The sequence below is a fragment of the Phoca vitulina genome, unplaced genomic scaffold (assembly GCF_004348235.1).
Source record: "Phoca vitulina isolate PV1807 unplaced genomic scaffold, GSC_HSeal_1.0 scaffold18, whole genome shotgun sequence".
Lineage (NCBI taxonomy): Eukaryota > Metazoa > Chordata > Mammalia > Carnivora > Phocidae > Phoca > Phoca vitulina.
Window position 1 is genome coordinate 19,032,730 of NW_022589721.1, and position 144,179 is coordinate 19,176,908.

At 44.3% G+C, this 144,179-nt stretch overlaps 1 protein-coding gene across 1 annotated transcript; it reads left to right on the plus strand.

Annotated features, from left to right (window-relative positions):
• The first annotated feature begins 7,376 nt into the window (after positions 1–7,376).
• On the plus strand, positions 7,377–118,200 carry FER1L6 (fer-1 like family member 6). Its single transcript, XM_032416096.1, has 40 exons — positions 7,377–7,452; positions 11,397–11,517; positions 14,441–14,495; positions 14,592–14,723; positions 16,712–16,774; positions 20,514–20,592; positions 21,840–21,996; positions 22,671–22,857; positions 24,543–24,735; positions 26,254–26,606; positions 31,766–31,874; positions 32,637–32,817; positions 37,262–37,382; positions 39,825–39,925; positions 43,520–43,610; positions 46,954–47,073; positions 48,559–48,711; positions 54,018–54,195; positions 57,514–57,638; positions 62,565–62,699; positions 66,449–66,598; positions 74,173–74,283; positions 74,545–74,706; positions 75,795–75,975; positions 78,202–78,428; positions 79,898–80,020; positions 81,282–81,321; positions 82,507–82,622; positions 83,874–84,005; positions 84,907–85,032; positions 88,285–88,412; positions 92,471–92,641; positions 95,021–95,181; positions 97,170–97,312; positions 99,545–99,633; positions 100,186–100,284; positions 102,499–102,740; positions 104,144–104,307; positions 115,564–115,664; positions 117,407–118,200. Exons 1-40 carry the CDS (start codon positions 7,377–7,379, stop codon positions 117,588–117,590), a joined length of 5,580 nt encoding a protein of 1,859 aa, XP_032271987.1. The 3' UTR covers positions 117,591–118,200.
• Positions 118,201–144,179: the final 25,979 nt, after the last annotated feature.

A 144,179-nucleotide genomic window follows, 5' to 3' on the forward strand; every position in this document is an offset into this window, starting at 1 on the left:
TAGTCAAACTTTATGGACCTGGTAAGGGCCTCCACGACAGTGCTGAATAGAAGGGGTGTTCATAAACATCCTTGTCTCATTTTTTAAAAAATCTTAGGGAGAAGTTTTTCAATATTTACCATTGAAGGATATGAACTCTAGGGAGTTTTATAGATATTCTTTATCATGTTAAGAAAGCTCTCTGCTCTTCTATTTTGTGAAGGTGGCTACAGGATGGAGACTAGTTTGCAGGAAGGAGAGAGAACGGAGAGGCAGGAAGACCAGTTAGGTGCTTCTCTACAACAGGATCAGCGTGGATGGATGCAGAAAAGGGATGTGCTGGGCTCTCTGTTTCCTCAGTGGTTCTTACTTAATCACTGCTCCCCTCATAAAAGTTTCAAAAGAAAAAAGAGCACCAAAAGTTGCCAGGACTGTCTCTCTGGGTGTCCCACGCAGTGTTCTTTAAGACATTATCAGGTGTTTTTTTTTTTTTTTAGAGAGAGACACAGCGAGAGAGGGAACACAAGCAGGGGGAGTGGGAGAGGGAGAAGCAGGCTTCCCGCGGAGCAGGGAGCCCGATGCGGGGCTTGATCCCAGGACCCCGGGATCATGACCTGAGCCGAAGGCAGATGCTTAACGACTGAGCCACCCAGGCGCCCCTCATTATCAGGTGTTTTGTGATAAGGGTGTGGTCAAGTCAATTTAGAAAAATCTGAATGCTGTGTCATCCCCTTGGAGAATTATAATACATCAGCATTATTAAAGGCTCTGAGGCTCTATAGCAGAGGTAGCTATTTAATTTAATTTAGCACGCATCCTTCTGTCTTCAATGTCCATGACACCAAAAAATGAGGTTCAGAAGGAACTTCTTAGGTCCTTTCTTTACCCATCATGGAATTAATGACTCTCACTTACGACAATATTTTTATATGTTAGTGTATTTGCATCCCTGATGTTATAACCAAGCCCTTCTGTTTCTCCATTATGTTCAAAACCCATTGAAACATAGACCTACTCATCAAATAGGGATCAAAATATCACGTCTATTGCGGGTAAAGCTAGGTTGGAGGAAGCTATATGGATTGGAGTCCAGATTGGTTTTCAAATCTTTTCCTGAGAATTGGGTGAAGTCAGTGCCCAGCTGCAGGGAGGAGAAGCCCTGCCTCAGTGACTTCTTCTACCTGACATGAGGTGGAATAAAATATTCTGGGACAAGGTAGACCCAAAGAAGGGAAGACCACATGGGAATAAGAGCCTCAGACTTTAACCCAACCCAAGGGAGGAAAACTCAAACAATGGATGCCATACTCTTGCCATTCTGCCGCCAAAAGGTAATCAAGGAATATATGGGAAGAGGAAGGTTCTGGAAGTAAAGAAAAGGAGAAAGCCTGGAAAAGGTAGGAGTTCGAAGACTCCTTTATGCTGAGACACAGGGCGGGAGAGCTCCTTGTTCCAAATGTTGGGAAGCTGCCTGGAGTCTATTTTTGGATGAGAGCTTGATTCTTTTGTCTTTAGGAGAACAGAGATCAGGGCTCCAGTTAGTCTGGATATAAAGAGGATGGAATAAGAAAAATGAACATTTTTGTAGGGGCTCAAGCAAGAGAAGGTTTGGGGCTGGGAAGAATTTCACAGCCCTAACTCTACCCTCTGCCCATATGTATTTCTGTATCTTCCTTGCACTCTAATCAAGCCGTCACACGCTGATCTCAGCTATAGATGAGGAGCAGGAGAGGTTGGAGGCCAGTAGCCATAGGTTGAAAAAGGTATCCGTAGTTGGCCCGTCAGCATGCTGCAGGGTGGGCGAGATGCATGTGAGGGGAAAGTCCCCCTTTTCCTGGGGCAGTCCTACAGCACCAGCCTTCTACCACCTTGTCCTTGAACATTGGCAAAGTCTCTGAAGGGCTGTCAGAGTCTGGCTGAAACAGGCCGGCTCTACATGATGTGGCTCCGAAGTATTTCTGAGTCATCCTTGGTTCAGAGAAACCACAGGAGGGGGGATTCATTAGCATCCTCGGAGGCGCATTTCCTTGACTCAGCTGACTCTTGCAGGTGCAATATCGAGGTTCTCAGTGACTGTCTGTGAAGTTGATGTCTGAATCTCCTTATGATGGCCACTGAGGCTGGAATGAACAAAATGAGAGCCTAACAGGGAAACATTCCTTTACTGCTGCAGTGAGGGAGGAGATGGCAAATCGTAGTAGCCTGGAGCGAACTGGTTCTCATGAAATTGGGAGTCAGTGCTCAGTCTATTCAGGCCATTGTCTGGGACACTTTGGACCCAAATAGAGGATTGATCCTGCTCTTTCAAATTGGAGGAGTCAGGTCCTCCAAGGTTGGGTTGATCCTGTGCATAGTAGAGAAGGTGACCAATTCTGTGGGCTAATTGCCAGGATGGGGGTTGAGTGGAAGAGGAACTGGGGTAGGATGATAAAGTCCAGCCTACAAATATTTTCACCAAGTGCTCTGAATTTCCTAAATTTCACAGCCCCCCACTTTGGTTGAAAATTTGTCTTTGAATTTCCCTTAAAAACCATACACCTTCTCTTTGGGAAGAGAGCTCTCTGGCACTAATTACTTATACACAGGGATTTGCAACACTGATGCACATTACAACGACCTTGGGAATCTGAAAAGTACTGAGCGTTGGCCTCACTGCTGATCAGGGACATCAGACTCTCTGGGATGGGATCTGGCCGCAGTGTGGGAGACTGTTTTAGAAAGTGCCCCATATGAGTCCAATGTATAACCAAAGTTGGGCATCATTGCCTAAAGAAATAGGATATAGAGCAGGCAAGTTGTTATAGGAAGATGATGGGGAGAGAGGAAGAAACATTTCAGTCTTGGCAAGGCAGGAGGTCCCATGGATTTATATTTTAACTATCTTTTTTTTTTTTAATATTTATTTATTTGACAGAGACACAGCGAGAGAGGGAACACAAGCAGGGGGAGTGGGAGAGGGAGAAGCAGGCTTCCTGCAGAGCAGAGAGCCCGATGCGGGGCTCAATCCCAGGATCCTGGAACCATGACCTGAGCCGAAGGCAGACGCTTAATGACTGAGCCACCCAGGCGCCCCTATTTTAACTATCTTTAGTCAAAATCCACATTATGGCTATTTCTATATTTGGTGGTTTTCCTTTAATGAATATAACCCAGTTTTAAAAGTAAGATGAGTACACAGAGCAGATTCCTCAGTAGGCAGCTGGGAATCTATCCAAGGCTCTCTGGATAACCTCAGAAGGGTGGTAGATCTTGGTTTTGCTTTATTTTTAAGGTAGTCCTGATTACATAAAAATCCCTTTTTTTAATAAGGAATTTTAAAGTTTTTAAGTGTTTACCATATAAATAAATCCACAAATCAAAGTGTTTTTTGGGGGGTTTTTTTTGTTTTTTTTTTCACACTGGATGTCGTGACTCTGGGTTTGGAGGGTCAGGTGCACAGATGACCTGCAATCTGCATCCTCTTAGGTGGGAGGAGAACAGCAGGGGCTAGTCCTGGTCACACCCATTGACTCAATTAGCTTAGTGTTTGGCTGCTTGGCCTGAGCTGCTTCTACTCCATATTGAAGGTAGAAAAGTTGATTCCAGAAGGGGAATTTTGTGAGGCAAGTGGAAAACCACATAGAGACCCTAATTGTGAGCCATTTCCCGATCCTGGCTCCAGTGAGCCATGGATATGAGTTGACATTAATTATTTGTAGAGCTCCTAACAATGCAGCATGAGCACTCAGTGAGGTCATATACATAACATCCCATGAGAAGAGCAGAGTTAACTTTATTGCCACTTCCTGCAGAAGTGGAACCTGAAGCTCAAAGAGGTCCCGTGGCCAGCCCCACCGGCATAGTTAGAAATGGTAGAGATGAGACCCAAACTCTGGTTGTCCAGCCCCTCTTTCTGTGTGCCAGGTTGGCTGCCTTCCCTATGGGGCCCCCTGGAGTGACATCACCTGGAACAGAGGTGCTGAAGGGAACCTAACACGCACACTGTTTAACACTCTCATTGTTTGGATACAGATATCGGAGTCATGGTAGCTTTCACCCTGAGGAGACCAGGTTGGTACGGGGGTTTCTGTGTGTCTTGACTTACCTTGGGGTGGCCCTGGGAGGGAATTCAGTAGCTCTGAAGCCAGAGAGCCCCATCCTTTTTTGTGAAGTGGGAGGGTTCCCATGCTGGAATCCGCGGCACACTGAGAAGGAGAAAGGGGTTTGATGGCTCCTGCCCTGGGGACTTGCTTCCTGATTTACTGGCTGACCCCAATACACTGGCTGGAAACCCCTGACAACCTCTCATTTGTAAAAATGGGAAATAATAGCATCTGTCTTGTGGTATGTTGCGAGAATGCTAGGAGATAGTGTGTGTCAAATGGTGCTCCTGGCACAAAGTGAGTGTTAATACATGTTTCAAAAATATTGGACTCACTCAGGGGAGTATTGTAGCACATTTCCTTGTCATCAGGGTTGTAACACAGTATTTTGTAGCACGTTTTACACTTTACCAGCCTTGTTTCCTGTTTTGATGCCACCGTATGAACTGGGTAAGAAATGCCCACGTGGGAATGAGGCGTGCTCATCTGGGTTAAGTGTCTGGTCCTAAATGGGAGAGCTAACAGGTGACGCAAGCAGGCCCGTGAGCTGTCTTCTGTCTCCAGTTCGCTTTCTGCTGTCCAGTCTCCCAGCAGCATGATTATTCTGGGCTGGTGAGCCATGCCTTCTCTCTACCGCAGATGTCATGGGGCTGAGGAGGAAAAAATCAATTTTCATCAAGAAGCCTTTCATGCTGGGAGTCACGCTGGGAGTGCCCTTGATGACTGACTCAGGGTTTCAGGCAAACAACCTTGTGTGTTTGTGGAACAAATATCAACGCATCCAGGAGAGCTGAGCTGGTTGTAAATCCATTGGGCGTTACTGAGAAAGGCTCTCTGGCTTCCTTGGTAGCTGGGTCTAAGCTGTGCCAAGGCTTCTTGGCACTCGTTTGTCTCCAAAGCAATTACAGATCTCTGAAAGTGGTTCCAAACATTGGTATCCTTTAAACTTCCTGAGGTGCCCCTAATGGTCAACAGGGCCAAGAGCTCCTGGTTTCAGAGGGACAGGGGTACCCATTTTTCTCTCTGCCTCTGCCTCTGCCCTCGCCAGTCACCTCAGGCGTGCTTCAATGCCTCAGTCACCGGCTGCCCGATGGGAGATTCAGAATGCTGAGGCCATCTGTGATGAGGATGTCAGCTTCCTCCAGGAGCATCGAGTCTCCCTGTGGTAGATACTGTCATTTATTAGTAGTGACTTCCTGTTTGTTGATGGAAGAAGCTCAGCCTTTTCAAATAGTCTGCAGAACCCATTGGCCAAGTCCCAAGGGACATCAGATTCTGCCTCCATGAAATGGTCATGGCATTGAGCCCTTGGAGACCACAATGGCAAGTCAGGGTTTGGAAGATACTGACCTTGGCCCTCTGCTTGGTAACTCTCTTTTGAAAACCGAAAAGTTATTGGAAGTTGCCTTCAAGAAATTTCAGAAGAGGAAAATCCTCCTTGTGTATGTTCTCCTGAGATTCTTGGGAGACTTTAGAATGATTTGCATCACAGATGATGGCAAATCAAAGAGGGGAAAATGCTACCTCCAAAAAGGGCACATTCCAGCACTTTCTATATACTAGGAACTGCCCTCAGTACTTTGCTTACTTCACCTCATTTTATTCTCACAATTCTGTAAAGTTAGGTACCTTATTATTTATTTCCATAAATTTGTACCCACAGGGAAACTGAGGCTCAGAGAAGTACTGTGATTTGCCCAATCCATCCATGTCTGGGGGCTTCCAGAGCCCATTTTTTCCATTCTACTGTATCTCAAGGTCTTAAAGGACCCCCAGAATCCCATAAGCCAGTCCCCCTCTTCTGATGTTTGTCCTCTCTACAACATCCTTTTCCAGTGGTTGCTGGCCTTTGTTTGTACACCTCCAGGAACAGGGAACTCACTCCCACTCAATGCAGTCCATTTCACTGTTCAGACAACACCAATGTGGAGGGCTCCTTAATTCCTCAGTTGAATTAAGGCAGGATATAAAAAGAAAGTAAACAAATAAGTAAGTAAGTAAATGAATAAATAAATAAATGGAGTGAACTTCTTCACCTAGTAGCTTCCACTTATTGGTCCTAATCTTACCCATTACAATAATAACAAGCATAACTAACATTTATTGAGCAACAGGTATGTTCCAGGCACTGTGCTAAATGCTTTACATTTCTTATCTCATCTTATGCATGAAGACCCTAAAATGCAGAGAGGCTCAGTCTGCCCATAGTGCTGGGACCAGAACCCGGACAGCCTGATGTGGAGTCCCTGGTCTTAGCCCCTCATGAGGCCTATATTCCTAAGCACACCGGACAGCTTCGATGGCCCTCCACTTCCCTCACATCGCTCTGGGACCGCAGGGTGTTCCTGGGAGGGTTTGCTGCTCTCTCCTCCTTCTCCTCTGTTCTGTCTTTGTTATTCCTTCTCCAGCCTCCAAGGGTCAGCTCACCAGCCTGCCTGACTCAAGGCCAGGACTTTCTTCTGAACTGGGTCCATCCATCCTTCCATCCAGTGTTCAGTCCCTCAGCTCTAGAAAAGGATTCTCTCAGGAGTGTGTGGAATGCTTCTGTTGTCTGTTAAGACAGAGGAGCAAGCCCTTTCCTGGGATAGAAGGAGACCCCAAGTGGCTTCTGCTCACAGCTAATAATGACAACAATAATAGTAGCTGATATTCCGGGCACAGACCATGCACTAGTGGTGGGACCCCAGTGAGTCCCAGGGTCTCTTGACCTTGAAATGGCCTGGGACCCTGGCTCTGGAAAGGGTGTTCACTCTGCACAGGGTAACCTGCTCAGGCCATCCAACGGTTAGAACCTGGGTTCCTGTGGTCCTGATGCTCAGAGCTGTGTGACCTCAGAAACACTACCTACCCTCTCTGGGCCTTGCCTTCTCATCTATAAGATGGGCAAGAGAGGGTTGCCGTGATGATTAAGTGATGTCATTCATTTTGAATACCTGGTACAAGTAAGCGAGGAGAAACAGCAAAATACCGGCTGGGGCCCTTTGTATTCATATTCTGCCCATTTAAGTTCTAGGTGGATCCCATAATTTCTGGGGGGCTTCATGGTTTCTGCAAATGTAGAGCTGTCTGAAGAGCTTGTTGGGTCATCCTGACACTGGTCTTTTGATCCCCATCCAGGGTGGAAGAGGAGGCTGGTCAGCTTCCAGGAGAACTCTGTGTGTGTGTGTGTGTGTGTGTGCGTGTGTGTGTGTGTGTGTGTGTGTGTGTGCGTGTGTGTGTGTGTGTGTGTGTGTGTATTTCCTCCTTATATGTCTGAATTCCTCAAAGTTACTATTACAGTGTTATTTAGTTTTTCTTCTTCTTTTCAGAAAGGGGATGTTTGGGCTCAAGCTGAAGAAGAAGAAGAAAAAAGCAGAAAAGGGGTTAATCCTAGCCAATAAGGCTGCCCAAGGTGAGGCTTTTGGGGGTGGGGAAAATGCACTACCCTGGTGCCTACAGGTCTCACAGAGCTGAGCCCTCCTTGGCTGAGAATGGAGCTCTCCCTCCGTGGGAGTGAGGTGGGAAGTGTGGTGTCTGCTGGGTCTTCGGGCCCTGCCGGTCACAGGTACGGCGTCCGCCCCAGTGCTGCTGGTCATCTGGTCACTGGGCCCAACAGGGGTGGGGAAGCACCTGCTGGGCTGTGGAAGGGGACCCCAGGGGGAGAGAGTGGCAAGGTTCAAGCTCCTGTTTCTGTCCTGATTTGCTCTGTGGTCCAGGAATCACAACACAGCTGTGATTCTTGGCTTTTCCCTCTGGCAAGTGGGCACGATGGGGGTTGCTGGGCCGACCTCACACGCCTTGGGGAGGATCCAGGGAGATTTTAAAAATACGAGTGAGGACAGCAGCTGCTACAGGGGAAGGTTTACATTTATTGTCTCATTCGACCCCGCCATCATCTGACCAGTGGGTGTTGCTATCCCAGGTTTACGAAGGAGGTTGTAGAGATGCAGAGAGAGTAAGTCAAGTGTGGGAAGGACAGCTACTGAATTTGCAGGGCACCATGGAAAACGAAAATGCAAAGCCATTGTTAAGAAATTATTAAGTTTCTGGATGGCAATAGCAGAGTATTGAGCCAAGTGCGATGAGATCCTTCAGATCACAGGACCCTGTGTGGCTGCACGAAGCTCAGCATCAGCCCTGAGACCCAGAGCACAGGCCAGGAAGCAGTGAGCAGCACTGGGATGTCAGTCCCGGCTGTCTGACTTTGCGTCCTCAGAATGGGCTACTTGCATCTTCAAAAGAGCAAATGAATCCCCGAGTTACAGTGTGAACCGTGCCAGTGGGGATAGGCCTGGCGTCAGGTAGACACACGTTTGTTGAGTCAGATAGGATTAACCACTTCCGATGGACAGTTCTGCGGTGGTCTCCTAGAGTCCACAGCCCAGTGGCCCTGACAACAGCGAATTCAAGGCCAGCTCTCTGGACCATTTCTAAACCAAAATGGTGCAGTGGGTCTGCTTTATCTTCACCCCTCTTGTCTCCTTGGGGGCCCTCCCTCGCCCTTCACCGCTGCCCCCTGCGGGTGCCCTGTCGCTTCATGTCCCTCTCTCCCAACTCCATTTCCTGCCCTCACATATAACCTACAGTGGAAATCTATGGACGCTTATTCATACTAAAGTGTTGGTAATAACGATGAAGTCATCCTTGGATGGGATGAGAGAGGCATTTTAAGTGGGGACAGGGCTTAAAGCTACCTACTCAGGGAATAGGTGGAAAAGGCTTTTAGGTCTTATCTAGTGTCCTTGAAATTAGGACCCTGCAGTAGGTCCCGGGGCATAAGGTTGAATGAGACAGTCCCTTACTTTCAGGACCTTATGAAAAATAATATTTAGGACACATTTAGTAAGTCCCTGCTGCTTTTTAGTTGACATGCATCATTCATGACTCTGAAATGTAGGTTCCTTTGCTCCTGTACAATAGAGGTGCAGAGAGGTTGAGTGCTTACCCAAAGTTGCACAGCTAAGAAGTAGAGAAGCTGGCTTCTGAGCAGAGGTCAATCTCATACAAGAGCCTGGGTTTTCCTACTCCATGGGTCAGCCTCCACTTAGGAGCCTCTACTGACTGCACGGAAGGAAAGAACAAGCTGGTGGAGATTTAGGGCAGTCAACCTGAGGCATTTCAGAGAAGCTGACTCCCCAGGCTCATTCTAATTAGAGTCTTTAGCCCACAAAGCAAACAGGGCAGAGTGGAATCAGGCCCCTCCTAGAAAGTAAATAGCATTTATGTTGATGGCCAGGGGCTTGCCCTGTAGGAGACTGACAAAACAAAGTCCATAGTACACTCTCTCCTTTTTGGCCTGGCCTGGGAAGTTAGGGCTTTACTGGATGAAGTATTTGGCGATTCTCAAAGTCAGTGGCTCTCATATCCGTGTATTTGAGGCATAGTGGCTATGTCTTAAATTTCATAAAATTCCAATGATCCTAACCCATCCATTAATTAGTTACCCAAAGTTACTGAGTCCCTCCCATGATCAGCCATTCATTCATTTCCTCAACAAATGCTAATGGACTGTAAGCTGAGTGCTGGGTTCTGCGCTAGATTCTGGTATAGAACAGTGCCCTCGGGTAGTTTAGAGGGAGGATCACCCTGTGTAGGACTCTTCTGTTTGCCTTTCCCAAATCAATGCTCCACCCTTTCCCACCTGTTCTCGGTCCCAGGAGGCTGACCTGTATTGATGCAGAACCCAGGTCCCTTCCCCAGTGGGGCGCCTCAGCAGGAAGGATGAGGGAGGGAGGAGCATGAGCTCAGATCCAGTGATTGGATGTGTCCCTCAGCTGAAGCGTTGTAGGGAGCCGACTGGACCTGACTTCCTCTCCTTCCAGGTTCTGGTAACTGCTCTCTTGCCTCATTTTTGGGGCCTCCAAACAGAAACAGCTTGGCTGCTGTACCCACACCTTTGTATAAAGTCCTCAAATCATCCTGTTCTGGGGGGGGATGGGGGAGCCTCTTTTATCTATTGAGACCTGAGTAGGTAACCGCATTACAGGTTGAGAAGAGTGCTATAAAGAAAATAGCCAATAAAAAATAACACCTCTGTGAGGTAGGTAACATTGGCCTTGCCTGGCTTTATAGGTGAGGACGACAGGGCTGAGAGAAGCGAAGTAACTTGCCCCAAAACATAAAGTTAGAAAGTGGCAGAGCTGGGATTTCCGCCCAACCTTTGGAGTCAGGGTTTTGAACTTCACCATGCAGTCTCTTAGTGCCTGAGAGAATTCCACACACTCTTTGGTTTTTGTCAAAAATGTGTCTGAGAAGTGGTTCTTAAGCTTTGCTACACATTAGAATCACCTGGGGGGATTAAAAAAAAAATGGACATCTGGGCGACATCCCAGATCAATTACATCAGAAGCCCTCAGTGGGGAAAGAGGAGGTCTAAAGAATATGTTTACTATCCATTCATTTAAATTTTCTGGGCACTCGTGCATTCATTTCCTGTGGCCGTTGTAACAAATGACCACAGACTGGGTGGCTTAAAATAACCCACATTAATTTTCTCATAGTAACGGAGGCGGGAAATTCACAATCAGCATCACGGGGCCGAAATCACAATATTGGCAGGGCCTCACCCCCTCGGGAGTATCTGATTCCTCCCTCTTCCATCTTCCAATGGCTAGGGTGGCAGCGTCTGGACCATCTCTGCCTTGTGATCACATTGCATTCTTCTGTTCTCCCTCTGCCTCCCTCTTGTAACCAACGATACATATGATTGCAACTAGGACCTACCTGTATGGTCCCGGATACTCTCCCCATTGGAAAATCCTTAATTTAATCAAAGACCCTTTTTCCAAGTAACATTCACAGGTTCTGGGGACTAGGACTTGAGGTCTTTGGGAAATATAATTCAACCTAGGACACCTTTCTACTCAAAATTGGCCCTCAGACAGCAGGAACAGACTTACATGGACCATTGCTGTTAGAAATGCAGAATCTTGGCCTCCACCCCAGACCTACTGAATCAGAATCTGCATTTCAACAGTTTCCCAGGTGATTCTTATGCACATTACCTTTTACTGAGGAGGTTCAGAGGGAATAAATGACTTGTCTGAAGGTCCACTGTGGCAAGGTCATGACTTGAAAGCATGTCTTTAAGTTCATAATCCAGTTGTCTTTCCACAATACCATGCATATACGTCTACTCTTTTTTTTTTAGAAACAAGATGAATATTTTTTTTAGAAAAATTAAGGTACATGCCTTTCTTTTCTGCCAGTGAGATATTAAGTTTCATGCTGGCAGGGAATGTCTTATAGGCTCCTTGTACTCCTTATGATGATTGGCATAGTGCTGGACAGTTGAGGCTCAGGTCACCTCTGTGTATGTCATAATTGACAGTTTTCTTCCTTTGTTTGCTCCTCTAGATGGCCAGAGTGAAGCAGAGGCACCACAGGAGGGGTCTTCTCACCAGGAAGGACCAGGAGGAGATTTTATTTATGATCAGGAATCTGTCACTCCTATCCCTTCAACTCCTCCAAAGAGAAGGTACAGTGTTGGTGCAGGCAGTCAGCGCACGTTACTGGGTACCTCCCATGGGGGGGCATGTCTGCAGGTTCTGGGGAACAGAGAATAATACCTGATCACTGTCCGCAAGGAGCCAGATGTCTAAGACAGGAAGACAGATGTCTGTATCTACTTCATATCCTCTACGGCAGTGCTGGCCTCTTGATTCCGGTCAGCCTTCAGCAGGCCAGGGGCTCAGCTCTACCAGCTTCTGGTCTTCAATCCCCTGAGTTAAGGTCCTGCTGTGCCTCATAATTCAGGAATGACAGGAACAACAGGAGACAGACTCAGGACCTGAGTCCCTCACCTGCTCTTTAATTCATCAAGCTGCCAGATATCTTAGCTTTGTGTTTGTCCCAAGTGTTTATCCTACCCAACGAAAAGTCAGAACAAACTGTCCTTTTGCATGTGATTTGCTATTATCAGTTAGCGCTTCATGTGTAACAACCCCAAGCTCAGAGGCTTAATACAAGAATTTATTATGGCTTATGAATCTATGAATTAGTTGGTTAGCTTTACTGGTTCCAGATAGTTATACATCCATCACTCATGTGTGTGTGGTCACTGGTAACTCTGCTGATTTTAGTTTGAGGGTTGGCTGGTGGTAGGCTGGTCTAGGATTGCTTCACCCAGGACCACTGAGCTCTCCTCCATATGGTGTTAGATCCTCTAGCAGGCTAGTCCAAGCTTATTCCAATGGTGGTGATGGCAGAGTTTCAAGAGAAGGAAGGCAGGGTGGAAGTACACAAAGTTTCTTGAGCCTAGGCTTGGAATTAGCAAAAATCATTTCTGCTGCATTCTATTGGCTAATGCAAGTCACAAGTCCAGCCCATGTCAGAATGAGAGACTACAAGTTACAAGGCAAAGAGCATAGATCCAAGGTAACTAATACTTGGGGCTATTGATGTCTTCAGTCTACCGTATTTGTTTATGTCATTTTCTTACTCATGGTAATTCCTCACGCCCTCCCTTCTATTTCTGCTCAGAATTCTTACTATCAATAAAGCATATTAGTCCTTCCCTGTGTGGCAGAACCTGAATTGTAACTGGGCCATGGCAGGATAGCACACAGTAGATATGTGTAAGAGGTAGAGGGTGGTTGGGAAAGAGCTGGAAATCTGAGATGGTGATAGCTGAAAGGTTGACTCTTAAAAGGAGACATGAAATTTGTATGCATATACTCACTGCAGTATCTCCTTCTCCCTATATGGCACCATGACAATCATGGCCCCCCAAGTCCCCCGAATCAGGATTGCAATTATTTTTAAATATCCTTGAAGGGATCCCTTGTGATTTACTTCACCAGAATAACAATACTGAATGAGGAAGGCAGGCGGAGAAGAAGTAAGGAGGAGAAGACTTTCTCTTTTCCCCTGGTTAGTGCATTCTGCATCCATCAAAATTCTACCCACCAACTAATGCTCAAGTGACATCTAATCTCTGCAGTAAAGTCTTTGTTGCTTACCTGGACTCTCAGGAATGTCTCTCTTCTTTGAACTTGTATCACATTTTTTTTTTCTGCAACACATTTTACATTTACTGGTTCTTTCTTGATATGCTTTGGTCCTCTCTCCCTGGGATAGATTGCTAGCTCTGCAAGGGCCAGGTTGCTAGCTCATTCACCTGTTTATCCTCTGAGACCAGGAAAGCACTTTCACACAGTAAATGGTCAGTATGAATTTGCCATTTTATTAATGAACGTATATACCTTTTGATATCTACCCTTCCCTACATGCATTATCTCCTTTAATCCTTAGAGCAACCCTATGTGGTCAGAATTATTATTTCCACTTTCAGATGAGGAAATTAAGCGTAACATCACAAAATTGGGAAAAACAAATATTTTAATTCAGATCAGTCTGACTCCAAAGCTTTGAGATTTTTTACTAGCTTACTCTGTTCTCTATTAGACTCAATTATAATCAGCAGAAAAGGGATGAAGTCAAATGCAAGATGGTATTTTCAGAAGGCAAGAGAATAAAATTCAATAGGAACTCAAGCTCATTCATTTCCCACTCATTGCTGCCTTGGTGACGACAGGGATTCTTCACCTCTTTCTACTATTATCAGTTTCTAAATACCCAGGTGTTGCACATCTGTTTCCAATTACTTATGATAGTCCAGATAAATAAAATCCCCTGGAATGTGAAATCTCACTGAGATGGCATCTAGGTTGTTTGTTCCAATTTTCTCTTTTACTAATTCTTTCAAAAGCAATCACAAAACTCAGGGTTGTTATATTTACTAGAAATGGCAAAAGGGTGCCTGGGTGGCTCAGTTGGTTAAGCGACTGCCTTCGGCTCAGATCATGATCCCAGAGTCCTGGGATCGAGTCCCACATCGGGCTCCCTGCTCATCGGGGAGCCTGCTTCTCCCTCTGACCCTCTCCCTGTCATGCTGTTTCTCTCTCTCTCTCTCAAATAAATAAATAAAATCTTAAAAAAAAAAAAAAAAGAAATGGCAAAGAAGTCTTGTGGATAGGATCAGACAGGAGATAAGGGAGATCTTTATGTAGACCCAGCTCTGCCACTGACTTGCTGAGGCATCTCAGTTTCTCATTCGGTATAAAAAATAAATGATACTGATAATCATACTCACAATAAGAGTTGACATTTATTCTTGCCAAGCACTGGGTTAAACCTTTACATGCATTATATCATTCACTTGTAGCAATTACCTCATGTGGTAAGTGCTATTATTAGTTCCACTTTTAGGATGGAGAAACTGAGTCATAGAGAGGTTAAGTCACTTGTTTATTTACATTTATCTCCTCCAGAGATGGAGAGAGAATATGTGATACAGTATTAATAAAACTACTTAAATATACCTGGGAAAATATTATCATGGCTTATGGATCTAAAGTATGTTCTTACTTAAACAAATACATTAAACTTTCTTTTAATAGATCAAAACTGTTGACCAAGATCCATGATGGGGAGGTCAGGTCCCAAAACTATCAAGTAAGTGGATGACTCCTCCTGCCCAGCCTCCCCCAGTTCTTCTTGTGTGAACGAACAGCAAGGTCCAGAGTGCATACGTGTTGCTTTGTGTTGTAGATTGCCATCACTGTCACTGAGGCCCGCCAGCTGGTGGGTGAGAACATTGATCCAGTTGTGATCATTGAGGTCGGGGACGAGAAGAAGCAAAGCACAGTGAAGGAAGGAACCAACAGCCCATTTTACAATGAAGTAAGTTGTGGAGGTCACCAACATCTTCCCCACCAATTCTCCCTCCACTCCCATCTGTGGGAAAGCTGCGCCCCTCCTCGCTGCTTCCCACGACTCGTCTAAGCCTTGGCAAACCCTCTGAGCCTCCTTAGAAACAACCCCATAGAGTTTCACAAAAAGATGATGAAAAGGAGAGGGGAGGAATTCCTACTGATTTTAAATTCATTGCTGTGTTTTCAATATACCCATTTTCTTATTTCTCATATGCTCATCTTCACCCATTATAAGCTCTGGTTTTAAGTTCAATAAATGTATTGAGTGTTGGTGATGAAGAAGATAAACATCTTTTTCATGAAAGAGACACTAGAAATTTAATTATTAATTTTGAAATAGGCATGTTGCTTTGGAAAGGAAAGCAGACGGGTTTTTCTAAGCAGTGTAAAAATTGTGAACATCAAAGAGAAAAACATCAGAGAGAGACAGGAAGCTTCTAAATGTTATACAAAAAATGCAGCAAACTCTTAACTATTTCCCTAATGGGAGTAGTAATTGAAAAGGGAGACCATGGAAAATGAAATCAACAGAAAATAACCAAATCCCACTTGAGCTGTTAACTGTGTGAGGCAATTGAGTTTGAAATGTGAAACTCAGCAGAAAACAATAAACATTGGAACTAATTTATTGGTCCAAGGAACTCACAACGTTTCATATATCCGAACGAGGAATTTCACGTGAGTTTTCCACATAAAAGAAATTCTGAACAACACAACTCTTTAAAAGTTTGAACATATATATGAAAAGCTTCCTGAAATATCATGTGTATTTTCCCATTTTCTTAAACAGAAGACATTGAATGTAATGTGGCCTGTCATTGATATCTAGGGACTGCCATTTTGAAGGTTTCTTATTATGATGTATCATGGCATCCTTCAATTTCCACATTTTGGTTTTTCTGTTCTGCTGTTTAAAACCAGGCTGTGAGTAGTCAGTTCTCCCTTTCCTACTGCTGTCCTGTTCATCTCTAAGGTCCTTGCATTATTCCTCCACCCTAAAGCTCAAAAACAAACAACCCACGAAGCAACTTCCTGGTCCTGCCTCCCCCACCCCTACCAGTCCCCAAAAGACGCAACCTACAACAAAACACCACCCCAGTGTTCTACATCTTAGGAGAATATTACCTCACATTTGGGAGGTACTGGGTAAAGTTCAAATGGTGAAACATCTATACTTGAACGCTTGTGTGATAATTTCTGGAGAACTGAGCCGTGCTCTCAGGCTCAGCAATAACCAGCTGTCTGAATCCAGGCATGTCTTTTAAATCCTTTGGTCTTCAGTCTTCTTATCTGTAGAATAGAGAGACTGGTCTAGAGAATTTCTTCAACTCTAAAATTCAATCACTTTCTTAAAATTAGAAGTCCTCCTTGTCCATAATTTCTTTTCATTCTCTTCCTGGTCAGTCTTGGGAATGGCCACAAAGATGTTTGAAACTGAAAAATCCTGAGACAATTAGATTTTAATCAAGTTCACCCCAAATTAAAACCACACTCTGATTTTCACCCATCATTATTTATAGGCCAACAAATTAAGAGAATTGACAATATCAAGGGTTGGCAGGTGATGGGGAAATGGCTTTTTCATATGCTGCTAGTGAGCATGTAAAATGGCTTGGCCCCTTTGGAAAGAAATTTCATATTATCTAGTAGATATTTACATGCACATAAGCCATGACCCAATAATTGCACATTTTATGTCCATTTTAGAGGAAAATTCACGTATATCCTGTGCAAAGATGGAGATGACAGCATTTTTTTTTTTGCATTTGAAAAAAAAATTGGAAAGAATTTAGGTGACCCTAAATAGGGGATGGCCAATTGATTTATGGTATATCCATGCTACTGAGGACCATGCAGCAATTGGTTAAAACGGTAGAAATCTACGACTAGTCCAGTAATAAAGTTCTTAAATGCAAGCCTGGAATTTATGGTCAGAATGAACTTTATGTTTTTTAGTACTTTGTCTTTGACTTCATTGGACCCCAACTGCATCTTTTTGACAAGATCATCAAAATCTCAGTAAGTATATCATTGGTGATGGAAGTGGGAGGGTGATGGGAGAGATTCTAGGTATTGGGAACTCTAGAACAGCTCAGACTGCTTAGGGGTGAATAGGTTTGGGAGGGTGAGTGTGGGATGGTAAGTTCAAAACCAACAGAATGGAACATGAAATAACTAATGTGGAGGAATTTGAGAAGGAAAACCTCCTCAAGGAAATCTGTGCTTCTTGGAAACAAGTTATAAGCTACTCTCAAGCTATCATGAATTGAATTGTGGAGTTTACTAATGTGGGAACTTGCAACACATGCTTCAAATGTCATCTTGACAGATTGCCATTTTGAGTCAATTTATTTCTTTTTATGAGATGAAATGTTAGTGTTTCTCTCTTGGGATGATATCCACACTAATGATAATTAATCACACTGCTCCCCCCTCCTAGTTGGTAATAAATAGAGAAGTAGGAAAAGGCATCAGGAAGGAACCAAATATATCAGTAATGCTGGATCAGAGGACATGATTTGGAGCAAGTGGTTGCCATTTGGCCTCTTCCTAGCTGCCTCTGAGCGTAGACCTTCGGACCTGTTCATGGGGGGTTGTGTCTGCCGCACATACCCTTCTTCAGCTCCACGGGTGACTTCCTGTCTCCACAGATCATGTCTGAACAGTAGAGACAGAGAAGCTTCTTGGTCTAGCCAGGCACCTTATCCAGGTGGTCCACCACATGGAGGATAGGAACGGGAAGGGAGAGTGCCCATGCTGAAGGGCTAGTACTTCAGAGAAAATGGGGGCCAGACAAGATTGATACCAACCTCACATCACTCAGCAAAGGGACAGAGAGACCAGTGGGTGACAGACTGCATTTATCTCACCAGTCTGGGAAATCACTGCTTCTCCCATGAAGAGGTTAGCATGGCTATGCATGCCTGAGAGAGGCAGAGTGGGTCATGGAAGGGTAAGCGCTCTCCTCCTAATGGTTCTGAAAGGACAGACTCCATACTTTAAGTACCAGTGCAAGACATATGGAGAGTGAGGAAATGTTTTCCTTTGCAGTGACAGCAACTCTAGTTAGAATTTTGAAGATGGCAAAACTTGTCTTGGAGACTTCCTTGCCTGTCCTTATCATCCACCCATCTCTGTAATTTATATTATATTGTATTTATTATGTATTTTATATATGTACATAGTCATATATATATATATATATATATATATATAAACATATATAACATATTAATATATAGGTCCTGCTTTAAGTCTTAGGTAATAGTGGAATTATTATATTCTCTTTCTCAGGGGCACTTGAAGAATGTGACTCTTGAAGAATGAAAAGTTATCAAGAATCAAACATTCTTAAAAAAATAAGAGCCAAACATTATTTATTTATTTTAATTTTTTTAGAGAGGGAGAGCATGAGCGGGGAGGGGCAGCAGGAGAGGGAGGGAATCTTAAGTAGACTCCACACTCGACGTGGAGCCCATTGCGGGGCTCGATCTCACAACCCTAAGATCATGACCTGAGCTGAAATCAAGAGTTGGATGCTTGACCGAGGGAGCCACCCAGGCGCCCAAGCCAAATATTCTTAATTTGAATTTTAGGCATGATGACAAGTGGTACAGAATATATTCTGGGACCTGGGGCATTGCCTCAGACTTTGTTACATTGCGTAGCTCTGGCAACCACCTGTTTGTGAGATAGGCAGTGTAGCTGGGCCCTAAGGAACTGTCTAGATTTCAGACAAACAATTAATAGCTAGATTTTTATACCATAGCATAGACAAGGGTCATGGCTTTCTGTGGGACCGTGGATTTTTAGACTGAGGACCAAAGCTGGTATTGCCTTTCTTTCTTTCCCTAACTTGGAAGAAGAGAATACTTTGGGATCCCCAAATGACCCTTAGGGACAGAGACCAAAGATTTTAAAGGGAAAACTCCCCTTGGAGGGGAGTATTTAATACAAGTTTTCTGGTAGTTCATGAACTAAAAGTCAACATGCCCAAAATAAATTCAACATGGGACAAGAAGGGGGTGGAGTGCAGTAAGCAGATACTATTGGGATAGACAGGCTGTAGCCAGACCATGGTGGTGCCAAAGACCATCTTCCTTTGACAGCGACCGCAGGCATGCAGGGCCCCCAGCACTCTGTGTGTGATACTCCCTGAAGTCCCTGTAATCTCATGCTTGCCCACACCTGGCGCTCAGACTGGGTGGATGGATAATTTGAGGAGGCCTCCTGTGTTATTTAAAGACCCATGTGGGCTCTTATGTCCCATTGTGCCCACAGGGACCCAGATGCCTTTGGCCTAAGAAGAGAGCCTGAATCAGGCTTATGTTCTCGCTGGGGCCTTTGGGAAGCCACATTAGCAACTGCAAGCATGGGGAGGTTTGGAGTGAGCTTTATATATGTGGCCTTAAATAACTCCTCCCCTCGAGCCAAGCTGTCCTTACTTGCCCTCAGTTCTCTTAACTCCCCTACAAAGTTTGGGCGAGGTAGTAAGGGTAGAAAGGGAGATTGGAAGGGCTGTCATTTCTTCATTTCCTAAAGTCAATTGAATTTATTTTTATTAGTTGCCTCCACCAAAAGGAGCTGTTTAGAAACCACATAAGTCTTCCACTCATCCATCATTCGATCAGTCAATCATTCATTAATTCAGTGAATGTTTACTGAATACCTATTCTGAACAAGGCCATGCATGTGGTGGGTGGAGAAAGTAGGAAACTGTTTCTGATTCAAGGAACTCATAGAATGTCATAGAAGGGAGCCCAGAGACCCTCTAGTCTAACAGCTGGTGCAGGAACCCCTGTCGCCACCTTTCTGACACGGGGTTTTGGCACACTGCTTGGTTACATCCAGTGATGGACGGGTCACTATCTCTAGAAAAGCCTGTTCATTACTGGGAAGTTCCGTTATAAAACCTATCCTTATAGTGAGCTGAGTCTCTCTTCGTGTGACTTGGATCCACGTGGGGAACCTACTCCCTCTTGTACATGGCAGTGTTTCCAAGATTGGAAAACACTTCAGTTACCATTACCCCACCTCCACACCCCCAGTTTTCTCTTTTCTGAGTTAAAGGTTAAACTACTCCTGCTTCTTCAGCAGTCTCTTATGCAGTGTGCCTTCTGGACCCCGTGCCAGGTCTGCTGCTTTCCTTTAGAGCTTCCTCAACCTGATAGCACTGCATTAAAGTGTGTTGCTGTCACCAGCCAGGCAATCTGCTGCTGACTTCTGATCAGACAAAACATTGAGGATGACCACTTCCTTTGTTCTTACTATTGTACATGTCCCAAACTTCTCAAAGCTATATGCGATGAGTTCTCTGAGTAAGTTGTGAGCAGAGTGTGGTGGAAGTTTAGGAGAGAAAGGGGACTTTCAGCTGTGGGGGATCAGGGAAGGCTGCTTGGAGGAGGCAACATTTGCTCTAGGCATTGAAGGATAGGTAGAGTTTCAGTAGGCAGAGATGGGTGTTGAAGGGTGGGCTGTACCAGAGCTCACTTTGGTGTAAAAAGATACTTTTCAGAGAGTGAGATTTGTTAGGTGTCCTTCAATAGCTGAAAACCTGCTAGGAGGAAGAGGTCCAGGTGAGATACTTCTGGATGCCCTTTTCACTTGATGACCAAATGTCACTGTGCTCCAGACAAGAGTGAAGGCCAGACAAGCGTCACGGTCTAGAATCCTTGCTGAGGGGTCATGAACCCATTTCACAGATTTATCCTCAAAGAGAAATCTAGTGCAGCCAACTCACTGCTCCATCTCTCCTCAGGTTTTTCACCACAAGCTGATAGGCAGCATATTGATCGGCTCCTTCAAAGTAGACCTGGGGACTGTGTACAACCAGCCTGGTAAGGAAGCATCACTTCCCAATCTCTCCCTTACTCATCTCCAGTTTGCCACACCTGGAGGTCAACTCATTCATGTACCCATCCACTGACCCACTCATTCAATCAGATGAGCACCAATTACACAACTGGAGCAAACCCGGCTCTTTTCCTCAACGTTGACCATCTAATGACAACATTATCTTTCATGTCCATACTTCTGAGCAGTTTTCTTCCCCCAACAAATTCCGTCTGTAAGTTCGTGCTGTGATGCTGTGTGACACGGGCAGAAACAGTGGCATAGGAGTTACACATATGGACTCCAGAGCCAGATTGCCTGGCTTCACATTCCACCCTGCTCTTTCATGGTTGTGCAAGTGACTTGACTTCTCTGCACCTCAGCTTCTTCATCCGAGAAAATGAAGATAAGATAGTACCTCCTTTCCAGGGTTGTTGGAAGATTAAGTTGATATATAAAGTGCTTCATATAGAACCTAGCTCAGAGTAATGGCTGTGGCATGCCATATAAGGGTTTGCTATGGTAATTCTTATTATCTCTGATTTATAGGAAAGTGAAACTCAGAGAAGGCAGGTAATTTGTCCAAGGTCAGGAGCTGATAAGTAAGAGGGCCATCAACAAATCTAGATCTTCTCATGAAAGCTCCCTTCTCTTCAAAGCAATTCCAACTCACATGAGTTGGGGGCCAGGAGTGCAGTGGTTGGGGTTAATACCTTAAGGGGTGCTGCAGACTGTGGGGAACAGGAGGGCTCACAACCCACATGAAAGGAGCAGTGGCTTCTCAGCTCCCTTCCCACCTGCAAACACGTGGAACTGTACATTCTGTATTGGCAGATCTAACAGTTTTTTTTTAGATAAGCCAGAGGTCTAGATTTTGTAAGAGCTTTTAAAGTTTGGACTGACAGTGTAGGCCAAACAAAAAGATCCATGAGCCCCATTTACAGCCTGTGAAAGAGTATGTGACTTCTTTACCCCATTGATGTCCTCCTAGCCTGTCCAAGCTAAGAACCTATCTAGGTGATTAGCTCTGGGTAGAAGGCTTTCCAAATACCTGTGGCAGGTTGGAGAAGAGAGAGAAGAGGGTGGGAACAAAAGGAGAGGAGGGAAGGAGGGGAGGGAGGCAGCACGAGGCTGGGGATACTGACAAGAGCTGCCGCCTCCCAGGGAGCAGATCCAGGGAGGCCTGGGGTATGGGACAGACCTGCTGGGTCCAGCTGGGCGGGGAATCGGAGCTGTCAGGACGCTTTTACAGGTCATCAGTTCTGTGACAAGTGGGCCCTGCTCACAGACCCTGGCGACATCAGGACTGGCACGAAGGGGTATCTGAAGTGTGACATCAGTGTGACTGGGAAAGGCGACGTCTTGAAGACCAACCCCAAAACCTCTGATGCCGAGGAGCAAATAGAAAAGTGAGACAGACCCATCCAGGGTCGTGCAAGAGAAATGATATGTCCCAGGTTCCATCTCTCTTTCCTCCCTCTCCCTCCCTTTCCTTGTGGGCACATGAGAACTGCCAAGTTCATGGCTTGTCTACCTGGGATTCTGCTCTATCAGAGGCACCAAGATGTGTCTTATCAAAGGTGTCACTAGTCTTTGGGAGGTCAGCTTCTAGGACAAGGACCGCCTGTCTCCATATAATAACCCAAAATAGATAAGCTGTTCCTGAGCTTATCCTATTTATCTGAATTTGGCTGATTTTTCTTTGAAGGAATTATCATTTCAACCAGTGGTTTGTGAAATGGGAAGACTTAATGCGCTTCTTTTAAGATGCAGAGTGGGAGACGGTGTTTATTCTATAATTCAAGGACTTGAAGGAGTTTGCATTCACTCTATTCATACCCTTCGCTGCCAAGGACACCACAAAGAAAACTCATTTTATTTTATTTTTTTAAATTTTATTTTATTATGTTAGTCTCCATATAGTACATTATTAAGAAAACTCATTTTAGCAATGAATCCTGATCTTTTCAGTTTTTTCTCCTATATCAGGATCCTTCTTTCTGTCTCCAAATTGCTTCTACCTTTTCTCTCTTCTTCCAAGTGAGAGAGATTTTTTATTTTTTGTTTTTTGTTCCCCCTCAAGGAACCTTTTGATCCCTCAAGGGTTTCCATCAGAGAGACCCTGGGCCAGATTCTATGTGAGACTCTACAAAGCAGAGGGCTTGCCCAAAATGAACTCCAGCATCATGGCGAATGTCACTAAAGCATTTGTGGGTGACAATAAGGACCTCGTGGACCCCTTTGTGGAGGTCTCCTTTGCTGGGCAGATGGTAAGGAATGTTGTCACCACCAACAGCAAACCAGGGCCAGAACTCTGCTCTTTACCTAGGACATTACTAATCAAATGAAATCAAGTTAAAATAAAAATTAGGAAGTGCCTTAAGAGAGAAAGCTTTCACAAAAGACGTTGAGTCACATGGCAGGAAAGTGGGGGTGGTGGTGACCCACTCACTGTCCATTTGAGATCATGGAGAAGGGCTGTGGAGTATTGCGATTTAGGACCCAGGCAGACAGGCCTCCTTCCTTACCTCTGGCTACTTCTCTGAGCTGTTACTCAGTCCCCAGGCTCCATAGCCTTGCCACCTGCCTCCCAACCTACTCCCCAGGCTCTCCAGGTAGTCCTCGTCCTGTGTAAGCCTGGACATCTCTGTTTTCTGTTATTCCCTGCTCAAGAGCCATTGGAAGTACCAGCACCTGGGCACGTGGTCACAGCTTAATCCTGGTTGGCTGGACTTTGAAGCTTCAGCTGACACACATGTTGTCTCTGCCCTTACAATATATGCTACTCTAACCCCTCATCTTGGCAGGGTGAACATTGGAGTATTTTTTACTTGGATCCCTTGAGTCATATAGGACATCATCTCCATTTTATGACAAGGAAACTGAGGTCCAGAAGGGGGAAGTGACTTGCACAAGGCCTTACTTTTATAAGACACAAACTCAGGGTCTAACTATATCTGCTACATGGAACAGATGCATGGAACAACTCATGTTCAGAACATGCATGTTGGCCTTTTTCCAGCCCCCATGTGATTATGAGAACTTTCTGAGGGCAGGACCCATCAATTACTCCCTTTGTTCCTGATGCCTGGCATGGTGTCTGGTGCAGAGTAGGATGTTAGTACAGTATTCCTCCCTTATCTGTGGTTTTGCTTGCCATGGTTTCAGTTACTCATGGTCTTCATGGCCTGAAATTATTAAATGGGAAATTCCAGAAATAAATAATCGATGAGTTCTAAATTGCACGCCGTTCCAAATAGCGGGATAAAATCTCGCGCTATCCTGCTCCATCCTACCCAGATGTGAATCATCCCTTTATCCAGCAAGTCAGCCCTGCCTACAGTTAGTCACTCAGCCACCTCGGTTATCGGGTACACTGTGGCGCTATGGCAGTGCTTATGTTCAAAGCACCCTTATTTTACTTAATAATGTCCCCTAGATGCAGGAGGGAGTGGTCCTGGCAATTCAGATACACCAAAGAGAAGCTATAAGTGCTTCCTTTAAGTGAAAAGGTGATAGTTCTCAATAAGAAAGGGAAAGAAATTGTACGCTGAGGTTGCTAAGATCTATGATAATGTTTATTACAATATATTGTTTTAATTGTTCTATTTTATTATTAGTTATTTTTGGTAATCTCTTACTGTGCCTTATTTATAAATACACTTTATCATAGGTATGTATGTATAGGAAAAAAACTTAGTATATATAAGGTTCAGCATTATCTATGGGTTCAGGCATCCACTAGTGTCTTGGGATGTGTTCCCTGTGGATAAGGGCGGGGCACTGTAATGTTCCTGGGTGCAATGGATTTCCATGGGTGTTGGGTGGAAGCAGGTTCATTATTTCTGGCAACTTACTTTATATTTCCCGCTGGTTTGAAGAGTTTTCTTTAGTCAGTTCAGGGGGCCTCTTTCCTTTCTTTTGACGGCTTACATCTTGCTGGCTTTGTTTTTAGGGGCGAACCACAGTGCAGAAGAACTGTGCCAATCCTGTGTGGCACGAACAGGTGGTCTTCAAGGAAATGTTCCCTCCTTTGTGTCGGAGGGTGAAAATCCAGGTGTGGGACGAAGGCAGTGTGAATGATGTAGTGCTGGCCACCCATTTCATCGACCTGAAGAAAATCTCCAACGAACAGGATGGAGATAAAGGTAAATCTTCATCTGTCTCACTTGGGAATGGGGTCACAAAATGATTGATTTGAAGCCCCCATTTTCATAATGAGAGGATTGGAGCAGGCAGTATGTTAGACATTTCCATGCTCTGTGTGGTTTCTGGTTTGGGTTGATTCAGGGCAATAGGTGGAGCCTGGCTGTGGGATCCAGGAGGCTTGATCGTGGTCCCAGGTCTTCCATGAACATTGCTGGGTGTCCTTGAGGTAGTCATTCCCCCTCTCTGGGCCTTGGGTTTCTTAAATGAAAAATGAAGAGTTTAGATTAGATCAGACATTGATAGGCTATGGTCCATGGGCTACAACCAGCTGGCCAAAAACGTTTGTATGGTTCATAAGCTAAGAATGATTTTTACATGTTTAAATAGCCCAGAAGATACTGTGCCCCCAGCTCACTGTTAGGAGCACACGGTCCTGAGTGTTGCAGGAAGGTGCTGTGATCGCACACTCAGAGAGCCAGAGAGGGACTGAGGAGGCGCAGCTAATCCACCAGTCAGGGGAAAGAGCTTTTACTCTTTCTTTATTTGCAAAACCTAAATTAGCAGGTGATAACTTTCTAAATATCCCAACAAACCCTCCCTCCTTAAAATCCCAAGGCAATCTTTCTCTGCACTACAAATTGGTGTTAATTGATGAATATATTTATGCATATATATGTGTGTGTACATATAACGTATATACCAAAGGCTTCACTTAAGCAGAGGACAAGATTTACATATTTTTATACCTCTCACAGCGTGACACCACAGAAAGACCTCGATAAACACCTACTGTTTAAGTCTTCCTATCGTGGAAGGGTTTGCCACAGGATTGCTTTACGCAGAATGCGCACCACCCTCAGAATATCTCAACTTGGTGTAAACATGTTTTACCCCAAATTTTCAGGAACATCTTGATGGTGTTCAAAGAAATGTATAAAATAGTTTTAAAAATTAGACATCAGGGGCCATAAAATCTTTTTATCCCCTTTACCACAGTATCTCTGCTCCTTAAAATTGACCCTCCTTTGGGTCAGAATCTCTCTCTTTCTGCCTGACCCCTCTCCATGCCTCTTCAGCCTGTATTTGTTCTTGCTGCATAAGGTAAATCTTCTGCTTAGCACTTATAATGTAAATATTTACTTGTTTAATGTTCGTTTCTGCTTCATTCTCCACTGGGCTCCGTGTTTAGTGTCTAGCGTGGTGCCCGGCACGTGTCAGGACTCAATAAACATGAGTTGAATGAATGAACAGACAAAGGATGCACGTTGGCATTGGTAGTAACATTATAGCTGTGAAGAAGTGTACACGTGTGCATGCAAGGAGGACTAGAAAGAAAAATACAGCAAATATATCAAAGTGGCAATGGTGGCTCTTTGGGGGATGGGATATTCTGTAAATATTTTCTCTTGTCTTTTCGGTATATTTTACATTTTAAATGAATGTGCACAATTTTTATAAAGCAAGAAATAATCAACTTGGAAACATTAGCGGGCAACTAAAGCTTGGGGCTTTTGCAGGCTTTCTACCAACCTTCGGACCTGCCTGGATTAACCTGTACGGTTCACCCAGGAACCACAGCCTGATGGACGACTACCAGGAACTGAATGAAGGTTTTGGAGAAGGCGTGTCATTCAGGGGCAGAATCTTGGTGGAAATTGCTGTGGAGATCCTCTCGGGAGGGGCGCAGGAATCTAAATTTTCCAAGGCACTCAAGGAGCTCAAGTTGTCTTCAAAGGACAAAGACTCCAAATCTTCCAAAGGCTCCAGTAAAGACAAGGGTGACAAAACCAATGAGGGAAAATCCCAGCAGGTGTCAGACAAGACCAACTCAACAGAGGTAGAGGTGGAACCTTTCGATGTGCCCCCCCAGGTAGGTCTGAGCACTGCTCCACTGCCCCTGCGAGGCGAGCCCAGAGTGGAGGCAGCACCTGCCACCCCAGCTCCCACAGGCTCCCAAAGGCATGCACAGGTCTCACTCCCCCTGCTAAATGTGTTTTGGCCCAGCCTTGTATTCTGGGCCGATCCGCTGCCTCTTCCTGACACATTACAGCCATCCGCTCATGATAGATCCCTCCAGTGTTCCCCCAAAACATGGAATCCCATGAGAACCAAAGTGAAAGGGAAATAAAAGTGTTCTGGGAGAGCTGGTGAAAGCAGGTTGGTGGGGGGATGGACTGAGCTCTATCTGTGGGCTAATTTTGTTTAGCTTTGTTAGCCTAGCCTATGCTCTGGATGTGAGGTAATGTGGGATGAGGGATGAAGAGGAAGAAGAGTGAGTGACACGCTAGGATGAAAGAATTTGAGAAACCTATTCCCCTGGCTAAGACTGGGGGGAAATCACAATTCAAAGGAATGCCTATTACTCAACATAAAACACATTAGCATTTTTTCTGTATGATGGGAAAGAGATCTGGGTCTCCAAGATGCATACAAACTGTGAATATCCCCTAACTGTTTGTTAGTTTGTTTGTTTATTTGAGAAAGAGAGAGAGAGAGAGAGAAAGAGAGAGAGAGAGCAAGTGAGTGTAAGTGGGGGAGGGGCGGAGAGAGAGGGAGAGAGAATCCCAAGCAGGTTTCATGCTCAGTGCCCGATGTGGGACTTGATCTCATGACTCCGAGATCATGACCTGAGCCGAAATCAAGAGTTAGAAGCTCAACTGACTGAGCCACCCAAACACCCCCCATCAACTGTTTAGATTAGCAAGACTGCTCTGTAGTTAAGCAAATGAAGGAACTTGTGTTTTGTTAGTAGCAGAGGTGAGTGGACTCCAGCTCTCAACTTGGATGATTCTGCCTCTGGGAGTGTGTTTCTCAGGTCAACCAGACAATCATTTTGGGTGGGGAAGGAAGGTGATGGCTGGTCTGGGTCACCTTGGCTTTGGTAGAGCCACTTATTTTTACTGCTGGGATCTAATACATCTTAAGAAACAGTGTGGGGGAGAGGTTGGAGCCCAGGCTTGGAAATCGTGAGGGTTGGTTCTATTCATGGCTCTGATAGTAACACCTCTCCATGTTTTAGTTTATTCATTAACAAAATGAGGTAGTAATAGTCTCTTTGTCATAGGCATCTCCTGGGGGTAAATGAGGGAATGCCTGTATGACGGTTGACAGTGTTCTTTACATGTTTATGGTAGGCTGGCAGTACATTTACTATTGCTGTGACCGGTGTTTATGATTTGTTCAGAGCTCTCCACCCTGTTTTTTGGACCTATTTTGGATATTTTGTGGACCTCCCCAGCTCTCCCCTATGGACTTGTATATTGGGAAATATTCTCTGGAAATGTGTACTGTCAGTTTCTTGTGGTTAGAATTGACATTGCTTTGATGTGATTGTATTTATGTGTATTTTTTCAGAATATATGCCAAGTTTGGAAATGACATTTTTTGGACTTTGCCAGAAACTGCGGGTACCTTAAGTAGCCACCTATGCTGATATCTGACTGTATCTGATTCTGCAGCAATCTTTCCTACTGTTGAGACTGGCCATTCTTTTCTAGACAGGAATTACCGAGTAGAAAGGGCCTAATAGAAGATTTTCTTAACCCATGTCAGTATCTTCAAGATATTTTGCTAAGGCCATCTAAAAAAAAATTTCTAGCAGAAAGCAAGTGTAGCTGGGAATTTACATAGAGTGTACATTTTCTACAAGGCCAATAGCCCATCTTGGCTCTTGGATAGAAGGTGGTAGGAGAGGGGAAATTCAGGTCTCATTCAAACCCTTATTTCTCCTTCTTTCTCTCTTCATCTTGGCTTCTTGTTTGTGGTCAGTTTCCTGCTGGGTTTATTAGTTATCTATTGCTATATAACTATTATCCCCAAATTTAGCAACTTAAAACAACAAACATTTATTTTTTCTGTGGATGAGGAATTTGGGAATACCTAGCTTGGTGGTTCTGGCTCAGAATTTTTCATGAGGTTTCAATCAAGATGTTGGTAGGGGCTGCAGTCATCTGACAGCTTGACTGGAACTGTGGGATCCACTTCCAAGATGGCACACTCTCATGGCTGTTGGCAGGACTTGGTTCCTCACCACATGGACCCTTCCATAGGCTTCTTAGTATCTTCATGGCAGTAGGCTTCCCCCTGAGTGGAGTGGGTGATCCAAGAGAGAACAAGGCAAAAATGTCAATGTCTTTTATGACCAAACCCATAGAAGTCATACACTGATATTTAGGCCACGTTCTACTTGTTAGAAATGAGTCACTAAGCCCAGTCCACACCCAAAGGGGGGGAGGAATTAGGCTTCATCTTTTGAGTGGGGGGGTTTCCAAGGATTTGTGGACATATTTTCTACCTTCCCCAGAGCCTCAACAGCCTCAGAGCTCACCCTTACCAACATGGTGATATTCCTTCTTGAAGCAGTTTCTTTTTTAGCTCTCCAGGGTCCTGAGCTCCTATCTCCCTTGCTGCAGCCATGCTCTCATTGCATACCTGGACAAATGAGTCCCATTATGTTGGCTTTTCCAGTTCACCCTCATCACCACCGTCAAAGGTTATCTCCCTATGCCAAGCTTTCACAGAGCATAGCTAATCTAATAGATATGTTCATTTTCAAATGCTGTGAACATGTACTGACTAGTTTCTTTTTTTAGACATCATCCTCAATATTGGTAGGAATACAAAGAGAGTTTGACTCCATGGAAATTATGATATAGAAGGGGAGGTAAGACATACAAAATAAATGTACAGGAAGTAGAAGGTGATACATACAATAAGGAGCTACAGATAAAGTGCTAATATTTCCTGGAGTAACTGAAGTATGATAATTAAAATGTTGGGCTCTCAAGTAAGAGAGCTGGATTTCAGATGTGGCAGTGGTTATTGCCCAGCCTCTGGAGAAACATTGCCTCTGAATCTTTGGGCAAGTGATTTAAGCTCCTTATGCTTATTTCCAATAATGATCTCTACTTCATGGGCTCACAGTGAGGATTTAATGAATTAATACATACAAAGTGCTAAGAATAGAGCCTGGCACATAGTAAGTGCTCAATAAATATTAGGCATGTTTAGTAATTTTGGACAGATATTTTAATCTTTCACAAGCTGCATTGTCTTCATCTTTAAACAGGTAGAATAAAAGCATCTTCCTCCTAGGGTGGTTATGAGAATTACATGAGATAGTGTAGGTAAAATTCTTAATACTACATCTGACACATTATAAGAACTCAGTAAACATTGCCATCATCATTTGTCAAACTCAGGAAGTCAAAGTATGCTTCCAAAAGAATGGGCCATTTGAGTTAGACCTGAAGGATGGGAGGATTAAGAGGTGAATTCTATCTGTTGAAATACTTGCCAAGACTACCATTCTTGTGGCATTTGTATGTGTAGGCTTTATACAAGATGCTCCGTGTAGATGATCTCATTATTCCCCCCTGTAGGCCCTATGACAATGTTTATCTCACAGACAGGGAAAGTGACACCCAGGGAGTGGATATGACTTGCCTAAAGTCAACCAGCTAGGAAGTAGCAGAGCTGGGATTTGAAGAAGGGCTGATCTGGTTAAGGAGTCCGTCATCCCTCTTCTAGGCTACATGGCTGATAGTCCCATCAGGTCTTCAGATACTTTTTAACCTCCTCCCCGAGAGTAAACTTGGCCCCAGAAAGGCCAGATAAGTGGCTCATTGACAGCTGGTGCCTACAGTGGCAGCAGGTGGGAGGGGTGTGTGCTCTGTGACTAAGATCCAGCACTGGGCCCCCACCCTGTCCAACATTTTCTGGTCAATAGAAACATTTCCTGCTGATGCCAACAGCAAGGAGGCTCCTGTGTAAAGGAAAGGTCACTTTTTTGAGACCTGTTGGCTCTCAGAGGGACAGGGTTCAGGGCTCCTGATTCAATGGGGCTCTTCAGCTCTAAAGCCATAACTGTTTATTTTCCTTAGATGAACCTTATTGCTTTTTCCATGTAATGCAATCAATCCAACTGTGAAACCAGGAAACACGGACTGTATGGCAATTCATTCAGCCTCTTCACTCAGAAATGTGATGCCGTGTTGGTGTCTCAGCTACATCTGCTCCCTGAACCATCAACCTGTTCCACATCAATAGGAGTCATCCACAAACAGTTATGGTTACCTCGGGATGGCTCCTGTCTTGTGACCTCTCAGGGTCCTGTCTTCCACAATGTAGGATTCCTTGAGAGGGAAGGCTTGGTGGAGCCCAAGCTTCAAATCTTGGCTGACTTTAACTTGCTGTGTGACCTGGGGAAGCCCATTAGTCTCTCTGAGCTTTAGTTTATTCAGATAGGAGGAAGCTGGAGCAGATGAACTCCAAGGCCCTTTTCAGTATAAAAGCCGATGTGATCCTGAGACCCTCCGCATGCTTATAGCTTGTCCTGGATGCATTGGATTGGCTGATGCTCATGCAAGTGCCTAGCCTTCCTGTCTCTTTTATCCAAGCTTATGTTATTTCAGGGAGTAAGGTCTGTCTTTGAACAGCACCGAAGTGTTGGGTTAGCACATGGTAGAGCACTGGTCTGTGGTCAGAATACTTGGGAAAGTTACTAAACTCAACCTTAAGTTTAGTTTCCTCAACTTCTTCGCCTGTAAAATGGGAATGATCCAGATTTTGACCTCTTGAGGTTGTTGAGAAACAAACATAATGTATGTGATCTCCTATATAATCCATAAAACAATGCTCCAATGTAAGGGTTTGATTCTGTTACTGTCTGTTTTCTAAATGGCTGCTCACCCGAAGGTGATTCCAGACCTGTGTTTTACCAATAGTACTGTAGAAAGATACACATGCCAACCTTTGTCTTTAAAAAAAAAAAAAAAGATTTTAATTGCAGGGCAGAAGCTCAGAAGGTTGAGATTATATCATTCTAGATAGATGGCTGAATTTGGATTTGTAATTTGTAGGTCCTGGTTCCTGCCTGCCTGATTAGCAGAGAAATGATGTGCCCTTTCAGGCTGACACTGAAATTCAAATGCCTACAAATCACTCTGGACAAGTTAACATCACTAATTCAACTTCCTGGTAATAAAAAAAATAAAGCCAGACCTGTCTAAATTTTTTTTCTTTCTACAGATTATACCAGAAAATTATGAGAAATTTTTACTTTTTGGAGCATTTTTTGAAGCTACCATGATTGACCGGAAGATTGGAGATAAACCCATTAGCTTTGAAGTTTCTATCGGTAAGTGCAAACAAGCACAGTGCTTGGCACATGGCACTGGCTTTATGCTTGTTTCTTGAATGAATGAGTTAGTGTCTTACATAGAAATGATAGCATTCTGGCAGAGGTTTGTACCTCAGAAAGAAATGAATAATTCTTTGTTCACCCTAGTGTCAACATGTAAGGGATAGATTTATTTTCATACTTAAAAAAAGGATTAAGAGTATAGTTTGGATTCAGAAGGACTTGGATTACTAATCCTAGTTCTATTACTCCTAGGCTCACTTAATTTCTCTGGGTCTCAGTTTCTTCATCTATGAAATGGGAATAGCGATAACTCTTCATAAAGCTATTGCAAGAGTGTAATGAGTTAATGCTTGTGAAGTCCTGTGCATATTGTAGGTGCAGTTATTATAACTCCCAACGATCTTCCTGGGCTGATGTACAGCTGGGAAAATCTTTCCAAGGAAGAGCATTCCATTAGAGAAGGTCTTGATTCCCATCAGGAGGGTGCCCTTCCAAGGAGCAGAAGGAAGTGGAGATGGAATCCAGTTAATTTGTGACTTAAGTAGTTTTTACAAAAGAGAACATGAGATGGATGTAGATGATGACTCACCATCACTGTCAATCTTATTTCTTTGGTCTGACCATCACACTTCCCACCTTCATACTGAGATCTTATTTCTCTGTCTTGGGAGGATATGACCTTGGATCCTTTATGCCGAGTAGCCTGATTCTGCTTGTTGACACCTGACCTCTCTCCCCTTGCTGCTGTCTCTATAGGTAATTTTGGGAATCTGCTTGATGGAGGGTCCCATCATGGGAGTAAGAAGTCAGCTGAATCAGCTGAAGAAGACAGCCTCCCACTCCTGCATGAAGGAGAAGGGGATGCAGCCCACAATGTTGCCATCCCTATGGTCTCCACCACTCACCCAGAGAAGCCACTCGTGACAGAAGGAAACAGGTAGGAGACACAGTAAGGGAGAACAGCCAGGGTTCTGACAATAGGAGTCTGACCTGTTTCTGGGACTGTTTGATTCAGTTCTTCCCTAAAACCAGAAACATCATTTTTAAATCTTAGTCATGGGAGCAAGGCACGAACAGGGGCAGCATGGTCATTGCCACTCTACTGAATCTTTAGTGAAATGTTGACAACTCTCCAAATGTCACATCCAGGTAATTCATCTAAGGGCAGGACAATGATGACGGCTCTTGTTACCATATTTATAACTTCGAAGCATAACAAGGTGGGAAGGTGAGAATTTAACATTTCAATCCAAACCCTATTAATAGTTACTACATTCATCTGAGTTCTGGCTATTACGTAAATGGGATTATTGGATACATCATTTCTTATCTTGTTTTTGCCGCAGTCAGACTAAAGAACTCAAAAACAAAAACAAAAACTGTCAGCCACCAGAAAAGACCATTTCAGAAAACATCTGGGGTACCTCCATGCATACTCACTGATCTTAAACCCACATAACCTTTCAACATGCAAAGAGAAGTAAAATTCTAGAATTCTGTTGTAAGAAAGTGGTGTCGAGCATCAACCACATGATTTACAAGAAGGGAAAGCCATATCCAGCAAGAGTCTTCTGAGTTCTGAGGCTTGTGTCCTGAGAAAAGCTTTATCCTCTCTCTCATTGGGTTCTCATAAGAGAACATAGTTTTCCCCCTTTGTATGTGAGGAGATTGGAACCACATTGCTGGTGCTCTTCACTTTCTCTGCTCTTCCCAATCTAGACACTCTCTCTGGGCACAGACCCATGGCTTACTGAGCACTGTCAGGATAACAAGGACTCCCAAAAGCATTTCCCCAGACAGCCCTCTTCCCTGAGCAGCAAATCCAAACACCCCCACTTGGGTGTCCCAAAGTTGTAGCAGATTCATTGTCTCCATACACAACATTGTTCCTCTTCCTATCTTTCCCATCTCATGGACTAGTCCTACCATTCCCTGTGTCCTCTGAACCACAAATCAAAAAGTTGTCAGCTGCCCTCTGTTCCCTTCCTTCCCACATCCAGTCAGCAATGAAGTCTGGTCAATTCTGGTTCTCAAGAATTTCTCATATAGATGGTCATTTCTTTAATTCTGGCCATTGGCATCTTTGTCCTGGATTATTCTAGAAACTTCCTACCTGGCTCGGATCTTCAAGAAATTCACCAAACTATCTATCAGACCCAGTTACTCTGACATCATTCATTGGCTGTTTTTGGCTTTCAGGATTATTTTCAGAAGCCACACCTTGTTATTTCCATCCCTATCTACTTCTCTACCATCATCTCTAGTCTGCAAACTCTGCCATTCCTCCAGCCACGCAGTGTCTCTGGTGGTTCTTCAAATGTGTCCTGCTATTTGCTGCTTCTGGGCCTTTGAGTATGCTCTGCCCTCTGCCAGGCAACAAGCCCCCTTGTCACAACTGCTGGTTCCCATTACCCTTCAAGGCTAAGCCCACATTCCCTTCCCTAAATCCCAAGTCTGATGTCTCCACCAAGCACCAATCATACTTCATTAAGATGTTTTTACTTGTTTGCCTCCCTATGAGACTGTGAGCACTCTGAGGGCACAGACCATGTCCTATTCACCTGTGTATCTGCTCCTCTCTAAGCCTGGAATGTAGTAGATCCTCATAAATGTTTTTGAATGAGTTAAGGAGTTACCATAACTGAGTTGGGCACAGGGTACTAAGGGGGCAGAGAGAAGAGGCGGATAATTTACTTTCCCTGGGGAGGAGGTGAGGAGTTGATAAAGGTCACAGAAAAGGCAACATCTTAAAGAATGGGAAGGGCCTTAAGCAGTGGAAAGAGAGTGTTTGGGACAAAGTATGAAGGAGTGAGTGAAAATAATCTTAGCTGTTTATCTGCTCATTTTTTAGTGTTTCCTATACTTTCTAAATCCTGTCCCTCCCATGGACCACCTACCTTGGCATGTTTTTTTGGCTCCCTGGCAGCCATAGTTGGTTGTCCAACCTCCTTTCCACATACCCAACAAGGAACCCAAACTTCCCAGTCCTTTGATGGCTTCTCTGTCTATTCTCAAAACTGAGTTGATCAATAAGTGGATCCTATGCCTGGATCTGCAACTCAGGGAGACTTTTCTGAGACTACTCAGAGGTACTGTGCATCCTTTCGCGGGGACCAGGCAGTAAAAACCTCTCCACTTGTTGGACTAGCCCCACTGTTGACAATGGGTGAGAATGTCAGGAGGTCTAGTGTGGGAACAGTTTGGGAGGAAATGAGAAGTCTCAAAGCACCCTTGGATGGATCTCATATTAGTGCTGGCCAACTGGCTCAAGGAGACCCAAATGAATCATGCTATGTTTCTTGGACTTTCTGTCTCTCAGAAATATTCCTCAGTCAATATATTGAGGCTCTGTCCACATAGTGGAAAACTGGGGTGGCAGCAGCTGAGTTGGAAGATCCTATGTCTATAACAGACACACACGTGCATGCACACGCACACAGGCACAGGCACATAGTCACTTGATTTGTGTGTTACCTTCATTAAAATACCTCCTCGCGTTTCTTCTGGGCTTTCCTGTTTTACAAAGCACAGGCATTTACATACGATTTCTGTATTGGGCTGGAGTTCAGGAATGAGATCAGAGCACAGGACATCCCATGGCAGTTCATCATTTCATTCTCAGGACTCTAGGGCTACCCTTACCCAAAGTCACCAGGCTGGTCTTGTGTCAGGGCAGCCATTCCAACTGCAGGCTTCTCTTCCCACTGGCAGTATGGTGCCCTCGTGGTGTCCTCCCATCTGCCATGCTCCATCTGTACTGAGTTTGCCTGAGACCCACAGCATCGCAGTCCCAGACCCAGTAAGACTAGGAGGACTCTGGGAATCCAAGAGACAAAGGCCCTGAACATCATTAGCCCAAAATAATCTGAACCATAGAAACCTTGGAACAAAGGACAATATTGGGTGAGAATGTATCTTACAGGATTCTTGGTGCAATAATTTTAAAAGAAGTGAAAGAACAGTTTGATTTCTAACTTTTTTATTTATTTATTTTTTGTTCTTCTGTTATAATAACAATCTCAGGCTCTGCCAAGAATTTATTTGGCTTCTCTTCTAAATTGATGCCTGCTGATTTATTTTCTGCAGAACAGACGATAGGCCACCTTTGCTAATTTTATGGTATCCAGAAGAAATTTGGTTTGTAGATCTAAAAAGAACAACCATCCATTCTTTCAGGATGAAGTTCTCTTCAGTTTTTTGGAATGGAAACAAAGCTTTCTCTCCCTCGGTGTCTCCTCTCTCAGCCTTTATAGGTGTGTGACTCCAAACACTGCCCATGTTTATAGGGCCACATGTCTCACCCTGCCCATTCCAAGAACTTTGCCTTGGCCTTCCTTCCACATCTGTCTTCTCATAGTCCCAGCTGTTAGTGGGAAAATTACAGGGGGTTTGGGGAAAACTTAGTCAAGGATATAGCTGTCATTAGACAGGAACTTCAACTTTTTGCCACAATTCTCCCACCTTACCTGCCTCACCCCATCCCTTTCTTTCCTGGGGACCAAAACTGACAAGTTAGTTCCTTCTTTTGTGTCTTCAGTCTCACCCTGTTAACTGCCTTTTTCTCATCAGCATTTAAACATATCCAACCATCATCCTCAAAAATTTCCTTTGGCTCCACATCTCCCCTTCTAGCTATGTTGCACCCTCTTGTCCCTTCTTAACCAAGCAGGTTACCTGCATTATCAACACCAATGCCTGGCGGCAATAAATATTGGATGCATGGATAGATGGATGGATGGACAGATGGATGGATGGATGGATAGATGCATGGATGGACAGATGAATGAACGGATGGATGGATGGATGGATGCATGCATGCATGCATGCATGCATGGATGGGTGGATGGACGAGTGGATGGATGCATGGATGCCTAGATGGATGGATGGATGCATGGATGGCGACATGGTTGCTGCAGTTTAGATTGAGGCACATGCTTCATCCTCATTAATAATATATTACGCTCTTACAGTTCTCTAGCAATTTCATTCACATCTGTTATCTTGGTTGATTTTCACATAGTGCATAGCTTATAGACATTAAAGGGAACATGTTAGTTTTTCTCCCTTCTTTCCTCTCTCAACTGGAAAGGGAAGTTCCTCCTTGCAGAAGGCTTGCTGGTAAACCCCGCCCCCTGGTGCTCAGCTCTAGGCTTTGCCCTGGGTCTGATGGCTGTAGCTGTTAGTACCTCTCCATTGTCTCCACATATCTCTTCATTGTTTATTGTTCATGGGTCCCCGATCAGAATAGAGTTAATTGTTTGATTGTTTTGTCACCACCCCTCCCCACCCCACTCAGAATGTATAAAACATGAATATGTGGCTGGAATTGCCTGAATAATACCGATTGCCAACTAACATCCAGACCTAACTTGTTTTCACAGGAATTACAACTATTTGCCTTTTGAGGCCAAGAAGCCCTGTGTCTATTTCATCAGTTCTTGGGAAGACCAGACATTTAGGCTGCACTGGTCCAACATGCTGGAGAAAATGGCAGACCTGCTGGTAGGTGACACTCACAGGTGATGGATTTGAACACTGGGCAGCTGGAGGCAAAAGGAATCTTTTTATTCATCCAGGAGAGGGTCTTGACCTCAATTTAAATACAAATAAATTGCAGCCGCTGCTTTGGAGGGCACATAGTTCCTACCATGTGGACCCAGGGGAATGAGAATACATTTTGACTTTAAATAGAACTACCTGGATTAGAATCCCCGCTCTGCTTCTTAATGTTACAGGACCTAGGGATAGGCTGTTTTCCTAATCTCCAAAGGGCAGGAGATTGACAACTTTCTCACAAAATTGATAGATCCTGGCTTCAACTCATATAAAATTCTAAGTCCTTAACATGGTAGAGAATCACCTGCAAGATGAAATCCTGCCACCTCTCCAGTCCTGCCTCTCACATGCTTTCTCCTTTGTTCCAAGCACACTGGACTTCTGGTTTTTTGAAGAAACAAAGCTTCTTTAATGCCTCATAGCCACCTCTGTGCTGTTCCCTCATCCTGAGCTACTTCTCCCCTCCACGCTTCTCCTGTGTCAGGCATCAACTTCCACAGCTCAGTTTCAACTACTTCTCAGAGAAGCCTTCTGGCTTCTCCCCATTATCCTCTCTCGTAATACCCTGTGCTTTACCTTCAGAGCTTTCTGCATTTTACAATTGATTTGTGTGCTTATTTATTCAATAACCATTTCCCACTGTTCTGTGGCATCTGGCGTAAGACCTGGCCCCTGAAAGGGGCCAAGAGTTATTTGAGGGATTGAACATGTGGAAGTACTTATGACCGTGCCAATATGCAGGGACTGCTGGCTTGCTCCACCCAACCCCGGGGAGGAAGGCAGCCCTGGGATCTCTGCTTCTTTGGGCTCCTGAGCCTGCCCTTTGATGTCTATGCCTGCTCTTTTTTTTTTTTTAAGATTTTCTTTATTTATTTGACAGAGAGAAAGACAGTGAGAGAGGGAACACAAGCAGGGGGAGTGGGAGAGGGAGAAGCAGGCTTTCCGCTGAGCAGAGAGCCCCATACGGGGCTTGATCCCAGGACCCTGGGATCATGACCTGAGCCAAATGCAGACACTTAACAACTGAGCCACCCAGGCACCCCTGTGCCTGCTCTTATATTTCTCTTCACGCCCTCTACTTTCTGTCCCACCACGCCTCACCAGGTGACCCTCTCATTCCATGAAAACCTATGTTAGGGAAAGAACAAATTTCTCTCTCTCTCGTTTGCTTTATCATTCTGTCTCTAGTTGTGTGAAACAAAGTTTCCCCTCTGGCCTTGGGGATTCCAGGCATCATGGAGGTAGAGTCTGAAGGTGGTAGAGGATGCTTGGTCTGATGTCACAGTATGTGGAAGCCGTAGACTCGCTTTGTAAGGCTGGTGTTGCTTCTCCTTCAGGCCAAAGAGATAGTTTATTTCTAAAAGGCTTGACAAACAAGAATGTTTCCCTAGAGGCCATAGCTGCCTTTACCATTCATCTCTAATTCCTTTCTCAGTGCCAGGATCCCTGCCATGCTTGGCATATCACAGCTAACATGATTGAATATTTACTAAGCACTAAGCTGTGTTTGAAGAAGTCCACACCTCCCTATGGTGCTATAGGTGGGCACTTTTATTACCTGATTTTACAGGAAACTGGGCATAAGGGGGTTAGTTCACTTATAAGGATAGAGGCTGGATTTGAACAGAGGTAGTTTGACCCTACGCCTAAATTTTTAACCACTCCACAATTTGCCTGTTCTTACAGTGAAGGGGAAAGAGGGAAACATATGTCTCCAGACATCAAACTTTGATGTGTAGTAGAGAATGTAGTTTTTGTAAGTTCCAGCAAAGCAGTGATAACATGTATATTTTGAGGGCTGTATCCCTCCAAGCCACTGAATGGAATACTAGAATTTAGACCTAAAAAGAAAAGTATGATTATTAAATATACAAACATATAGCCATTGTCATATGCGACCTATCCTCCCCCCATATAACACCTCACCCCCTGCCCAAACCCCTATAATCAGAAGAATTGATAACCCTTGAAATTTAGGATTATTCAGTATTATTGTATTCCCATATAACAAAATGACTTTAACATTGCTTTTGAAGTTTTAAAAAATTATATCTCATTTACTCTACTTTGTTAGGTATTTCTTGACGTTAGGTTTCCCCACAGCGTAGACTCTAAATAAATGGTTCCCCATTCGGAAATGATTTGGGATAGAAATGATGAGTTTGAACAATGCAGGAGAAGATTTGTATTTAGACTGAGTCCAGTTAAGAAAAACGAGGTTCAAAGTTAGAATGCAGTAGCATTTCCCAGATCAGACACAAGAAAATGGAGGAAATCTTCCTTCATTTCTAAAACACAAAATCAGCAAAATATGATATCTGAGATACCAATGTCTCCACTACAGTGTCTCCTTCCCCTCATCCCTCCACCTCTGTGGTTTGTTTCCAGGAAGAAAGTATAGAAGAAGTGAGAGAATTGATCAAGATTTCAGAGAAAGCATCAGAAGATAAAATAAAGACGGTGCTCAGTGACTTCATCAGTCAAAGCAGGTACTGGGAGAGACAGCTGGTATATGGGTTACTGAGCTATACGGAATCAGCTTTTAATTACCTTAGAAAATAGTTCATTTTCCATGAATTCAGTTGGGCATTTTATAGTGTTCTATCCATCTTTATTTTGTTCAGTAATTGAGCTGGCACTTCTGGGCTCACTGTTGCTTCCTGACACTTAACTAAAGCATAAAGCAAAGGGGAAAAAAAGAAAGAGAAGAAAGGAAAGACTCACTGCAGAGACTTTTAAATGAAACAAGAAAAATGCTAGTAACATTAAGCCCAGCACACTTCTTTGCATTTGGTAGCTACTCAACAACTATTTGACAATTAGATGGATAAGTTATATCAAATACCATTTAATGGAATTTTTTATATAACACAATAAGCACCAACTAAGGACTCTGATTCCAGGTAGCAAAAAATATAATAGAAGATTTAAAAATAGAGTGTACTAGTTGCTTATTATGGAGTAACAAATGACTTCCCAATTTAGTGGCTTAACACAGTATTGATGATCTCAGTTTATGTGGGTCAGGAGTCCAGGTGTGGTTTAGTCAGGTCCTTTGCCAAGAGCCTCTCAGAGACTACGGTCAAGGCATTGACTGAGGCTGCAGTTACCTTGAGGCTCCCAGTCGGCAGGATTCACTGCCAAGACCACTCACGTGGTTATTTGTGGAACTCAGTTCTTCACGGGCTGTTGGATTGAGGACTTTCGGTTCCCTGCTGGCTCTTGGTTGGAAGTCAGCCTCAATTCTTTACCGTGTGGGCTACCTCTCACGACATGGCAGCTGACTTCATCAGAATGAGCAAGCTAGAAGAGTCAGAGAGAACATGCCACCAAGGTGGAAGTCATGGTCTTTTATAATCTAATCTTGGAAGTGATATCCCATCACTCTTTTTTTTTTTTTTCCATTATGTTATGTTAGTCACCATACAGTACACCATTAGTTTTTGATGTAGTGTTCCACGATTCAGTGTTTGCATCACTCTTGACATACTCTACTATGAGCAAGTCACTAGGTCTACTGCACATTCAAAGGGAGGGAATTACCCAATGGCAATAAGAGCAGGAGAAGGAGGTCACTGGGGGCCATTGTAGGGGCTGCCTATCACATAAGGAAGTAACCTGGACTAATGCTTGAAATTAATTAGTTCAAGACTTGAACAAAAATGAGAATTTGTCATAAAGGAAGCAATGATGAAGGGGCAGAGATTTATTTGATGTAAGGCAAAAATTAGATAGGGGTAGCTAAGTAGCTAAATTCTGGTGTTCTGCTTTGTAAGTTCTCTTTCCTAATCTCTCAATTACCCCACATTTTTGCTTTAAAAAAGGGAAGCAAACAAATAAATTTATTTATTTATTTATTTATTTTTTGTTTTGTTTTTTGTTTTTTGATTTTATTTATTTATTTGAGACAGAGAGAATGAGAGAGAGAGAGCACATGAGATGGGGGAGGGTCAGAGGGAGAAGCAGGCTCCCTGCTGAGCAGGGAGCCCGATGCGGGACTCGATCCAGGGACTCCAGGATCATGACCTGAGCCGAAGGCAGTCGCTTAACCAACTGAGCCACCCAGGCGCCCTAAATATATATATTTATTTCTATCTATCTTTCTTTCTCATTTCTCATTATAGAAGCAGTATGTGTCGGTGCCACTCTTGCTGCGAGCTAAGTGCCACCTGCAATTCTCTTTAAGCATCTTTGGAAAGCTTCATGATCTCATATATTTAGAAACTGTTTGTGGGCAAATTATAGCTCAGTAATTTTCTATATTAGGGGGTTACTTGGAGTGATAATCATTCCCCTTTCTCTTCAAGTTACAAGCAACTGAACACATATTTATGAGGATCAGATGGAGCTCAAATTGTTAGTTTTATATTTGGTAATCTTGGATTTGAGAAAGCACCTGAGGTCAAGGTGGGCTTCCTGTTTCCCCCCCACACACCCATTTGTGGTTAAGCAGCTGGACTTCCGGGTCTCCCCCGCCCCCCTGGCGAAGAGACAGGCCACTTGCCACGTGAAGGTGAGGAGGCCATCCACAGGCCACAGCAGGCTGGGTCTGAAAGATGAAGAATGAATAGAAACAGGTGCCATGGTAATTTACTCTGATTCTGATGAGGAAATTAATGGTTTCCCCTGCTGTGAGAAAGGGAGAGAGAACTCAGAAGTCAGAAGTGTCCATCATGTCTCCTTGAGCTGGTCCGTCCTGGGAGTGGAATGGAATTTCTTGTGGCTCTCAGAAAGGTAGACATGTAGCAACAAGATGCCTTCCTCAAAACAGAATCCTTTTTAAAAATTAAGAGAACATTTAACTTGACTAGCAGGTCCACAGAGAATTTCTGGTGAGGTTTCTAATTGCGCTGACATAGGACCCCTCCCTGAGAGGTGTGGCATCTTAGACTTCCCCTTTTGTTTCCTTGTTTCCTTTTGTTTCTCCTTGATTTTCTAAATCATAGTATTACTGCTCATCTTACCAAAAAAAGTATAGAAATGTATAAAGAAAAAGTGTTCTCAATTCTCTCTCCAATCCCACTCTCCAGAGACAAGTGTGATTTGTCCTCCTAGATTTTTTTCCTGTGCGTTTGCAAACCCACACGTTCCTAAAAATACTATATTTTTTCACAAATGATGCACACTTTGTTTAGCACGTTGTTTTTTTCACTCTACAACCTATTGCTGGCATATTTCTATAGTAGTATTACGATAGGCCTCCATATTTAACTGTGTGATATATATCACATATTTCACTGGTCCCTGATATATTAGTTGTTTCTACTTATTTTCCTACTATAAACAATGTTATGATAAGCATTACTGTGTGAACATCTTGCACAATTTTTTAGTTGTTTTTGAAGAACAGAATTCTAGTTTAATTTTTGGATCAAATTATACGGACATTTAAATTTTGACAAGTGCTATCAAATTGTCTCTTAAACATTATAACAATTATTGGAGAAGAGTGACTACTTCCCCCACCATCCTGGAATATTATCCAATTTTTAATAAGTGAAAATGGTATTGATTTTAATTTGCATTTGTTATCGCTAATGAGGACAATATCTTATTTCCCCAAGTTTTAAAGCCATTTTATTTCTTCTTCAATTGCATTTATAACCTCTATCATTTTATTGAGCACATTTTTAACATCATCCCTCAAAATGTTACTACTCAGTCTTTTGTATAGTTTTTAACATGTGAGGACATATCCCAGTATTGAGTCTAAAATATTTTTTACATACAACTTTTCAGGAAACTCTTGGTATGTGTTAAATGTGTAAGATGATGGAAAACGGCATTATTTTGTGTTTGTTATGACCTTGGATAGCAATCATAATGGATATATACATGAAAGAAAGTAGGAAAACAAGCATCTATTCCCCCAAACTAATGTGGGGTCTGGGCATCATTTCCAATCCTCATTTTGTCTCTTAGAAAAGTTAGCACACCACTGCTTAATCCTAAATGAGAAATCTTGGGTCTGTGGCTTCATCAACTTTCCCATTGTATTGCAGAAAGTATTTTTGCAAATCTCTGGAATTACGTAAATGGATTTTCACTAAGTAGGTTTCAAAATTGTTATTCTTCTCTTATAGTGTCTTTATCTCTGAAGCAGAGAAGAAACCCAAGATGTTGAACCAAACCACCTTAGATAAGAAACGACTTACGCTCTATTGGCAGGAGCTGGTATGTGAAAACCTATACTTTGAACAGAATTAAAACATGTGCTTTAAAAATAAACCTCACAGATGAGGCATAGGTCGTAGACCAGTGAGGATAAGGTTCTAAAGGTTATACATTTGCGTGATGTAGAAGCATGAGTGAGAAGTGCCTAAGTTGGAAGGGAACTAGCATTTATTGACCATTTATAAGAATGATTTAGAAGCCCACCAGTCCTACATCCTATTCTGATGGATTTCTCCCTTGCCTATTTTCTTGACATCTGTATTTTGTCAAAGGCTCTTTGACTTGACCTTTTGTCTCACAAAATGGAAGAAACCCCTCCCCCCCCCCCCCCCAAAAAAACCTGTTCTTCCCCTCTTCGGTTTCCTTCCATTAAGAATCGTGTGAAGAGTTGTAAGCCTTCTTGACAACGGGGCAGGAGCGCTATGTCCGTAATGCTGCATGCCTCACAGATCCTCAGTCCCTGTCGCATGAGTGATGGCTGAGAAATGCCAGACCAAGTCAGACCCTGGATTATCTCACCTTGAAACTTCAGTTCCAGCAGTGGTACCAAGGGGTGTTTTGAACGAGGCCATGATAATCCTGTAAAGAAAAATTACTCAGTGTTTGACTGGTCAGGGACATTTATAAGATGTGAGTGGGTCCCAGAGAGATTAAATGATTTTTTAAAGGTCACAGCTAATTAATCGTAGCCTATACACTAAAACCCAAGTCTCTAAATTGGTTTACCTTTCTTTCCAGAATAATAAACAAAGGTTTGTGTACTCCTCCTCTGGACTCCAAGGGAGGCCAGATTTTCACTATATAGAAGATCTTCCTCCTACCCTATTTCTTCTTTAGCACCTCTGACTGCTCTTCCCTGTCTCTGCAACATCCATCCTCTACACATACTGCCCACAGAGCTCTATTTTCTTCTTATCATCCAATAGTCCTTGGCCTGAACGAGTCCATGAGTTTGATATCTTGTAGTGGCCCACCTCTCCCTCCTCATCTCTGGACCTCTATTTCCACCTTCCTAGGGGACACATCACCTGCTTGTCTCAAAGCACCTCCAACTCAACCCATCCTATTAAACCCATCAGCTTCCAATCTAACCTTGTCCCACATTCTGTATTAGCACCACCAGCTACACTTGTTGCTCCAACCAGAAGCCTGGACTCAACTTGGAATCTTTATTCCTAACCCTCGACAATCAATTCGACTGTAGGCCCATTGATTCCGCCCCTTAAAGACTCTGGAACATGCTCCACCTCTTCATCTGCAGAATCGCTGTCTAAACTGACTTCCTTAGCCCAGTCTATTGCAGTAGGCTTTCTTCAACCCATCTTCCATACCACAACCAGAATGGTCTTTCTAAAACACAAACCTGATTAAATTGCCATTGCTTCAAAAATCGCTGACATCTGTCAGTCCTACATACCCTGCATCTGCAATTGGTTCCTTTGTCTGGACTATCCTTTTTCTTCTTCTTCTTCTTCTTCTTCTTCTGCTTCTTCTGCTTCTTCTGCTTCTTCTGCTTCTTCTGCTTCTGCTTCTGCTTCTGCTTCTCCTTCTCCTTCATTTTATTTTATTTTTCAAACTCAATTAGCCAAGGTATAGTACATCATTAGTTTTTGATATAATGTTCAATGATTGATTAGTTGAGTATATCACCTAGTGCTCAACATATCGCATGCCCTCTTTAATGCCCATCACCCAGTTACCCCATACCCCCACCCACCTCCCTTTCTGCAACCCTCAGTTTGTTTCCCAGAGTCAAGAGTCTCATATGGTTTGTCTCCCTCTCTGATTTCTTCCCATTCAGTTTCCACCCCCAACCCCTATTGTCCTCTGCACTATTCCTTATGTTCCACATATGAGTGAAACCATATGACATCACCTGATGAATTCTGTTCATTGTTTAAAACTCAGCTCAAATGTCATATCATCTATAAAACCTAGCTCTGTCTCTCTCTGGTCCCCTGATATTTTGCACATATATTGCTTTCAGCTCACCAAACTGTCAGAGTCTCAGGAAGAGGAAGCCTGTGTCTTCTTCCCCTGTCCTAGGCCTTGGCTCCTAGGATAGTGCCTGGTCCATAGCAGGTATTCAGTCCCCCCTGTCAGCACGAACATAAGGCTTTCTATGGCCCAGGCCCTGTGCTAGGTGCTGGGAACACAGAGCTATAAGGACTTGGTACTTGCCTCTGAGGAATTTATTGATTGACTGGCTTATTCATTCTACAAACATTTATTTAACACCTGCTATATGCCAGGAACTCTGCCAGACACTGAGAATAAGTAAGAACAAAGTAAAAACAAGCAGAGGAGGTCCCTGACCAGTGGAAGTTTATATTTTAGTGGAGTAGACAGAAGATAAAAAGGTAAACAACAAATAAACAAAAATGATTATAGGTTATGATTATGAAGGAAACTTTGTAAGGCCACGGTGATCAGGAGAACGTGGGGGACATGAGGCAGTGGTGATGTTTAAGCTGAGGCTTCAGAAGAAATGAGCCATGCAGAGTCCAAGAAGGACATTTGAGCAAGAGGAAAGCCCCCACACACTGGTCTTGAGGATGGACTGAGCATGGCGTATTTTGGACCCCCTTGAGGACCCGTGTGCCGGGGGCCCAGCATACGAAGCAATACAAGATGAAACAGAGAATAGGCCAAGCCCACTTATGCAGTGTCTCAGAAATCACTGGAAAGTGTTTGGGGGTTTCCTGAGCACAAAAATGTGGCTGAATGAATGAATTCAAATAAACAGTTTTGGATGTTCCAAACACTCATGCTGAGCTACCTGGCAGCATTTCTCAAATAATGCTGGTTTGGTCTGGAAGCATCCCCCAAGCCTCTAGGCGAGGTAGTGAGAGCAGTGACGAAGGACGTGGGTTCTGGACTCCACTGGGGCTCTGCTCCGGCTCGGCCTCTCTGTCCAGCGTTACTCTCCCTCCTCGGCTATGGTACCCACCCTGAAAAGCTGCTGTGAGGAGCAATGAGGACTCATTCCACAGCTAGAATGTTGCCTGGCACAGAGTAAGAACTCAATGCATTTTAGTTACTTTTGTATGAGAGGGCCTGGATTTGGGTCCTGGCTAATAGAGTTTTGGGACCTTGACAGACCTCTGACTTCTCTGGGCCTTGACTTCTCTTCTGTCAAACAAAGGTGAGATGATATTCGCTGCCTCCATACGCCTATGAAATTTTTATTAAATGGGCAGCATGCACACTGGCAGGCCCTGAACCAGCCTCATGAGTGGCTCAGTGTGGAACTTACAAGCACCTTCAGGATTCTGCAGCAACAGGATAGTACTTGTTGTCCAGATTTCTAGAAAGATCTATACTGACTCTTGTCTTGTTTCAGGAAGCAATGGCCAGGGAGGCCAAGGGGATCATTCAGCAGCAGAAGAAAAAGTTATCTCTTGATGAAATGATCCATGAAGCAGAAAACTTTGTGGAAAAAATCCGCTTCCTTGTCGATGAGGTAATAACTCTAAAGGCAAACTTCCTTTGGGAGATTAGACCAATTGTATTCCTAGTGAGGTTTGAATGTTTGGTGAGGATGCAAGATGGAGACCAGTGCTTTCTTCCAAGCCCTGCTGAGCTGAGCAGGCACAATTTAGTTTAGGGGTGAGAACAGAGATTTTTAAATTAAGCCAAAAATGTACAGCTTCATTGAATTTTAAATGAAGCCTGAGTATTCAGCAGAAATAAAAAGAATGTTCCTTAATGGAATCAAGAAAAGTCAAAAGAAGTATGGGACCTTTGATAAGTTTTTAACTGTAAGAGGGTTTAAACTCATATCCAGCAAAAGTCAAAACAGCATCTCATTTTAAAGTTGAAATCTTTTGTGACTTCTAGAATGATCTAAAAAGCTCTTCCTATTTGCTTTGGTCAGATACCAGGTTTTGTGTGTGAAGATTTCAAGGAGAGGTACAGACCTACTCCTTCTGTCAATCTCAAAAGTTGTATTTCTTGTTGCAAATCTATCATTCCCTGGGGACAAAATAAGCAGTGAGACAGGAAGTCAGGTTAGTAAATGCAGGAATTTTATTAAGCACCCAGAAGGTTTAAACCAAGCATCAGGACTTCAGGTCTGTGACTGACTGACCCTCTGGCTAGGAAAACCTCCTTACTGATACTTCTGTTTCCATATCAAGAGAGAGGGGATGCCCTCTTTGGGAACAAATGACACCAGAGGATTATAGGGTTGGAAAGACAGAACACCGAGCCCAAGAAAGCCAAAGCATAGTTTATGACAATGTACCTCCCTTTTGATTTGGTAGCTACTTTGGCTCAGAAATGTGCATTTCAAACACTCACAACATAATGGGCCTCTTGGCAGGGAATTCTGCAATTCCTATCTTGATTAGCTCAATTTTAAAGTAAAATTTTATGTGCAATTTAGTCGAGTTTCTCCTGAAAAACCACCTAAAATGGAGTTAAAATACTTAGCAACCATATTTTAGGTCGAAAGTCCCTTGTAGAATTGTTTTTCCTTCCTTAAGAGCAAATAGAAAAAGACATTCAAAGACATTCATGGATTTTTGTTTTTGCTTTTTCATTTGAATATTCTGGAATGTTACCTGGCTTTTAGGGGGACCAATGATTGAGGATGAATCGTTATTACATGATTACAAAAAAGCAAAAACAAAGGGGAAGATGTTTTATTCCTTAGAAGGAGATAAGTAGACCACCAGAGATGCCAAATCATGGGTCCAACTTGCATATCCTTAAAGCACAAGAGCACAGTTGGGCATATGGGGTTTACATGTACTTGTAAGTCAGGACATAGGTTTTCTCAAAGAAGCTACACTTAACTTGCTTGCTTGCATAGATGTTTAAGTGGCTAGATGGTTTAGGTCACAGAATTTGTTTTACAGAGGGGGACTGTTTCAGGATAGGAGAACTCTGGAAGGGTACCTGTTAAGCACTAACCCACCAAAGCCATTCCCCTCCATTCCCACAGCCACAGCACACCATCCCCGACGTCTTCATCTGGATGCTTAGCAACAACAAGAAAGTGGCATATGCCCGAATTGCCTCCAAAGACCTGCTCTATTCCCCCATCAGGGAGCAGATGGGCAAACACTGTGGGAAGATCAAAACTCATTTCCTCAAAGTAAGTCTGCACTATTTTTGCCTCAAACACAGGAAACCTCTGTTTTTCCCGAGTCTCTCAGCATTTCTAGCGTGTGTCCATATCTCTGACTCTTCCCCAAAACTTTCAAAGATCTGAGGACAGACAGCTGAAACACCTAGCCCCCTCTTGATTCAAACTGTGATTTGGTAGACCATCCTGAGGCTGAATATTTTCCAGTTTTCCAATGACTATGTCAACAGACACATAATAAAGGTGTTTTTTTTTTAATCTAGGGGGTGTACCTCAAGATTGCTTTAATTTTTATTTCTTTGATTACTAGGAGAAACAAACATTTTTCTATTAGTTTTCTCTCTACCTTTTCTCTTGTGTAATTTGTTCATGGCACTTTTTCATGTGAGTTCATCCATATTTTAAAAATAAATTACAAGAGAAAAGGTTTGTATTTCACAGAACTGGTAGCTTAGGATTCCCTGGTGGCCTTCAGTTGTGAAATTTCATCTTGGGTCCATGGACCCTTCATGAGGACAGGTCACCTGATGACTCCCCTAATGCCTCACGAGTGGATAATCATAGATACAATCTCCAGATGGATGCCGCTGCTGACTCTAAATCAAAATTTGAGCCTTTCTTGGAGACCCTGGGTATTTTACCTCTACTACAAATTTATATGTCAGAAGTAGACTCGAGCAAATCTGGAGAAGGAGTGGTCCAGAAGCTCACCACTCACCAGTACCTGACAAGAAAGTGTAATTTGACTGATTAACTCTTCCCAACTCATTGTCGACTTTCCTGGCAATTGTAGTTCTGATTTCTTGCGGTAACATAATTATGTTCTACTGCCTCAAGGTGGGGGGGGCGGGTGAGAAGCCTCATTAACCATGCCATATGAAGAATGGGTGAAGAGATAACAATGCTTAACTGAGAAGGCTTGACAGCATGATAGAGATTTTAAGTGTTTGTAGGGCTAACACATGGATGATGAGTGTGTGTGTGTGTGTGTGTGTGTGTGTGTGTGTGTGTGTGTTTCCAGAGGATAGAACCAGGCTCCATGATAGCTATGACAGGGAAATAGCTCCCTATATGGAGGTCCATATTTGTTCTCTGTCCCCTTGATATAAATATGGCAGTGGGCAGCTAGGTTAGATAGCCTCTAAGTGCCACCCAAATATTAGAGTCTACCTTAGATGTGATCGCTAAATGTTGGAGACAGAAGAGGGAGTAGGGGATATTGGTTTAATGCTTGGGCTTCGAAACGAGGTGAATCTGGGTGGGAATTTGTATTGGTTTATCAGCGCTGCTATAACAAAGGACCACCAAGTGGCTTAAACAACAGAAATGTATTATCTTATAATTCTGAGATTAAGGTATTGGCAGAGCCATTCTCTCTCTGAAGGTGCTAGGGAAGCACCTGTTCTAGCTTCTGGTAGTTCCTTGGCTTGTGGGAGCATAACTCCAAACTCTACACTGTGTTCTCCCTAGGGTGTGTCTCTCTTCACATGAAGTCCTTTTTGTAAGAACCATACTCCAGTTTGACTTCATGTTAACTGTATCTGCCATGACCCTATTTCCAAACAAGGTCGTATTCTAAGGTACTGGGGGTTAGGACTTCAATGTATGAATTTTAGGGGAACACAGTTTAACCTATTACAGAATTCTGGGACTAATATTTACAAGCTGTGTGACCTTGGGCAAGTTACTTAACATCTCTGTGTTTTCTATTCTTCCTCCATCAAATGGAGATGATGCTGAGGGTTAAGTGCGTAACTGCCCATAAAGCAAACAGAGTGGACATCATCCAGAGTAATCACTCAATAAATATTGGTATTCAAACAAATGGGCATCCAACATCTAGAGGCCATTTCTGGAATTGTGTGCCCCTTCATATCCGGTGAAGTATCTGTGGCTCTGTCTCTTGTTTCCTACCATGTGTGTAATGTGATTCTTAAACTGATCCCTGTAAAGCTGTAACTGAAGAGAAAAAAAAGGAAAAAAATTCCCTCTAGCTATTTACCACAAATGTCAGGGTTTCTCTTCAGCTTTCTCCATCCAAGGAATTCTGGGGTCACAAGAAATATTTGTCTTAAAAATAGCAAATCGTTTCAGAAGGCTCTGCACTAAAAATACTAGAAACTCAGTGTAAAGTTCCTCCCTCCTAAATATTTGGATGTATGCTGACTTTATTTAAAATTAGAACAAAGAACAGCTGTAATGTGAAGCCCGAGGACGGACATAACTGAGAATTCAGGACCTCTGCCCCCTGGCCTTGGCTTATGTCTGTCTGTATTTTCCTTTTGCCATCAGGATTACTTTGGGTGATAGCTTTTTAAATTTTGTTGAATTCAATTGCACTGACTTGATGAAACATCTTGATAAGATGATTCAGCAAAACTGTTTTCAGTCCAGTTTTGATTGTTACCCTTGCTTTTCCTTCCCTCTCTCCACCTCTCTTTATGTCCCTTTCTCTTCACTGAAATGGTGAGTCTGAAAAAAGCAGGAGTGGCACCAGGGAGACAAAATGTTCACCCACCTACTACTCGCTCTGGTTTCTTAGCTGAGAATTAAAAGTGCAGGAAGACAGAGCAGGGAATGCAAACCTCCCAAATCTCCAGGCTGGAGTTTCCTCAAAGTTTATGCTGTGGGACAGCTGGGCTTTCAGTGGCCCCGTGAGCTTCCATGTTCAAACCCATCTGGGAGGTTGCAAGTGCCCCCTCCCACAGGGTCTCAAGGTGCCCATTAGCCAATAGAGGGCTCCCAGAAGTTCTGCAGTCAGAAAACATCTCCAACCTTTACAAACCACGCTTGCCAACGTTATTCATCTAGAATAGTTATTTACAAATGTTAGGAAACTCCTTTTACTAGGGGCCCGGTTTGGGGAATATTAATCTAGAGGAAATCAAAGTGCCTCATCTGAAGCCACATGGCTAAATAAATAGTAAATTGTAATAGTAAATCATGGTCCCTGGTTCCATGATCTTTCTTGTTTTCTAATTTTAATATACTCATAATGCTAGAGTGAACAGGAAGGAATCGCTGGAACAAAATTTGCTGAGCTCAGCCCAATCCACCCTCCAAAAGAACAGAGCTCTCCTGCTTGGGTCTCATCCCCACCATATCCTTAATGGCCATAGGGTGGGAAAGGACATTCATGACCAAAAGGAAACTACGTGTGGAAGGAGCTGGATGCACTCAGAGCCCAGCGGGGAGGTGGTGCTCCACCTTCCTTTTCTCTCCGCTCCTGTGAAGTCCCCCACTCAGCTCCCTGTGAGTCCACCCCAGCTGGACTGCAGGGAGCCCCTCCTCTTGAGTCCAGTCACTTCTCTGGACCCCAACTTTCAATCCAGCTTTCCCTAGGATGCAGCACAAAGTGGTGGCTGGGTCCCGCCACAGACTGAAACCTCTACAAGGCAAGCACATCCTCTCTTTCTAGTACCCGCTGACCAAGTTCAGCACAGTATGTGTGAATTACCATCTCTTGTCCACATAATGAGCAGGATTCCTCATCCTTGTCTGTGTCATTCTCTTTCTTCTCTGAAAGCTTTTGGCAAATCCCTTCCTGGCACGGAATAAGCACTCACTCAATGTGAGTCTCTGTTAGCACTGTTAGTTCCTGCCCCTGTGTCTCCGTTCAAGCCTTCCCTCTTCCTGGGATGCCTTCTCCACTGGTCCAACTCCTGAAGCGCCCATTTAAAGCCCAGCGAAATATTTGACTCATAAAGAAAAGATGGAAAACCCTGCTACTACTTCTCTGCTCCCTTAGCCTTTTCTCTCTTACCCTTGACTTTGCACTTGAATAAATGAATTAAAGTCAGCCTCCTTGTCTAGATGTGAGCTAATGAAGGGGGTAATGCCCTCCTGACCCCACTGCCTCAGTAAGGCCTAATGGCACTTCAGGCAGGTGCTGAACTGAGTGGCTGAAAATCCATTTAAAGGACCCACAGTGCAAGATAGAAAGGTAAACAACCATGCTCAGTTTTGGATTTAGGTGCTCTCAACAGGTGCCTTGGGAACCGTCAGAGCAAGCTGTAGCCTCTCATGTAGGATTTTGTGATTCTCTCTGGAAAAGAAGGGGTGTGGAAAGAAGGGGAAAATATTGACAGGAAATCCGTAGAAACACTAAGAGACACTTAGCCGAGTCAACAAATTCTGGAGAGGTAACTATTCTCAGAATGAAGGTCTTGCCAGCAATCCTGAACACAGCCAAGTCTGGGGTTTGGGATTCCTTAGTTGGGGGGAAGGAGTCCTCTAATCCTGGTGACTAAGAAATAAAGAAGCCACACTGCATTGAGTTATATCCTCCGTATCTTGAGAACGCATGCACGTGTATATGCACACACTCATACCACTTACACTAAGACACACATAAACACACCGATTCTAACAAACATAAATAGAAATCCAAATCCAAGTACATTCAAAGGAGAGAATGGGGGGTGCCTGGGTGGCTCAGTCATTAAGCGTCTGTCTTCAGCTCAGGTCATGATCCTGGGGTCCCGGGATCGAGCCCCGCATTGGGCTCCCTGCTCAGCGGGGAGCCTGCTTCTCCCTCTGCCCTGCAGCTCCCCCTGCTTGTGCTCTCACTCTCTCTCTCTCTCACTTTCTCTCTCTCTCTCAAATAAATAAATAAAATCTGTAAAGAAAACAAAACCAAAAAATCAAAGGAGAGAATGCAGGGTAGAAAGGGAATTTGAAACCATGCTGCGTGAGGAAGGGATGAAGAGACTAGAGATGGTTAGCCAGGAAGGAAGGGCACAGTAGAGCAGGTGGGTCCCTTCAAGCACAGGGAGGCCTGATCTATGGAAGAAGCACTTGAGTCCTTCTGAATGAAGCAAAGAGGTGGGAGCTGTGGTTGGACTTCCAGGTGCTTGGCAGTTCTGGAAAGGGAGGTTTCAACTCAGTGTGGGAAGAGGCAAGCTGTGGGGGTACAGAGACTGGCAGCTAGCTCTGCAACTATCTCCCCTGGGTTTGGGTGCTGGCTCTGTCACTTGAAAGCTGGGTGATCTTAGGGAACTTCTTTAACCCCTCTGAGCCTGAGTTTCCTCTACATAAAACAGGGGCAATAATCATACCGTTCCCTTAGATTTAAAGGATCCAGGGCTCAGAAGTGCCTATTTAAGCTTCAGGCCCCGCTAAACCTGGATACGCCTCTGGAATGGTGCATGGTGGCAAGTGGGGGGTCGTTAGTCTCATTTTGATATAAGATTAGGTCCTGAGAGCTGTTCTCCGAATACCTGCCCTGGATGTGTCCCCAGATCTGCAGAGGACCTCTTTTCTCAAAGAGTGAGGCTCCTACTAATGAAGTGGTCTTCCTTGTAACCTTTCCCCAGCTTCCTGGAAGACGGCCGGCTGGTTGGTCGGTGCAAGCGAAAGTTGACGTGCACCTGTGGCTGGGCTCCACCAGACACTCCAGTGCCATGTTGGACAACTTGCCGGTAGGCTATGAAGCAGAAATGTCCTCCGAAGTGGCCTGCGCCGATCAACCCCCAGCCAACCTGCTCTACCAAGGTATGAGGCCCACTGGGCAAAGAGGGTCATTAGGTGTCTCCAGTGGACTTCTGATAAAACAGTGAGGAGGGTGGCATGCATGAGTTGTTTGCACATTATTTTAGGATCAACTTATTAGCCTTTTAAAAATATAGTTTCTTGGGGCGCCTGGGTGGCTCAGTCATTAAGCGTCTGCCTTCCGCTCAGGTCCTGATCCCAGGGTCCTGGGATCGAGCCCCGCATCGAGCTCCTGTTCAGCGGGAAGCCTGCTTCTCCCTCTCCCACTCCCCCTGCTTGTGTTCCCTCTCTCGCTGTCTCTCTCTCTGTCAAATAAATACATAAAATCTTTAAAAATATATATATAGTTTTCTAAATTTTCTTCCTTACTTTCCAATGTCCCATCTCAACAAAACAAAGTGAAATTGTTAAATACATTTGGAGTAAAGGTTTATATTTTTCTGCTAATGGAGAGGATGCAGTTTGAGTTTCTTTGTAGGCAGATTATATAGATTGAGTTTGCATTAGAAGCAGAAGATGCTTTTTAAAAACACATCAGTAAGTTCTTGCTCTGATATGACATGTGGCGCTAGGGTTTTGACCTGTACATGGCAGGCATTTACATTTACCAGTAACGACCCAGTGGGAACTGGGTATCGTTTGGGTCACTTGTGTTTCTTCAGCTTTGTTCTTGACATGGTCGCTTTTAGGAATTCAGCATGCATTATGTAATCCTCTCTTCTATATAGATGTTTTCTATGAGTGCCATTATTGACATTTTCATATAATTTAGGATTTTATTAAAAATATTAATGGCTTATGGTTGCAATTTGCATTCTGTTTCCAAATGGCTTCAATTTGCAGGATCTTCGCTGCCGAATTCAGAGAGACTGCAGTTTTACCTTCGTTTCAGCTGAAGATAAGTTTTGCACTGAGCCAGTGTTAGAAGCACAGGAGAACTGTCCACAAATCCAGGTTTTCTGTGTTACACAACGCTCCTCTGATGTGGGTTGACCTTGACTACCAGTGGAATCTAAGTGGCTCAATAGTTAGAGAAGACAAGGTTCTGGGGATATTTATCCAGTGGTTCAGCTCATGGTTGCTGTGCCCAGTGGTAATGCACAAGAGCGAGGAAAGTTCAGCCCTGTCTTTTTGGAAAATGCATAGCCCCTACCAGGTGCCAAGCATGGTGCCCTCTACTTTATACATTAGATTGTATTTATATGTCACATCAGCCCCGGGTAGTTTCTTCATTTTACAGGGGGAGAAAGGATGTATCAGAAATGCTTAGAAATTTCCCAAGATCACACAGCTAGTGAACGCTGAAGTCAACTTCTCCAAACCCTGCTTTATTTTCCCTGCTTTCCATCCTGCCTTTAAAGAGTTTTCATCTTTGAGTGAAAGACACCCACATCGAGTTATCTTGTTATTTCTGTAGATACTATCTCTAGAGATCTGAGGTACCTGGACATATTTGCTGGCCCAGCTACTAACAATTCAAAGGAGAGGGAAGATTTTTTTCCAAAGCTTTCTGATCCTCTGCAGTGTGTTATTTTCATGGAGTGACCTAATAAACTTTCTCTGCTATGCACTGACTTTGATGGCTTTGGCTGCCTTCCACACCCACTGGAAAATTTTGTTTCTTCACCCATTTTGTGCTTCAGAAAATATCCATCCAACCAGTAATGAATTTGCACCTACATATGGCAGGCATGGTGGGAAAACTAGTGGGGGATGCAGAGATGAGAGAGGGGTCATCTGGCCCTCCAGTGGGGGCAATCAGACTTGTCTCTACTAACCACAAGTGGAAAGTGATCTTTAGCACAAGAGGTGGGCCACCAAATTGTGAGAGCGAAGAGGAAGCTGACTTTATTAGTCTAGGGACGGAGCTGCTAAGGGGTTTCAGAAAAAGAAAAACCTTGACTAAATAAATGGCGCCCCCTAGAGTTGTGTGGCGTACTGCCTACACGGCCGTAGTTAGGGGCTCTAAGGGATGCCCAGGTGGCCCCCAGCTGCCACCATCACAGGTCACATTACAATGAGCAGTAGTAACAGCCACACCAGCATTTTCACACCACTTCTTCCCATGTGTCAGGCACCATTCTTAGTCCTTAGATCTCCTACGTCAACCCTATGAAGAACTATTATTACCCCCATTTTATAGGCAAGTAAACAAAGGCACAGAGAGGGGTAGTGACTTTGTATGAGTCCACGTAGAGACCTGTGTGACCTAAGCCTAGGAGTGACATGGCAGGGGTTGGGGGGCAGTATTTGCACCCTTAATTGAACTAAGTAGAGCTAGTCAAATTGGTATGTGAGAGTTCCCGTCTGCCAGTCCACACATCAGTGCAAAACACGGGTACCCTGAATGCGGTATAGTGTAGCCTCTGGGGGAGACAGGGAACAGGAATGGGGAAGGGGATAAAGAGGAGCAAGAGGACATAAAAAATAAGAGGGGCCTTACAAAGTCCCACGAACCCAGGAATATGTAAGTCACCTCTTACTTGGGATCTCCCCCCCCACTGAACCCTGGTTTGCCCTCACCTGCAGCCCTCTCTCTGCTCCCGTCCTGTCAACAGATGTGCTCACCCCTGCCTTTCACGTCCATGTCCTCTGCCTGTATTTCTCACAGGCTGCTGGTCCCTGGCCTCCTGTCACTGGGGTGCAGGTGCTTGTCTTATCTTCTGCCCCCTCCCTGGAGTTCCCATAGGGCAGAGGCTGTCTTAGCCACTTCAGAATCCTTAGACCAGACTACCTGGTACATGGTAGGCACTCAAGGTGACACTGGCTGGCTGCATGGAAGAATGGCTGAGTGGCTGACTCAAGAGCTTACCGAAGCAAAAGCTATTAGTGGGGCAGCCCCTTTCTTACACACACACACACACACACACACACACACACACACACACAGGCATGTGAGTGCATGTGCCAGCGGAAACAAGGAAAATTACAAAAACATAAAATGTGGTATTTTGGAAAGAGAAGGTGAGTTGGGAATCTGACAGGAGTAAAAATCCAGGCTCTGGCATTTGATAGCTCTGCAAACTTGGGAGACTTCTGTAGCCATTTGCCTCATACATATATGGGGATAATTATATCTATAATCACAAGGTTGTTATGAAGATTAAAACGCACGATGTGGTAAGGGTGCCAAGGAAAATGCATGGCTCCAAAGTATCCCCCCACCTTCTTAACTGCTTCCCCTTCAGTCTCAGAGGCTGGTGATTCTCCTCGTCTTTGCCTCCAGACAGCCACAGATGCACAAGACACACAGACACCTCTTGCCACTCCCTGTTGGGAAAAGCCCACTGATGCCTGTCCCTTTCCACTCTTTGTCCACAGCCCGGCATGTCTTTCAGCTGAGAGCGCACATGTACCAAGCCCGGGGCCTCATTGCAGCTGATAGCAGTGGACTCTCAGACCCCTTTGCCAAGGTCACGTTCCTTTCTCACTGCCAGACCACAAAGGTAACCAGGGAAGCCCGCCTGCCTTCTTCCTGCAGCCCATGACTGATGTGCAGCAGAACCCAGCACAGGAAAAAACAGGGGCTTGTTGCAAATACCCGTGTCTCTGGGGATGCAGGTGTTCAGACTCCAAAGCACGTGTGCAAGGAAAGATTGACACGGGGCAGCTCTCTTGTTCCAAGGTGACCCATGGTCCCGCAGCCAAGAAAGCAAGTCCCCAAGGTGAAGGAAGGGTGTGAGGAAAGAGGGATGAGGAGGAGAAGTGAAGTCTGGCACATCTGGAGTGACTGCCGAAGCGCTGGGCACAAGGCCAACTTGGGTGGGGAACAAACACACGAGAAAACAGCACACAGGCATGGCTGTGTGAGGCTTATGATCTAACCTTTGTGAGGGTTGTCAGTGGGGAGGAACGTTTTCCAGCTTTGTGGTCAGGAAGCCCTAGACTTTGCACCATTGCTTTCTACTTACAAGTTGGGGGAAGGGCTTCCCTTCCAGAGCTCTGGAAAATACTACTTCCTAGTGGATGTTGTGAGGATTAAAGCAGGTGGGTCTACACTGGTTTCCTCTGGGCTCTCCTGCTTTCCTAGACACTGAGTGCTGAAAAGCGGAAGGGTCTCAAATCAGCGGGCATCCAATAGGACACTTTTCCCATTAGATCGTAATATCCGAGGATTGACGCTGTTCTCTGAGGATTCAGTGTTCTGAGAGAGAGTTCACAAGGGATTCACCCATCTCTGGGAGTTAAGACAAACACGGAGGACCCAACGAGACCTGAGTAGCTCATCTACTTTCTGGCCGAGTTTACTCACTAAAACTCCATCTGTCATCTAAAAATAGGGCTGTTGTGAAGAAGCACAGAGTTAAGTGTATAAAGTGATTGATGAATGGTGGCCGCTACATTGGCTAATAGTACACGGGCTGACATGTCTCTCCAAAGTGAGGCCTGTGACCAGGGAGATCGAGTTTGATTTGTGAAATGCAGACCTAGATCTAATGTGAATCATCATCTTGTCCATTTCTCCAGCACCTGCCGGGTGCTTGCTCTGTGACAGGTCCCAAGCTGGGCTCAGGGGCTGCACCATGGAAAACCCCATAGTGCGGGGCTAGACAAAGTCTTCCAAGAGCCGTGGGGAGAGAGGTTAGTTCTGTCTGAGGGGGGAGGCGAGAAAGACCTTGGAAGGAAGGTGACTGCATCCTCACTTAGGGAAGGAGCATGAAAACCCATGATGCATGAAGACTTCCGACTACTTTCTCTTCCCTGTGTTTTGAGAGGTAGTACATAGCTCAGTGATTAAGAGTATAGACGCTGGAGCCACATTGTTTGGGTTCAGATCCAAGCTCTTGAAGCAAAGCCCTCACGATGATGACCCTGTATACACTTCCCAGGACAGTGCCTTGCTTCTAACAGTTTCTATGTGACTCCTTATTATTGTCATTGAGGCTTCCCACCAGAAGTAAGGATGATTCTCAAAGGGTGGACCCCTGGGGCCTTCCCCCACCTGCCACAAAACCATGAAATTCCAGGCCCTAGTGATCTCAGGGCCCTGGATGGGGAAGGGGTTTGAGTGAGCCCACTGGGCTGTGATTATCTTCCTATTTTGCATCCCTATCTACTACCTTCATTTGATTTGGACTCATATCTCAAAGGAACAAATGGCATTTATCAAATAATCGTTTGAAAGGGAAAACAGCTCCTGTTGAGCCCTGGACTTTGCCTCCATAGTTTTGAACCAAGTACCTAGTTTTTGTTAGTAATAATAGCTGCCATTTATTAAAAGCTCCTTTTTTGCCAGGCATCATGCTAAGCATTTTATATGCTTTGTTTACTACATCTCACTACAGCCTAAAGGTGGATGTTATTAGTGTCCCCGTTCTGCAGATGAGAAGGTAAGGCTTAGGGACCATATAGGTAGAAGGTGGCAGAGCCAAGATGGAAATCCACATTGGCCATTTCCAAACCCACTTTGCTTAACCACTCTGTTTCCGTTTTGGTAAGCAAAGGTTCTGGTTTCCCTCTGCTGTTTCAGTGTCATGCCCCACTCTTGTACTCTTCTTGATGGGGAAAGCTGAGCCTGGGGCCCCTGCAGTCCTATCCATGCTCCACCGTTCACCTGGTAGCACATGCCTGAACTGACCCTATGGAGCTCAACGAGAGCAGTCTCAGCAGGGCTGGTCCTGCAGCCAGTCCTCTCTAAAGTGATGTCATGATCTGAAAGATATCAGAAGGGGAACCCTGCTATTCCAGAGGTCACTGATGATGTGGAACTTAGAATTCTTATAGTGGTCAAAGGATAAAGGAAAGGGAGACAGCGCCCCAAAAAGAAAGGCTTTGAAGACAGTAGGGGAGAGGGACTAAGTGGCGGAGAGGAGCTTTAGAGGAGAGGAGAGGACATCGTGGAGAGGGGGGCAGTGCGGAACCTGAGATTTCAAGCAATCAGAGTCCCAAGGACCCAGACGGTCTCTTGCTAGACACCAGTGCCCAGCCCACCAAGACTGGCACGTGGTAGGTGTTCAGTAACTGCTTACTCATTCATAAATAGCTTGGCAGGATGGAGTTGGGTGGGCAATAAGCACTTACTGAGCACCTACTCTGTGCCAGGCACGTAACACGCTTTATCTCAGATAATGGCCATCACAATTCTACAAGGTCAGCACTAACCCCAATTACATCAGGGGAATGATGGTTCACAGGGGTGAAATCACCTGCCCAAGTTGAGGCAGTCGATAGAACTTGGGTTCTATTCCAGGGATATCTGACTCAAAAGCCATGCTCCATCCATAGTACCTCACTCCTTCTTCAAAATGTCAGCTAAGTGCTACCAAAATCTCCCAGATGGCATCAAACACAGTCATAATGCATAACTCCTTAAGGAAGCCCTGAAGGAGAGAAGCTAGTCACGGGCACCTTGGCGGAGAAGTGGGAGAATATCTTTTTGTTTGGGTGAGCCTTTTAGTACCTCTTGAAGGTACTCCCCTTATACTCATGGGAACAACTCTGAAGACAGGCCACTATCCATTCATTTATTCACGCAGATTGCGATTGAGCACCTGCTGTGCGCAAGATGCCATGTTGGTGCCCAATACTGTGCCTGGCACACTGGGTGTTGAATGTGCTAAGAAATATATGTCGAGTGAACAAATGCTGGCCTCTGAAATCTTATCGAGTGGTAACCGAAAGTGCCAAGGAAGCCGTCAAAATATTTCTATAGGAAAGATGCTGTGAGGATCATAAATAGCTTTGGTATCACATTTTTGTGTGCACACTGTGAAAGAGTTCACATTTCTATTTTTTAAAAAGCAACACAAAAACTCATGTTTCTTTGTGACGTCATACACCCACACGGGGTAACTTTTCATTGCAACGACGTAACTCCTGTTCGTGGATTGGTTGAAGCCATTCTTCCCTTGTCCAAAAAGTTAAGATTTTTTTCTGAGATTTATGTCAAAAACATCACTGTGTCTGAAGCTTAAAATACTCTAAAAGCAAAAAGTGAGAAGGGAAGGAAATGGTGGAATGCATGGTATTTTTACGACTCCCATAAAGAAGAACAGTAAAAAATTCTCTCCTGACCACAGTGCCAATGGTTTAATGTCCTGACTGGAGATGCCTCCCGACGTAAAACTCTGAGATGCCAGTTTGATTTGTTCTTTGGAGTCTGGGAAATTAATCCAGGCTGGATCCCTCTGGGACCCCTCTGGCACGCATAGTGAGAAGTAAGGGTGTAGTTCAGAGAGGGTGTGGAAATTCCCCAGGACCCAGCAGCCTTGGTCCTGTGTCCACCCGTGACATCACCCATTTGTCTGCACAGCCTGGGAGAGAGGGAGATGTGACACCGCGGCCTCTTTCCAGGACCAGCCTCGCACATTAACAGAACAGTTTCTGCCCAGGAACAGAGTCCACCTGTCCTGCAGACAACCCCAGTCTTCAGCTCGGTGAAACTGGCAGGTGTCCAAACATCCAGTGAAACTAGAGTAGGAGAGGCAAAGACCAACGACACACCGGCTTCTGAGGGTAGCAGGTGAATGGCCTGGCAGAGGGTCTGTGAGCCAATTTCAGGTGAGACCCTCATGGTTCTAAAGCAGTAATGCAGACTGTTGTCCTCTGTTCTTTGGTTTCTCCATCTGTAGGATGGACACAGCCAATGACCTATGTCACATTTTGCTATCTCAGAAAAAAGATGTCATGCAAAATGGTGAAGGTTATTTTGAAGACTTTGGTTAGTTCAACACAAGTCAAATAAATATCCACAGAACAGTGGAATGCCAAAAAAGGAATATTAGAGTTAAACCCCACTTTTGAGTATTTAATGACAAAATTTTATTTGCTCATAAGCGAAGAATCACTAGATCTTCCTCATCCACGAAGTACCCTTCCATAAAATGGAGATAATATTAGCATCTACGTGGTGAGGGTGGATGAGGTTAGCAGCCTGGGCTTTGGCGCCAGAGGAGTGAATCCCAGTTCTGCCACTTGCTGGCTCCAGACAAAGTGAGCCCTGGTTTCCTGATCCATAAAGTGTGAGCAGATAACCATCCACCTCCCAGAGTGGTTGTCAAGTTTGAAGGAGACTGCGCATCTGAAATGTAACAACTGGCACATAATGCTCAACGGAGGGTAGCTCATGTTACCAGCACAGCACTACCGGGAGGCTTGAGTGGAAATTATGGATGCAAACACGGTGTTCATCATTGCAGGGGCCCTACTCATGAACTTCTATAAGCTCTCTGGGACCAGGGATCTGCATCCGCTCGCATCTAGCACATGGTGGCAGTACATCGGTCTATGTTGTGGCTTGGATGTTAAGTGACTGAATGAGAATGACGAGGATGGTTCTCTCTGCCCTCCACCACGAACTGTGGAATGAATGCATCCCTCCCCTCCAGCCCTACCAAATGATCTTTTGCTTTTCTTTTGGCCCCACCTTCCAGGTCATTTCCCAGACCCTCTCCCCCACCTGGAACCAGATGCTGTTATTCAATGACCTGGTGCTGCACGGAGACCAGAAAGAGCTGGTAGAGTCCCCTCCTTCGGTGGTGGTGGAACTATACGACAGCGACGCCGTGGTGAGTGTCCCAGGCGGTGCCCACTGGGCCGATATCCACTGACATACTTGGTCTAACCAGCCTGTGACTGCTCAGGCCCCGACAGGTGCCCAGATGCCATTCTGACCTGGGAAAACAATGATTTGAAATGGGAAAATGGGTAATGGTCATTTGCTTTACTAAGGGGCTTTTCACTTAGATTTCCCACGAGATTGCAATTAGAATAGGATCCGGGTCACAAAACTTCGGTCTGCACATGCTTCTTCAGGAACAGGATCCTTGTATGAAGTCACCTGCTGTTGCACCCAGCCTTCTGCTATGTCCTATTGCTGCTCAGTAAAAATGTCCAGGCCTCAGGAACCTGGGTGGCTCTGTAGGTTGAGCGTCTGCCTTTGGCTCAGGTCATGATCCCAGGGTCCTTGGATTGAGCCTTGGATCCAGCCCTACATGGTCAGGGCTCCCCGCTCAGTGGGGAGTCTACTTCTCAGTCTGCCCTCCCTCCCTCCGCCCCACTCATGCATTTCCTCTCTCTCTCTCTCAAATAAATAAATAAAATCTTTTTAAAAATGTCCAGGCCTCTTGAAAACTGGAGGTGTTTACTGACCTCACTTGCCTGGAGGGAACTGGGTGGGTACCATCAGCAATTCAGCCCTCGTAGCTGGGTCTTGTTTTCTCTTGGTTTTGTTCCCAAGCCCTGCAACAACACATTCATCTCCATCCCATTTCTGCTATGATGTTAACCAAAACTTTTCCTCTCCAAAGATGTCTGTGTTCCATACTAAGTAGATTCAAAACCTTACTGGAGGATTTTTTTTGATTACTAAGACAAACCTTCTTTTTAATTTTATTTTTCTTCTCCTTTTTTAAATGAAATAAGTCTAAGATAAAAGTCAAAGGCCGATTTATTTTCTTTGATGTCTGCCCCCTTGGGAAGTTGAAGAAGCACAAATATATTAAGTACAATAGTTGTTCCAAGAAGCCTCCCTACAGCCTCCCCACCTCCTCAAGCATGCTGGCAGCTCTGACCTGGATGCAAGGTCAGAAGGAAATTAGGATGGGAGAATTGCAGATGAGCAGGGACCTTGGAGAGCATGCCCTCTTGCTTCCTGGAGAAGGAACCAGAGACCCAGGAAAGTCAAATGCCTTGTTCAAGGTCACAGGTAGCTGGAAGCAGAGCCGGAACTTGAACCTAGCGTCCTGTGTCCATCCTTTCTTGCACACGTGGGAGTAGCTGGTGTGGCCATATCCCTTTACACACACACATTCTGCTTCTCCATGTCTCTCTCTCTGCACCCTGTTGCCCCAGCTGTAAATCAGAGTTCTGTAAATTGTATATGAGTTCTACCATTGTGCATATTGTATAGATTTTCTGTAGAGACAGCCACAAAATAGATGCCTTTTTTTTTTTTTAAGATTCCATCTATTTATTTGAGAGAGAGAGTGAGAGAGAGAGAGAGAGTACAAGAGGGGGGAGACGGAGAAGCAGACTCCCCGCTGAGCAGGGAACCCGATGCGGGACTTGATCCCGGGACTCCAGGATCATGACCTGAGCCGACGGCAGTCGCCCAACCAGCTGAGCCACCCAGGCGCCCAATAAATGCCTTTTAAATTGTGTTGCTAACAACATGATTCCCATCCTAAGTATTTTTGTATTTGAAAACCAGTAACAAGGATCAAGCATCTTTGCGAACTCCTAAACCAACCTGCTGCCCTTTGTGGATTTCCCTTTGCTTTCAGACCCCTTCCAGATCCCCGTTCGACAACTACCCTCCTGGGCCCCACCCAAGCCAGATCCTTCACAGAAAAACAATCAAAGGGAAATGTAGGAGAGAAAAAAAATATATGAAAACTTTGTATTTTCTTCCTGGAGAGATACATGTAGACACGCAGAAGGTTCTGTTTACATTTGGGGGGCTGCAGCTATGTCGGGCCCGCCGCCCCGGGCTGCTGATCGGATGATTACATTCTGACTCTGCCAGAATGTGGCTCCAGTCTAGGACTTTCTCTCATTACCCAGTGGCTTGTACCCGCATTAGGGCCTGCTGCCTCTCTAAGCAATGAGTTTATGTTTGGCAAATTAGCTCAGGTTTAAGTTTATACTCTTTTGTGCCCAGGGCAATTTTACTTAATTATTCCCAGCTTGGATCATGGACGACATAGACAGCAGACCACTTGCATCATGTCCAGCGTCACATCCATCCCGCAAAGGACAGTTCTGACCACACCAGCTTTGTTTGTTTTAAAGTCAAACTAATCATCTAAAATAATTATAAAATCATCAAATAATCATTCATGGAAACGAAACCCCATTTCCACCTCAACCAAGGTTCTTTCTACAGCCAGGAGCACGAGTGCTGGTTTGAGTCCCAAGGCAATGAAGCAGAGGGGCTGTGAAAACCTGGCAGAAGCCGGGCACTGACTGCCAGCGCCGTCCTTGTACCTTGGAAGTCATTAATCCAACAGCTTTCACTCAATAAAATGTAATGAGTGCCTGCCCTGGGCTGGGGGACACAGCAGTGAGTAAAGCAGGCAATGCGGCCATTCCTGAGATAAAGAGCAAGGCAGCCCCATGCTCCAGCCCCACGCTGCTCCTGGGGGAAGGCAGACCCACACTCCGGGGAGCAGGTGTGGCGAGAAGCAGGAGATGGCGCGATCTCATAGTTCTTAAGGAAATTTGAGGCCCGTAGACAAACATACATACAAAAATATTTTAATGGCCTCTTTTTTTTTTTTTTTTTTTTAAGATTTTATTTATTTGACAGAGAGAGGCACAGCGAGAGAGGGAACACAAGCAGGGGGAGTGGGAGAGGGAGAAGCAGGCTTCCCGCCGAGCAGGGAGCCCGAGGTGGGGCTCGATCCCAGGACCCTGAGATCATGACCTGAGCCGAAGGCAGACGCTTAACGACTGAGCCACCCAGGCGCCCCTAATGGCCTCTTTTATTACCAAGAAAATTGGGGCAGAACTGCTCTATCCCTTGAATATACTGATCATCATCATCATCATCATATCATCATATTACCATGTATTGAGCGCTCACTGTATACCAGTGAGCACATACATCACTAAGGCATTCCCCATGGCCCCATTAACAGGTATTATTTTTTCTTTTTTTTTTATTATGTTATGTTAATCACCATACATTACATCATTAGTTTTTGATGTAGTGTTCCATGATTCATTGTTTGCATATAACACCCAGTGCTCCATTCAAGACGTGCCCTCTTTAATACTCATCACCAGGCTAACCCATCCTCCCACCCCAACAGGTATTATTTTTAATCCCTTTTAAGACATGAGGCTCAAAAAAGTTGAGTAAATGGGCCAAGGCCATAGAGCTAGAATGTAGCAGATTTGGGAGCAGGGACACTGGTTTACCTGGACTCCAAAGCTTTTGCATTCCATGACCACAGTGGTGTCCTGTCCTGCAGAGATTTTGGAAGGTTTGGTGCCACCTTATTTCTTCTTTTCCCCTTCTAAGCCTACCCTAGGTGATTATTTTAACTTAATTCCACTGAGCTCTATACGTCGAGAAGAGATAACCCCTAAGAGCCTTGGGCCCAGAAGTTTTCCCTGGGACCCCAAACGGATTCCCCTGCACGCTCCCCACTGCCCCCAGCCTTGGTCAGGGACGAAAGACGCTTGGCAGAAGAAGAGAGTGAGTTAGTAGCAAGAGGGACACACTGAGGCTGACAGTTTTAAAGGTGCACTGACGCAGGTCAGATCCAGGTAGGTATTGACGGGGGACAAATGCCTTTCTTTTCTGCCTTAGGGGAAGCCAGAATATTTGGGTGCCACCGTGGCTGCTCCTGTTGTGAAACTAGCTGACCAGGACTATGAGCCGCCCGGGCTGTGCTATCACCCCATCTTTTGTGGGAGCCTCTCCGGAGGGGACCTCCTCGCTGTATTTGAACTGCTGCAGGTAAGCGAGCTGGAAGTGTCATCTGCACTCGAATCCACCTCATCTTCCTGGCCAGAGACGGGCCCTCGCTGGAAGTACACTCCATAAAGCTGTGCTTGGTCGCTCCCTGCTGCCCTGGGTCTGGAGGTGTCTCCTTCTTGGGATCGGGGAACCGCCACTTAACAGTTCAGGTGACATAGGCTATTTCTAGAGCCCCTGTGCTGGAGGTCAGAGTCCCAGGGTGAAAGCCTCATGGGTTTGGCCAGCAGTGCTTGCACAGACCTGTGTGCACGTCCTGGAGCTCACATGGACCATGAGAGGATACGGGGGAAGAAGGGAGCAAACTTGTGGGCACTTACCACGCGTGATGTTTGCTGCCTCACATAACTTTCATCATGTAGACCTCCCTCAACCCTGTTGAGGTATTATGATTCCCATTTTCCAGATCATAAACCGAGGTTTGGTGCAATTGACTGACCTACCTCATCATGCAGCTAAGAGCTGAACTGAGACCTTTAAAGCCTTTTGCTTCTTACACTGCATCACATAGTTGCCCCGAAGACAGTTGCCCCATCTTAATCAGTCCTATTAAAACATAGGGGAATTTCAGGGGCGTCTGGGTGGCTCAGTCGTTAAGCGTCTGCCTTTGGCTCAGGTCATGATCCCAGGGTCCTGGGATCGAACCCTGCATCGGGCTCCCTGCTCCACGGGAAGCCTGCTTCTCCCTCTCCCACTCCCCCTGCTTGTGTTCCCTCTCTCGCTGTGTCTCTCTCTGTCAAATAAATAAATAAAATCTTAAAAAAAAAAATAGGGGAATTTCTGAACATGTGTCTCAGAAGACTTTTCCAGGAAGCAGAGGCAGGATACTGGGGAGGGAAGCTGAGACTCTCAGGTCTGACTGGTCAGTGGAAAACCAAATGGGACATGGAGAAGACCTGGAAAAGAAGTGAGCAGAAGAGACCACTGCATTCACTGAGGCAGGCGGCACTTTACCTTTGGGTCACACCAATTCCTCTCTAGGTAACCCTGTTTTTCAGAAATCCTATTTTTAAAAAATTCACTTAATAGAGAAACTAGAAGGCGAGCACTCCTAAAACCTAGAGACAAGGGAGAGGGAAGGTGACAGAGTCAGATCCCAAGGGTATGGATCTCATTTCCACCACTTAGTAGTATGTGACCTTGGATAAGCTACTTAATTTCTGTTTCACCTGCAAAATGGGGATGATGATCAGTCTACTGAAAGTGCCTGGCATGGAATAAACACTCAACAAATACCACCTATTTTATTAGTAGTGGTAGTATGCCATGGAATATTGAAGCAAAATGTCTAGTCCCGCCTATTTATTTCAGGTGAAGAAATTGAGTGGGTAATAGAGAGGTAATGACTTGCTTAACATGGCAGGTCAGGGCCTAGAATCCAGCTATACTGATCGATTCCCCTGATGGCTGAGAGGCTGGAAAGTGTAATGGGGCAGGGAACAGGTGAGAGCGCCTTTAAAAAAGATCAATGTTGCCAGTAGGAACATTTCCCAAAGTGTGCTTCTTGGAACATCAGTTCAAAGATAGTGAAAAGAAAGTTTAAGAAATGCTTCACATTCCATATTCCCATAACCTGTTTTGCTTTCATTGGTCTTCTTTTTAAAGTCGCTTTTCATTTATGCAAGTGTTACTTTTTTGCTTAACAGCATAAAGTTCCCTTTTTAAAAACGAAGCATTACCTAATGAAAATGTTCACTGGATAATAGTACAGATAATGTGGTAGAGGAACGGCTGGAAAACCAGATCTAGTGCAAGGCTCCCGTTTCACATGTCAGGAAGCTGAGGCTCAGGGTTAACTGACTGGGATTCAGTCAGCTGTTCTTTAACCACAGGAAGCTGCCTGCCCTGCTCTGAGCCTGAGTCCCCTAGTCCCTCAGTGAGGGGCTGGGTGACTGGTCCCTATAGGCTTACCAAGGGATGGCTCTCAGGGTTCCTTGTCTTCCCTCCCTCCATGCTGAGGGTCTCCCCCTCCCCATCCCTTCCTCTCTTCCTCCACACTGAGGGTCTCCCCTCACCCCCTCCCTCCACAGCTGAGGGCACCCCCTTCCCCCTCTATGCGGAGGGCCCCCCTCCCTCTCCCTCCCTCTCTCCCTCCACTCTGAGGGTCCCCCTCCCCCATCCCTTCCCTCAGGTACCCTCAGTATGAAGGGTCCTCCCTCCCTTCAAGCTGAGAATACCCCTCCCCACCTCCCTTCATGCTGAGGGGCTCTGCTCCCCTGTCCCTCCCTCCCTCTTTCCTCCACACTAAGGGTCCCCCCTCACCACCCCCTCCATTGCTGAGGGTACCTCCTCCCACCTCCCTTCATGCTGAGGGCACTCCCTCCCTCCCTCTCTCTCTCCCTCCATGCTGAGGGACCCCAACCACCTCCCTTCATGCTGAGGATCCTCCTCCCCTTCCCTCCCCCTCTCCCTCCATGCTGAGAGTACCCCTCCCCTCCCTTCAAGCTAAGGGTCCCCCCTCCATCCCTTCAAGCCGAGAGTACCCCTCTCCACCTCCCTTAATCCTGAGGGCCCCCCTCTCCTCTCCCTCCCTCTCTCCCTCCACACTGAGGTTCCCCACTCACGCCCTCCCTCCACTGCTGAAGGCACCCCCTCCCCTGTCCCTCCACGCTGAGGGGCCCCCTCCCCCCTTTCCCTCCCTCTACTGCTGAGGGTACCCAGAGATCCTGCTGCTTCCCCCCAGCTGCGTTAATTGTCAGAGGTGAGCAGCCTAGGAGATAAAATTCATTAGGGTTTCATTAGGACTTCTCATTTGATTGCTTGTTCAAAAAGTAATTTGATCATCAGCATGACAGACTTAGTATGTGGATCTTGTATGTGCTGAGAAGACAAGAGCTGGAAAATGCCTTCATTTGTCACCAGCTGCTCGCTCTCAGTTTTCATCTGTGGGTGGTTTGCTTCAGCCTCTCCACCTCCATTACTGAAATGCTTCCGTGTCTCAGAAGAAGGATTTGGTAACTCGGCTCTTCCGTGTCCAGACTGAATGCATTGTCTCCACTTCTCTCCCCGACCTCCTGTCCGCCCAGTCCTGGCACATGGCGCCACTGTTCTCCACTGTTCTCTGCCTTGAAAACTCAGACTCAGATTTAATTCTTCTCTCTGTGTCTGCACCCTTAGCCAGGCCAAGCCTGTCTTCAAATGGTTTCCATCTTCCTGCTGCCATATATCTCTTCAGGATCCTTGCATTGGCCTGTTTCCTGGTCTTCTAGCTTCTTACTCTTCTTGTTTATGTCATCCTCCACATTCCTTCCAGAAGACAAGTCAGTTCATTCCACTCTCTTCTTCAGAAATCATCAATGGCTCCCCACTTCTTACCTCCAGAAACATTTCTCAAAGTCTATTTTGTGGAACACCAAATACAGTCCCCCTAGTTACACTGAAGAGAAATTTTGGGAAATGCTTCAAATTATATCCCTCCTGGGGATTTGGAATGCCCATTACCATGGTCAACACTCTGAGAGGATCCAAAATTTCCCAAATGTTGTGACTATGACAATTTTTTTTTTTTTTTTGGCGTGATTTTCATATCTCATGAAAAGAAAGCCTGGCCCATAGAGAATGCCAGATTTCCACAGCTTGGCACTCAAGCTCTCCTAAAACTTATCTTCAAACTGCTTCTTCAGCCTCATATTTCCTCATATTACTTTATACACACTCTGGCCTCTTTATGTCAGCCTACTCCAGGTTCCCTGACCTTACCACACAGATGCGCTCCTCTGCTTTTAGTCATGCTGTTAGCCCATTCTGAAATGTCTTCCCCACTCCACCCACCCCAACATTAACCTAAACCACCTGTTTATGATAATAGTCATCAAAGTTCAAAACAAGAGATGCCTCCTCCAGGAAGCTCTCCCCACCCTCACCTTGGTCAAATTAAATGTTTTCTCTTCTTCCATCCTATAGCACATTGCCTCTTTTTCTTTTTAACTCTGGCTACAGTAAGGTAAATTGTTTACAGGCTTGTGTCCATTAATTTGTAAGTTTTTTGAAGGCAGGACTATTTCACTCATTCATGCAGTCAAACAAATATTATTGAGTGTCCACTGTGTGTCAGGCATGTTCTTAAGAATTCATCAGTGAGGGGTGCCTGGGTGGCTCAGTCAGTTAAACATCTGCCTCCAGCTCAGTCATGATCCCGGGGTCCTGGGATCGAGTCCCAAGTTGGGCTCCCTACTCAGCGGGGAGCCTGCTTCTCCCTCTCCCTTGACCCCTCCCACCCACTCGTGCCCTTTCTCTCTCTCAAATAAATAAATAAAATCATAAAAAAATAAAAATAAAAATAAAAAGAATTCATCAGTGAATAAAACAGGCAAAACTCCCTGCCCTCCTGAGACTTATATTCTAGTGAAGGGAAGATAATAGAGGATACTATGTAAATTATAATGTAACAGCAGTGTGACACATGCTAAGAAGAAAAGGTAATGCACTGGGAGATGTGGAGTGGACATGGGTGTGTGGGAGAGGGGGCAGTTCGACATTTTGGCATCCAGGGAGGCCTCACTGAGAAAGCGGTATATAAGTCAAGACCTGAAGGGGAGAAGTGAGTCGGCCATGCTGGTATCTGGGCAAAGAGCATTCGATGCAGCAGGAGCAGCAAATGCCAGACTGTGAAGCCTAAGTGTGCCTGGCATGTTCAAGGACAAGCAAGGACACCAGTGCTTCCGGAGCAGGGTGTAGATCAAGTCAGAGGGAAAAGATCATGTGGAGCACTGTGAGGAGTTTGGCTTTTATTCTATAAAAGATGAGAAGCCAAGAGAGGATTTTGTTGAATTTTGTTAAATTTGTCTGATTTATGTTGAAAACTATGGATGCTAGATTGGGTATATGCTGAAGGGGCCCAGGGGGAAACAAGGAGGCCAACTGGGAGGCTCTTCAGGTAATCCAGATTGGAGAACTGGAGACTTGGATCAAGAGCGTAGCCATGAAAAAGGATTCTGGTAGAGTCCACGGGATCAGCTGATGGGTTGGAAGTGGGGTGTGAGATTCATCTCCACGTCACACATGGAAGCCAACAATAATAGACACACATAGTAGACTCTCAATACAATATCTTCAAACATGTCTCACTCATTCACAAAAATATGTAGACAAAATCTGAGCATAGGGTAATAATGTTTTCCTTGCGAGAGGATTTAAATTTGCTTCTGAGGTAGTTTGGGGCACTAGCAATCCTAGCTCACCTGAGTCCAAGATGGCATGAAGTCAAGCTTCCACCTTTGCTGTCTCCAGTAGACCCTTACTCCTAGGGAATTTACATGTGCCGGAATATGTGCCAGGCACCTTGCGTGCTGTGTCAGCCATTCTTCACAGCAACCCATGAATTAGATATCATTATCTTCACTTCGCAAATGACAGAACCGAGACTCAGAAACGCTGAGCAACTTTTCCAAGTTTGCACAGCTAGCAAGCGCTGGAGCCCTGGGCTGTGCCCATGGCACCAAAGAAGAGGGGTATCGCAAACGTAAATGATGGGCTGAGGGACACAGAGGACGCAGAAGGGCTTCTGAGCAGCAGCGATTTTCAGATGAGCAGGACTGGGATTAAGGTCACGCATGACCCCGAGAGTGGCACCTGTCTAAATTTTGCACCCTAGGTCCTTGTCCTGGCCCTGCATCTGGATCTCCTTTGAGGTCCCGATATATTGTCTCCACTGGGATATTAGAGCAATTGGCTTTTGGACCAACCTATTCAACCCACCTCTGATGTTTACCCTCTTGCATTTATAACTGTTCTTTATCTTCCTCTGGCCCCACGTGCCAAGTGACTACACACCATGCAGATTCGTAAGCCAGGGGCCAACCCATTTCCCTGTGAAAATGTCTACCCGTGGCTGCGAGCAGTCATACAGTCTACACCATGATGCAGAGCCCTTCAGGGTTGGTGTTGAGTTCAAGGGCATCTGTCAGACACTGTGGGACAAAGCTTCTTCAGAACATTTCCTGGCGGCCCCGGAATGAGGAAACATGTGGTACTTTTATAAAAGCCCGGCCAGGGGCACCAGCCTATGCCACCACCACAGCTGTTTTGTGGCTTCCCCTCCAGAGCTAGAGAAGCAGTCAGCTTTCTCAGGGAGGCGAGGTCTTGCAGGCTCAGTCGCTCAGGCCGGGCGGTACTGGGCATGCGTCCTCACAGCTTCAGCGCCTTTATCTCGTCTGGTTCTGCAGCTTCACTGTCTCCAGCCTCTTTGGCGTCCACGCTGTCTGCTGTCTTCTTTGTCTGAGCTTTCTCGTAATTAGCTTAACCGCATCTGTCGTTGCCAGCTAGAATATGTCTGTGAAGAAGAAATGGTGATATGTTTGTGCTTTGCCTGTTTTGAGGAGCAATTAAGCTTTTTTGAGCATATGGAGCTAATGTGTCAGTCAGCCAATAAACATTTATCAAGAGTCCACTGGGTGTGGAGCACTGCTTAAGGGGCTTAGAGAATGAAATGAAGTAAATAGAGGCTTCCTCTTGGTCAAGTCAGACAAACATACCCAGTGCATCTGGCTCTCAAAGGGTTTGAAGGGCCATCGGGCCCAATATCTGGGGCCCCAGAGAGGGGAAGGGACTCATACAGGGTCACACAGCGGGGCCTGGTTTCTGGGCTCAGGCCACTAATTTCTGCACTAAGCTTCCACAGAGAACACACTGCATTCCAAGGACCGAAGGGTAGGAGAACCACCACAGTGACTGGGGTCAAATCAGGGACGGCTTTTTGGAAGAAGTATGCATTGAGCCAAGCCTTGCAGTGTGGGGTGGCCTTTGTAGACTTGCCAAGCTCTTTGTGTGAGATTTCAGTGAAGCACGGGGATTATCCTCCTGCAGTTTCTATATCTTCAAATGCACAGGAAATGATAACCTTTTCATTCTGGAGGTCTGTCTTCCAAAAGCTTCATTTCTGTTTCACTGATGAAGATGTAGTCTCTATTTGACTAAACACAAATCTCTTGGGGCTCCTGGGTGGCTCGGTCAGTTAAGCGTCTGCCTTCAGCTCAGGTCATGATCTCAGGGTCCTGGGGTAGAGCCCTGCATTGGGCTCTGTGCTCAGCATGGAGTCTGCTTGTCCCTCTCCCTCAGTCCTGCCCCCCACCCCACTCGAGCTTTTTCTATCTCAAATAAATAAATAAAATCTTTTAAAAAAATAAATAAATATGAATCTCTTTTGTAGTAGTATGTAACGAGGGCGTAGCTAAGTCTCAGAGCTCAGAACCGGACTAGAGCCCTTCTCCACACCTCTGCTGTCATTCCAATGTTATCTCATCAGCTTGTGAGGACCCACTTGTCTTTTCTTCTCCCCTCTGTATTGTGAGCTTACCAAAAGCTTATTAACCTATTAACTTTGTGGCACATTCTAAGTGCTCACTAAATGTTGGTCACCCTCGTGAAGATGTCAATGAATAAATATTTGTCAATGAATAAATCATTAAGTGTGGTAAAATGCACTGTCTTGGCTACACTTTAAGCTGGAAACATTAGTTTTGTTAAGTGAGTGTCATATGGATGAGGTGGTTGCTTGGCAGCGCTGGTCTTCCTCATCGCTCCCCCACCTTCTAACCAGCACTTGTTCTGTGTGGTAGGTCCCTTCATCTGGGCTACAAGGGCTCCCTCCCATTGACTCACCGGATGTTGCCCAGATCTACCCAGTTCCCGCCAACATTCGGCCAGTGCTGAGTAAATACCGAGTGGAGGTATGGTGCAGGGGAGGACTGACTTGTTCTTTGGGGCTAAGGGCAGTGGTGCATTGTCATACCTGCCTGTGTTGTCTGAGGGGATTGCGGGGTGGAAACGAGGCATAGCTGCTAGAAGGGGGCTTTCAGGGAGCTGCTCGGTCCTGTCCCAGAAGAACATACTTTAGTTCCCAGGCAGCACACCTGACTTCCCACACCCACACCTGCATGCCGGCTCCTCCCGGGGTCTCTGAGTGACAGCTCTGCTGGTCCTCTCGTCAGGTCCTCTTCTGGGGAGTCCGAGAAATGAAGAAGGTGCAGCTGCTCTCCGTGGATCGCCCTCAGGTCCTCATCGAGTGTGGGGGACGAGGAGTCAAGTCCTGTGTGATCCAGAGCTACAAGAACAACCCGAACTTCAGCGTCCAGGCAGACGTTTTCGAAGTGGTACAGCCTCTCCTTCTCCTGCCCGCTCATTCCCTTCATTTCCACAGACGGGACCCCCTCCTTCATTCACTTGGCTTGGGGAGATGCTTCAGAGTTTTGGGTGTCCACTACCTACAAGGAAGAACAGTCTGAGCAAAAAGCAAGAATCTCAGAATGGGATAAAATGGACTTTTGTTATTGCTGTTGCATTGTCTTGTTTTTAAAGGTTCAGTAAATCCAAGCAGGTGGACAGTGGTTCCCAAAGTGTGGCCCCCAATTCATCAGCATCAGCATCCCCTGGGAACTTGTTAGAAATGCAGATTCTCAGGCCCTGCCCCAGTTCTGCTGGATCAGAAACTGCTGGGGGTTGGGGCCCAGACGCCTCTGGCTTAACAAGCTCTCCAGTGATTCTGATGCATGCTAAAGTTTGCAGACCACTGGCCTAGAAGGTTCCTTAACGAAACTTATTTTAGCGGTTAGATTTTTAAAAAATTATTTGTATGTATCATGTCAGTGACTTGCTTGTGAACTTATGTTTCTAAAGTGAAGTTTTTTGACACCTGAGCTTCTATTTCAATATTTCAACACACGTATTTGTGTTCTGACCTGGAACTAACTGTGAAGAACGTTTGCTTTGTGTGACACAGCTCCAGGGGACACATTTCTAAATCAGCAGAGAGTGGAATTAGAGAATGTGCACGGTGTTTGCACACCTGTCACACCGGGCGTTGTTGAGCCTCTGGGGCCCCCGGGAGACAGGAGAGGGAGGGCACTGGCCCCTCACCCTCAGTTCCATTTTTAATGTGTCCACTTTCATCTGTTTTCTATCTTGGGTCTGGCTCAGCGTTCAGCTGAACTGGCAGTCTGTGATTTTTGCATTTTACACCTGGGATGACTAGTCAGTGCCATCCCTCGTATCATGGATAATTGTTCCCTGGCTTGGAAGGCAATGCTCCTGGTGACCCGGAGGGCAGAACAAAAAGGCAGGGACAGAGGGAGGATGGGTGCCTGGCTTGCTTTGATCCTGCCCCTAAAGAGGTCAGCAGGGCACCAGCAGCTGGGCTCAGCCCGGGCAGTGCTCCCCACTTCACCCTGGCCTCTCCTCCCAGGAACTGCCTGAGAATGAGCTTCTGCACCCGCCGCTGAGCATCTGCGTGGTGGACTGGCGAGCTTTTGGGAGGAGCACCCTGGTGGGCACCCACACCATCAACTGCTTGAAGCAGTTTTTGTGTAAATCCAAGGAGTCCCCGGCCCTCGCCTCCCAGGTGGACGGAACCCAAGCTGAGCAAGGTAGGAAGCACCTTCTAGATTCTGGAGCTTCAGACTACAAAGCCATCGTGCCTGCAGAGGCCTGCTAGGGGACCCCGCAGGAAGTGGGAGCCCCACCGTCAAGTCGAGCTTTCTGAAGAATTTGCTCCTGCAGTCCCCTCAGCTTCTTTAGCTGCCAGGTTCTGACTCGAAGACTGACATCAGGGTCAGCTCCTCTAAGAAGGCTTCCACGAATATGAGTCCAGCTCCCTTCCGCCTCCACTCCCTGACATTTTTCTTTGCTTGATGTTACTTTGATTTGTTCCCCTTTTGGATCTCAGGTGCAGAGTGGAGTTAACTGCACTTCTCTGCTCGTGCTGTGTAGTCATCACTGGTCTGGTCAGGGCTTCTGTCTCATACCCACTGCCCTCCTGTACCTTATGCCCCATCCCCACTCCCGCCCCCTCCCACTGCAGGCCCCACACTGCCCCTCTTTGTAAAATTTCAGTCAATTTAAATGACATATATAACACGATGCTGTAATCTTCATTTGGTTTCCTACTCTTGTGCTCAAAGCAATGCTTTAAGATCTATCCATATGGCCGTGTGTACATTAGTTTGTTACCACGACCTGCTGATCCACCCCACTTTGCTTTTCCTTTCCCCTCATACTGGACCCCTAGGCTGCCTCCAACTCTCCACTTCCACAAATGATGCTGTTACGAATATCCTTGTGAGCGCTGCCCAAGGGAGGATACTGTGTGGGATTTTCTTTGGAATATACACCCAGGAGTGAGATTACTGGTTCCCAGAGAATGTGCACATGTAATTCCACTGAGTACTACTACCAGAGGGCACTCTAGAGAGCTGTGCTGGTTTACACCAGTCTACACCAGTTTACGTTCCTACCATTACCGCGTCTGGAGTACCATTTTCTTCTTTCTCAATACCACCTGCTATAATCCACCTTTCTGAGTGTTTGTTTTGTTTTAGTTTGGTTTTTGTCACTCTGCTGTGTATAAAGTGGTATCTCATTTTTATTTCAGCTTGGTTGTCTCTGATTGCTACTGAATTTACACATCTCTTTACATGCTTGTGCCACCTTGATTTCCCTCCTGTGATTTGCTCACATCCCTTGCCCAAGTTTTATGTGTTTTTTTGAATTTTCTTTTTGGTATATTCTAGATGTTTATATCCTGTAGATTATATCTTCTCCTACTCTGATAACTGCTAAGCTAACCTGCCTGTGATCCCCATCTTTGAAGAGAAATTCTTAATTTTAATGTAATCATATCCATCTGAATTTTAAACTTTATGGCTTGTTCTTTCAGAATTTTGTTTGAAAACGCTTTCTCAATTGTTGCTGACAAAAATGTTGTTTTATATTTTCTTCTATTAGTGTTATGTTTTTAAGTTTCACATTTAGATCTGCAGTTCTCTGTGTTTGTATATGGTTTAAGATAGGGAGCTTGCTACATTTTTCTCCATAGAGTACATCATTTTCCCCCAAAAGAGTCTACTTGCCCCATTGTTTTGTGCTGTCAGCTTTTTCATAAATCAAGTAGCCATATATCCCTAGTCTATTTCTGCGCTTTCTATTCTGACCCACTGATCTCTCCATCTCTGTGCCCAGCACAGAGTAGATGCCTATCAAGTGTTTATGGAGTTGAATTTTCTGTTGAAAAATCAGCAGCTGGGGAACAGAAACTCCGGAGGCTCCCAACTGGGAAATGTTTCTAAGTACTGGATTCTACAGCACAAAATGGAGAGAAGAGGACCCTTGGCAAGAAAGGACAGTGTTATGATCTTTTCACTGGATCAGCAATCCAGTTAAAAATCTCACAAAGTCCGGGAACCTACCCCTGCTCCCTGATGAGCACGTGTAATCACGTGTCCAGAGTCTAGCCTGCAGTTGGGAGCTCACAGACCTCTGGAGCCTCCAAAGTTTCCCTGAGTTAACTGGGACTGGGAAAAGAAAACCCACACAGAGGACCTGTGCCCTAAACCTTGATATGCACTTTCCTTAGGACCACAGTTATTTAAAATAGCTCTGAAGGATCAATAATAAGTACAAGCATTTATTGAATCCTGATTATCCCCCAGTGGGATGGGTTTTTTCACCATCATTTTGTAAATAAGGAAAATGAGGGTCAGAGATATAAGAACTTGCCATATTTGAATCCAGATCTGTCTGACTCTCAGTACTGGATCTCTGAAATGACCACCCTGCTTTGCAACCCAGTTGACCTGATATACTTCCAATTTTAGCTCTTTCAGACTCGTCAATAGCCACTGAGCCCTCTGGATCCCTTGGCTTCTCACAGGAGCTTCCAACAGATCACATCTATGTGGATATTGAGCCGCCTCCCATAGTGGTACCCGACTCTGCCCAGATTCAACCAAGCAGCGTGGTTGACATCCCTGACTCATCTCCTATGCTTGAGCCTGAACCCAAATCGGCAGCCCAGGAGCCACCCAAAGATGGTAAAGCTAAGGTCAGAATGTAACCCCTTTTCATATTTACAAAGCTTTGCTTTGGAGGCTCTAGATACTAATCCTCCCACCTATTAGCTGTGTGGCTGTGAGCAAGCAACTTCACGTTTCTGAGCATCAGTTTCCTCATTTGTAGAATGAACATACTGATACCCACTTCACAGATAAGCCAATGTATATGAAATTCAAGTGCTAGCCAACTGTGACAGTCATATTTAATTGAACAGAAACTCTTCTCAATTAATTAGCTTGGAAAAACAATAGTTTCTGTATCTAGACCCATTCCACAAATATTTAGAACCTACTTCATACAAGGACAAGTAAGAAAAAAAAAAAAAAAGACGTATTCTCTGGAGTCTAAAGCGAAATGCTTAGCTGAGATTCTGGAAGGCAAGATGGATAAGTACACAAAGAACCCTAAAACATGAATGTGATGAATCTTTCTAAGTCATAAATTTGAGTGCAAAATCCTGGTGTGTCAACTGATGAAGCAGCAGCCAGTTTTTAAAAAGTCCAGAGGGATTGCCTGCCCAGCACATGGTAAAGGCTGAAATAAAAAGCAGAGTAGGACAGATTAATGGATATTTGCTCAGGCTGTTCCTATTGTATCAGTGCTCGGTATGACCCTCCTTGGCCCCCAAGGGCTTCTCTGCATCCTACCAGCAGTGCACCTGCCACTTCCTGTTAGAATTCCGGCTTAAGTATGCATTGCCACCATAAAATTGTGGGCCCCGCCAGGTCACAGATGATTTTCTTAAAGATATCAGTATCCCCTGCTCTTGATAGAGTACCTGGCACATCACAGCTACTCCAGAGATGTCTGAGAGCAGACAGATGATGAGTACATGATGAGTCTGTCATGGGACCACTGTCCTCTCCCAAAATGCCTCCTCTCTCCTATTCATGCATCACCGCCTCTCCTGTCCCTCCATCTCCTCCTGCATATGTTGCTGGTGTCATTGATTTGCACCCATTCACATCAGAAATGACGCTAACAGGAAATTGTCTACATTATATCGCTTAATCCTCCCAACAGTGAAGCAGGCAGGTATGATTGTCCCCAGCAGAGGAAACTGAGAATCACAAAACTTACATTAGTTGCTTGTCAACTAATGCCTTTCTGCCATAGCACGCCGTATCATGCCGCCTGCCTGTCTCCTCTACTGAATGAAGCTTCCCCGATGCGGGGATTGTTTCTCATTCCCCTTTCATCCCCAGTGCCAGGCACCATATCTCACATCTGTGTGTTTAAGTAACAGTAAATGTTCGCTGAATAAATGAGTGAATGTATGGCTTGATGATTAAAGTATCATTTATGGAAATGGTACAGAGAGCTACAGCCTCAAAAGCTGCTCACACCCTCATCTGCTTCCAAGGGGACCTGTGTGTTCCCTTCCTCAGGAAACCAGCCAGCCGCCAGCAGGCAGATCCATGAGGCCTCCCTAATAATCCATCCCTCATCCCTTGCCAGGATGCCAGGAAACCTTCTCGAAGGTCGACCAAAAGGAGAAAGAGGACCATAGCGGATGAATCTGCTGAAAACGTCATTGACTGGTGGTCCAAGTATTATGCCTCCCTGAAGAAAGCACAGAAGGTAGAGTGTCTCCTGGCTGTGACAGTCAAGGGATTGGATAAGAAAACACAGCGCCCTCCACAACACCCTCCCACACCCCTGCAAACCCATATTATCCCCTTCTAGATTCTACTATAGGTTAGGCCCCACTCAGGTGCAGTTCTTTTAACTACAGAAAGGGTCAAAGCCTGGAAGCATCCAGAATTGCAAAATTCCTCACCCTCTGGCTGGAGCTGACCCTAGGACACAGGCTCCGTTGTAAATGCTGGAAGGATGTTCAGTCCGGCATAGCATCTAGAGATCTAGCCCCTGTCAGACTCTGAAAGGTCCAGCCATGAGAAAGGGGGTCTCTGGATAGATGGGTATAGCAATAGGGGTTTCAGGTACACCTGGAGATAGCCAGATCAAAGGGCCCCAGGTCTCCAGCAGGATTCTAAGTTCGTACGGGAAGCTACCAATGTAAAGGCAGAGCAGTTGGCCTTAGCAAATGCAAATAATGAACAGGTTGCCAGAGCAGAGCTTTGTGTATATGCAACAAGAAAGATATTGAGTTACAAAACTGCAGAACCACTGGAAAGTGGGTCAAGAGATTCAGGCAAAATCTCAGGGGCTGAATTTGGTAAAACGTCTCATCCTTAAGTAAACAAGGAAAGGAAAATTAGTCCTTTGTTATCACATTCAGTTGCATAGAAACTCTTCTGATTCTTTCGTTTGTTAAGACCATAGTTTCTTCATCTAGGGCTACACATGAGTATTGATATATAGTTAAATAAACAAGCCAAACGGGGGCCCCTGCCTCCAAACTCCCTCCTGTTGTTGCAGTGGACACTACCAATCCCAGGGAGGGCTCAGCCCTTTTTCCTTACCCTGCTAACCTCCCCGACCCCTGGGACCAACCCAAAGGCCCAACAGCCTGGCGTGTCAGCAGGTAGAACTCATGGTGCCAACTGGGTGATGCTCCAGGGAGGTGGGAAAAGAGGGGAGAGAGGTAGTAGCCGACAGGGGGCTGTGCACACAGGGCAGGGAAGTCTGCTGCTTGCTGGTGCTTTTTTGGGACACATGGGCGCCTCTTCTGTAGGGACAGGTATCTTGTGGCAGGAGGGTCCTGGTCTATCAGCGAAGCTTCGCTTGGGGGCTTCTTGGACACAGTTTGCATAGTCTTTTAAAATGGCATCTCCAAGAATGCAGAAGGCTGAGATGATGGAATTGGAACTGTTGGCCATCAAGACTCATAAATGAGGCATGGTAGGGTCAATAATCTAATCTCCCTCTTTTCTCAAAGGAAAAGGAGAGCAATCCCAAGGAGAAAAGAGGCAATGCAGGTAAGTTATTTGAGCATGGAATCTGGCCATTGGGGTTAGATAATACTAAAAGGAAGCAGTGGGAGGCATGCTCGTGCTCCACTCCCTCATTTCCCACGTGAGGAACAAACTCACGAACATGACAACACTCTAAAAATGTAGCTGATTTGAGCTGGACTGGGACCAGATCTCAGGTCTCCTGAACCCAGTTCAGTGCTGGCTCCTGTCTTGGTGTAGAAACAGCAAAGCAAAAGCAGGAGGAAGCTGGCATGATGGGCCAGATTCAGCGTGGTGAACTTTAATAGAGGTGACCTGGGTTTTAGGTTCCCAATTCAGTTAAGGATCCGGTAGATCTGGTTTGGCAGAATTTCAAATGAAAGAGGCCAGGGATTTGAAATGACCACAAACTCGATTCAGGCCATCGGTAGGTCTTGACCTAAAATTAACAGTGATAGCAAGTGGTGGTGCTTTTTCAGATGACACTGAGAGAAGTAGGAGAACCAGAACAAGGCTCACTCAGTTCCTCAACCACTCCTAATTGGCAGATTTAATCCCAAGACCAGCCTCATGACATTAGCCACAGCATCTTCACTTTGCAGATGGTAAAACAGAGGTACAAAGAGATTGAGTAGCTAGCTCAAATTTATACGCTGGAAAAGAGCAGAGCCAGAGGTCTGTTCCAGATGGTGTTTTCCTAGAGACTGCTCCTGGAAAATTCCTGAGTAATCTCTCTAATGACATTTGTGACTTGGTGCAAGACCCTTAACATAGCTGAGCCTCAGGTTGCTGAACTAGATGAATCTCAGTCCCTAAGCAGATCTGAGAGCAAATGTAACTAAAAGCTTTGGGTCTTTCCCTCTTGGGTCTCTTCTTAGCCAGTTGGATGACTGGGCAACATCCTTCCTTCCTTCCTTCCATCTCTGGGCCTAATTTAATGAATTCTTACCTACACCAGGACAGGCCAGAACATTGCCTGGCCCTGGGGGTCTGTTGTCACTGCATTGCTCCGTGAGTGATGTCACCTCCCATCCTGCAACACACAGACTTTAGCCGTATGTAGCAACTCTGCAGTGACATGTTACTATTTCTTTTTGAAAACAAAAGTCCTGACACCCGCAGGAACAAAGGGAAGGAGGGAGCTTGACTCTGTTTCTTCTCATCTCATCAGCACTGAGAAGTCTAACAATTTCCACTAAATATCCACAGAGGCAAAACCAGACGAGGTGGTGGTAAATATAGAAGATGGGCCAAAGAAGAAGAAGGACAAGATGCTCAAGAAGAAACCCAAAGAAGACGAAATCCCCAACCTGGCTGTCTTGCAGGTGTGTGGACATGGCCATCTTCACCAGGGGTGGGAAGCTCCAGATGGGGGTTCTGTTAGTGCTTCAGTCAACCCTAGTAATGCCTTTGTCTGAACTAACTTACTTTGTCTTCATTATAATCACTGATGCAGAGAAATGAACCTTAACAAGCATGCAAGCAAGACAATGGAGCTTGCTAATTTTCTATTTTCTGTGTCCTCATATTGAGAAGGGGCATAACTTACATTGGTTAGCCTGGATCCAGCAAGGTAACTTGCAGTGGATGAGTTCCCCTTGGCTCACCTCTGAGAGCTTGACATCATCATGCTCAAAATATGATCAAAATAGCAGGAGTTTTTTTTTAAAGATTAATTAATTAATTAATTTATTTGAGAGAGAGAGAGAGTGAGCGAGCATGAGTGGGGGGGAGGGGCAGAGGGAAAGAGAATCCTCAAGCAAACTCCCCACTGAGCATGAAGCCCAAAGCAGGGCTCCATCCCAGGACCCTGAGATCATGACCTGAACCAAAATCAAGAGTTGGCTGCTTAACTAACTTAACCATCCAGATGCCCCCAAATAGCAGGAGTTTTAACTCTCACTAAAGTCAGCTCCATCAGACCAATCGTAACATTAGTCAGAGGCTATTAGCTAGAGGCATATTTATGGATATGAAAATTAGGAGTATGAAAATTACATGTAAGAAATTTAGATAAGTAATTTTGATAGGAAATTTGCATAAGTGATTTAATTATATTACCAAACCTAAAACTCAATTCAATTTTGCATTTCTAAAGTACATATATATATGTAACTTTGCACTTGGAAAATTCATGTCTATATGCATGACGATAAAAAATATTCCATTATTTCATATGTGTTAAGAATTAGATGCTTAATGGACATTTATTGATTTGAATGTCCTCAAAATATTATAGTCTAGATACAATAACCAGATGATATCAATTTGCTATAAAAAGCTTTATCATATTTATCATAATATATTATATATTTTAAAAAAAGTTTGGTTTAGCTATACTTCTTGGAACTTCAAAGTTTAGCCAAAAGATTTTATAAGTTTCAGAGTGGTAGCTAGTTCTAGGAATGCTGAGTCCATCATATTCCTTTTTTTGCTAAAAATAAATGAACTGTGGCCTCTTAGATTTTTCGAATGGGCATATATCAAGGCTAGTTTTGGAGAATCTTGGCATTTCTCATTAAATCAATCCTGGGCCTTCCTTCCTCTGAGCACTCTCTTCTCCCTTCTCCCTAAAGATATATGAGGGTGATCTCGAGAGTGAATTCAACCATTTTGAAGACTGGGTGAAAACCTTTGAGCTCTTCAGAGGCAAGTCTACGGAGGATGACCATGGCCTCGATGGGGACCGAGTCATAGGGAAGTTTAAGGCAAGTTCCAAAGTTAACCCTTTTATTTGGCTCTCCTGTCTGTAAATGACTGATGTGACTCAATTCTGTTAATGAGATTGTGGTGCGGGATGTGTGTAAGAAAATTCCCTAGTCTTTATGCAAGAGCTTCTCTAGAACCCCACAAGGTCTAGCCCTGGTCTTTTGAAATATTTGGCTTGTGGTCAATGAAGTGAGTTGGAACTCAGTCTGATGGGATATAAGGAGACAGAGTTGTTACCTAAAAGGATCACTGAATTTTATTTTGCTTCTCCCACCCCTGACCTACCAAATAGATGATCTATGCAGATGTACTAATTGGATGATTAATCAAACAACACTAACTGTTCATCCTGGCAGGCTCTCGGTGTCAGCATCACAAAGAAGTGGTTGGCATTTACTATGACCTGCTGTGCGCTGGGCCATTTGGTGCAGGGCCGTGTGCTGGAAATAGCACAGGGACTGCAGTTGGCCCCTCTCTGATATTGTAGTACTAACTCGCTTCGTGATCTTGGACTTGACCTCCATGGGACTCATTGGCAGCATCTGAAAATAGGAATACTGCAGTAAGGCTCGAAGGACCTAGTGGGGGAAAGCACCAGCTCAGCTCCCTGTGTGTTAAAGGTCCTCAGTATCCCATCTGATGCTCCTATCCACATTCCTCACCGAACGGCCCTATGAGGAGGCTGTTATTGTACCAACACCGATTCACTGACATACCGAGAAGCACCTCAGACACAAGCAGTTTACGTGGACTGCCTGAGGACCCCCAGACACAAGGGTAGCGCCAGCCCAGGTCCTGCTGGGTCCCAGACTCCACTCATTTTCCCAGCACTATGCCCTGTAGGGCTTTGGTGGGACATATGACCATCTCGTTTCACTGGGTCATGCTTTACTGTTCCAGGGCTCCTTCTGCATTTACAAGAGCCCCAAGGATTCCAGCATTGAGGACAGTGGGCAGCTGAGAATCCAGCAAGGCGTTCCACCCAACCACCCCGTCAAAGTCCTGATCAGGGTGTACGTTGTTGCGGTAAGCCGTTCTTGTTTACTCTGAGGGATTGTCTTAATCTGCTCAGGCTGCCATAACCCAGTACCACAGACGGTGGTGAGGTAAATGACAGACATTTATTTCTCACCATTCTGGAGGCTGAAAGTCCATGATCAAGTTGCCGGCAGAGTTGGTTTCTGGTAAGGCCTCTCTTCATGGCTTGTCAGTGGCTACCTTCTTCCTGTGTCCTCACATGGCCTTTCCTCTGTAAGCATGTGAGCACGTGCACGCACACACACATACACATAATGAGAGCTCAGGCAGGAGAGTGAGAAAGAGAGAGAGCCAGGGAGAAGGAGACCTGCTGTCTCTTCCTCTTCTTAGAAGGCCACCAGTCCTTTTGGATTAGGGCACCACCCTTATGACCTCATTTAACCTTAATTAGCTCCCTAAAGACCCTGTCTCCAAATATAGTCACATCAAGGGTTAGAGCTTGGACACAGAATGTTGAGAACACACACTGCAGTCCATAACGGGGGGTATGAAGTTTGGTTGGTAACGTGCACATTTGCTGGATTTTCACTCAGGGAAAATACTTTGCAGGCATGTAAGACTGCTCTGGGTAGCTTCATTTGCTCTCTGTGGTTGCCTGATAGCTGGAAAGAAGACCAAATAGGCCTGGAGCAGGAAGCTCACAGGCAAGAGAGCAGAACCAGGGCAAAGCAGAACAGCTATCCCTGTGAAATCCTCCCCCAGGCTCGGGCTCTACATTGTTGCGGTCAGAAATTTCATTTCAAATGTATTTCCAAGAAAAGTATCTTTTCTGCTCTAGGCTTCCTACTTTCTGATAATGAGAGCACTACACTTTTTTTTTTTCCTTTTTTAAGTTTTTATTTAAATTCCTGTTAGTTACCATACGGTGTAATATTGTTTCAGTTGTACATCATAGGGATTCAGTACTTCCATACATCAGGGGTGCTCATCACGACAGGTACCCTCCTTAATCCCCATCACTTATTTCCCCATCCCCCACCCTCCTCCTCTGGTGATCATCTGTTTGTTCTCTGTAGTTAAGAGTCTGTTTCTTGGTTGAGAGCACTACACTTTAATTATGAAACTTTTTGACCTGATTGCCCGGAAGCTTGGGGCCACATTTGATGTTCAATCAAAGCAAATCTCTGCTGAAACTTTATGGTTCATGTATTTGTTTTCATATCCTGCCCTTGGAGTTGATTTTCATAATCCTATTTGATTGCAGTAGGCTTATTTTATTCTAACTTCCTTGTTCAAATTGCCTATATCCTTTTTTAGAAACATAAATGAGGCATAAAACAAAGATGAATATTCTTTAATACTTAGGGAAAATATAAATAATAAGTTAATTTAAAAATCTTATAGGGGCACTTGGGTGGCTCAGTTGGTTAAGCATTTGCCTTCAGCTCGGGTCATGATCCTGGGGTGCTGGGATCGAGCCCCGAGACGGGCTCCCAGCTAAGCAGGGAGCCTGCTTCTCCCTCTCCCTCTGCCTGCCGCTCCACCTGCTTCTGCTCACTCTCTCTCTCTCTGTCAAATAAATAAATAAAATCTTTAAAAAAATCTTTTAATTTAATAAAATATCCAAAAATGTAAAAAATACTACTACTTAAAAGTTGCTCCAAGAAAGAAATCAAATCTCCCCACCTCTGCAATTCTATCCCTGGAAATAACTCACTTTTCTTAATGACTATGTAAACACATCCATATCTATAGTTGAACAATGTGGGGGTGAGGGGTGCCGACCCCCCTCTCAGCTGAAAATCCACATATAACTTTTGACTCCCCACAAACTTAACTACTAAGGCTACTCTTGACCTGAAGCCTTACAGATAACATAGCCAGTTGATTAACACATATTTTGTGTATTCTATGTATTATACGCTGTATTCTTACAGTAAAGTAAGCTAGAGACCAGAAAAATATTATTAAGAAAATCATAAGAGAAAATACATTTACAGTACTGTACCGTGTTTATTGAAAAAAACCCACATGTAAGTGGACCTGCACAGTTCAAACCCATGTTTTCAAGAGTCCACTGTATTTATACTTGTCTACAGCTACATCTAAGTACTTATTTAATAGACTCTTGCTTCATGCATTACATATTGATCTCTTTTTCTCTTATATAGTATAACTTGGTCATTTTCCAGATCAGTACATACAGGTGTTCCTCTTCTTTGTAGTAGACACCTAGTGTTTTCTTGAATTAATGTAGTTCCCATTTATTCATTCGTTCAACAAATATTAAGACCCTGCTCTAGGTCCTAGAGATAATGTAATGAACAAGATAGACGGCACCCTTGCTCTGATGGAGATCACACACTAGCGGGGGGTGGGGGGTGGTGGTGTGGGGATTAAGAAAGGACAAAAATAAACAGAGGAGCAGATAAATGAGATGAATGTCAGAGATAACTGCTACGTGAGGAATTAAAACTGGGTGATGTGATGAGAGCAAATGGGGAAAGGGTATTTTGGACTTCCCTATATTGGATTTCTCCCTAAGTAATTAACATACAGGTTATTTACAAATCTGGCTAGAAAACAATGCTCTGATGAGCATCCTTGAAAACAGAGCTTTGTGTGCTTATGTATTTCATCTGTAGGACAGAGTCCTAAAAATGGGATCGTTTCTCACTCAGCTCTCATTTCTACAGAGTTTCTCACCAGCCCCCTATCTGGGCCTTCGCTTAGAAAGCGTTTCCTTGGGATGGGTTAAGGCCCAGCTTGTCTAGAAGCAGACCTCACTCTGAGAAACACACCACTACTCAGCTGGCCCGTGCTAAATGCAGGCCTGATGGAGTCATGGATTCAGAGCCCATCAGTTGTGGGATGGGCCTTCACGTCCCCCTCCCCATGATTTTACAGATAGATCTTGGAGAGGGGCCTGCCCAAGATCATACAAGAAATAGGACTAGAACTCAAAGTCATGCCTTCTGGCTCGTGTCCAGCATAGTGCTCATTACTCTGTGCCAAGCATTGCTTTCCACTGGGGAGATGGCTCCAGAGAAAGTTCAACTTGAGAAAAGCCAATAACTTTTCTTTCAGCAGCAAAATGGAGAGGCTAAAGCAGTGGTTCTTAACCTTGGATGCACACTGGAATCATCTAGGGAGCTTCTAAAAGTCCCAAAGCTCAGGGTCAATTAAATTAGAATCTGGGGATGGAACTCAGGCATCCATATTTTTTAAAAATCCCAGGTGATCTGAGAGTGCAGCCAATGTTGGGAACCACTGGACCAACAGAATTTTCTTTCTCTCCAGGCATTTAATCTCAGCCCCGCTGATCCGGATGGCAAAGCGGATCCCTACATTGTGGTCAAGCTTGGCCAAACAGAAATCAAAGACCGGGACAAATACATCCCCAAACAACTGAACCCAGTATTTGGAAGGTCAGTGGCCACCTGGGTCATGACATACTGTCCTGTGTGTGTTTGTTCCTGCTGTGTCTCTGGGGGGGGGGGGGGCTGGTGCGTATGTGTGTGTCTGAGTGAATGTGGCAGGAAGTTAAGCTGACTTCTTGGTAATCACCAAACTAACCTTCACCAAGCTAACCTTCGTGGAGAAGCATTAAATTCTTTTGTGGCCCCTTCAGGAATTTGGTGGTACCTGGTGATTTTCATGCCCATAGTTTTCCAACAATGATTTTCTTAGATCTTAAATACAAGAGGCATCTGAACGGTCATCAGATTCAGCCTTCTGCCTTTGGACAGAGAGATTTCCTTTTTATAAACAAGCCAAGGGCAGCAACAGAGAGATTAAAAACTTATTCAAGTTCGCACAGCTCATGAGTAGGGGAGAAGGGGCCATACCTTTGGTCTTTTGTCTCCTATCAAAGGGATTTTTCCATCAGATCATTTTGCAGCTCATCTGGGGTGACCCCTGAAGTAAACAAATTGAATTGTATCCTCTGCTTGTGTTTTACGTTCCTGCAAAGTGTTTCAACGCACATTGCATTTGTTCATGTTTGGGTGAATGAGATGTTTTCCAGTTCACAGCAACCCTACTGCCCCCATTTGTCTTCTAACAGCGTATGGCACACATTTGTGTTCCCCGCTTGGATTTGTGCACCTGATTGCTGTTAACTTTGGAGTTAGATAAATGTGGGTTACATTCTGCCACATACAGGCTGTGTAACTTTATGCAGGTGGCTTAACCTCTCTGATCCAGTTTTTCTAACAAACAATCGTGACACTTGACTCTCAGTGGCCTTTAAAAGATTAAATATACAGCACTTAGCACATTATCTACACGAGCATGTAGTTGACACTCAGAACACATCTGTTTCCTCCTTCTCCCCCCGTGATAATCATTTTAGCAATGGCTACGTCCTAACTGTATTTAACTTCTTTTTTTCTGGAGTAGCAAGGAGCGTGAGAGGAACTCTCCATTAGCCTCATTTAAATTCATTTACACTTTTGTGATTGCTGTGGACCCTCTGACATTTGATCAGAATGAACCTCTTAACACTGTATTGCTCTGGAGGAAATGAGGCAATACATGATCTTGCCTGTTCAGATTAATGAGAATGATTAAAACAATGGTGCCAGGGAGGTTTACCCTTGCTTCCCTGACCCAGAGATGACCTTTATTATTACTTGCTGTTTATGTAACCAGCACTTCATTTTGCCAAGTGCTTTGTAGTCACTTTTTATAAGGTACTTCCAGCACAGTGCATGAATTAGACTGGTTTTATTACCCCGTTGATGGCTATGGTAAACAAAAGAAGAGGATGATAAAATATTCCCACCGGCCTCTGGCATTGCGGAGCCTCTGCCAGAAGCCCTCCATATGTAGATGCTTTCTTCAGTGTGTTTTTAATTGTTACTCGGGGATAGAATTTGCTGGCTCAATCCTGCATGTTCCAGCAGGCAAAGTAGAGGGCTCCTGTCCCTGACCTGGAGTCTGGGGCATCCCTCTTTGCGACCTCACAGTATGAGGATGTCACACGCTCCATCCCCTGATGCCTGGCACCTTGCCTGCTTTACTTTCCTTCATAGCTTCTGACATAACTTGACACGTTTCTGTGTTTATTGGCCATCTCTCATCTTCCCACGAGAAGGTAAGCTCCCTTGGAGCAGGGATTTGGTCTAGTCCATCCAATGCTGCATCCCTAGAACCTACAACAGGGTCTCGCACAGAGCAGACAGATGCTCAGCAAGTATTTGGAGAGTGAATGAATGAATAGATGGAGGGACAACCTTCAGTCAGTTTCCAATCAGAATTAATGGGCCCCTGTCACTCTGCATCATCCTGAGGTGGTTTCCTTTGGCGTTTCCTCATTTTCTTCACAGTGCCTGGCATACAGGTATACAATGTATAATGAATGTCATATGAACAAACGAATAAATAAAAGAATGAATGAGTGAACAACTTTGCTCTGAAGCATAGAGGTACTAAATGTTTCAGCAAGGCTCAGTTCTACCCATTTCATATGCTTTCACTCTTTTTTAAAGTAATCTCTATGCCCAATGTGGGGCTCAAAATCACAACCCTGAGATCAAGAGTCACACACTCCGCTAAGCCAGCCAGGCGCCCCAGTGCTTTCTCTTTTCTCATGCCCCATTGTATTTAGAGGTAGTATCTCAGTGTGTAAGCCTAGTGGAAGCCTAGTCTTTCCCCGGGTGGCTGGAAGTTCAACCACGGTGAGCTGTTGCTGGTAGTTCTTTTAATGACAGTTCCAGTGAATAATCAAGAGAGGTTAATCTGTGAACACTCCGCTTGGGAAGATGGACCAAAGCAACTGGGTCTTCTGTCACCATTGGCAGGGTAGTTAAGCACTTAACAAGTCCTTCCTTGGTGGCAGCAACCATGTGATGGCCAGCCTCAGAGACTGTGGCTGGAGGCTTCCTCGTGAGACACGTCCAGAATATCAAGCACAGTTTGGAATCTACATCTTGGCGCCCCAGGCAATGCTATGACTCCTGATGGAAGACATATGGATTTCCTCCCTGCACAGCCATATCTCTGGCCTATTAGAGCTGCCTCAGTCAGTTCCAGTCCATGGAGCTGCGGCATCTCTCTTGCTTTCTCTCAGGAAGGCTTCATGGGCGGGGGGCTGGTGTTGGAATTGTAGTCGCTGCCACTGGAGACTGAGAGCCGGGGCTGAGCGGGTCTGACCCCAAGGGCAGCAGCCCAGACAGGCCAGCGGACACGGAGGGAAATCATGGGCCTTCCGTCCTCCCTTTCTCCCCACCTCCTCTTGGTCCCTCGCTCACAGGCCAGCCCACAGCACCTGTCCCAGGGCAGCCGGAGTTGGGAAGAGCCAGAGAACGCTGGTGTGTTTTTTATTTTCTTCTCAAGAAGACACTTCCTTAAATTGACTCAGGATTTACTTCCTTTTTTTTTTTTTTTTCTCTCCAAGTTTTTATTTAAATTCCGGTGAGTTAATATACAGTGCAATATTAGTTTCAGGTGTAGAATTTAGTGATTCATCCCTTACATACAACACCCAGTGCTCATCCGTACAAGTGCCTTCCTTAATTATCTTCTGTAATGCTCAGCAACGCGGATAATGCATTATCCCAGGAAATCCCACGGCACTGCTTTTCAACACCTTGCACTAGTGAGGTATCATGGAAAGAGCTCAGAACTAGGGGGGTCAGGGAACTGGTACTTACCCTAGCTTGACCTGATTTATGGTCCAGGCAAGTCACTTCTGTGCTCCGGATTTCAATTTCCTTATCTGTAAAATGAAGGGGTTGGGATATGGTGATTCCTGAGATCCCTTCCGGTTCAGGGAGACATTCATTGCTTACTCTCTGCAGGTGAAGCCAGGACTCCAGCAAAGCAGAGGTGAAGGAGGCAGGTCTCATGGTCGAGGGGCTCAGAAGTTTGCAGAGACGACATTGCAGTCCTGCAATTCTGTTTTTGGGATTTTCCGTCTTCAAAAGGCTTTTCATTTAAAACAAACTCAGCTGACACCCCGCCCCCCCATGAAGCAACCAGGGAGGGGGAAGGGAATGGCAGTTTATCGGACACCAGTTGCATACCTGCAAGCTAAATGCGTGCTTTGTATAAACAATATCACAGTTAACGACCGTGCTATATTATAAAGAAGATATACTGATCCCCATTTACACCTAAGGAGGCTGAGAGGGATGGAATAACTTTCCCAAAGTTTTACACCCAAGAAGTTGCAGATTCAAATCCAAAATTGGAAATCAGTTCTGTTGGAGACCGAACCCCCAGGTGTTTCATACCCATCTTGCTGTCACCCTAGATGAAGACTGTGGGATGCGACCCACGGAAGTGGAGATCATTGGCTCCTTGAAATTGACAGCAGAATTGGAAATTGAATCTCAATGAGACATTAAATCAAATAAACATCTACTAAGTATTCACTGAGTTTAGTGAGTTCCTATGAACTGCAGGCTAGCTCAAAACAGACCGGGGAGACGTTCCCTGTGTAGCTAGATGTAGATTCCTAATGCCTTTACTTGGACCACAGGTCATTTGAGATCCAGGCCACATTCCCAAAGGACTCCCTGCTCTCCATCCTGATCTACGACCATGACCTGATCGGGACAGATGACCTCATTGGGGAGACCAGGATCGACCTGGAGAACCGTTTCTACAGCAGACACCGAGCCATCTGTGGCTTGCAGAGCCAGTACGAGATGTAAGTTCTTCTCGGGGCGGGGGGGGGGGGGGGGGCACTGCTGCGCCAGCCAAGGCTCAGCTTGAATGTCTCAGAGGGGTTCCAGGTCAGCGGGGCTGGTGGGAGAAACTGTTCGCTGCTCTTGAGGGTGGTTGGGACTGGGGAGGCAGCATGGATTTAGAACCCAGGGCAAGTTCTTCAAGAGTCAAGAGCTGAATTAACATGTTCACTCAATCGGCTGGGCCTGGTGGGCAGAGTTTCCTGGTGAAGAATGATGTTAGAAGAAGAATGATTAATAGTACACAAATGCCAATATCCCAGTTAATTATAACAAACACTCAGGAGTGCTTACGATACACCAGACGCTGTACCTCATTCAGTTCTCTCAAAACCCATTGATGTGTTATCTGCACCTTACAAAGAGGGAGGAATGGACCAGCTCTCACTCTTTACAATGATTTTGAATTCTGCTTCATCAGAAAAAATTTTTGAAAGATTTTATTTATGTATTTGAGAAAGAGAGCACACATGAGCAGAGGGAAAGGCAGAGGGAGGAGAAGTAGACTCCCCGCGGAGCAAGGAGCCTGATGCGGGGCTCAATCCCAGAACCCTGAGATCATGACCTAAACCCAAAGGCAGAGGCTTAGCCGACTAAGCCACCTAGGCACCCCTCTGCTTCATTTTAAAATATAGACTTCCAGCTTTATTTTTTTTAAGTGTGTTTTATCTGATATCTTAAGAAAAAATAAAAATCTTCAGAATTTCAGCCAGGAAAAATATAAAAACATTCATTAGATTTCCATGGTGTAATTTTAGAAATGCTTTTCTTGAATATAAAATAATATATATTCATTGCAGAAAATTGAGGAAATGCAGAAAGTACAAAATTATGCTCAAATTATTCCACCCAGACATAACTTGTATAAAAAATTCTTACCTATTTCCTTTTAGCATTTTTTCTATGCTGTTTTTCCCTGAAGTTGGCCTCACATTATCCATGTCATTTTGCAAGCTGCTACTTGCATCTACCCCTATATCCTAAGCATTCTGTAGTGTCATTAAGTATTTTTTGAAATCATTGTTTTCATAGCATAGAAATCCAGTTCAGTTTGGGGGACTCTTGTGAATGTATAAGCCCCATGAGGTGTTTACCTGAGAAGGTACCATTCAGAGAATGATGCGTTCTTCTCACTCTGAAGTCAGGGAAGGAGGCCACAGGTAAAGATGGTGCCTCTTCTGTTCAGAAGAATTTCCTGACGGTGGAACCACCAGGGAGCAGAATAGTTTAGTCAAGGGGTTTGTAAACTTTGTTTAGTAAATTTTTAAAAATAGATGAGAACAAACAAACAAACAAGAAAGCAAACAAAACCAAAACCAAAACCAGAGCACCTATTTCTGGGGAAGCCTGTGTACATATGGCTCTGGGCATGGCTTGGATGAACTTTTCAGGATCCTCATGTCTTTGGCACAAGGTAGGAACACTGCTTTATAGTTATGTTTTGATTTATTTAAATACTTAAATAAGTTAAATTCTGATGAATCCTGTGTCCCAGTGAACAGAGAAATCCAAACTTGTCTTGGTCATGGCTCATAGGGAGCATTTCATTGCAACTTAATATTTTTTAACCAAACAGCTAGTGTTTAAGGGAAGAAGGGGTTGGAAAGATTTAGAAACTAAGCACCAGGAAAATCACAGATTATAGAAACAGCACATCTAGACTCTCCACCTGTGACGTGAGTCTCTAATACGATTTTGGTGGGGGAGGAGAGGGGAAGAAAGAAGCAGAGTAATTGAAAGGCTGAGCTAAGCTTTCCTCTTAGAAGAAGTAGCAGTCAGATGGCTCTTCTGCAAGGGACAGAACTAAACTAAACAGGAACTGCGTGCAAAGAAATCCAGACCACAGAAAGCAGATGGCTGACTGCCAAAGGCTGAGGGGGGCAGGGAGGCAAGGAGCAACCACTTAAAGGGTACAGGGTTTTCTTTTGGGGTGATGAACAATTTTTGGAGCTAGGTAGAGGTAGTGATTATACAACATTATGAATGTACTACATGCCACTGAATTGGTCCATTTTATGTTATATGAATGTCACTTCAATTTTTGTTTTAAGGTACATTTCTTGAAAAACACACACACATACACAAAAACAACTACCGGCAAAGGATTTTTATGTCAAGCTACTCAGAAGTCTTGACTTTCATTTAAGCATGCAGATGCAGAGGAATTAACCAGAAAAGAGAGAAAACAAAACAAAAAACATTAGCCCCAAGTGTATAGAATGGCAAGAAATCTAAAGGAAACCACTGATCATACTTAGGTGGTCCTTTTAATAGCTACTTTAAGTGTGTCCTCCCAGGGGAAGGCAGGCCTCACCCTATCCATCCTTTCCCCCTGTTTCTAGAGAAGGATACAACGCCTGGAGAGACACATCCAAACCCACTGAAATCCTCACAAAGCTCTGCAAAGACAACAAGCTGGATGGACCCTACTTTCATCCTGGGAAAATACAGATAGGAAATCAGGTCTTTTCTGGAAAAACAGTCTTCACGGAGGAGGACACGGGTAACTCCCCCAGTGTATCCTGCTGACGTTGCTCTTCTTTTGAAAAGCCTGCTTCTGGTGGTATTTGTGGCTGGGAGAGCAGCTATTTATTGTAAAGTAATCATGCTCCTGGTAGAAAATTTGGAAAAGAAAAGAGGATAATGAAAATCACTCAGAATCTCCAAATTCAGAGATAAGCATGCTGCTTGTTGGTGTATTTCCTTACAGTGTGTGTGTGTGTGTGTGTGTGTGTGTGTGTGTGTGTGTGTGTGACATTTTTACAGAATTGGAAGTGTACCATATTGTATTGTATCCTGCTTTTTCTATTTCCAATAGATTATGATGATTTTCCTTTGTTCTTTGAGAGTGTCATTGACGATATTCCTTTTTATGGCTGTGTCATTTATTTACATTGTGTCTTGTTTTTTGTACATTTCTGTACAGAAGAAACATGTTTCTTATACATATTTTTGCACATTTCTGATATTTTTATAGTGTAGATCACACAAATAGGATTGTTGTATTGGAAGGTAGGCAGTAACCTTAAAATGAATATGATATAAAACAAATCATTGGACACATCCCAAATTACCCCACAAATGTTATACCAACAACTCTCTTATTTCAGTACCAAGAAGCAGATTTTCCATATAAGCACATGGGACATACCAGGAAGATTCCAGAGGGGCTTTCATAAATTGAGGATGAGAAAAAAAAGCCACCTTTACTTTACTTTCATGATACAGAACAATTCTTGTAATGCCATCCCCATCCACTTGATGCAAATCAATAGGTGTAGAGTTACATATGGGCAAAACTTATGTAAGGGTTACATATGGGCAAAACTTATGAACCAGCTCTTAGGTTCAGAGCTTCTGATGCAAAGCACCCAATTAAGGACATATCACTGGATGTGTTCACAATGTTATGTTGATCCCGCCACTTTGACACCAGAATTTCTTCTCACCTTGTTATTTTGACCCAAGAACCTCTTGAAGGTTTTTTCATGCAGAGTAATTGACATTTAAATTGTGTATTAATGACATCTTAATGAATTTCTCTTGAGAAAAAATTTTTTTCACAGTATACTCTATTAGGCCAATTAATTCCTTTGTCAATATTCTACATTTCATGATGAAACCATTTTTTTTGGCCACCAAAAATCTGAAATGATATTCATTTCAGTCAGTCAAGAACTGATTAAACTTTATGATAAAAGATTTAGTTCACTGATTATGTGTTCATCCCCATCAACTTCTACTGATTGTAATTATTGCTATTGGGAGATTGTGTGTGTGTGTGTGTGTGTGTGTGGCCTTTTTAAAACTGAACTCAACATCCCTATGTCAAATTTGGCCATTCTAAACTTTATCAAAAAATTTGATTTTCTTCCAGCAATTTTTGTGTTATTTTTGCAAGTACTTTTTCTACCAGTAGTTTTTATTATGTATTGCCTTCTTTGGTAAGATGACAGATGTGAGAACCTTCCCTATGAGCAAGTATGTTAGTGGGAAGGAACAACGAGAAAAGATAAGACTTCCATGAACACATACTGTGTGGATTTTACCACCTGTTCAGGACCACCCAGATCTACTAGGCCCTCTCACACTATGGTGTTAACAAATAGTCTTATATCTCCAGGAAATATACCCTTTCCAGTACCTCAAAGCCAAGCTTGCAGTTCACAGGCTCTAGAGGAATCTGATTCAAGGGGCAAATGAAGCCACAGACTCTGAGACCTTGACTGCACTCTGGTCATCTTGTCAACCCATCTCACTTCCTGCTCTCTAAACCTCCTGTCTCTTTCCCTTCCCTCCACTCCACCCCCACTTCTTTCTATTCTCTTTTTGTCCTTTTTCTCTTTTGCAGTTTTACTCTCTCCCTGTGCCTTAGTACATTTAAATTTAACCTTTAAGGGAGTGTTTAAAAGTGCACCTGACAGCCCATCATTGTTCCATTATGGGAAAATATATCGGACAAATGTCTTTATTCTTCTTTCTTCCAAGCAGATGAGACAGTGGAGTCTTATGAGCACCTGGCCCTCAGGGTTTTACAGTCATGGGAGGATATACCAGAGGTTGGGTGTAAGCTGGTTCCTGAGCACATAGAAACTCGGCCACTGTACCACAAGAATAAGCCAGGAATGGAGCAGGTAATGGCCAAGACAGTTCTGGCCCCAATAGGTGTGTTCATCCCCAAGGAATAGGACTTTGTCCCTAAAAGTTATTCTTGTGTTCCCTATGGTAATGGTTCTCAACCAGAGACAGTTTTGCCTCCCTGCCCCAGACTTTAGCAATGCCTAGAAATATTTTTGTTTGTCTCAGGTAGGTGGGGATGCTACTGGCATCTAGTGGGTAGAAGTCAGAGATGCAACAAAACATCCTGTACTGCATAGCCAGCCTCCCATAACAGAGAATTATTCAGCCCCAAATGTCAACAATGTTGAGGTTGAGAAATTCTGCCCTAAAGTCAGAGTTGGATTTAGTGCTTTTTGCCTTTTTAATGAATTTGAGTTATCACACTCTTTTGAAAGAATGCTTTCAAATATTTCAGATATTTGAGAAACTTCAAAATCCATCTGACATGCCCAAGACCTGTCCAAAATCTATCAGTAACCCCACAGGCCATTAGTTTTCCCAGGGAAGCAATAGATGGTGGCTTATTTTGAAGAATTGGCAAGAGGAAGCTGTTTGGAAAAAATAACCAGAGATCTGGGTTATGAATTAGAAGTGAAAAGAAGATCAACTTTATTAAGAGCCTTCTTGATATGTACTTATTAATTATATGTACGTAATTAATACGTACTTATATACCAGGCCCTTTATGTAAATTATCTCAGTTAGGATGATCATAGATTTGTTTGTCCAAATGATGGCCATTTTGAGAGTAAAAGAGGCTGCTGTTAATAATTAAGCTGGTACAAGGGGCACCACCAGGATTTTCCTAGACAAATAGGGGTGTGTGAGTCACCTTACCTTATTCCCTAATACAGCCTCATGGTGTACTTATTATGATCCTTGATTTTAAGATGGAGAAATTGAAGTTCATAGAGTTTAAGTAACTTGCTCAAAGTTACTCATGCGGTAAGTAGTAGAGCAGGATTTCACCCAGGCAGTTTGAGTTTTAGTCCTGTCCCAGCCCTGGACTCACTCACTGTGTCACTTGGGCAAAACACATGAGCTTGACTCCATGGGGCAGTTTCCAATGGCCACACTGCCATCTCAGTGGTGTTGGGAGAGTGACTTTTATCAGATGTAGAAGCCTATGATTAGTTCCTAAAATTCACTGCCAGATGTTTAAAACCTTTTGGTTATTGGTATACTTCATTTTACCATGTGGCTTTTTGGTTACAAGTGAATGTTAATATCTTTTTAGAGACTCTAGGATTGTAATCCTCCATTAATTGGTTCTTCTCTTCCCAAATGCTAAACTCTTTGCTTAAATTGTCCCTTCCCTAGGAAAGCCCTTTTATTTTCTAGCCAAAGCCCCTCCTTCCCCTAAATCCTACAGATCCTCCCTGTTCTGGTTGGGAACCCCACTTCCTTCATATAAAATCTCCCCTGACCATCCCAGGCCTTGTTGATCATTCACCTTCTTGTCTGAGCTGATGGAGTACTTAGAATGTATACCACAGAGCTGAGCATTGAATCCACTGGGACTTCTCCCCACATGGGCACTCAGATCCCTTGCAGCAGGGTAAATTCTGATGTATGGAGTCCAAAGCAATGGATGGGAGGCCTTATTCTGCCACTAATTAGTCACAGGACTCCTATCATTTCTTTGGCTGCTCTAAGCCTTGGTTTCTTTAGATGTGTAACACAGAAATATAGCTGGGCTAAGCAGTTATGGAGATAAAGATGTTAAAGCACATTGGAAACAATGAAGCATGATACCTCTGACAGATAGTATTATTATCTTTTTAATCCTTAGGAGTTTATAGAAAAAGCAGTCTCTGGAGTCAACAGACAAGGGTTGAATCCAGACTCTGCTACATATTGTCTGTGTAAGCATGGGCAAGTTGTTTTCTCATCTGTCAAGTAGGAATAATAACATCCATCCTTTGGGGATAGTGGGGGAATTGACATAATGTTTTGTCAAGTGCATAGTATTGTGTCTACCACATAGTAGGTGCTCAATAAGGGTTTGCTTGCCTTTGACCTGCTCTTAACATATGTTCTGACTAATTCTTAATAAAAATGTAAGTTCTGTCTTTGTCAACAAATATCCTAAGCATGTATAATATGAATAATATCCATATGATAAGATATGATATGATATATAGCTAATATCCATGACTAGTAAAGGGATCTGTTAACACCATGAATGATCAGTTGCCCATGTGATACCCCACCAAAGTTAAAGGAGATCTTCTTTTCTTAACCAGGGCCGCCTGCAGATGTGGGTGGACATGTTTCCCAAAGATATGCCTCCACCTGGACCTCCTGTTGACATCTCACCAAGGCAGCCGAAAGGGTAAGTCAGCTAGCTGCAGCCCTACCTTCAGGGGAAGAGACCATGGTAGCCAACTAAAAGATCATGACGTCTGATCAATTACAATGATTGTTGCATTGTAACTTGAGTTACATTGATCAGTTGACACCTGATAATCATATCTCACTTTCCATCTGGCCATTTACCACAAGGGTGAGTGGTAGTAATGGTAGCAGTGGTTATGGTTGAAATGCTGGCTCGTGTTATATGTAGGGGCTATTGTGCTTCAGCATTCTGCAACATTCTGAAAAATGTCAGCTAATGGAAGAAAGTACTGCTCAGAGAACTTCATGTCCTTGGTGATTCCAGCTGGGACACTTGGTTTCAAAGGAACCAAGACCTTAAGCATTGATATTTTTGTAAAAGGCGAAAGATTTATACGATCTAAAGAGAAACCAGAGTATAAGCATTGATATTTTTGAACGTGGTAAAGTTGAAGAAGCCTACTGACACACAGTAATACCAGAATCCCATACACACCAGCTGACTCCGCTTTCAAGGTCTTCAGCCTAATGCTGCCTTCCCTTATCCCAGGTATGAATTGAGAGTAACCATCTGGAACACTGAAGATGTCATTTTAGAGGATGAGAATATCTTCACAGGACAAAAATCAAGTGATATTTACGTTAAAGGGTAAGGTCATCAACAAACTCCATGCCCCCTTTCTTCCCCTCCTCCTCTCTTTAACCCCTAACTGAAGCTATGCCTCATGGAAGGTACTCCACCCACCTCATACAGAAGGAGTCCATCTTACTCACCTTTTTAGATAAGGTCACTTCCTTTGTCAAATATTATTTGGTCATTATGCTAAGAATTATCTTATGAAAATATTTTTGTGAGAAAATTTTATTATATAAACATCTCTTTCAGTTAAATGTTGGGTACCTAAGCTTTTTGAGTGGCATTCAAAATACCTTTACACCTGAAGCAAGTAGAGAGATGTAATGTAGCTGATGAGAGATTCAGTGTTAGGAAGGTTGTAAGACTAATACAGAAGCTAGAAGTTGCACCTTACCCTTTGCTAGTTCTACTGATAGGAACGACACCAACCTAGGACTCAGGAAACTACCCTCTTCCTCCCTCCCTCTCTCTCTCTCTCTCTCTCTCTCTCTCTCTCATCTTGGCTGTGACACAAATGCTTCCTTTGAGCCCCTAGTCATGGAGACAGATGAGATGGTAGAGAATCAGAAGCAAAAGTGATTCAAACATGTCCCCTTGGATAAAACCCATCTCAGAAGTAGTGAACTCATCTCAGCCTCCTTTTGGCATCTCTTTGCCTTCCCCAAACAAGGAAACTTCTTCTTCATTGGCTCTATTTCTAGTACGCCATTAAATCCTATCAATTTAGCTTCCCAAATGGCCATCAGCACCGTCCACTTCCATCTTCACCACACCACCATCATAGTCTTTCCCTCCATCATTTCTTGCTGAGGCCACTGAAGTACCATGTGGGTTGGTCTGTCTGTACTCACTCTTGCCTCCTATAACTTATTCTCTGAAACATGGGTTATCTTCTCAAAACACAATCTGATCAAATCAGATTTAATAACATCCTATTTTCTCTGGATGAAGATTCAGATCCCTAATATGTCCTAAAATATCCCATCTGACTAGCTCCTCCTATCTCTCCAGGCCCATCTCATTCTTCCTTGCTTTGTGCTCTCTAGTCATGCTGAGCTTCTTTCCCTTATTGGAATGTGCACCACCACACCACAGGACTCTTGCACATCTCTCGCTGTGACTTCTGCCAACCTCCCCTCCATCTCTCCATCCCCTTCCGTCTGTGGCTGTAGCTCCGTTAAGGCAAGGACCATCTCTGTGTGCTCCCATCACTCCTCTAGCAACTAGCTCACCCCTTGCCTCATAACAGATACCACATATATATTGGTTGAGTGAGCACCATCTTTACCTAAATAATTGCATCCATACTCTGAGTGGTACCACTCCTCTGGGACAAGGAAGGTCTTTATCTTTCCCTGACCTGTGGGGAAGGGATGTCTGCTTTCAGAAAGCAAGTGGTTTGGAGTTATCAGGTAAAGTTAAAAGCACCTATTTTCTCAATAATTCACCAGGGATAAAGTACTAGAGGAAAATGTATTAATGGTAGCTTACTCTATACTGGGGATGGAGGAGGAAGACCAGATAAGAGGAAATAACATTCTATATAACTTGGAGTACACAAAGCACCTTACAGCTATTACCTCTTATAATTCTTCAGAGCAACACTATGAACTAGGTACTGTCATTGCTTCCAGTTTCCAGATGAAACAGAGGTACAGGGGTTTGAGACCTTATCCAGGGCTTTCCAGTTAGTAATGGCAGAGCCAGGACTAGAATCCAGGTGGGTGCAGACAGGCTTCTACCCTCCATGCCATGATGATGCAGGCCTGCTGGGCTTTCGAGGCCCAGAACCAGAGAGGAGGGAGCTGATCACAGGCCTGAGTCTAAACCAGGCCAATTGTACAGGCCCACCAGGGTAGTGGGTGCAGAGGTGGGACCCTCACAGGAAGCCCCAGGGGGAGAGGAAACTCCAATTACACTTTCCCTTCACATTTCCTGAGTCTTCCCTCTTTACTGCAGGGGGCTTCAGTGCTGCTCCAGAACAACCAAAGACATCTCCCAAACCTGGCTTAGAATGAGAGTCTCATTTCTCTTTCAGACGCTTTGACTCCTATTTCTCTCTTTCAGATGCAATGGAAACTTCCATCTGAATCTAACTATATCATAATTTAAAAGCTATGATCTGTGACCACACTGAAACTAGTTAAATCACTCTTGATTTTACTGATGCCTGAATAATGTACTCAGGGACTCAGGGTGTGTAATTCTTTTTCTGTCTTTATTTAGGTGGATAAAGGGTCTGGAGGATGACAAGCAGGAGACCGATGTGCACTACAACTCCCTGACTGGCGAGGGGAACTTCAACTGGCGCTTCCTGTTTCCATTTCAGTATCTCCCAGCTGAGAAGCAAATGGTCATCACCAAGAGGGAGAACATCTTTTCCTTAGAGAAGATGGAGTGTAAGACACCAGCCGTGTTGGTGCTCCAGGTTTGGGATTTTGAAAGGCTGTCTTCGGATGACTTTCTGGGTAAGCTGGTGCCTTCGTAAAGTTCACATTAACGTTAAGGGCTCCGTCCCAGTTTTTGGAGAGCTTGGTTTGATTTAGCTACAAGGATAACAATTTCAGTGCCATTTATGATAGCAAAAGATTAGAAACACTCCAAATAGGCATTAGTAGGGGATTGGCTGAATAAGTTATGGCACATCCTTATGGTGGAAGATACGTTTTCAAACAGACTTAAATTCATCTTTGCTCTACCAATAAGAAGCTGTTAAATTTTGAGCTAGTTACTAGTCTCCTCTGTATCTCAGTTTCCTTCAGTTATAAAATGGGGATGGTAATATTACATACCTCAGAGAGTGTTTGCAGCTCTAAATTTGAAGTACAGCTTCAAATCTAACATAATTAAAAATATAACTTAATTTAATATAATTAAATATAAGTTTAATATAGAATTATTACAATTAATATAATTTAATGTAATTTAGTGTAAAATTAATATAATTTAATATAAAAATATAATTTGATTTAATACTTTTACAGTATAATTTGAAAACACACATAGTAAGCACTCAGTAAGTGATAGTCCCACAGCCATTAAAAATATTTGAATATTTAATGAGTTGGATAGTTGTATAAGATGCATTAAATGAAAAAAGAAGGTAGAAAAAAATCCCCTTTATGCAAAGTACATGTTTATATGTATCAGAGACAGAGAGAGTCAGAGACAGACAAAGAAACGACGACTAACATAGGATAAAAACTAATGTGTAGAGCAGTGATCAACTTTTGGGGGATGGAATTATGGAATATTTTTCTATGAATTTCTGGTTTGTGTACATGCTCTAAATGCTCACAATTAGCAAATATTCTGTAGTAGGGAAAGGTTATTAAAGAGAGAGAGTTAAATACTCTCGTACTGGTATCTTATTTTCCATAATATTCACTCATTGAAAATACTTCGTTGAGAGCCCACTAAGGTCTTGGACAGTAGCTACAAAGACAGGAAGACTTAGTCCCCTACCTGGAGGAGTTTAGTGGACTCAGAGGGAGGTGAGTTGGGGGAGGAGGTTCTCTTCGGCAGACCCACGCTAAGGCAGAGGAAAGCTCAGAGGACAGGCACATAGTCCCCAAGCACTCAGGGAGTAGACGAGATGTCCAGCAGCGACAACACCCGAAACTGAGGCCTGGAAGTTATATATTGTAGCTGTGCCCTGTCTTCTACCGACTACTACATTGGGGACCTTGAGGGCACCAAACATGTCTTGGTAATATTTGTATCCCCCAAACCTAGTACATGCTAGTGATCCAATGTGGTGCTGGTTGAACGACTAGTGAGTAAATGAATGAATGAATGAATGGGTGGGTGAATGATGCGTGGTGATGGATACTAAAGCCCTTCCATAACTATCAAGGGCATCTCTTCACAGGCTCCCTGGAAATGAACCTCAATAGTTTCCCCCGAGCAGCCAAGTCTGCCAAAGCCTGCGATCTCACCAAGTTTGAAAATGCAAGCGAGGAGAACAAGATCTCCATATTCCAGCAAAAGCGTGTGCGGGGCTGGTGGCCTTTTGCTAAAAGCAAGGAACTCACAGTAAGTGGCAGCTGTAGGAGACAGGGTTGGGGGGCAGATAGGGGCCATCATGCTCTTTAAGTGAATCACTTTGTAAATGTCAAGTGCCTTGAAGTGACACGGAACACTTTAAGGCAAAGTTTCTGCTGAGAGGCAAGAATTTTGAAAACTATAAATGCATTAAGCTTCTGTTATTTCAGCATACTTGATTAAATAGCTATGTCAGGGTGGTTTTCTAACCTCTTAGCTTGAATTTATGCCCCTGGCATTATTTTTTTTCCCAACATTTCTTGAAATTATGCATTAAGTCTTGACTAATGTACAGTTTTAATAGAACAACCTCATCCCCTCACCCTCAAATGCAGGACTCCATTTTAAAAGTGATGCAGACTTTTAAAACTTCCTTGAGAGGGTGGCAGCAGAGAGAACCATTTCCCCTTTTCCCCGCATTGCCAGCCTGGTCCGTGTGGCACATGCTGTGGGCGCTTAGTCCTTTCACAGATATTGGGAAGGAAGTTCTGCAGCCTTCTTAGTGCCCCTCCATAAGGGAGGGCGGATAACCCACATGACGGGCAGGGTTGAGAGAAGGGAGTTCATTGGTGACCCCTTTCCATGCTGCCTCCTCCTCTTGGTAGAGAGTATGTTCTTCCTTCTGCTCCTGTGCTTAGTGGCAAAAGCATACCCTGTTGGAACCTTCTGGTCACACCTGGTTCTCTCTTGCTGCTGTAGGGGCCCAGTGTGTGTGTGAGGCAAGGATTCCCTTTGCACCTGCCTGGTCTGACTCCATGGCATCTAGTTTTATTATATTTTCTGGAAGGTCTTCTCTTCCTGCCATTTTCAGTTGAACCTCCAATGGGTAAGGTTGGGTCAAGAGAATGAGGCCACAGTCCTCACGGGCTTAGCACATAACAGATGCTCAATCAGTGAATTGATTGATGAATGGGTGAATTCAGCAATGCAGTCAGCATGGCCTCTACCCTCAACCAGCTCAGAGTCCAGTGAGAGAGATAGATGTGTCTAGTCATGCATGCAATAGTCAATGTATAAATGACACAGGGAAGGAAATGAGAGGAGGGAGAGACCTAATTCTCTCCGAGGATGTTGAGGAGTCAAGAAGAGTATCAGTTTTTCAAGAGCAAAGGCTCTTGAAAAGGCATTTTCTAGATGAAGAAGAGGGTGGATATCTACCTTGAGTAGAGGAACCATGAGGAGCACAGCATGGAGTCATGAAGCATCCCTGTGTGGAAGGCTGGCTGCCCACTGGTCAGAGTTGCCAGAGTGCAGCATGAGGTCAGGACATGGGGGACTGCCAAGCCCCAAAATCCAAATTCATGTCTTTTGATATAATTCCTGTTTCTATAAAATCATCAAGAGTAATTGTGTATGCATGATTATGTAATGGCCGTCGTCATTTATTACACTTTTATAGCCCTTTAGAGTTTGCCAAATATGTTCAGACTTCTATTATTTCATTTGAGCCTAGTTGACTATTTTCTGTCACTTATTTCTTTCTTCATTTCATGCCACAAATATTTCTTGAGCATCTGTTAAGTGATAGGTCCTGGGAATAAAATAGGAGTAATAACAGACATGGGTCTCTGCCAGCATGGAGCTTACTTACAGTCCAGCATCGAAGACAGACACACACATGTTGAAGAGTTTGGATTTTCTCCTTGGAGCAATGGGGAATCACTGAATGATCTCCAGCAGAGAGGTGAGGGGATCTGACTCACACAGGAAAAGTAATCCCTCATTGCTTATGTGGACAATGAGTTGGAGAGGGTCACAACTGGAGAAGGAGAAGAACGAGGCAGAACTGTAGGAAGAAAATGATAAAAATGTGCCTGAAACATAAACCCAGAGAAGAGTCTCTTTTGAGAAGGACAGTTGGGCCACTGTGTCAGATGCCCCTGAGTGGTCATATAAGAAGCAGAGAAGTGTCCGGTGGATTTAGCAACATGGAGGTCACTGGTGACCTTTTGGAAAGCCTGGGTGGCTCAGTTGTTAAGCATCTGCCTTCGGCTCAGGTCATGATCCCAGGGTCCTGGGATCGAGCCCCGCATCGGGCTCCCTGCCCTGCAGAAAGCCTGCTTCTCCCTCTCCCACTCCCCCTGCTTGTGTTCCCTCTTTTGCTGTGTCTCTCTCTGTCAAATAAATAAATGAAATCTTAAAAAAGAAAAAAGAAAGAAAAGTAGTGTTGTAAAAGCTCATAGCAGCACTGTTCATAATAGCCCTGAAGTGGAAACATCCACATGTCCATCAACTGATAAATGGATAAACAAAAGATGTTATATCCGTACAATGGAATATAATTCAGCCATAAGAAGGAATAAAGTGCTGTTACAGGCTCCAACATGGATGGACCTTGAAAACATTCAAGTGAAAGAAGCCAGTCTCAAAAGACCACATACCATATGATTCCATTGATAGGAAATGTCCAGAATAGGCAACTCCATAGAATGTAGATTGGTGGCTGCCAGGGCTGGAGGGACGGGGAATGGGGAGGGACTGCTAACCAGTACAGGACTTGTTTTCTGGAGTGCTAAAAATGTTCCAGAATTAGTGCTGCTCACTGTACAACTTCGTGAATATACCAAATTCTACTTTATTGTGCACTTTCAAAGGATGAACTTCATGGTATGGGAATTATATCTCAATATTTAAAAAGCATTGTCCGGGGGAACGGTGAAGACAGACATAGACTAGCATGCACTATGGAGCAAGTGGGGAGTAAGTTAGCAGAGACAACATGCGTAAACTCTGAAAGCCTTCACAATTCCATCTTTCCCTCCTCCCCCCAAACCGCACCAGCCGTCCTCATATGCTAGTCCCCAGCCACTCCCTGTTCCCTCCCACACCGCTCCTTTTCTAGGGACTGGTACTTCTGCCTGGAATGCCTTGATTCCCTTCTTCTCTGTGAAATCTCCTCCTCCTTAAGGATTCTGAGACTCTTTTCGGCAGTCACCTCCTCTGGGAAGCCTCCCTGATGCCCTAGGCTGGGATAGGCTTGCTTGCCTTTATGTTTCCATTGTTCTTGTGACACTGATTTGTAATTGTATACGGCATGGTTCTGCTGTGAGTGGCCTGAGTCCAGACAGTGTGCTTTCTCTTTGTCCCTTTTTGGAATTTGTAGTGTCTCATGTGGTGTCTGGCACATGGTATGCGCCCAGTAAATTTTCATTGCATGAGTCAACAATTAAGACATTGACCCTACCATCAAAGATATTTTATGATTTCCTTCTCTTTTTATTCAGTGTACTGAACACCTGGGAAGGGTTCAACAAATAGTCTTTGAGAACAAACACATCAGCACACATTTCTTTTTAAGGCTAAGTGTCACAGTAGAAACCAGAGAAAAACGTACCAAAGAAATGAGAGAGAAGACAGGTAGATTTTAATGGTGGGAGGTTCCCAGGATCCAGAAGACAGGTTGTTTGGGGACATGTGGAGAAGGGATGAAGGGGTGTTTAGGCTGAGACAGTGTGTTTTCCTAGATTGCATTAAGTATTACAAAATGGTTAAGACTAAAGAATGTAGAAGCAGACAGCTTGGGTTTGAATCCTGTCCTCTCCTGACTAGCTGTGTGACATGAGGCAAGTTACGTAACCTCTCTGTGCCTCAACTTCCATTATCTATAAAATGGGGATTGATAATACATACACAATTCATGGGGTTTTAACAGATAAATGAGTTAATATACATGAAGTGTTTAGAACCAGGAAAAGAATGAAGACTACCCAAATGTGAACGGGCTGTTTATTCAGAGCGGGCTATGACAAGAGAGTGAGCCACCGTCACTCTGGTTTGGTAGAGATTCAAAGGCAGGGGAGTAGGGAAGCTTTATAATGAAAAAAAGGGAAGATTTCAGGTTCGTTCTGATTGGAGATTGTTGGCAGGCAGAGTAACTAGAAGGGGGGCATCCTATGTGACTGGTTAAGGGAGAATACGGGGGCGGGGCACACAAATTAGGGAATCCGCCTCAAATAGGCAACTTGGAACCAGGCAGCCGCAGAAACTGGGAGAGAGGGGTGATGGATGTTTCCATTGCAAAGAGATGGCCCCCTGGTCTTTGGGAAAGGTGGGTCCTGGGTATTAAAGACAAAGGGCCTATCGAGTATCCCAAAGGATTTATACGCATTTCAAAGAGAAACAAAAGGGCTTCCAATTACATTTTCTAAAGTGAAGGCTCTTAGAAAAAGGAGAGGGAAATCTCTTCCTGTATTTTCCCCAGGAAAATTTAAGCTCCTTGTTTTTAATTTGGTTTTGTCCTTACACATCCTAGAGGGAAAATGAGACTTGACTTCATCCCCACCCACCCGGCAGCCCCCCACTCCCTGGTGTGGCCTGCAGCAGCAGGATGCCTCGCGTCCATCCTCTTTCCCTCCAACGAACCAGTAACCACAACGAGGAAGCCAGACCGGCAGCCTTGTCTCAGGGTGGCAGTGAGTTGGATGAGCTGGGAGTCAAGTGGCGTCATGGAAAACCTCAGTCAGGGTCTGCCACCTCCTGAGGTCCTGCCATCTCCAAGGCTCCGTTTCCACGTCTGTAAAAAGAGTGGGTTGGACCGGGTGCCCCCAAGGTGCCTTTCCGGTACGGACACCCGCTGCTACCGAGCTCCCCCACCCCCCACCCCCGAAGCCAGCACTCGGGGGGTCACAGTCCTGTTCCAGGCACCAGGCAGCCAGCAGGGATTTGCTTACTGCCACTGCCATGTGCCCAGGCTTATTTTTAAAGCTGCTTATCTGTACCCCCAGGCAGTGCAGTTTAGACATCTGCGTCACAAAGCTCCTAGTGTGGAATGTGGCCATGCTTATAGTCAGGGAAAAACAGCTCCCGGTGGGATTAGCAAAGAACAGGTACCCTTGGGACAAAAGGAATAGGTATTGAACAGGTGCTTTATGAGACACATTGCAGTAGGCATTTTATATGTGTTATCCTACTAAAAGCAACCTTTAAAGAAATCACTACTTTAGAAGATGAAGATCAAGAAGTTTCTTGTACAGGTGAATCCCATCAATTGACAATTAAATAGCCCAGCTAAGTCTCAAGAACATCAACAACTAAAATTAAAAGGGAGGTTTCTGTGCTTCTGTCTTGGGTGAAAAACCCTCGTCGGTAGCTACTGTGGGTCCACACTCATAGACCAGGCAGTAAAGGTTCAACAGTGAAGGAGACAAATTCCTGGCCTCGAGAAGCTCACAGCTTAGCTGAGGAGGTGGTAGACACACAGATCGTCTAAATAGTATGTGGCAAACTCAGAATCTCTAGGAGCAGAGTGGGTAAGTATTTTCATGTGAAGATTATCTTAAGACAGAGTAGGTAATATACTTTTATAGGAAATTTAAAAGACACGAGAGTATAAAAGGAAAGAAATAGCACCCACATGTGCACCACCCAAAGAAAGCTATTGCTAATGTTTTGGTTGAGCCCAATTTATGTAGATTTTGGTTAATTTTACATGGTAGTGATCATGCCGTATTAAAAATAGTGCCTTTTTTTGTTTGGCTTGGTGTTCTAATGAGCATTCCCCTACGTTATGTTATCAATGTTATTATCAACTCTTTGTATTCTCAAAATAGAAATGCCAGTTTAATCATTGTGTTTTTCCTCAACATTTATTCATTTAAAAAAGTTAAAATGTGGAGAAGTTGAAAGAATAGGACAATGATCAACCCTTTATCCACCACCTAGATTCAACACCTGTTACTATTTTGCTGTACTGATTTTGTCTATATACGTGAGTATATAGTCTCTCACCTCCCCCACCCCCCGCACACATACTTATTAGCTGAACCATTTAAGGGTAAATTGTAGACATCCCAACACTATTCCCTATTTAAAAAAAAAAAAAGTAAATTTGAAGATCCAGTTGGCTTTATTAAATAATTCATGAATAGGGCCGCATCCCATCTACCAAGTAAAGGGGAACTCCCCCAAGTTAAACAAAAGGAAGGTTTTTAAAGGCAAAGAGAGGGCATAAAGAAAGGAATTTATTAGCAAAAAATGCATTATTTGGGACAGGTGCCCTCCTTAGAGGAATGAAAGGGTGTCTATCAGTAAATTTCCAGGTTGAAATTCCATATTGGCTGACTAAAGTTTAAATTCCTGGGTGTGGCCGGGGGAGACTGCAGTTAGAGTAGGTATTAAGTCTTGGATTGTTGACATGGGGCCTTAATCTAAGTAACTCCGTCATGGGCCTGTGGTTTTCTTTTTAACAATTCCTGAATACTTCAGCGTGCATCTCCTAAGAATATGGACATTCTTGTACATAACCACAATGCCATCATCACATATAAGAAGTTGATAATGATCACCTAATCTGATATCCACACCATATTCATTTCTCCATCTACAAGAAGGATACCCTATTACTCTCAAAATGTATTTTATAGCTATTTCTTTTTTCAAAACAAGATTTAGTCATAGTTCATGTGTTGCTTTTGGTTATTTTGTCTCTTTGGCCTATTTTGTTTTAGAACGGTTCCCCACCATTTTTTTCCCCATGACAATACCTATTTGATGAAACTGGCCTCACTTGTCCAGTTGTTTTCTCATGATGTAACTTATCTTATTCTCTAGACCCTGTATTTCTTGTGAACTAGAAGCTAGGTGTAACAGCATTATCAGGATCAGGTTAAACATTTTTGTTGAGAATACTTAAGACCTGGTACTGTTTATTTCATACTGAATTATGCCAGGAGGCACATGCCCTCAGATGGCCTCACTAATGGCGATGCTGTGTTTACTCACGTGATCATGCTGGTGACCACGAGATCTCTTCATTGTAAAAGTACATTTTCCTCTTTGTAATTAGCAAGTAACCAGTGGGTGAGACTTTGGCACTGTGGGAAATCCCTGTCCTGCCACCACCTTTCACATAATGATGATTGTAATTAAGTATCTCATTGGTGTTGCAAAATGATTTCTCTAATCCTTTCTTCCTTCTTTACCCATTCCTTCTTTCCTTCCATCCATCCATCTCTATCCATCTATCTTTCTATTATCTAGCTATCTATCCACCCATCCATCCACCCATCTATATATCCCTATCATCTATCTGTGTATCTATCATTCTTTTTTCATTTATTAGGAAGAGATTTCTCTCAACAAATGGAAATAAATTATAGTTACCACCTCCTCAAAAAAAAAAAAAAAAAAAAAAGACAGGATAAATGTTTAATTCTATCAATTACCACACTGTAGAATCAAGAATTGGTACAAGAGGTACCTCCAAGGGTGGTAAATGAGATTTTTTTTCTCTTGCATTATTCCCAGTATCACTATGGACTTCTGGATTTAAAAATATTTTTTCTAGCTCTAGTCACTGAAAGGACCTAGAAGTAAAATCACCAAGTAGCAAGAAGACTCCTAGCATCTGGATCCTGGTTTCTAAGTACCGATCTCTACTGAAAGAACCAGGCAGGCATATTTGGCTGACTCCAGGTCTAGGACAGATAGAACACAAGATGGGCCTGGGACATATCATTGTGACAAATAGGACAATTTGAAAATCTGACAGAATAATGACTGTGCTTTGCATATTAAGCTTTTTCTGAGTTTTGAATTATTTCCTTAATTTATCTGCCCAGAAATGGCATGTCTCAGTCCAGAGTATGACCATATAAGGTAATATACACACTTACATGGACATTATATGTATGCATGCATATATGTGTGTATGTATACGTGTGTGTCCCTCTTCCTAAGAGACTTTGCCAGGACACATCCCCACCATTAATGTATGAGAATGCCTTATACCAGTGAGAGTTGTGTTAATAAGCAATAATTATCACTGAAGAAGGCATATCTGACCTAAAGCACCCGCATCCCTCCCCAGGGCATCCACTCTCTGGGCTCAGTGAAGTTCGAAGCCCATAAATAACACACTCAGTGCAACAAATCCAGTCTTTTCAGGACCTTTCCTGGTCATTTTCTTCCATCCGTAGATGTCATTAGGTTAATAGATAGTCTCTCAAACTGTCCATTTTTCTTTCCTAGCTCTGACTTAAAATTACATTTGGAGGATATTATTAGTGTAAGACCTCGACTTGGAGCTTGGTTGAATACTGATGATTAAAATAAAACTGGGAACACTCTGTGTGGAGAGATATAGAATGAGGAGTGGTATTTATCAAAATATGTCAATAAACCCTTTCCTCCTGGGGCCTGTGTGATATCAGAAAAATGCTTTGTGGCGACTCAAGCAGGACAGTGAAGTGGGGGGCGAGGCCCTTCATGGTAATAACCAATGACACCCGTGTCTAGGGCGGAATTCATTTCTCATGCTCTGCTTCCCATTTCTTTGCATTGTCTTCCCTGGGTGTTTTCTATATGGGCAGATGTTTCCTATCGAATTATGTGTTTCCATCCATGAAATAGTGTTGAAGGTAGCAACTATAATCTCTTTAAGAGTTTACTGTTTGCCAGGCACTAGGTTGAGCACTGTATATATGTTATTTCATTTATTTGTCAAAGCAAATCTGTGGGGTACATGCTATTAACATCTCCAGGACAGTGAGACTGAAGCAGGTAACTCAGCAAAAGCCACACCGCTAGTAAGTGGTAGAGCCCAGTTTCAAATGCAGATCTGTCTGTACCAAATCCTATTCACTCAACTCTTACGCTATGCTGTGCTACGTGGTAATAATCCTTAAACTACCCAAGGTCATCCGTTAGATAGAAGCCAGAAACATATCATAAAGCCATGTTATAAGGGCCATGGCAAGGATAATGGAGCTTCTCCTGATCATTTCAAAAACACATTTCCTCACTGTTAAATATATACCTTGCTTCTTTTCTTCCACAAAGAAGGGCCTCTTGGGCACAGTTAATAGCAGGGGATGGGGTTTGGTGTCATAGTATCTTGGCGCAAATCCTGGTTTTGTAACACAAGTTAGCAAACATCATCAAGCCTTGGTTTCCTCAGCTGTAAAATGGGAATAAGAATGTCTACTTTGCCAGTTGTCAGAAGGTTGAAATGGAATGACGTATGTGTGAAGCACCATGCAAATTCTATAGCACTGTGACTGAGCTTATTAGCAAGCAGTGGACAGCAAAGAGGCAGCTGTGATCCCCTTACTCTGGTCCTAACTTACCCACTGTTGATTATTGTCCTCTCTTCCAAACATTCGGGAGCCCAGCATTTGGTTAGCAACTCTTAAGCTGACTCTCTTTCAAACACAGAGGATTTAGATGAGGCTCCTAGCGTATAAATATACTGCTCAGTAGAGCTTAGGTCACCTCTGGAAGACCTCTGGGAATCAGCCCTTTTTGCATATTGGAAACCCTTCTGCCTTGAGTTGTAGGCTGGCCTCTTGGGTTTCTTCCAGCCCTCAAGTTTTACAGGGTCTCCTGCCTTTCATGAAACCTAGAAGTAGAGCCAGAAGTTGCCTTAAAGCACATCTGGCCATTTGACAGGTATGGAATCTGAGGCGCAAGAAGACAAATGCCTTCAAGTGGTAATTATGATGACGAGCCAATCATCTCGTGTTAGGGTTAGGAAGGTCCTTGCCAATCTTCTAGTCCAACTATCTGGCAAATGCATGAATAAGTTGGGAGGCAGCCCACTATCATGGAAAGAGCATGAGCTTTGGTATCATACGGCCCTCAGTTCAAGTTCTAGTTGGTTGGCTTATTGCCTGTGTGACCTTGGGAAAGTTATTTGACCTCCACTGCTTCATTTTTCCATTGATAAAAAGGAGACCTACCTTGCTTGTTGCTGTGATTTTTTTGACAGATGAACTGAAGGAACATAGGCAAAGTGGGCATTCAATAAAGCACCGCAATTATAGTTAGAGTAATAGTCCTGTGACTCCACTGTTGATAGAGGTGGAGTGGAGTGGAGTGACTAGACGGGACAGAAGCTTTGTGTTCCTTCTTTCCTGGTTTTCAAATATTCCCCGAGTACCTGTATATGCAAGTCATTACCTATAGGGCCAAGATTTGTCAATAGGAAGGAGAGACTATATATATACATGTTTTTAAGGAATATTTCTGGATCGTAGGACATGTAATGTGTTCTGAGTTGGGCCAGGGTTGTAGTCTAAAGAATGGATGAGACCCCCTAGATTTGAACTCATGACTTCACTTGTAATATGCCCACTGCATTTCTTTACTAATTCAGACAACATGCCCCTGCCTCTTGTCTCTGGCTTCAGCCCCACTCTAGATACACGACTCCTAATTTCTCCCATGATTAGATTTTCATGGTTGCCAGCAACCATCCTGGCTGCTAAGAAGTCCTAGCTTTTGGTGGGGGTGGGGGGAATAGGTAAGTTAACACAGGCTCACTGGTTCATCAGAAACTTTAATCTTTTTACTGGGGTAGGAAATCAGGTTATGCCCCAAACACATGTAATTCCAAAATGATAATCATGGGTCTAAAATATTTCCATGATGCTCTAGTCCCCCTCCAGTTCTGTGTCCCTCCTATTACCTTGAATCTCAATCCACAAAACCAAAGAAGCAGAGAGAAGGTCTTCTTCACCAAGAACTGGAGCTCCAGGAGATTAAGGATCCTATTTTTCTTAATCATTAAGTCCCCAGTGTCTAGAACAGTACCTGGCATACAGAGGGTCCCTAAAAGTAGTGAATGACTGAACGAACAAGAAAGAGCGACCCTTACCTTTTGCAGCCATCCTGTCTCACCCTTTGACAACCCAAGACTTACATCAGTGCTAATAACGCACAGAGCTCTGAAGAAGCACATGACACAATTTTCAAACCAGAAAGCCTGCTTCTTATTGAAGGAGAAGGAAAGAGAAAGTGCAAGAAGAGAAGGATAATTCTGAAACAATGTGTGGAGACAATAGAAACAATGAAGGGTGACAGAAAAGCCATTTGGCAAATGTAGGGTGCCACCCACCAATTTCCTCTGGAGAATCACTGGCAGAGAAGAAGGACTGTAGCTGATTCAAAAGGGTTCTGTCACTCAGGGAATTCGTCCCCTTTCTAATTGCTATTGAGTTTCTATAATCAGATATTGATTGAACGATTATAAGTGAAAGAGCACAGGCAACCAAGGATATGTGTGTCTATGTGTGCAGGTGGGACTTCTCCTTTCACAAAACTCAACAGCGACATCATTTCAGAGCTTTTACTGTTCATCATAAAAATGGCTTCTCCCAGAACCAAAAAGATAACATTTTTTCTCAAAATAGAGCAGCAGGATAGTCAAAATACTTCCTGGCGTTCCCCCACACTGGATACTTCTAGAAGGTTGGCATTGCTCCCAGCAGGTCTTTGTGACTAGAAACTGAAACGTTTGTCTTTGTGCAGGGCAAGGTTGAAGCCGAGTTCCACTTAGTGACAGCAGAGGAAGCAGAGAAAAATCCTGTCGGAAAAGCCCGGAAGGAGCCAGAGCCCCTGGCCAAGCCCAAGTGAGTGGGGTTGGGGGTAAGAGCATGGGAAAGGCCCTTTGTAGTCCCCAAAGCAGGGGACTGGGCATTTCTCTAGAGGGCCCCTCTGGGAGGACTGAGCCACAAGGAGGCAGCCAACAGGTGCCGTCCAATCCAGCTAGCTTTTTATTGCTATAATTGAGAAATATTCTAAAAACAATATAGACTGTTTGGAAAATGGAGAGGGTACTTTTTTTTTTTAATGTTTTATTTATTTATTCATGAGAGTCAGAGAGAGAGAGAGAGAGAGAGAGGCAGAGGCAGAGGGAGAAGCAGGCTCCCTGCCTAGCAGGGAGCCCGATGCGGGACTTGATCCCAGGACTTGATCCCAGGACCCTGGGATCATGACCTGAGCCGAAGGCAGACGCTTAACCATCTGAGCCACCCAGGCGCCCCTGGAGAGGGTACTTTTCTGTAATACTGACGCATAAGCATTTCTAGAATAATTCCGTATATTTTTTCTACTCTTTTTATGTGAATATGAATGCCACATGAATTTTTTCTACTTGTTTTTGAATCAGGCATACACAATTGTCTTAATGTTTCATTTATACTGTGCTGCAAAGTTTTGCTTTGTTGCCATAGTGATCAGAATTAGAATTTTTTAATGCCTGTGGAATATTCCATACATTTGGTGCCCATAATTGACTTGGTCATCACCCCGTAATTGGATATTTAATTTACTTCTACCTTTTTCCATTATTGTAATATGATGAAAATATTTCCCTTTTATAAATTATTACTTTAAAATAAATTTCCGGGGCGCCTGGGTGGCTCAGATGGTTAAGCGTCTGCCTTCGGCTCAGGTCATGATCCCAGAGTCCTGGGATCGAGTCCCGCGTTGGGCTCCCTGCTCCGCAGGAAGTCTGCTTCTCCCTCTGCCTCTCTCTGTCTCTCTCTCTGTCTCTCATGAATAAATAAATAAAATCTTTAAAAAAAAATTAAAATAAAATAAAATAAAATAAATTCCCGGAAGTAGAATTACTAGAAGTGTTGCCCTGTTCAATTTAATCCATGGTTACATATCAGTTAAAAAGTAAACATATGTGGATATGAAATGTGTATAAAAATTACTCTTTCAAATTGTATTTCTCCTATTCTTCCTGAGATCTCCAGTGTCTCAAGATGATTGGTCCCTTCTCTATCATAGTGTTAGAAACATAATGGATACTTACTTATTCATTAATTAAAAATTATTTGCTGAGCTCCTGCAATGTGTACCTACTTAAAAAAAAAAAACCCCAACACTTTGAAGAACATCGAAGAAATCTAAGACATAAGTTCTATCTTTTAAGAGCTTCCAATCTGTTTAGGGAGAACACAGACTCATAAAATAGTTAACAGAGTATAGAAGACCGATATGTTAGGTCCAAAAAGGAGCTAAAGTCAAGTGATAGATGAGATAGGAATTTGGAAGGAGGGGGATCTTTATGGACCATGGTGGTCAAGGAGGACCTCATGGAAGAGGTGGGGTTTGGGGAGCTGATCAGGGTTGGACGGATGGAGTCAGACTTTCTTCAGACCAAGCTTTAAAATGATGCAGGAATCATCACCCAGAATGCTGGATTGCTCCTGCTTCAAGGCAACATGGACTTCTCCCATTCCCAGGCATCTCCTTGTGGACCTCTAGAAAGCGGGAGTCATAAATACTTCCTGAGGTCTGGAGAATCCCATGTGTTGACATCATGGCCCCTTTCCTGATTTTTCTCTTGCTTCCCTTGCAGCCGCCCAGACACCTCCTTCTCCTGGTTTGTGAGCCCCTTCAAATGCCTATACCACTTCATCTGGAAGAATTACAAAAAATACATCATCATCGGTTTCATTCTGATTATCCTCATCATCTTCCTGGTCCTCTTCATCTATACCTTGCCTGGAGCCATTAGCCAAAAGATCGTCGGGGGCTCCTAGAGAATCATGGAGGACCGGGCCCCTCCTGTTCCACTAATCCTCTCTTCTTCCTCATCTCTAATACGGAAGAGCATACGCTCTGTGTAGGCACTGTGTTGGGTGCTAAGAGGATGAACACAAAGGGCCCAAGAACCAGTCCCTTTGTCTAAGGACAGATCAGCTCTTCTTGGAGGAAATGGGAAAGGAGCCTCCCCTCCCTGCTCCAACCCCTGCCACCACCTTTCAAACTCACAAGCTTTAAGCCATGTTTTCGCCCATGGACAGCATGAAATGATGACTCCTTTGCCTCAGAGTAATCAATGGTGACCTCAGATTGACTTAGGTGAATGTTTTCTTTATGTAATTGGTTTTATTCTTAGAGGTCTAATTCTGGGTCTGAGATTTACTGGAAGTGCTTTCTTTTAAATAAAAATTTTACAGCAAATAAACTGAAAGCATTTTTAGCAAATTACTAGACATTCAACCTGTCCCATATATCTTAACCTTGTTTAATCCTTACAGTTTATAGAACACATTCACTTATTCAGGCTGTGAAACTGTCTTGGAGAAAACTTTTTATCACCTAAAATACTTTGTTGTTGAAATTCCCATCTAGAGATGAGATGTTGCTGGTTTTCCATCAAAGTCAACACTTATAGAACATGTTCAATAAAAGTAATGAGTTCTGGAGCAATCCACTTGGATTTATGCTCTATGGCAATTTCTAAGTGGGAATTTTATAAATATGAAATATTATTTTGTGTATGTGTATTGGGGGGGTGTACCTCCATAATACCAGTAGGAATTCTCTTTAGCCAGATATATAAGCCCCACCAAATATGGTGTTCCCATAGACCATGCTATGAATGACCATGCTTGGCACTATTCAGCACTTAGTCTTACCACCATATGTAGTAGGTACTATCATGACTCTCAAGCACCCATTATTTTCAAAAGTAGTCCCAGAAATAATATCCTATGTACTTGTCAGGTGGGGTCAAGTTTTTTTTTTTTTTTTTTAAAGAAAACCTTTGATTTTCTACACTGTCTAGATCTGCCACCCCATCTAAAGCAGGGAGTGGAAATGAGCAGCTGGTGTTCTCAGTTAAAATAAGGAAACAAAGGAATTAGAGTGTTTGGCCTCATACACAAATAAATATGGCAACCATTTCTTCTTCCAAGCATGAGGGGCCATTTGGCAGTATTGAGGAGGCTGGATTGGGGATCCCCTCTCAACACCAGAAGCACCTGGGCTACTGTTTTCTTTATATCTTCTTGCACATATGTAACTCTTCTAAAATGAAGGATATTTACTTCCACATGGAAAGTCATTCTAGAATATTCCTGGTTGATCAAAATAAGATTGAAGCATGGGCTGTGTGATTTTAGACTTAGTGTTGTTCATTGAATTCTGGCCCTAGGTGCTCACTGCCTAGTAACTATAATGCCCTATTTTCCTGAAGTGATGAAAAATAGAGCATTTATGGCATTGGTGACGTTTCCTGGTGGGATTAGTTACATAAGCTGTGCTTTTCCTTGCTGTGGAATCACACGGGCACCAGAAATCGTGGAGTGAAAAATACTTGAGGACATGGAATGCATACATTGAATACATTGTAAGTGAAAAAAAAAAAACATACAAGTTAGAAAACTATGTACAGCATGATATAAAAAGAAAACATGTATACATGCATAGAGATAAAGCCTGGGGGAATATGCCAAAAGGTGAATAGTGATTATCTTTAGGTAGCGGTATCTTTTTTTTTCTTCTTTTCTATTTTTCCTAGAACTTCTAAAATAAATATGTATTATCTTTAATGTAAAAATTCAGTAAATAAATATAGATTTAAGTGTGTTCATTTAAAAATATTTATTGAGTGTCCCTTATGTGCTGGGCAGAGGGATGCAGGAGAGACAAGACAAACCTAGCCCCTTCTCCATTGATTTTACATTCTGGTAGCTCCTCAAGGTCTGCTTTATCTTCAAGTTATGGGGCATCCAAGAAGAGCACTGAGCAAGGGATGGGTTTCATGGATGAGGTTTAAGAGAAAGGACAACATACGTCAGTGGTGTCATTCAAAAGGAAAAGAACACCATTATTTTAGGTTAGAATTAGAAATAAGGTATACTTTCTGCTAGATTTTGGACAGTAAAATGATGTTAACTTTTGACAAAATAATGCACATTGTTCAAATTCACCAAAAAAAAAAAAAAAGCTAAAAATTGAAAATCCTTCAAAGTTAAATAGAATTCATCAACTTGGCTTTGATGCCAAAAGATGTCCGAACACTGAAAAGCCTTTAGCAGAAGTATTTGAAACACTTTCAGATCAGATGGCATCATAAGAAATGTGTGAGAAGAAGTGGCAAGCAAGGATAATTTTGGAATCAGCTATGTCTGCTGTTCTATACATAGGTTATCACTTATGGCCTGTCCTGCATGTAAAGAAATAAATAAAATAATGTTCTAGGCTTAATTTTGCAGCCCTGGCCCTAAAGACATTACAGATTAAAAATTTAAAAACTTAAAAAGCAAACAACCCATCTCCCAAGAAGTTGCCACGAGTCCCTACTTATGGTCTTAAAAAAGACTAAATTTATTCATTTGACAGATTAGAGTTTTTCTTTCAGCTTAAATCTGTTTCACAGCAGTTCTATTTATTTATTTTCCACAGTATTTGAATCCTTTCCTCCAAACTAAGCAAAACAAAATCAATACCAGCAACAACACCACCACCAAACAACCCACAGAAGGCTATCCAATTCTGTGTTTCCAGTAGTTGAAACATTTGGTACCTTCCTTGCTCTTTCCCTTAAGACACACATAAGTGGAAATTACAGGATTGACTTCACAGCTGGGGCTAGTTGGTATTTATTCATTTAAAAGATAATTGTTGAGCTCCATCCTTGTTCCTGGTGCTGTGATCAACAGTGGGCACACAAAAGTACACCATCATATAAAGTAAGTCTCTGCTCTAGTGGAGCATAGAGTTTGGTGGAGAGAAGACACTGATGAAATAATCACACACAGATAATTACCGACTGAGGGGCTGAACAGGGACAAAGTATTGGGAATGGAAAGAGCATCTCATGGAGGGCCCCCACTCAGTCTGGCAGTCAGGAGGACCTCCTGGGGAAGGAATGGCTGGAGGGGGAAGAAGAATAATGAAGATAGGAAGAAGAGCACTCCAGACAGCGAAGATAGCACGTGCAAAGGCCCTGAGGTGGCAGGGAGTGAGGCACATGAAGGAGTCTGAAAGAGGATGGGTATTATAGTGAGAGACAGAGGGTGCCGAGGTGGAGCTGGAAAGTCATGTAAGGGTCACATCCTTAAGAGTCTGGGTCTTTGTTTTAAAAGCAATGGATGACAAAGGATTTTTAAGCAGTGGAGAGGCACGATTAGATTTTTATTCCATGTGGAGAGTAGATTGGAGGTACTATAGTCCTCCTCCCAAGACAGAATGGTTGTTTTCACTCAGTAATGATGGCAGAGGAGGGAAGTGGAGGGATCAGAGATTATCTCTTTAAAGCTCCAGGGTGGTCTACTGGGGAATTTGGAGTCTAGTATTGATGCTGCGTCATGCAAGTTGTGTGACCTAAGGCAGATAACTTTCCATCTCTGAGCTATATTTTCCTTGTTTGTCATATAATGGCATTTGTATATGTGGTGATGAAAAGTCCATGGCATATTCTGGTGCAAAATTAACGTGTTAGTGGATCTGTTCTGTAGAGAGTTTGCAGGGATGGATTGACCTCAGAGCCAGATTGTGAGGGTCTTTGAATGCCATGGCAGAAAGTTGAACTTATGCAGCACAAAATGGGGTCCCCTGGGAGGGTTTGAGCAGAGAACTGAAAAGAACAGTTCTGTGTATTAGAGAAGTTATTCTGTCTATATATAGTGCATGCTGGATTGATGAGGATGAGATCCAGGGGCAGGGGGATGTCTTAGGAAACAGTGGCTAAAACCCTGGAGGGAGATAAGAACCCATGCCAGAGCCAAGGCCATGGGGCTGGAGAGGAAGAGCCAGGTTCCAGTATGTGGGTGAGGTTCCCTCCCCACTGCCCAGGCACCTGCCAGAGAGGACAGGGAAGTCTGAATCCTAGCCGCATCATTTCTATCTGGGCAGTTCGCTTAACCTCTGAGTCCCAATTTTCTCACCTGATACAAAGGAATTACTGCTATTTGACGAGAATGGTGAAGATTACAGGAAAGGCATGTAAAATGTTTCACATGTGCCTGGCATGAAGCCGGTTTTCAAAGGTTAGCAGCTCACGGCACAAACATTTCTATGGGCAGAATCAACAGGACGTGGAGGCTAACTGGATGAGAGAAGTGATGAGGGAAGAGGATCAGGCTTAGGCTTTAGAAATGTTCTGGCACATGGACTAAGACACTTTTCAGCCAGGGATACTGCTGAGTGTATGTTTCCCATTGCCGCTGTAACCGATTACAACAAACTCTGCGGATTGAATTGATCATAGAGGCCAGAAGCCCACCACGGAGCTCACTGAACAAATATCAAGGCGTTCGCAGAGCTGCCTTCCCTCCTGGAGGCTCCAGGGGAACATCTGTCTCCTTGCCTCCTCCAGCTTCTAGAGGCTGCCTGCGTTCCTTGGCTCGTGGCTCCTTCCTCCACCTTCAAAGCAGCAATGTTCTCTGCGCCTTTCTTCCATAGTCACGCCCCTCCCCCAATATAACTGGACAAGTTCTTGCCTTTAAGGATGCATGAGATTACATTGGCCTCACCCAGGTAATCCAGGAAGATCTCCCCATCTCAAGGTCCTTAACCACATCCACACAGACTTTCACCTTGTAAAGTAACATGCACAGGTCCTGGGGATGAGGACGTGGACATTGTTTTGGGAGCGGGAGGCCTTATTTTGCCTACCACTTGAGTATCACACAGGCATTGTGATTCGGCCCAATTTGGAAGCGCATTTAGCAGAGCTTTGAAAGCCAGGATGATTATTGTGCATGAAAGAAGGAGGCTCCACAAACACTTTTCTCTCTGGAACAAGATTTTCCCATTTGTTATTCAGCCTCTCAAGTGACAAGTGTCTCAGGAAAAAGGAAGGACCACGCTCCATCCTTCCCCGACTCATTAAAATCCTCTCGAGCACAGTGGATGAGGCACATTCAGAGCTGGTAAGGGAAGGACACCCAGGTCCTCCCCCACCTCTGCCCCCAGGAGTTTCCAGACCAGCCCCTAAAGTTCAGCTTTCCTTTAAGGGAGCACTAGCTCCTCCCAAATCAAGAGATAACACATGTCTCTCCTCTCCCTCATTCAGAAAGGGCCATTTGAGAAAAGAGCACTCTATTTTTCTCTGAATCTTAGCAGGAGAAAGAAAATGGGCTTTGGAGGCTGAGATGGTGGCATGAAGCCTGAGCATAGACAATAGCTGTGTGACCTTGACCAGGTTACTCAACAACTCTGAATCTCTCTGATTTATAAGGTGAAGATGACGTCCATCTTGTAGGATTGTGGGAGTCTGGGCGTGCGGGCTGGTGGCTGATGGCTCTCTACTGCGGATGGAGGGAGAGGAACATTTTTTAAGTGTCTAGTATTGTCTTCTATATCATATTATCCAAATGAATGATCACTTACTATCTGAGTAACAAACAATTAAAGCTCGCTGAATGCTATTATAGATTACAAAGTAATACATCTATTTCCTCGCTCATTCTCCCAAAGGTCCCACTGCACAGACAAGAAAACAGCTCTAGGGGCTTCCAAGATGTCCAAGCTCCTTTGTAGCAGATCTAAACTCCAAGCGCTTCCCCCCACCTCCTGCCCCTCTGCTCTGTGCTTTCCTGGAGGGGCTGCCTAATGATTGACTTAAGGTGGGTGAGCCTGCCCCCAGTCAGAATATTCCTTGATGATTTTTTTAAGGTTCATCCATGGCCCGGGGGTTCAACCACAACCCCCCAAATATTTACACAACGTCATGGATGCAGGTTGGAGTCTCTTCTTCTGTTTACTTGAAGCACTGCGTTTGATGATGGTAAGAGAATGTAAAGGCAGTTCTCGTTCATGCTACACCTGATCTTTTTGATGTTCTTTTCTCATCTTGCCACTTCTTGTGGTGAGAATCCCCACACCCGCAGTGCAGAAAACAATGCAGACATTTAACTGAGCTCTTTCTAAGTCAGGCGTAGAACTCAGATTTGGAAGTTAGGGTTGTAAAGAAACAGGCAGGGTAGAAACTGCTAGCTGCATACCCAATATCCATTTTCTCCTTCCTTCTTGGTAACAGAAGACCGACCAGCTGTAGGAGGGCAGCAATGTGCTGAGCTCAAGCAGCACGTCTGTCCGTGTCTTGCTATTGGGGGTAGCAGAAACTTTGTGAGCATAGCTCCGTGGGTAGGGCTTACAGGAAATCTCACTAAAGGGAGTTGTTTCAGCTGACAGACCCTTTGCACCTTTTCTTCCTCCTTCATCGCCCCTGAACTGTGGGTGTGATGGTTGGAGCTCCATCAGTTATCTTGGATCTTGAGGCAACCTTGACTATGGAAGCCGCCATAAGTAGTGGGGCAGAAAGATAAAAGGGGCACAGATCCCTGCTAATTGTGGAGTCACCAAACCAGTCCTGCAGGGACCATCTCCAGACTTTTCTACATGAAAGCAAAATAAACCTGTGTCTTTCTAAAGCCACAGTTATTTGGGAGTGGTAGTTGTTGCTTTCATTGTTATTTGCAGCTGAACAAATCCTAATTGATACAGAGACTCTTTTCTGGACCTTACAGAATTGGCAACAGTTTATTCCAGTAGCTTATCTGAATTTCTTCACCTCTGGCCAGTGGAGGACCGGGCATCACTAGTCCTTTGTGAAGACATATTATCTTCCTTCAAGTTGGAGCTGAAACCCAGGGAGAATTTCATGTCTTGAGGCACCTCTGCATTTGAGAACCAAATCAGTTAGAATTTCCAAGTGAAAGTTCTCTCTTTTCCTTCCTGAGCTTCTCTTAAGTCTCACCTTTTATTTATTTATTTTTTTAAAAGATTTTATTTATTTGACAGAGAGAGAGAGAGAGACAGCGAGAGAGGGAACACAAGCAGGGGGAGTGGGAGAGGGAGAAGCAGGCTTCCCGCTGAGCAGGGAGCCCGATGCGGGGCTCGATCCCAGGACCCCGGGGTCATGACCTGAGCCGACAGCAGATGCTTAACGACTGAGCCACCCAGGTGCCCCAAATCTCACCTTTTAAAAAAATTTACTTATTTCTAACTTTAGCAAAACATACATAACATAAAATTTACCATTTTAACCATTTCTAAGTGTACAGTTGTGTGGCATTAAGTATATTCACATTGTTCTACAACCATCACCGTCCTCGATCTTCAGAACATCTTTCATCTTGCAAAACTAAAACTCTGTCCCCATTACCAATGGCTTCCCATGCCCCCTCCCCTGCCCCTGGCAACCACGGTTCTGCTCTCTGTCTCTATGAGTTTGACGACTCTGAGTATGGCATGTGGGTGGAATCATACGGTATTTGCCTTTTGTGACTGGCTTATTTCACTTAGTATAATGTCTGCAAGATTCATCTGTGTTGTGGCTTTTGTCAGGATTTCCTTCCTCTGTAAGGCTGAATAATATTCCATTGTATGTGTGCACCACCTTTTGTTTATTCATTCACGGACACTCAGATTGCTTTCACCTTTGAGCTATTGTAATTGCTGCTATAAGTGAGTGTACAAATATCTCTTTGAGACTTCTTCTTCGAGACCATACTTTCAATTTTTGGAGGGGGTGGGGATAGACTCAGTAGTGGAACTGCTGGATCATATAGTACTGCTATGTTTAATTTTTTGAGGAATTACCATACTGTTTTCCGTAATGACGGTCCCATTTTCTGCTCCCACCAGCTGTGCACAAAGGCTCTAATATCTCCATATCCTCAACAGTACTTGTTACTTTTCTAGGGTTTTTTTCCTTCATAATCACCATCCTAGTGGGTGTGGAGTGATAGCTCACAGTTTTGATTTGCATTTCCTTAATGATTAGTGATGGTGAATATCTTGTTGGTGCGGGCAGGCCAGGTCCGAGGACCCAGAGTGGGGGACCCAGAGCGAGGGTCCTTGGTTTCACACAGGACAGAAATCAAACACAAGCCAGAGAAAGTGAAAGCAGAGTTTACTGAGTAGCGTGAGTGACAGAAAATAGCAGACGGAATGTCCGGGAGACTCGGAAAGGAAAGCAGAATGAGTCTCGTCATCGCTTGGGGTTAAGGGTTTATGCTGGAAAGGAGTCAGGGAACGTGTTCCTTCAGGAATCCAAGGTAGGGTGCACTCAAATGTGAGTGACAGGTGAGTAGCAGGTGTGATTTTAGAAATCACTGAAGGCAGGGGCTGCTGATGCCAGTATCCGCCAAGGCTTGTTCGAAGCTAATGACCTGGAGACAGGTTTGGGATCCAGCTCTTCGTAGATGTGATCAGGTGTTTGGGGGCCTAGGAGAAACTCAGAGAATGATCAACCCTTTTGCCTCCCCATTGGAGTGAGAACATAGCTTCTTTCTTTGGTTTTTACTCCAAGGTAAATATAGGATGTGAGTAAATGGGGGCTTGCAGAGAAACTGCAGAGACAGAGCCTTTCTAACCTGGGGTCCCTCTGGCTTCTCCACCTCATTTTCATATGCTTATTGGTCGTTTGTGGATCTTCTTTGGAGAAACGTCTGCTCACGTCCTGTGCTCTTTTTTTGTTTGTTTGTTTTGTTTTTTTATTATGTTATGTTAGTCACCATACATTACATCATTAGTTTTTTTTTTTACCTGTATATTTTAATTTTTTTAAAATTTTTTATTGTTATGTTAATCCCCATACATTACATCATTAGTTTTTGATGTAGTGTTCCATGATTCATTGTTTGCGTATAACACCCAGTGCTCCATGCAGAATGTGCCCTCCTTAATACCCATCACCAGGCTAACCCATCCTCCCACCCCGTCCCCTCTAGAACCCTCGGTTTGTTTTTCAGAGTCCACAGTCTCTTATGGTTCATCACCTGTTTGGCTTCTGTTGTTGTTGGGTTTTCCAAGTTCTCTATACATTCTGGGTATTAATCCCTCATCAGATGCATGGTTTGCAAATATTTTCTCTCATTCTGCGGCTTGCCTTTTCACTGTTGATGGTGTCCTTTGCTACACAGTTTTTAACATTTTGATGGAGTCCAACTTGCCTTGATTTTCTTTTTTTTTAAAGATTTTATTTATTTATTTGAGAGAGAGAGCACAAGCAGGGAGAGAGGGAGAAGCAGGCTCCCCGCTGAGCAGGGAGCCCGATGCGGGGCTCAATCCCAGAACCTTGGGATCATGACCTGAGCCAAAAGTAGACATTTAACTGACAGCCACCCAGGTGCCCCCAGCTTACCTTGTTTTTCTTTTGTGGCCTATGTCTTTGGTGTCATATCCAAGAAATCATGATCGTATCCAGTGTCCTGAAGCTTTTCCTCTGCATTTCCTTCTAGGAGTTTTATAGTTGCAGCTCTTATATTTAGGGCTCTGGTACATGTGGAGTGAATTTTTGTATTTGGTGTTAGGTAAGGGACTAGTGTCGTTCTTTTGTGTGTGGATGTCCAGTTTCCCCAGCACCGTGTGTTGAAAACCTCACCTGGTAAATGTTCTCCCGTACTTCCTTCATACATACCACTCTTAGTAGTGGCCCTTACTGTAGCCAGTGTGCTAGATATTTTCATAATCTTCTTGAGTCCCTGTGATGACTCCAAGAAGAGTCTACGGTCAGCATAGGCTAGAATATATTATAGTAACGCACACACCCTCCAGATCTCAGAGTTTTATCTGAATAGTTTCTCTCACTCACAGACTTGGCTTTGGGTCTGAGCAACACCCCACATGTTGGTCCAGGATTCCATATGGACCCTGCCATATCAATGTTAATTCCACAACTTCTGGGTCCAGGAAAATAGAGTAATGAGACTCCAACATTGACTAGTAAATGCTTCTTCCTCTTGGAAATAGCACAGGATACTTCCACTCATGGCTCATTGGCCAAAACAAGTCACATGGACAATCCCAACTTCAAGAGAGCAGAGAACTACAATCCCCCCCGGGGTGCTCAGAAGTAGAGGAGAAACCGATATTGGTGAGTCATAGTAACACTTTCTCCATGTGGGTATGATTACTCCCAATTCACAGATCAGAAATTGGGGTGTCATGGCTAATTACCAGGCAGTTTTGTCTTTGGCTTTAAAACCATCTTCTCTTCCTGTTCCCAGCACTGTAGCTATTACAATAGAATGTACTGGATATAGACTATTTTCTTGCTAGGGAATTATCCAATTTTCTGCCTGCACCAGTCTTTGGGATGTTTATGATGATTTAAGGAAACTGCTCGCTAACTGTAAGCCAACTGATTTTCAATAAAACAACAAGTTTCAGATTGTGGTGAATCATTTCTATGGCTTTCCTGAGCTCCTTCATCAGAACCACTTAGGGCTCCTAAGAGTCCACCCGTGGCTTTTAGGAGACACCCAGGGGCCCTTTTCTTCCTCTGCCATTCAGGAAGCTCGGCTGGATCAGTCAGGATCCATGCACATACACGCAGCAGTGGTGGCCACGAAGTAGAAGTAAATTTGCATCGATGCCAATGTTCAATGCACTGATGTCAGTTTTAAAAATAAGCCTTAGGAGTCCATGATCATCATCCCCTCCACCCCTTCCCTCCTGCAACCACCAGGTTGTTCTCTGTATTTATGAGGCTGTTTCTGTCTTTGCTCTTCTTTCTTCTGTTCTGTTTTTCAGATTCCACATATATGTGAAATTGAACTCATTTCACTTAGCATAATACCCTCTAGGCCCGTCCCCATGGTCATGAAGGGGATTAAAAGATATAAATCTCCAGTTACAAAATAAATAAGTCACAGAAATGAAAAGTACGGCATAGAGAGTATCGTTAATAATATTGTTTTTTTTTTTTTTTTTTAAAGATTTTATTTATTTATTTGACAGAGAGAGACACACAGCGAGAGAGGGAACACAAGCAGGGGAAGTGGAAGAGGGAGAAGCAGGCTTCCCGCGGAGCAGGGAGCCCGATGCGGGGCTCGATCCCAGGACCCTGGGATCATGACCTGAGCCGAAGGCAGACGCTTAACGACTGAGCCACCCAGGCACCCCATCGTTAATAATATTGTAATAACATTGTATGGTGACAGATAGTAACTATACTCATTGTGGTAAACACTGAGTAATGTATAGAACTGTTGGATCACTATGTTGTACGCATGAAACTAATAGAAGTTGTATGTCAACTGTACTTCCAAAAAGAAACAAAACAAAACAAAAACAAAAACAAAACAAAACAAAACAAACCATCAAGAGGTACGTGATGCTCAGCGCCTCCCCACCGGGGGCGAGGGCTATTCCTTTCTTTCTGCCAAGCCCCAGTGTACTTTGTACTTACCTCTCCTGTGACCTACATGCATATTCTCTGGCTCTAGAATCAGTATGTCCTTGTCACCATGCCGTTTTTATCCCTGCAGACTGAATTTCCTCAGGTCCTATCAACTGATGGGTAGAAAGGGGATTACAGTCAGAATAATTACCCCAAAGTCACAACTCTCTTGGTAATCTATAGGAACCCGACCTCCTAAAAAAGTCTTATTCCCTCACTCAGCCCCAGAACCTTTTAAATAAAACCTTCACCCAGGCCTAGGACAGTTCACCCACCATATTTCACCTCTAGCTACAGGGGCAGGATCAGATAAGTGGGCAGAGACTGGGGTGGCCATGTGACACGTGTTGGCCAATGATGGATATTAAGAAGTCTCTTGGCTGGAGCCTGAGGCACAGCTTGTTTCCTTTATCCTGTCCCCCGATCCCATCTTGGAATGTAAATGTGATACTTGGAGGTACAGCAGCCATTTCTTCACATGAGGTCTGAAGCCGAGGCCACTGCCGTGAAAACGCATCAAGAAGCCTTAGCGCCGCACTGCTCCCCTTCAGACTCCCCTGCTTCCAGGGGAGAAAACAACCCCCTAACCTGTTAGGTTTTCGGTAGTTTGCAGTCATAGCAATCCTAACTGATACAGAATGGCGAAGCACATGTCTCCAAAACTACAGATGATATTCAATTGCTTTTAAGGGAAAACATACCCATTTGAGTCAAAACGGTAGAAGAAGGGCAGGGCAAGAGGCAGGGACTGGCCAGATTCAGGAGCAGAGTCAGCACAGGAGTCCACAAAAAGATGGACCGTGGTGGCCCACGTTGAAGAACAATCCCTCTCCCCGTCCCCACCACCAGTACCACTCACATAGAAGCTGAGGCCCGGGGAAGGGGCGGGAGCGAGAGAGAAAAGAACACTTCATAAAAACTCAGGAATTCAGTGACTTGGTCATTTGGTAAATTGGCTTTTAGTAAATTAGCTTTCAGAGAATTGATTTTCAGCAAAGGGACTTAATGCTTGTGTTTTCAGCTAGAACCACTGTCACTCCCAGGGCTATGGCCGGGCTGAGAGGCATGAGGCCCTCCCCCCACCGACTGTGTGCTCCGGACGGCCTGGCCCAGGGCGGCTCTGTCCCACAGCCCTCCAGGGCTCTCAGTCCAGCAGCTCCTTTCCCTCCCTGCCCTCTCTGGAGCGTTCAGGCATCAGCCCCGGGGTGGGGCACAGAGGCAAACCCGTGGGGAGCCCTGGGCTTCACTCACACGCAGCCTCCCCTCGGAAGACTAGAGTTTTTGATGCTGGTCAAGCTCTTGATGTCTGCCCTTCCTAATCCAGTGTTTGCTCTCTCCCAGGAGCCTCCTAAGTTCTCTTAGGAAGAACCCTGTGCAGGTGCGAGCCATGACTTTCCAGACAGGCCTCATAGGACTGACCCCTAGCTGAGGCTTGAGCTGAGAATACAAATCCCAAGTTCCCCAGGTGTGTCTTGCATGTCAGGTCAGTAGGTCAGTAGGTCAGTAGACACTTGTCCAATAAATGACTATAATAATTACTGCCCTCTATGGAGGGTCTACCGTGTGCTTTGCACTGTGCCAGATTCTTCATTTACATATACCTCAGTTCCCTGAGGCTAACAGTGTGCCCTCCTTCTAGAAAAACCAGGAATAAGGGAAATAAAATTGACTTTCAAGAACTACACTAGGAGACTATCCACTGGAGGTAACTGGTCAGTGTGAGAAGCAGGTCAGTCTCAGCTAAGCTTAGAAATAGGTGGGATCTCTGGGCTGAAACATAATAAAGTCAATCTTTACCCAGGGCATGGTGGAATGTGGTCATAAGCACCTGCTGTTGTTTTTATCTGCTCAGGATCCCTTGCTTTGGGGGGAACCATCTCTTTCCCACCTTCAGTCCAAGGGGTTTTAGGTGGAGATAAATTTACCTCCCTTCCCTCAGACATGTATCCCGACTCAGCCCGTGAGTGTTCCAGCCCAAGGGCACAGCAATTCAGTGAATCATTCAGGGTTGTTCATGTGACCCAAGCCACATGAATAACAGTCATTCCTGAGACTATCACTGCCCCTCACTCTTTTGTGTGTGTGGGAGGAAAATTTATGGTAAGTGCCTGCCTGAGGATAACATAAGCCCAGAAGAAAGCATCTCAGAGAAGAGAGAGAAAGAGGGAGAGAAAAGCGAACTGGATCCAGCCATGCCTGAAGCACATACCTCCCCCAGGGCTTCCCAGTTACTTTAGCCAATATATTTTGTGTTAAGCTAGTTTGAGTTGGATGGATCTAACACCTGGTCTGAGTACCCAGAGAGCTCTTCAGGGAGAAGACTTGTTCACTGACTTCACGTTTTCTGGTCCCACTGGCAAAGTCACTTGTGTGCTTAACAGATATCGCACAGAACCTCTGATCCACCATCTCCCAGGTTCCTCAGCTAGATAAATGCAACTGCCATGGACACATCTGCCAAAATCCTGAGAGCTGTCATTGATTCTACTCTTTCCCATACCCTCCAAGTTCCATTGATCAGTGCCTGTCAATATGGGGTAGACCCCCAAAATATCCACATCCTTCTAGTCTTCTCCAGTTCTTCTGCCACCATCGTGGCTGGCCTAACTGCTGCAAAAACCTCTCACTTGGTGTCCCCGTGGCAGCCAGGGTGATCTTCTAAACGTGGAGACCAGGTTGTATTGTGGCCCTGCTTCCAAAGGTTCAGTTACTGCTCACCACCCTGAGGAGAAATGTTCAGCTCTGTAGGCTGGCTCATGAGCTCTCTACACTCTGGCCCTGCAGCTTCGGTGATCTCCCCTGGCCCCTCGTGCCCCTGCTCATCTGCTCAGGCTCCCCTGCTTCCTTCATGTTCCCTGACCTTGCCCAGGGTCCTGCAGCCCCAGGGCCTTTGCCCCTGCAAGTCTGTCCTCCTGGGATATTTGTCTCCTGGCTCCCCCATGCCTGGCTCATTCTCATTTCCCTGGTCTCAGCTCCTGTGTCATGTCTCTCCTCAGAGAGACTCTTTGTCTTCCTTGCTTTGGACTCAAGTCTCCCTCGAGGGAACGGCAGCTCCAGGAGGGTAAATGTTACCCCGCCCCCACAGTCTCTACACCAGTGTCTGGCATTGTGTGAGTCAGTTCCAGCTCCACCACAAATACCTCAGACCGGGCAAGCTAACAAACAGGCATTAATTTTCTCACAGTTCTAGAAGCTGGACCCCTGAGAGCACAATGTCAGCAGGCCGGCAGGGCTGATTTCTTCTGAGGCTGCTCTCCTTGGCTTGCAGATGGCTGTCTCTTCCCTGTGTCCTCATGTGGTCTTCCCTCTGCTTCCATTGGTGTCCTAATCTCCTCCTAAACACACAGGTCACATTGGATGAGGGCCACCCTAATGGCCTCATATTAATTTAATTACCTCTTGAAAGGCTCTATCTCCAAATACAGTCCCACTCTCAGGTCCTGGGGGTTAGGACTTCAACATATGAATTTTTGGGGAAAATGATTCAGCCCATAGCAAGCATAAAGTCGGCCCTCAGACATATTTATTACATTAGCGCAATGTCTGCCTTCTCTGCTTTATACTTGCTCCGGTAATCTCCTCTTGGAGATTTGGCTTCCCGAGTGACTTGTTGATCCTGCTAATGGGAAAGTTCTAGTCCATGTGACAGATCTATTTCTCACTATAAACGAATACATCAGAATTCTGGTGTTTGTCTCGGTCTACTGTGCACTTTAATCAGCATCGGACGGTCTGCAAGGCCTCTTTACTAATCCGGCACTGACGACGACGTCCCCAGCCTTCCAAACCAACACTCAGGTCCTGGGATGCAGTGGATGACAGTGACGCCACTGGTGTGGCCTTCCCTGGCTTCAGCCCCACCCCTCCTCCCCGGATTGCTCTTATTTTACAGATGGTCGGAGAGGTTAGGTAAATTATACAAAGTCACCCAGCTAGTCAGTCGTGCTAGAATCCAAATTCACATCTGGTCTTCTCTGGCCGCAAAGCTCCTGTGTTATCATGGTCCTGCAGTTCTTGCTTCTGCAAATGAATATGCATAAACAGGTCGCAACTGACCACCCAGTTCCTCCGGGGTCACTGATGTCATTCCTCAAAACACTGGCTGCTTTGAAAACGAGAGCGGGGATGGCCACGGTGAGCAGCCTGACAGAATCAAGGAGCAGGGGCATTGTGGAAGGGTCTGGTGGGGCTTCAACTGCAGTCCCCCTCCTCACATCTGGAACCTGAGCCATGGGGCCCTGGCCTGGGCAGCCGTATTTGGGCACTTTCCCCAGGCCTGGATCTTGTCAGCCAGGGATTCCAGAAAAGACTGAGTAAAGAGCAAGTGAATGTCAGGACTATGTCCTCCATAGGGTCAAATCCTTCCAAAGCAGCTCTTCCCACTTCCCCAGGCCTCCAGCTCCATGGCTGGCCCAGGCTTCTGTCTCCTCCCATGTTTCGTCTCACTTTGCTGTTTTGCCTCATAAGCCCTGCCGGGACTGGACCCTGTCCCTGTGCCTGTGAGGAGGGGCCAGGCAGCCCAGTGATGAAGAACAAGCCTGAGCGTTGACATCACAGAAATCTGATCTAAATCCAGATTTAAGCACTTGCCTTCCTTGTGAGATGTAAGATGGGGACAATAGTCCCAATCGTGTAGCCAGCTACGAAGATAAATGTGATAAGAAAGTCAAATTCTTGGCATAGTGTGAGCACTCAATAAAAGAATATTAAAACCTAAACCTGTGGCTGAGGTTCCTCAGCTCATGCAGAGCTCAGCCAGGATTTGGATCCTGAACTTCCGGGCTTCAAAACCTCTGCTCTTTCGCCCGCGCCTCCCTCCTCCCCAGGAGGCTGACCACGCTGTCCCTCCCACGCGGCGCTGGTGTGAACACAGAGACAGGGGAGGTAGAACTGCTCTCTGCATTGTAGAAAAGCAAAGAAAATGTCAGTGGTTCTGCCTCTCACAGGCTGGCTCCACATCCGTCCTCCCTTTGGAACCTGTCTCTTAATCCACCACATCTCCAGTGGGAGGAAATTGCCAGCAAACCTACTGCTCTGTCCCTCCACACCTTCCTCCTCTGGACCAGGGGATGGTTGCCTTGGGAACCAAGCGATTTCCTTGCTGTCTGCCCTGAAGACAGGCACGCCAAGAAAGCCACCAGAGATGGGCTTCTGCCGGATTATTTGGTGCTGGGGCTATTGGCTTGGGTGGTCTAAGACACCTGCTGCTTGGGCAGAAACCAGGAGGTGTGGGGGCGGGAGGGAAGACTCGTAGAAATGTGGGTAGGGACCAAAACTGAAGTCAGGAAGATCATCCAGCGGAACCCTGAATCTGAAGTGTTCCCAGACAGAAAAGGAGATGAGAGGATGGAATGTGGGGAGACCAGAAAGAGGAAGAAGGGTCGAAGTGTAGGGTGGGAGTCAGAATCCAGGGAAATAACTACTACTCGGAAAATGTCAGTGTGAAGGCTCTGAGCGGAGGGTGGGAACCCTGGGTATAGGCAGAAGGAGGTGTCAAGATACTGACCCTATCCAGATTGGCAGGTTCAATCCATCCCTGCCCTTTGTCTCACAACCCTGAGGGAAGGACCTTCAGGATGGATCAGTTCTGCTTGTTTTGTTTTTTTTTTTTAAGATTTTATTTATTTGACAGAGAGAGACACAGTGAGAGGGGGAACATAAGCAGGGGGAGCGGGAGAGGGAGAAGCAGGCTTCCCGTGGAGCAGGGAGCCCAATGCGGGGCTCGATCCCAGGACCCTGGGACCATGACCTGAGCCGAAAGCAGACGCTTAACAACTGAGCCACCCAGGCACCCCTTGCTTGTTTTTTATAACTTTATTTTTTAGAGCAATTTTATGTTCATAGTACAATCGAGTGGGAAATAGAGTTCTCATGTACCCCTGACTCCACACATGAACAGCCTCCCCTAAGATCAACACCCCCAATCACATTTATTACAACCAACGAACCCTCGCTGACATATCAGTATTACTCAGAGTCCTTAGGGTACAGTAGGGTTTGTTCTTGGTGTTGTACATTCTACAGGTTTGGACAAATATATAGTGACCTGTCTCCACCATTGTAGTATCATATGGAATAGCTTCAGGGCCCTGAAAACCCTCTGTGCTCCACTAGTCATCCCGTAGAGCCACTGTTTTGTTTTTTACCGTCTCCATGATGTTGCCTTTTCCAGAATATCATATGGCTGTAATTACATAGTATGTAAACTTTTCAGCCTTTCCTTTCATTTAGCAACATGTTTTTAAGGTTCTTCCATGTCTTTTCATTGCTTAATAGCTCATTTCTTTTTAGCACTGAATAATATTCCATTATCTGGATGTACCACAATTTATTTAACCATTCACCTACTAAAGGACATCTTGGTTGCTTCCAAGCTTTGGCAATTACAAATAAAGCTCTATAAATATCTGTGTGTAGGTTTTTGTATGGACAGGAGCAAATACCAAGGAACATGATTGCTGAATCATATGGTAAGGGTATGTTTAGTTTTGTAAAAAAACTGCCAGAAGTGAGTCAACTTTGATGGTAAGAGTTGCTCAGATATGAAGGAGCTCTGCAAAAGGCAGTGAGAAAGAGTAGGGTAGAGGGAGGAGGTGGAACCAGAGATGCAAAAGAAGGGCAGGTAGAAGGCAAAGACAGGAAAGGTTGACACACCTGTTTCACGGCTGCCAAGGCTGGGTCTAGTTGGAGACTTCACCTTTGCTTGACCTTGATTCAGTCTTCACTGAGCCAGAACTGCCAACTCGAGTCACACCTGCCCGTAGGAAATTCACCAACTGGTTGTGAGAATCACAAATCATTAATCTAATTCATGGCTTTTCCAACTGGCTTCCTCTACAAAGAAAAATATTTCTCATATTTCCCATTTCACGATGAACAAACCACCCTGTTCACACTCAGGAATACCAGCTGTGGGTAATAATACAACGAGCCAAATTATGCTAAAGCCCCTCCTAGCATCCACACCAAAAACCCTGGACTTTTCCTTACTTTAAAGGGGTCTCTCTGTCAAAGCTCTGGTGTGTTGGAGATTGGGACTATAAATTAGTCATTTGCCTTCCTTCCGGGCTATAGCCAGTTGACAGTAGACACAAGGAGCCAAGCGGACCAAAGAATCAGTTTTATCAATGGCAGCAATGTCCCCTTAACTTGCTTTCGGTCATGGTCACCATCCCCTGCCCCTGCACTGCATGGAAGGTCTATGGGCCAGCAGAGCAGGATGAACTTATTAACCAATCCGCCACTTTGCTTTAAGTTCTGCTAAGGAAGATGGAGAATGATGAGATCATGAGGCTCACTGTGCCTGGGCACAGATCCAACAAGAAACAAGAGCCCTGCCATGAATGAGCAGTGGCTTGAACACATTAACCTTGCCCAACAGACCAATGGGCTGCTGAGTGTCAGCCCTCTCACCAGCTCTCCGGTGGATGAGTCAGCGCTCTTCCTTTCTGCTACTGGGGTGGGAGAGATAAATCCACCATCCCGATTTGCCTGGGACCAAAACATTGCCATGATGTGGGATTTTTAATGCTAAAACCTGGAAGTCCCTGGCAAATTGGGACCAGTCGGTCCCCTTCTATCCTCCTCAAGCCTTAGCACGTGTGTTGTCTCTACGGAGGGACAACAATGTGGAGAGAGGAAGAAGAGGGTTTCTCCCTACAGTGGCTCCAGCAGCCCCTCCAGGCTGATGAGAACCGGGGTCATTAGTGGATTGGTATGCGTGTGGGGATGAAATTTGGGATGTAAATACAACACCCCCTTACCGGCACTGCTCTCTGTGTGGTGAGACTAAGGGTGATTTTTATGTTCTTTATGCTTTTCTATTTTTTTCCAAACTTTCTGCAATAACCATTGGTAGCATGGGAATCAGAAAAAAGAACTAAATTATAGTTAAGCAATAGGAATAAAAAGAGAAAGCCAGTAATTTAAATTGATCAAAAGTTACATTGATCAACTAGAACAGAACAATGAGTAGGGAAAATGGGAAATGTGTTCCAAATTTACCCTGGATGATCTTAGATTATCCAGTGGTCGTATCACAATTTTTAGGAGGTATCTGTTCCTCTACTCGCCCCTTCACAATCATAATCAACTATAAGTACGGGATTCTCCCAAAACACAAACTGTATTACCCTATTCCTCTCCAAATACCTTCTCTGAACTGAAACTGTGATTCCACGTTATGCTCTCTGTTTAAACAGCATTTCCCACCTTGTAAGCAAGCATGGCTGAAGATACAAATTTATTCTATTACCGGCCTAACTGAGAGGAAAATCTGAAGAGGTGAATTTTTGGTCTCAATTCAGCTACTTCCTGAATGTATGGCCTTACACGTCCCCAAGACTCGGGTTCTTCATCCAAAGAGTGTGGCTGGGAGGCACTTTTCTCCCAAGCTTCAGTGCCCCTGGAGGGCTCCATCAAATCAGTGAGCACGGAACCGTTCTATACCCTGCAGAATATTGTCCAAAGATTCACAACTACATATCAAGGGATTGACCTTTTTGCCTTAGGAACCAGGAAACATAGAAACCAATTCAAATGGAAAATAAAACCATTCAGTCATTCGTTCATTCATTTATCCAAACAGCATTTCCTAATCACCTCTGTGCTTAGAACTGGAGACCCAAAGATGGATAAGTTCATCTCTAACCAGGGACCGAATCTGGGAAGTACAGTATTCAGTGTTGCTGCAAGCTCCCAGACCACCTTCCACCCACTCCTCTTAGTTCTGGGCTCTGTGACCATAATGAGACCCTAATGGGACCATAAGGAGACAAATCTCATTGAAAAGCAAGCTTCCAACCATTTCTCCACTGGTGACTGATAGAAACTCTTGTTTTTCTTTCCTTTTACCCAAAGGGAAAAATAAACATTTTAAAAATGATGAAAGTCCTTCGGTCAGGAGCCTGGACTCAGACCTAGAAAAACCAGACAGTAAACACTTAAATTAGCAGAAAGAAAAGATCTTCCCTAAAGAGCTTCCACGGGGCATGCACCGGGGAGGCTGAAAATAAACCCTTTGAAAAACAGAACAGGTGGGTCTCAGCCCCTTCATGACAGTTGATTGCAAACTCTATTTCAAGCTCTATCTTGGAGCAAAGAAGTAATTAAACACACAAAGGCAGACGAACTCAAACAGAGGAACGCCCACTCCCAGAGGACTGAGGCTGAGGTAAGACAAGGATGGCTTGCTTTCCCTGGAAGAGAACTGCTTCACAGGTAGGCAACACCCCATGTAATATGGTGGCTGCTGGAAGCCACCCAGTCCCCCAAATACCACGTCCCACTCCATCCTGCCTTATGGGTATCTGGAACTCCACCCCATTGTAACTGCATCCTTTTAGGTTAAGATAGTGTCCCTGTTACACAACCCACACCAGGTGTTGGTAAAAGTGGGCAAAATCAAGCGAGTCGAGTTCTAGGTATTTGCAGGAAGAAAGGAGGTAGCTGTGAGCTGTTCAGAATGGAGAAGCTTTCTCCAGGATGCCTATAAAGAAAATGCTCAAGTCTGGAGGTGCTCAAATTTCCGTGTGCCTCAGAACTGCCTGGAAGGCTTGTTAAAACCGATTGTTCCCCCATCCCCATGTACGCTTGGAGCGATAAAGAATTCCATGTTCAAAGGCGCATACCCTTGACACTTTGAGACTGATGCTCTAATGTCTGCTGGGATCTGATGTGGCTGAGATTTCTTTTCCTTTAGTATGCTGTTCCATAATTTTACTTTTTTATTTTTATTAATTCTCTGTGATTGTGGCTATTTTTAAAATATTTTTTTTTATTATTTCTATGTCTTTTGAAATGAGGGCATTTTTTTTTTTTCCATGCTCAATCTATCAACTTGATTGAGAAGTCTGAGCACGTGTTCTCAATCCTTTCCAATTCCAGGAAGCCGGCCCCAGAACATCTCCAAAAGCCCAGAGATCAATTTGTAAAACTCACATCGCTCATTTTTAGAGAAACAATTACCATTTCTGTTATCTCTCTGTATTCAGGAAGCATCGTGTATATATGGCTTGTCTAGATGCTTCCTTATTCCCTTGGCTCAATTTAATATTTATTTATTTATTTATTTATTTATTTAGCATTTTTTTAATAATTTTTTCTATTATGTTATGTTAGTCACCATACATTACATCACTAGTTTTCGATGTAGTGATCCATGATTCGTTGTTTGCGTATAACACCCAGTGGTCCACTCAACACGTGCCCTCCTTAATACCCACCACCAGGCTAGCCCATCCCCCCACACCCCTCTAAAAAGAAGAAAAGAAGGGGAAACCAAGCCACTTGTTCTGGTTCTGATCTGAGGTGAATCACAGTGTATATTTCCCGCTCCTCAACTCTGCTGCAGCATATGCATCCGGGAAGATCAAATCCATAGCTTACCAGCTCGTCTGTCGCTCCATGGGGGCAGGTTGTCAGTGTCATCCCCACTGTACCCCTTATACCCAGCACAGTGCCTGACACAGAGGGCCACGTTGCTCTATCAACTGAGTGAATAACCGGAAGGAGTAAGCAGGAGGCATGTGACGCAAGCTATACCTTGCTTGAGAAAACTGGGGCTCAGAGTCACAGCCAGGCACCAGAGTTGGGACTAGAACCCCGAATTTCTGACATTAACCCAATTCAACACATCCCAGGAGAAACAACACAACTCTGTTGATGATCTACTGACTGGACATTTCTCCAAAATGTGTCTTGTTCATCTGTGTGCTCATATGAACCCATAAAAGATACTCAATAAGATAGATGCTTGTTCGATTATGATGATGAAATGAATTAATACGACTCAACTAAGTATTCACTTGTTTCCTAATATTTTCGCACTTATAGAACATCCTAGAATTGAATAGCAGCATTAAGAACCCTCTCCCCAGAAAAACGTACACCTGTACGCATGCACACAAACACACGACATTTCGCATCAATTTCGAAAGGTTCCCCAGAGCCCCTAAAGTTGAGTTAGACCTAAAAAATCCCTTTCAAAATCTTGAAATATGAGGGCTTAGAAGGGGCTTACGGATGATTGACTTCAGTGTCCTCCCTTCACAAACACAGAACTGAAGACTAGAGATAAGGAGTTACTGGTAGACTGACTTCAGAGTGCCTCCCGGGACCGAGTGGAGTGTCAGCTGTGTAGAAGTGCCCCTGGGAGCAGCCGGGGAAAGAGAGATACCACTTCCCTCACCTTCCTGAGCTTCCTGGAGGCAGAAGTGACCTATCCCAAGCTTCATAGCTAGTTAGGAGGAGCCCTGAGACCAAAATCTCTAGCCCATTGCCCTTTCCATGACCAGCACTGCCCCACAAGGGCTCTTGTGTTTTCCTCTTCATTTTCTTTTTCTAAAAAATATTCTATTCATTTATTTATTTATTTATTTAAGAGAGAGCTTGAGCAGGGTTGGGGGGAGGGGCAGAGGGCCGAGGGAGAAGGAGAGAGAGAATCTCAAGCAGACTCCCCGCTGAGGGCAGGGCTGGATCCCAGGACCCTGAGATCATGACCTGAGCTGAAATCAAGAGTCAGACACTCAACCAATCTGCGACTCTACCGAAAAAGAGGAGGAGGAAAAAAGTGGAGGAGGAAGGGGAAGAGGAGGAGCCACCCAGGGGCCCCTCCTCTTCTTTTTCTTTTAATTGAGGTCTAATTGATACACCATATTGTATTAGTTTCAGGGGTATAATAGAATGGTTCGGTATTTGTATATATCGGGGGGGGTGATCCCCATGAAGTCTAGTTAACATCCATCACCATATATAATTACAAAGTTCTTTTTTTTTTTTCCTGTGATGAGAACTTGTAAGATGTGTTCTCTTAGCAACAGCAGAGCCCCTTCCAACCTCTCCCCCCCACCCTCCCAGCCTGCTGTTCTCCCCTCCTTCCCTCTGGGCTCCCTTCTCATTGACTGCTTTCTCCTATGAAATTCTTCTTCTTCTTCTTTTTTTAATTAAAAAGGAATAAAAATTTCAGCCCATAAAGTGATACATAGTTAGCATAGGATGATTGAAACCAAAAATTACTTGTGTATGTCCAGTGTGAGGTTCCCCAACCAAACTCTTTAAAACTCAACCAATTAATCAATTAATCATGAATGTCCCTCCTTCTGACACTAGGAAAATAACAACATGAATATAACAAGTGGATGGGACAAAAGAAAAGGTGACATTTAAAATTGTGTCCTGAAATGTCACAAGAGGCTTGAGTAAATCTTTATTATGCTAAAATAAATGAAAATAAAAATAAATGGAAGCTACCAAGTCACAGAGAATTTAGGGCCAATATCTGGCCAAGCCAAAGGAGTGAGGTCAGGAAATGGAGCTCCTTCATTACTCAGTTCAACTGTCAATTCCAAAAATAAAAGCTGTGCCTAAGAGGCTGAGTAGAGATTTTGGGATTCTCATAGGACTAGAGGGAAATAAAATGGCATTCACAGTGCTTTAAAAAGGAGGGGCTTTGAAAAACATGCAAGGCTTTTCATTGGACAAGGGGAAGGGCTGCCCCCTGGGAGTCACATTAAATGGGAAATAGAATATCCCTCCCAAGGACAGAGGCTTCTAATCATCTCAACCCCTGATTTGTTAACGTGATCTGCCCTCAGTTTAGATCAGTTTAGGAAAGTTCTAACTGAGGAACAACAAACAAATGTGACAAAGAGAAAACAAATAGGGGCGCCTGGGTGGCTTAGTCGTTAAGCGTCTGCCTTCGGCTCAGGTCATGATCCCGGGGTCCTGGGATTCAGCCCTGCATCAGGCTCCCTGCTCAGCGGGAAGCGTGCTTCTCCCTCTCCCACTCTCCCTGCTTGTGTTCCCTCTCTCGCTGTCTCTCTGTCAAAAAATAAATAAAATCTTTTTTTTTAAAAAAAGAGAAAACAAATAGCAAAATGTCAGACTTAAATGAAGCCATATAAATAATTATATTCAGTAAAAATGGACTGAATACTGCAAGTTCTAAAAGCAAGATCCTATGTGCTGTCTATAAGAGTAGGACACTTAACTGATTGCACCACCCAGGTGTCCCAGGATGTTTTTTACTCTTAAAATGTATATGTCAAAGTTGAAGTTTTATATATATAATATATATGTATATATATAAAATTTCAACTGACATGCAAATTTTTTCTATTTTGTTTTATCTTTAAAATTCAAGTATAATTAACATACATATTCATTTCAGACCTGTATTATGATTCAACAGTCTCATATGTTACTCAGTACAATATGAACACACTTGTAAATGATAAAAAATACTACATATCAAAATGTGTGAGATGCAGCTAAAACAGTATGTAGGGGGAAATATACAGCTTTTTTTTTAATTTTTTTTTAAAGACTTTATTTATTTATTTGACAGAGAGAGACAGAGTGAGAGAGGGAACACAAGCAGGGGGAGGGGAGAGGGAGAAGCAGGCTTCCCGCGGAGCAGGGAGCCCGATGCGGGGCTCGATCCCAGGACCCTGGGATCATGACCTGAGCCGAGGGCAGACGCTTAACGACTGAGCCACCCAGGCGCCCCAAATATATAGCTTTAATAACTTGTATTAGGAAAAAGGAGGAGGAAATTAGCTCAAAATGTTTTACAGATCTAAGTCTAAGACCTGATACATAAAACTCCTAGAAGAAAACACAGGGAAGAAGCTCCCTGACATTAGTCTTGGCAATGATCTTTTGGATGTGACACCAAAAGCACAAACAACAGAAGCAAAAGTCAACAAGTGGGACCACATCAAACTAAAAATCTTCTGCACAGCAAAAGAAAAGATCCGCAAATGAAAAGGCAATCTACGAAATGGAAGAAAATATTTGAAAACATAAACTGGATAAGTGGTTAATATCTAAAGATCTCATGCAACTCAATAACAACAACAACAAAAGCACACAACTGTGAGTAAATCTACTAGGATCTAAAATAAATTTTAATTTGGGGCACCCGGGTGGTTCAGTGCATTAAGCGTCTGACTTCGGCTCAGGTCATGATCTCAGGGTCCTGGGATTGAGCCCTGTGTTGGCTCCACACTCAGTGGGGAGTCTGCTTGAGATGCTCTCTCTCTCTCTCCCCCTTTGCCCCTCCCCCCACACTCTCTCAAATAAATAAATCAATCTTTAATAAATAAATAATAAAATCAATAACAAAATACATTTTAATTTAAAAAATAAAAATATCTGAATAAACAATGGGCAGAGGAACTAAATACATTTTTCCAAGAAAGACATCCAAATGGCCAGCAGGTTCGTGAAAAGATGCTCACCATCACTAATCATCAGGAAAATGCAAATCAAAGCTGCAGTGAGATATCCCCTCACACCTGTTAGAATGACTATCATGAAGAAGACAAGAGACAAATGTTGGCAAGGATGTGGAGAAGCGAGAACCCCAGTACATGGCTGGTGGGAATGCAAACTGGTACAGCCACTATGGGAAACAGTATGGAAATTCCTCAAAAAGTTAAAAATAGAGCTACCATATGATCCAGCAATCCCACTTCTGGGTATATATTCAAAGGATATATATAGGATAAAAACAGACTATTAAAAAGATATCTGCATTCTCGGGCACCTGGGTGGCTCAGATAATTAAGTGTCTGCCTTCGGCTCAGGTCATGATCCCAGGGTCCTGGGATTGAGTCCCACATCAGGCTGCTTGCTCAACGGGGAGCCTGCTTCTCTCTCTCTCTCTCTCTCTCTCTGGCAAATAAATAAAATAAAATCTAAAAAAAAGGATATCTGCATTCTCATGTTTATTGCAGCATTATTAGTGATAGCCAAGATATCAACACAACTTAAGTGTCCATCAACAGATGAATGGAGATAGATATATGTCTACATCTATATCTATATCTATCTATATCTATATCTATCTATCTATCTATATATATACCACAGGATATTCCATGAGGAAAAAGGAAATCCTGCAGTTGGTGACAACATGGATGGCCCTTGAGGGCTTTATGTTAAGAGAGCTAAGTCAGACTGAGAAAGAAAAATACTGTATAATATCACCTATAGGTGGAATATAAAAAAGCCAAATTTGTAAAAACCACCACAATGGTGGTTACCAGGGCTGGAGGGATGAGAGAATTGGGGAGATGTTGTTTAAGGGTACAAACTTGCAACAAGTAGATAAATAAGTCTTGGGAGACCTAAACCACAATAACAATAACCATATTATACTAACTGTAAAGTTGCTAAGAGACTAGAACTTAATTGTTCACAT

Excerpts from the sequence above, each read along its gene's own strand:
- FER1L6 (XM_032416096.1), top strand. The coding sequence starts at position 7,377 with ATGTTTGGGCTCAAGCTGAAGAAGAAGAAGAAAAAAGCAGAAAAGGGG. Across the intron at positions 21,997-22,670 it reads GCCGAGGAGCAAATAGAAAA|GAACCTTTTGATCCCTCAAG; the intron begins GTGAGACAGACC and ends TTCCCCCTCAAG. Across the intron at positions 88,413-92,470 it reads CTGAACCCAGTATTTGGAAG|GTCATTTGAGATCCAGGCCA; the intron begins GTCAGTGGCCAC and ends CTTGGACCACAG.